A 144,179-nucleotide genomic window follows, 5' to 3' on the forward strand; every position below is an offset into this window, starting at 1 on the left:
TTACATGGAAAATTTATTTTATTTAGTAATACGGGTAGAGTTCGATTACATGGAAATTTTAAACATTTATACGAAACAACCGAACAGAGTTGCTAGAGTTCGGTTATGTGGGTACTAAACAGTTTGGGAAAAACAAAACAGTTCGGTTACATGGAAATTTTATTTTTGTTTTGGTAATATGGCTAGAGTTTAGTTATATGGCAGCTCAACATATTTTTGTGAAACAACCGAACTCATGAGTTGAGTAACCTAGTTTTAAATCCTATAGAACCGAACTGTTCTTTGTGTTCTTCATTTCATGGAGTTCGGTTAATAAACTAGGGAAAAATAAAACACGTTCTAACCGAACTCCACACTGTAACTTCCATTTGAACCCTATTTTGATGATTTTTAATCAATTGAATCGATGAAAATCAAATTAAAAGTAATGGGTTTGTCGGGAAATACCTGCGAATCGGTCTCATGGAAGACTTGGGGTTGTTCTTGCGACTGTTACGCTGAATCAATTGTTCACCTCCGGTTCAGTTTTTTCCTCAATTTCATTTGCTTGATTAGATAGATGTCCTAATGGTGGACCTGTTCCTAGGAGTCTATTGGTTTTCTTTCGAAGAACCATTTATATAGTTGATTGATTAATCGACGATGAAAATTTTATGAATCGACGATTAACCGATGAAAACGATTTTGAAAGGAAGAAGAAGAAGAGAAGAAAAGAAAAAAATCTCCCAAAACGAGTTTGTCCGGCGGTAGGGTAGGTCTGATTTTATGTTTTTGTTAATAGATTCAATTAGGTTAAATTTATATTTTGGTAGTTATAGTTTAGTTATAATCTAAATTAGGGTTTATGGGCAAATTAGTAAAGTATCGAGTTTAAGACATCCCTTATAAATATAGGGTAGATGGCCTTATAAAAACAATGGTCCCCTCAAAAAAAGGCTGGTCCCCAAAAATCGTTCTTTGGAATCGTAACACAAAACCTATTGGGATAAGCACAACAAAGAACTAACAAACATCATAGTGAGCCCATTACATAGTTTCAGAATCAGAACAATTGTTTCACTGTGAATAATGTTGTTTAACCCTAGGTCCCTAGCATATTTACGAGTAAACAAGCAGACGTTTTGATAATTACTTTATATCCATTAATCATTGGGAAAACAGACCTTCAATCATGAATTAATCAATCGAATAAATCAAACAAATCATGATATTTTATATTAAGCAAGAGTTCACACAAAAACGTGTTATATCAACCAAGACAGATCAATCATACACGTTTTCTTAAGTAAGTTTTCTGATTTGATTTAATTCAAGCCTAATATGCATTAAGAAATAACCAAACCAAACAGTAAACAATCTAACCCTAATTACAGAGAATAAAAAACATCATTTTGGTTATTTTATTCATGAATTCATAAAGCACCTTGTTTCATGTGTTCAAAAAAATTGGAACAGAAACACATCAATTGATCAACACATGATGAGCATATGATTATTATAAATCAAACAGAGACATGATGGATTCCAATCAATACAACAATTGCATACAATCATGATGGACAATCATGGAGTTCTAAACCTGGCTCTAAATGCCAAATATCAGTTTTTATTTTACATAAAGGATCTTTGAACAAACATGATAATCACATCATAAGCATAGTTGTGTTAGGAAGGGTACCTAACGATGCCATTTGATTGAATCCAAGATTTCCAACAAGAACACCCATATAACAAAATACCTTGAGAAACTCCTAGTTTCTCCTTCTTCACATTTTGTGTAATGAATAAATAAATATTCTTGAACTGAATTCTGATTTTTATAGAGTTTCTTTTATAGGTAGAAGGAGGACCAAGATTCATAAGATTTATAATTTTCACTTAATCTCGACCGTCCATCAAGGAAGAGGGAATATAAAAGTATCCCAAAATTTAACCAACATATTTAACATAATTCATAATTAACCAAGTTATTGCATGGACCAAAAGCATATTTATATGTGTATAAATATTCTTATACAACAACCATAAAACAAGTGCGAACTCGATTCATCGTCTTCCTCACAAAAACGACAAACACTAGAGACATCCATACCTCTTCTTAAAAGTTTATCCGTCGTCATTACCCGATCCTGAGAGAGAAGCCAAAGAAAAAAATTGATTTTATGGGGGGTACCCATTACTCCATACAACATTCATTGGATAATCCGGCTCACCTTGATCGTCGTTGTCTTTACTTCCATCTTTAACCGTACATTGACCATGATCACTAACGACCCAAATTCGGGTATCCGTGACCCCTTCTTGAATAGAGAAGAAAGAGAGAAAATTTTATATAGATAACATTTCACTTGTGATGGTTTGAGAGTATCTTTGCCTAGACATAAATGTCCACCTTACACCATATTCCCTAACTACACCAGCCACCTCAAACTCCTTGGTCCTTGAAGCTTCATAATCCAAAGGAAACATATTGCACAATCTTCCTTCACATAGCCAACAATCTTTCCAAAATCTAGTTTCCTTACCCGCTCCAATCTTGAATCTAATATTTTTATTGAAATCTTGAAGCTCTTTATAGATATTAAACCACAAGCTACCGAATTTCGATCCTTTCGGTTAGAGAGTTTTCCAAACGGTCAATGTTTCACCAAAATTTTCAACTATGATCTTCCTCCAAAACGCTTCTTTCTCTACGCCAAAGCGCCATCACCATTTTTTTAGCAAAGCCGAGTTCACTTGCTTATCTCTTCTTATACCAAAACCACCTTTTCCTTTTGGTTTTGAAGACAATTTCTAACCAATATTGTGAATTCTTTTCCTATTTTCATCATCCCATAGGAAATTTCTCACAATTCTATCAATTTTCTTAGTTATGGAGAAAGGAGCAAGAAAAATAGAGAGATAATAAATGGGTAGGCTAGATAACACACTTTTGATGAGAGTTAACTTACCTCCTCTTTCTATTTTTTTTCCATTCCAAGAAGTAACTCTTTTTCCACAAATTTCAAGTGTTTTTTGCCATTTTTGAATGACTCCTACCTTATATCCCAAAGGTAGGCCAAGATATATGCTAGGAAAGCTCGCATACTTGCATCCAAGCATATTAGCATAATTTTCAACTTCCCCATCGACCGCGACTCCAAACAAGCTACTTTTGGAGAAATTTATCTTCAAACCCGAAGTTAACTCAAAACAAATAAGAAGGTAAAGAAGGGAATCAACTTGTTCTCTCTTAGCATCAAGAAAAATGATTCTATCATCGACAAATTGTAAGTGGTTTATTTTTGTTCCCCCCTCCTTGATAAAAAAACCCGAGATTTGTTCTTGTTCTTGTGCTTTGTTCAACATACAACTTAAAACTTCTCCAACAATAATAACGAGAAAAGGAGAAAGGGGATCTCCTTGGCGAAGTCCCTTTTCACTACCGAAGTAACCGAAAAATGATCCATTGACAAGAACCGAGAACTTTGAGAATGTTAACAATTTATAATCCAAGCCCTCCGAACACCACCAAACCCCATTTTGAACAAAACTTCACTTAAAAAATTTCAATTCACTTTATCAAACGCCTTTTCGAAATCAAGCTTACAAACCAACTCCGGTAAATTCTTGATACATCATGTATCCCTGAAACCAAAGTTGGATTTCTCTATTTTGTTTAACTCAATCTCATCTAGGTTGTAATTTTGCACCAATCGATATGTGTATCCATCAAGAATGATGTGTTATGTTGCATTGGTTCATTGTCTCTTAATGTATTATTACGTGTTCATTATTGGAGATGTCTACAGAATTTACCTTAACATAGAAGTAAGATCATATCTTATCAAACAAAAAAATTTCTCTTGCTGCTATGGTATTCTCTTTTTAACTTCATGGTTCGTCTGCTAAATGGTTACAAAATGTTTTTTTATCCCCCCTAGGCATAAATTACTGGTTTCATCACTGACTTAAATGGATTTGCACGAGACCTTCCACAAAACCATGGAACTATTGAGATTTTTCATGGAAAACGCCAATTTGGAAGACACTAGACTTGACATTCCACATTTTTTTCCACACTTGTAATAGCTTGGGTTCAACCATAAAACTTTCTCTTAGTTGCAATGGAAACTTAGTTGCATAAACCAAAATATAGTTACACAAAGTATTATGTGTCTTTTATGGTGGTTTGCATAATGGATATACATTTGATTTATTAAAATTGTGCTTAAATGACAAATACCTCCAATTTTTTCGTAAAAACTCTAAATTTGATATCATCGTTTGTACTCATTGCATAGATTTTTTTATAAGCTTTCTAACGAGATAAAATTTGTAAAATTCCATGGCACGAATTTTTAGATATATTATATTAAATTTTGCTTTCCAATTATATCTCTGAAAATATAGGATATATAAGAAGTTATAATAATTAGACTAAAAGGAATGGGCTTTTTTGGATTTTCAGGTGCACACTCAAAAGAAGTGACCAAATCTTTTTGTGTCAATTGATCACTTAGATTTTACAAAAAAAAAGTGGTCATATAAGGTGCTCTCTCGCTTCGCTCGGTCGTCCCAAATAATGTTGTTATGGAACCGACATCGCCCCCTTCTATGCTTGTTCTTGTTGGAGTCGAGAGTTCTCATGGTGAAGGATTCTTAGCTAGCTATCCACGGTGTTTCTCAGAACCGATTCATTTCTTCCAATTTGCAAGTCACTTGAAAATTTGATATCTAATACTCCCTTTGTCCCAAATTAGATGGCCTACTTGTAATTTTTAAGGCAAAGACGAGAGGAGAGTATTTTTGAGTAAATCTTACGACTATTCCCATATATATAATAATTTGTAAAATTTAGAAATGATTTTTCTCTCAAACTATACAACGGATATTCGTAAACTTTATACCGTTGAAAAGCATTTTAAAACACCTACCTAACGAATATAAACATGGGTATCAAATTATACATATTTCTTATACTACTAATAATTAATTAAAAGGATGATTTTAGAAATGTCTCATTGTTTGAAGATATAGGTCATCTAATTTGGGACAAAATTTAAAACTAACTAGGTCATCTAATTTGCCACTGAGGGAGTATAATTTGGTTTTGTTTTTTGTGTGAGGGAATCATCAATCAATCTATTATTATAATGATTTTTCCTCTCAAATTGTATTGATTATTATATCATCATCATTGGGATCTTGACCGAAACTAGTATTCATCGGCCAAATTCTTCAAAAAGTGGTCGATTTTTGAAATTGTTCCAAAAGCACTAGTAGGGTATCTTTTGGGACATATATGCCCCAAACTTTTCAGAACTATCCTGTTATGTCCGTATATGTGTAGACATCCAGTTTTTTTTATTATTACTTTTTTTTTATAATATTATAATAAGTTTATTTTTGATTGGGATATATTACATGTAAAGATATGTAGACATCCAGAATAAGGCATAATCATATGTTGGATAAATGTATACATCATGTTTCAAAGCTTGGATATCGGACACTATTTACAAGATATGTGGACATCAGCTATAAAATGTGGACATCTGGCTATAAAGGGTACCTTGGATATTACGTAAAGTCACTCCTACTTTGAGAAGATTTTCAAAATCAATACTATATTCAGAAGATTCAGACTAATCAATCCCACTTCTTGTAATTTCCTCTCATCCATTGCTAATGAGGATTTTTCTTTCTGAAATCAAGACAGATCTACTATAATGTTCGAAAGTTTCATCTTATATTTTTTGGGTAGAAGGTAACAATCAAACCATATGGAGTTTCTCCTTCAGTGGAATCTCAGCCTCCAGCAATGCAAACTTGCGAATGGAATTCCTCGGTATCAATTGAAAAGAAAATATGACCATATAACTTGTATATGGACTATCTAAGTACTTGTTGAAAAGATTATGACGATGCAAATGGATCTGATATCTTCCGGTATCAATTGAATAACATCAGCTAAATACATTGTATTCAATATGTGATTGTAATTTTCAAGACCTTTCAAACATATATTGCATTCAATTTTCAGTGCAATGTCAATACATCTAAATTACTCCCAAAGGTACAGAATTTCACCAAGTGTGATTAACAAATGCATGGCTTAGGAATATGTTAGGAATCATTATGGTAATGAACTTATGATGTATGCAAGTGGCTGGGGTGAACAGCAGGTGAAAATCCACTGTCATATATAGATCTGGTTAACGTTTTCATTTCATTTTCTTATCTTAAATCTTAAACGAGTATTCTAATGCCACGAAAATTCTATAATTCTAGGAGAAGCATCAACTTTACACTCAAAGTTAAAAGAATCTGAGGATGCGAAAATCAGCCCAATTGTTGCTCATATATCCTTTGTCAAACTTCCCTATTTCTGCAATTATCAAATTTCTTTTGTATCAAAACGATGCCAATTTTATACGTAACCTGGTTACGAACCCACCATATAAGCCACAAATAATTTACGACAGCCATGAGCTAGGTATAACTGCACATCAAACACGCTTCTGATCCATTGCCAAAGGGCTATAGAGATGCTACATTTACCAAAACGATTTCATTTTCTTAATAATATGCATTAGAGACGGTGGTCACTACAATGATGATACCAACTTCAGGGCACTTAGTCGACTCTCTTTCAATGATGATATTTACAAGTTTCCAAGCATTATATTTTTCTTATACCAATTTTTTTCTTTCTTGAATCATCCAACGTTATGTCAGTTTTTCATTCTGAGTCGCACAATGCAAAATTTGGGTGACAGACTCAATTTGGCAATTGCTAAAGGCTGGGAAAAAACGGGTTGGGGGTACATTTCGAAGATTCCAAAATTCATTTGGACCATATTGAAATTGTTTGGTACCCGCCCAGAAAAAACTGGACCCAGGCCCGGCCCTTAGTGGAATGGGTCATATCGAACCAACGGTCATGAATAAGAACCGTTTTTTGGGAATCATGTTTTTTTTGGGGGACCATGGTTCTATTTTGGGTAAAGACATTAGAAGTAATTCTAGGTCTCCATATCGGATATGTATATTAATACCTAAACTACCCTCGTAATTAATTTTAGGTTATGATTAGTGAAATGATTTAGTTAAAAATAATGAGTGAGATTAAATTAAAAGATGGGTTTTTATTAGATGAGTAAATTATTATGAGTAGAATTTTTGTGAGATTAGAGTTAGAGAAGATGAAGGAGAAAAACATGGAAAATAAAAAATATTTCCAATTCACCCCATTTGAGTATTCAAGTGATGAATCTGATTCTTCATCTGCATCCTCTCATAGTATATTTGTTAACCTTAGATAATGTATGTTTAATTGGTAAAAATTCCCCAAAAATGTAAGATTTTGAACTGGATTTTGAACAGTTCGGTTAGTTTATATGAAGAACAAGTAACCGAACTCATCTGAAGGCGTAGTTCGGTTTCCTTGTGAGGATGAACAAGTAACCGAACTCATCTGAAGGTGCTGTTCGGTTTCCTTGATCCAAACACGCAGGTTACCGAACTCCATATCAATGGAAGTTCTGGCATGCAGCATTATGTTCGGTTGGTTCGCAACTAACCGAACTACGTACAAATTAATTTGATATAAGTGTATAAGGTTCGTTGGATCGCAAACTGCATGCTTCTGCGATCCAACCGAACTCAGATTAGTAAGTTCGGTTGTTTCTTAAACTTGAACAAAATATATTAGGAATAACTCATAGTAAGGTTCTATGTTTTTAACCCTACAGTTCGGTTACATGGAGGTTTTAAAAAGTTTGCGATCGAACCGAACTCAGTGGTCATAGTTCGGTGCTTACAGTACTCAAAATAATGGGAATAACAGTAAGGTTCGGTTACATAAAAAAAATTCTTTCTATGTTTTTAAACCTACAGTTCGGTTACATGGAGGTTTTAAAAATTTTGCGAGCGAACCGAACTCAGTGGTCATAGTTTGGTGCTTACAGTACTCAAAATAATGGGAATAACAGTAAGGTTCGGTTACATAAAAAAAAATTCTTTCTATGTTTTTAACCCTACTGTTTGGTTACATTGAGGTTTAAAAATGTTTGCGATCGAATCGAACTCAGTGGTCATAGTTCGGTGCTTACAGTACTCAAAATAATGGGAATAACAGTAAGGTTCGGTTACATAAAAAAATTCTTTCTATGTTTTTAACCCTACAGTTCGGTTACATTGAGGTTTAAAATGTTTGCGATCGAACCGAACTCAGTGGTCATAGTAAAAAATCAGAAGTTCAAGGCTTGAGTTCGGTTACTTGTAAAATTGTGTAGGTAACCGAACTCAACCTTTAAAAAAAATCATAGGTTCAAGGCTTGAGTTCGGTTCCTGGTAAATTTGTGCAGGAAACCGAACAATGTCATGTTTTCTGGAACACTAGAGTTCGGTTACAAGACATTTTTCTGCAGATAACCGAACCAGGGAGTTCGGTTACCTGCCATTTTTTAACAGTTAACCGAACCTTCTCCTGGATGTTTTAGCATGTTTTCATTTTAGTTCAATAGTTCAGTTCGGTTATAATGGACATTTGAAGTGTAACCGAACACACAGTTTGGTTACACTCCAAAATTGCTATCAAACGGAACTACTAGTCAGGAGTTCAAAAAAACTAAATATTGCAAACTTTTAATGTAACCATGACTATAACAACAACAACATAAGAGAACCATAACATAAGTCTTCCAAACATAAGAACATAAGGCAACTAAATCCGCCGTTAAAAAATCAACATAAGTATTTTTCACCATAATAAGTTGATAACTAACTAATTGTTTTAGCACAAGTCATCCCAACATAAGAAACAAACTACGAAATCCCAAATAAAATAGTATTCAAAACATAAGAAACCAAAGAACTACAATCACTCATTTACCAAGACCACTACGAGAAACTTTTCCCTTCTTGCGTCTTGGAGCTCTAGCAATTCCCTCGTCACTACGAGTATCCTCTCCACTGCTTTGTTGTTCAACCATATGACTTGTACCTTCACCTTCTTTGCGAGTCCTCTTCTCCGGTATTGAATCAACAATGGGGGGTGCAAAAACATGACTCAGTTCACCGTAGAGGTCTTTCAGTTCATTAGTTTTCATCGGGTATCCACTCTTGATCTTTTCCATAAGTTTCTTCAACATTTTAGCACTAGCCTTTTTCTATTTAGAGAACAAAAGCATAAATAAACGTTATTTCTATTTTCAATCAAAAGCATAAATAATTGACTAGAAATAAAATACGAGAGAAATATCTTACCGCCGCATTCCATAACATCAAAGCCTCATCACCACATTTAAGAGTATTCTTTAAAATTCTCTAAGCCTCTTTATCAACCATCTTCATTTTCCTCTTCTCAGCACGAGCTTGTTGAACATGGTTTATTACCAAAGGATGAGACCAGTTTTGATACCATTCAATGTAACCCTCTTCACAAGCATTTGGATCACCAGTGATATCCGATAAATCTTCACTAGGAACCATATACTGCACCATGTAGTTCCAATGGTCCAAATATGGAGTTGGGTCGTATTTGGGAACAAAATTCTTTTCGGTGTTATTAGTTCCCTACTACGTCACCTTGAAGTTGAATTTGTCCTCATCTGGGATAGTTTGAATGCAACAAAATTGTCTCAATACTCTCCGAGGATTATACATTGTACAACCTCCAGGATGAAACAACGGTCCGTTGTAAGCTGCGACATGAGAGAAATCAATAAACTCAACATCACTATCTTATTGATCTTCATCATAAACGTATGGATGGAAAACCACATCTTCAAGTGTCAAATCATCTAATTTCTCCCTCAACCTCAACACCTTCTCTTCCTTCTTCTTGTCCTGTGAGTTCAAAAATTCATATTTACCAGTTATAGGCTTCCCATAAGGCCAAGGATCGTGAGAATGGGACAATTTCAGTTCACGGAAGTGGTCGTACACCCAAACCTATGAGAAAAACCAAGAAAAGATACAATTTTGATTAGTAACAATACACATTAATTCAATTAGGGAAAACAAAGGAAAACTTAACGGCGTACCTGAACAAGGGTGTATAACCCTCTAAAGTAGAGACTCTTTAGCCTCAAAGCTTTTCTAAGATCCGCTTGAACAAATGAAAGAACCGCAATGCCCCAACAATAGTTGTTCACCTCACCAAGTGGGTCCAATAGCTGGAGGTAATGGGCATTTACCGCAGTACCTGAAGTGTCAAGGAATAAAATGGTTCCCAGTTGGTACAACAAATAAGCAGTCACATGGTGTGTAAGCTTCTCCTCCGTCATCACCAACTTTCCTCCAAGAACTTTATCTCTAGTCCCTGAGAACTCATCAAACAAGGTGTTCAACTTGATATTTTTCAACATCTTCTTGGCCGTGCGGTCTGCATTGAACGGATTATGCTCATCACCTCTCTTAGGCTTCTTTGCAGCTTTTATAAACTCACATTGTACCTTTGTAGAGTCCCATCCTAGACACTTTTCAACCAACTTTTCAAGAGCTCCAAAAATCATATTAGGATCGTGGACATCTCGAACACTTGTTCCAGTAATTGGTAGGCCTGTGATTCTATAACAATCATTTGGAGTTATTGCCATCTCGCCAAAGGGTAGAAGGAAAGTATCCGTCTCTGGATAAGCTCTCTCGGAAAACGCAGTAACAGTGACAATATCAAATTTATGGTGCGCTTGTTCTATCGCTTTCCAAAGTACACAATCATATACCGCATTCTTGAACTCATCACGCTCATGCGCTATACTCCATTTCTTGTTCTTTTGACGTTTTAAAACACGGACATCATTATTATGATCCTACAATAACAAGATCGTATCTTATATAAAAATATATATAGAAAAATAGAACCAAATTAACAAATCTTCATGGATAAGATTCAATACCTTGGTCGCAAAAATCTTGGCAGCCCATGAGTTTTGGTAGCCAATCAATTTCATCCCTCCATATCTAGGAGTACCATAGGTTGGGTTCTTCGGCGGCAAGCACAGTGCATCTTCAGGAATGTATGCATATCTAGCATAAGGCGGTTTAGGCGTCTTTTGAACAATTTCAACCGCTTCCTCTTCTTTTTCTTCATCATCATCTTCCTCATCCTCATTTCCTTCTTCTTCCTCATCCTCATCTTCTTCACCTTCATCATCATCATCATCCTCATCCTCATTTCCTTCTTCTTCTTCAACTACTTCCTCACCTTCTCTTTGATTATGTTCTACGTGTTCCACAATCACCTCTTGATGTTCTTGATCACTCGTTTCTTCCACAATCTCCTCTTCATGTTGTTGATCACCCGTTTCTTCCATAATCTCCTCATAGACTTGTTGAATGACATCGTCAAAATTATCTCTATTTACATCGTCTCGGTTGACAACGTATTTGGTTCCACGCTTAGAGGCACCTAAGTGTACCCCCCCTCTAGGCGGAGGAGTTATCATATCTTCAGGTAATTGTTGGTTGGATTTATTACCTTTTCCACTAATAAAGAAAACAAAATATATTAGGAATAACTCACAAAAAAAAGGCAAACTAAAACAAATTATTGGTGATTCAGGGTAAGGTTCATTTACTAGATCATGTTTTGCGAACAAACCGAACTCATAGGTTCGGTTACTTGTAAAATTGTGTAGGTAACCGAACTCATCCTTTAAAAAAAATCAGAAGTTCAAGGCTTGAGTTCGGTTACCTGCCATTTTTTGACAGTTAACCGAACCTTCCCCTGGATGTTTTAGCATGTTGTTATGTTTTTTGGAACACTAGAGTTAGGTTACATGGAAATTTTTTCTTTCCATGCTATTAACCCTACAGTTCGGTTACATGGAAATTTTACAATTTCTTTGCGAAACAAGCGAACTGTAGAGTTCGGTGACAAAGTCTGAATCACATAGAACCGAACTGTTCTTCGTGTTCTTCAGTTCAATGAGTTCGGTTAGGAACCTAGCGCAAATAGAAAACACGATCTAACCGAACCCAACACTGTAACTACCATTTCAAGCCTATTTTCATGATTTCTATTCAATTGAATCGATGAAAAACAAATTAAAATGAATGGGTTTGTCGAGAAATACCCTCGAATCGGTCCCATGGAAGATTCAGCGTTGTTCTTGCGGCTGTTACGACGAATTAGTTGCTGCTCCGGTTCAACTTCTTCCACAATTTCATGTGGTTGATTCGCTAAACGTCCTAATGATGGACTTGTTCCTGGTTTTCGCTTGGTTTGCTTTCAACGGGGCATTCTTATACTAGATTGATTAATCGACGATGAAAATTTTATGAATCGACGATGAAAATTTTATGAATCGACGATGAATCGATGATGGAGACGAGTTTGCAATGAAGAAGAAGAAGAGATGAAGAGAAGGAGACGAGTAAACTGGTGCATTTTTTTGTTTTTTTTACATTAGGGTTAATATATCCCGGTTAGGGTTAGTATTAGGGTTAATGTTAATTAGGTTAAGGGAAAATTAGTAAACTTGCTAAGTAGGATTAATGTTAGGACATCCCTTAGCATTGTAGGGTAGGTGGTCTAATAAGACCATGGTCCCCTCAAAAAAACCATGGTCCCCAAAAAATGGTTCATGAATAAACAGGATCTACCAAACCCTAAGTAATGTAAACCCTGGTGTTACATAAATTGCACTTCGGAACCAGCACTGCCTTTGTTTGAAGCTCACAGACTCTCCTCACGACTCTTTTCAAAGGATCTCATTAATAGACGATGAAAGGAGATGAAATATGTGGTAATGGACTCGCAGTTAGCATAATTAGTCCATTGTGTTCCTTTCGATTATTATCTATTTTTTACTTTCCATTTCATGGTGTTTTTGAGTTTTGAAACTTGGTCTGCATTGGGAGCATAAGAAAAGTCTTCTTCTTGGAGGAACGATTTTCACTTTCTTGAATGTGTATTCTTTCCTTTACCTATGAAATGAGACAAATTTTTACTTACAAAGATGATTACTGTGTTTCATTGTTTGTAATTTTAATCTTATTTCTTATGTAGAAGGCAACAAACATCCATATAATGTATTGTATTACTTTGTTTTCCAGCAATCTAAACTTGTATGTAATTTCTCAGAATAAATTCAAAAGATAATGACCATGTAACTTGAAATTTTTGATTATCATCAATTGAATAACATCAGTTTAATTTTGGCGGTTATTCTTGTATTTTTAATGATAATAGTTGGTTTCAATTTTTGAAACCATAGTAACATAAATTGCATCCATACCAACTTGGTGACTCTACTAATTTAGAGAGCTTTTTCCTGTTAATCTTGATCTGAGTACTGTCGGTTTAATTAAAAAGCCATAATGGCTATGTCAACTGTGAACACATAAATCACGATGGCATCCACGTATTCACAAACGAAGTTCGCATAGAATCATTCATTATAGAACTGAACCTATTATGCGTAAGGTTACAAAGGGGCGATGACTCATCGACTCAGAGCCATCGGACTCGTCCTTGTCTAGTCATATGATAATGATTTAGCTAATCACATGATAGTGTAAATAATAAATCGAAGCATAAACGTAAAGAAATATAAAGTGCTGAATGTAAATGAGACGGGAATTGACGTGGTTCAGCAGTAAGGCCTACATCCACGGGGGTTGATGTTTCACTATGTAGTTGGGAATTACAAAGATAGTCAAATGACTTTATCTGAAATACGAAGCTAGAAGGGGAGAAGGAGCTCATACTTACTCTTCTTATTCTTCTCTTTCCTATGTTTACTAGGAATTCGTACCCCCTTCTCTCTTCGTGGAGAAGGGTATTTATAGAGTTGATACATGGGGTCCACTTTCAGGGACAGATACAACCTTATCTTCTCGTTCTCTGTTCCGATTCCGATGGTGTCTTCGTTCCTAACCGATGCTCCCATCGGTTGTGATCGATGACGATGAACCACCTCGTTCTCTTCCATAGATCGATTTACACGTACCCTATGCCTAAGATATTTAATGCGGGTGGTTGGGGTGGTCTGCACGCGTCAGAGAGATGTATGATGCCCCTGTCATATCCTCGTCAGTAGATCCAATCTTAGCCGTTGGTCTTGGGTCTTCCTTGAGATGAGATAAAGCAGATCTTTAGGTGCTCTTCAGTACTTCGAGGTGGCTCGTTCCTTCAGTACTCCCTGGTTCTCAGCCATTGGATCATTTCAAGGATGATCACATACGACTGTTATACATTCCTTGGATGTTGGTACGTGTTATCGTATCTTGATGCCCCTAGGTGTGTATCCTTCACGTATATCTCCTTGGACACGTGGAGAGTGATGAATTGTGTGTATACAATTTTCCCCTTTTCTTCTGGTTTGGATGTTTAGTCAAAATTGGAAGAAAACTGTATTTTCCAATTCTTCATCTCTCCCTAATAACTTCCCCTAGAAATAACGGCACGTTTACCACTATCAGCATTAACTCCTTCTTGAGTCATGGGACCGTTTTAACTTTTTGGATGCTATAAGTAGGAGGGAAGGTGTTGGTGAAATAGATTTTATTCCTTCTTCATTCCCTTGTCAGTTCATTCTCTGAAATTTTTCTCCTTCTTCTTCTCTATTCTTCAGTCATTAATTCGTGCAAGTTTAGTTTACAGACGTCTAGAGTTTTTGATTGTTACTGTTCTCTTGGTGTCCACGGGTCATCTGCATTTTCATAGAGACGTTCATGATTGAGGTATGAGATTGTTTTAACTTTGATTTTGATTGACTGTTAATCTTCTTCTATTGTATTCTCGGTTTCGTGATGAAGAACAAATATACTAGAGTATATATACTTGCCCCCGTTCTTTATCACGAAGCCTAGGGACTCTTTTGGTGATTTTATCTCGTTTTCCATGTCCATAAATGATTTGGGTTTTTTTTTTGTTGCGATTTTTAGAATTTCTGAGTGGTATTCCTGATGAGCTTGTAAAAGTTTCCAAACCCTAATCTTTTGATCTGTTTCCTTATCTGTTTTAACCTTTATTCTGTTTCTGTGCTTCTTTGTAGATATGGATGATCGTCATGGGGTTCCCTATCAAACTCCGCCGTCGAGCCCCTACATATCCCCACATAGAAGTCCTGATATACCTTCGCCAAAGGAAGGTCGCCGAGGTCTTCGCAGCCAGACCCGCGAGATCAAAAAGTTCCATCATCTTCGAGTCCAAAGGTCTCTATTATGAGGAAAGGAGATCCACCGAAGGGGTCTCGGTATGCGGTTAACCGTCCAGTGGCTAACCCCTCTTCTATGCGTGCTGATCCAAAGGGTGTTCAGCAAACTTCCCCCCCAACGGGTTGATCCGAAGGGTGTGCTACCACCTTCTCCCCAGCATGCTGAACCATTAATGTCCGTCCTCTTCAGTTTCTGCCCCTCAGGCGTCGATGCATCCGAGACCTAGAGCTTCACAATCCATTCCTATTGTGAAGGAGTCTTCTTCAAAATCTACGATTCCCCCAACGGACCCTCCAAGGAATCCAACGGTCAAAATAAAAGGTTCTGATCTATGTTATCCAAAAGCGAAGAAGCCAATATTGAACGAGCCCTATGACTCTAACGCTGGTCCAATGATACGAAGCATTTCAGTGGGGAAGAAGAAGGTCACTTTCAAGCACGTGGACCTCGAAGTGTTCAAAAAGAAGCATGGCCTTGAGTTTTTTTATATCAAGTTCTTTGCGCCAGATGAAGATCTTTCCTATGATATGATCGTGAACTATAAGTACGATGAGTTTCATTTGATGACTACTGTAGGAGCCTTCGAGGCGGGTCTGATGCTTCCCTTGTTTAAGTCGGGTGATTCTTTTTATTATGACGTTTTGGATAATCGCAAAGGTTCCACCCACAATACTCATTGTCGTTCAGTTCCACAGCTAAGTGAGAACTATCTTCGAACTTTGAGGGAGTGTTATCTTCGTAGTCGTGGTGAAAAGACGATGACCTGCTATACTCCCAATCCTTCTGAGAGAGACATGTATACTCCTGCAAACTTTAACGCCTCTTTTGGGGATTATATCAATATTAGGAACCGCAAGCCTTGGAGTGTAGGTCTTCGTACAGTTCCTGCTTCTCGTGGAGAAGTTCGTCTCTTAAGTGAAGTGAGTAATTCAAAGCTTCGTTATGTTCCCGGCGCCGAAGGGACCTCTCAGCAGAAATTTTTTCCTAATCGTGAAAAGATCAAATGTGATCATGACTACGAGTGGCATGCCACTGTCATTGAAGTTGTCGGTCCTTGGGCTTACGGCTGGGTACCTGGTCCGCAGGGCTGGCATCCTACCGCTGATAGTCAGCCTCGTGATAACGCTCCTGCTCGCTACGGTGACTTCTTCCCTGGAGGTTGAATTTTGATGGCATGAACTTCGAATATGCCATTGATGTTGTTGATGAAGATGAAAGTTCCGATGTTGTTGTTCCTCCGAAGGGTAATGCCGCTGCTAAGGTATGTTATTTATGTTGCCCCTTTTCTTCTTAGTTTAAGGAAAAATAATTGTTGTCTTGATATGTTGGGTATTATATCCTTAGGCAAAGAAGAAAAACAAGATTGGAGCGGTTCAGTCTTCCACTGCCCCTGCGGAGGAGGCATACTTTCAGGATGAGGTTAACAACCATGTGAATGATGAAGATACCAAGGATGACAAGGAAGTTACCGACGATGAGGGACAAATAGGGAATTCTCCTCCTAATCATGAGAAGGATGCAAGCAACGATGGTGGTAACCGCGAAGAGAGAGTTATGTCTGATATTCCGATGAATGATCAGGGAAATATGGATGCAGAGCTTCGTAAAGAAAACCCTACTCCAGAGTTTTCCTTTAGCAATATTCATTCCTCTGGGGGTCCGATGGATATTGACGCTGCCATGGGGATAGCTGAGGAGTTTCCTCTGGTTTCTCCAAACGATGAAGGGGATGTTCTTGGAGTCGGAGGTGAGAAGACCGCTGGTTGGGTAGTAACTGAGACCGGTGGCGAAAATGCATCCGGGGCTTATGGCAAAGATGTAACTAGGACCGGTGGTGAGAAGTTAGCTGGTCCAGAGGATCGCTTATATGGTGAGGACGATGAGACTCGTTTTAACGAGGGGTCCAAGGTCCATAAGAGTTCCATTGGTCAGGGGGATGCGGCTGGTATTGGAACTTCCGCTGGTGCTTCTTCAGAGGAATTTGATAGGGATTTGATGCAGGATGGCGGTGATGCCATATTGGAGTGGTTGATGAAGAAAAATTTGATGTTTGTGTCGAACCCTGCCCCACTGATCCCTGGTGAGAAAAATTCCGATGCTTTTACTCGTCAAAGGATGCAGTTGTCCTCTCCTGATAATGTTGCCGAAAGTTGGGAGAATGAATTTAGGGCTACCTGTACCAGCCTACTGGCCGATCCCCATTCGTCTATTGCTGACATGATGGTGATTGCCAACGGGTACCAATATGGTTATCCCTAACAACATGTTTTTGAAGTAAGTTATCGTGGGTATCTCCTTTTATATGATATTTATTTTCATTTTCTTTTATTGATAATCATAATTTGTTCGTGGTTGTTTCAGATAATGAGGAGTGAGCATTGTAATAACACTCTGTACCGTTTCTTCAAAGCGAAGGCCCTTAAGCTTGAGGCAAAGCTTCGTCATCGGGAAGAAGAGTTGAGTGCCGTTGAAGCGCTTGTCGCTGCTAGGGATAAGGAGATATTGGAATTGAAGAACCGTCTGAAGGGGAAGGAGCATCTCGGAGCCGAAGAGGAAAAGCTTCGTATAGATCTTGCTTTGGTTCGTAGTGAGTTGGAAAAGGCTCGCAAAGATGCTTCGTCTTATAAAGGTTTGTATTCTTCTCTCTTTTTCGTCTTCCTAGTGTGTTGTCTGAGTCTCCCCGCCCTATCTCAACGGGTGACCCCAGAGAATTGGAATGACTTCGGAATGAGAGGACTCGGCGAGCTACCCGGATCAGAGAATTAGTTGAGAAAATTAAAAATGAAGCCGATAAATGGAATGCTTGAGCCGATGAGCATAATACCCTAGTAGATGAGTGGAGGGATAGGCGGACCCAAATGATTGATATGTAAAATAGTTACAATGTAGATCATCGTCAATTTAATGACACTCTATTGTATACTCGTGAGAACCTTCGTGTTGCTCATAAAAATGCTACTAGTTTGGAAACTAAGGTGGCACATTTATAAGAAGAATTACGCCAAACTCGTTCGTCCCCTGATCCTGAAGTGAAGGATTATATACAGCGGCTTGTTCGGGAAAGAGACGACGCCAGGGTTGAGGCTCATGCCCTTAGTAAAGCTTTAACTGCTTCTCGGGCTAACGTTGCTTGTTTAGTGGATTCTGAGAAAGACCTCGGAGTTAACATGTACAGGCTTACTAAGGCATAGAAGAAATGAATAACGAAGTCAACCATCTTCGCCATCTAGACTCCATGAAGCAGGTAGAGTTGGATGAGTGTCAGTTTGCTCTTACAAGTCTTCGATTAGATTATAAGAAAATTTCAGATGAATATGATTTTCTTGATGATTCTCGGGACGCTGTAGTTAATGAGTATGAGATAGTTTTAGAGTTGAAGGTATACATTTTATTGGCCGTGAACAGTTCTGCAGTTCTTGTCTTCTAACTGATTTTTGTCTTCTTTTCCAGAGCTCGAGGGACATCTTGACCTTGCAAATGAAAAACTTGAAGAAGCTCAATCTGCCCTAATGCAGCATCAGGGTCAAACCAAATATTATGAAAGTTTGGCTAAGTCTCGTGATGAAGCGGCGAATGAGGCGGCTAAGGAAGTGACCCGTATGACATCTGCATTATCATAATATGAGTTAAAGACCACCGTGATTACGTATAAAGCCCGTTGTCAGCTAACTGAGGAGATCAACAAAACTCTATCTAAAATTGATCAAGGCCTTAAGGTTGAGTATGGCATTATGAAAGAGTATCCTCGTCGCCCGATGCCCGAGCCCTTAGCCTATTCTTCTGGTCCTTCGTCAGGTATGAGCGTGTCTTCACCTTAGAAGAAGGGTCCCATTGGTAACTCTAGGTCCTCTATGGAGAAGTGGTATCTCAAATTTACACGCGGTTGATCTTTGTTGATTACTTCGCTTCAAGCCAAATTTTTTTTTAGTTTCGCTTTTTTGTTTTGCTTTCTCCCCGAACTTGTAATCAACTTTCATGGAATAGATCATCTTTCGTTTACGTTTGTACCATTCTGATTTTCCTGCATGATTAATTACTTTCCTAGAAAATTTGGTCAGTCATAATGAACAAATTATATGATAGAAAGTGTTTGCTGGCAATAACGAGGATGTGCACCTTCGTTCCTTACTTTGGACCTGTCACACTGCTGGTTAATTCTGGGCCAAGGGATTTCCAAACGGAGTGGGTTAGTGCAGTGCTACCGGGTGTGTAATGCGTTATTTATTAAAATATTTACATGCATTCATCCCGCCGATACGATGCCTTATTGGTTGGTTGGGTATCTCTTTCTGCTGGAAGCCTTCCCCATGGTCCTACACTGATAGACGCTTATAGGGGATTCCCGAGATATTGTAAATAGTTACTTTCCCCAATAGAGTCTTTGTGAAAAGATCTTTGGATTGATGCAGCGTTCCCGGATATATAATGCGTTATTAATATATTTACAAGCATTCATTCCGCTGATACGCTGCCTTTATTGGTCGGTTGTAAATAGTTACTTCCCAATAGGAATTTTGCAAAAAGCTTGTTCGATTGATGAGTTGAGGTCTGCTATTCCTCGTCCAGAGATAGAAACATGTCAAGCGGGTACCCCGTCTTCTTCTTCTAGTGCTTTTCATGCAGGTGCAGAACTACATTGCTTTTTATGGATGGTAAGGCTTGAGATACTTTGCATTCCATGGGTGTCTGAGGACTTCTCCTTTTAGGTTACGCAAGTAGTAGGATCCATTTCCTGCAATATCATGTATAACAAAAGGTCCTCCCCATGTTGGTGCTAGTTTGCCCCACTTATTTTCTCGCTGGTATTGGGGTATAATTCTCAGCACATACTGTCCTTCTACAAAGTTTCTAAGCTTAACCTTTTTATTTTATTCTCTCTCCAGTCTTCGTTGGTTATTTTTCATCTTTTGCAGCGCCGTTTTCCTTTTTTCTTCTAGATCATCGAGCCTTTCCAGCATCATATCCGCCGTGAGGTTCTTCTCCCATGCTTCGGTCTTAGTGGTTGGCATGATGATCTTTGTTGGATGATTGCCTCGGCCCCGTAGGTGAGGAGGAACGATGATTCTCCTGTAGCTGACAGTCGGGTAGTTCGGTATGCCCATAACACATTGTGTAATTGCTCACACCATCGTCCCTTGTGTTCGTACAACTGTTTTTTGAGTATGAGGGCGAGGATCTTGTTTGTGTCTTACACTTGGCCATTGCTTTGAGGATATATGGGAGTTGATTTGTTCTTTCTGATCTTGAAGGTATCAAAGAGCATGTCGATGTTCTTCCCTTGCAGCTGCTTGCCATTGTCGGAGAAAATATCCGCTGGGATGCCAAACCTGCAAATAATGTTTTGGAAGATGAGCGTGAAAACATCCGAGTCGTGGATTCTTGCTAGAGCCTTGGCTTCTACCCATTTACTAAAATAATCTGTGGCTACTATCAAGAATCGTTTTTTCCCCAATCCTTTGATCAGGGGTCCCACGATATCTATGCCCCATTTTGATAAAGGCCATGGACTATCCACCGAAATCATCTTTGTTGCAGGTGCATGGATTCTTTTGGCAAAGCGTTGGCATTCCTCACATATCCTTGACATTCTCGCAGCATCTCGTATCATCGTTGGCCAGTAATACCCCTGCGTTTTCGCCTTGTCTGCCAGGGATCTCATCCAAATATGGTTGCCTGCGTCCCCATAGTGTATGTCTTTCAAAACCCGATGTCCCTCTTCTCTTGATAAGCAGCGTAAAAGTGGTCCGTGGAAAGATTTCTTGTACAAAATTCCGTCCCTGAGGTCGTACCTTCCTATTTTTTACTGTACTTTTCGATCATTGTTTAAGTCCACGTGCAACGTCCATTCTTTGAGGAAGAGATGGACTTCAGTTATCCAATCTTCTTCATTCGTGAAATCTTCGTCTTCGTTAGCTTTTGTCGTGATATCATCTTCGTGAAAGTCGTCATCTATGTCCTCTCCCATGTCATCTTCAGCAATATCCTCCCCTACGTCGTCTTCATGATTTGCAGTGAAGTCTTCCGGAGGAATGACTGAGGGTTCGTATAATCTAGTTATCTTGATTTCCTTGATACCTTCGTCTCTCAGCATGGATGATATATAGGCTAAGGCGTCAGCGTGCCTGAGTTCCTATCTGCCTAAGTGCCGGAATTTGATAGTTGGTATTTGGGATGCCAGAGTCTGGACCAAAGCCATGTATGATGAAAGGGTCTTATCGTAGACATTGTATCCTAACCCTATTTGTCATATGACCAGTTGTGAATCACTTGTCAGTTGTACATCAGTTATTCCCATTTCAATTATCAAACAAACAGCGTGTACCACATCTTCATATTCAACGATGTTATTGGTATGCCCTTTGAATTCCAACCTCAACGCATGCACGATCCTTTCTCCAGTTGGGGTGGTGATTACGATGCCTATGCCCACACCTTCACTATTCTCCGATCCGTCAATGAAAACTTCCCATTGCCTTTGGATCTTTTCCTTCTTCTGTTTCCGGTATGCCCCTTATTTCTTCATCGTTGTCGAGGGGTAGGTCTGTTAAGAAATCATCCAAGACTTGTGACTTCTGGGAATGATGTACTTCATGGATAATGTTGAACTGATCAAGGTGAGTGTTTCATTTTGCTATCCTTCCTACTTTCCTAGCGATTCTGGGGACAGCTTCCAACGGTACTTTGCAAGGGACACAAATATAGTGGGACAGAAAGTAGGTCCTCAGTTTTTGGGTTGCCCATACCAGTGCCAAAATGAGCTTCTAGATCTTTGTGTAGTTCCTTTCTGCCGCGTTGAGGGTTTTGCTGACGTAATAAATTGGTTGCTCTATATTTGTATTTGTTTTAACCAATACTACGCTGACTGCATATTCTGTTGCTGCTATGTATAGGGCCAGCACCTCGTCGGGATCATGCTTTTGTAGGATCGGGATCGTGGCTAGGTATTCCTTGATCTTTTGAAAAGCTTCTTCGCACTCATTGGTAAACTTGCTCCCTTTTTTGAGGATACTGTAAAAATGTTTGTATGTATCCGATGACCTGGCGATAAATCTACTCAGAGCTGTTAACGTTCCGTTGAGATTCTGAAATTCTTTTAGGTTCTTCGGGGATGGAATTTCTACGATGGCCTGGATCTTCACGGGATCTACTTCGATGCCCCACTTTGTTACTAGATACCCAAGAAATGTCCCTGAGGTGACACTGAATGTGCATTTTTCTGGGTTTACTTTCATATGGTGTTTCCTCATTGCTTCAAAGATATACCTCAGATCTTGATGGTGATCCTTGCGTAGCTTGCTTTTGACGAGCATATCATCGATATAGACTTCTAAAGTGTTACCGATCCATGGCTTGAAGATAGTATCAAACATCCTCTGGTATGTTACCCCTGCATTTCGAAGTCCGAAGGGCATCCTTGTGTAACAATAGAGGTCGTGCGGGGTGTAGAATGTTGTGTGTTGTTGATCTTCTTCTGCCAGTGCCACTTGGTTGTAACCAGAATATCCATCCATGAATGATAATTCTTATTATCCTTCGACAGCTTCAACCAGTTGATCAATGATTGGGAGTGGATAACTATCTTTCGGACATGCCTTATTGAGGTTGGTGAAATCGATGCATATTCTTACTCCTCCGTTCTTTTTTGGCACAATGACCATGTTCGAGATCCATGTCAGATACTTGAATTCCTTGATGAACCTTGCTTCTAGTAACTTTCCGAGCTCCTTCTCTATTGCTACGTGATACTCTGGTGCTACTTTATGTACTTTCTGCCTGAAAGGTGGTGTGCCTGGATTTATACGGAGTTCGTGTTGGATTATCTTTAGATCAATCCCCGGCATGTTCCCAGTTTCCATGCAAAGATATCTGCGTACTCCATGAGTAGCTTGATTAGGGATGTTTCTCTTTCCTTTTCTATTACGGTCCTTTTTCGGATTCTCTTTGGTCCCTATGTTGATCTCCTTTACAGGTTCTACAGGTGCGAACGTGGGCTTTGGTTCCTTAGGAGAGGGAAATTCTTTGATTGCTATTTGATTGGTTCTTCAATCTCCTTAGATGTTGAAGTACTTGCCTCCGTGTTTAGAACGACGTTACCCTTCGTCAGACTCTTTCCGGAAATCTCTTCAAGATAAAGGTCAATTGCTTTTTCTTTCGCAGTTTCTTTGTTTCGGGCCTTTCGGCATTTCTGCTGCTCATCTTGTTCGTTGTTGAGATGATTTTGTAGAGTCTGGCATTCCCGAGCGTTGACTTGATCTCCTTTTATTTCCATTACCCCTTCGGGTGTTGGAAATCTGAGGTATTTGTGATAGGTTGCCGCCACTCCTTTAAGCTTGTGCACCCATCTTCGGCCAATAATAACATTATATGGGGAAGGAGCATCTACCACGCTGAATCGCGTGCCCACTTTCACGGGGCCTGCGTTTACTTGCAAGATGATGTCTCCTAATGGCTTCATAGGTGCCTTGTTAAACCCGTAGATGGTATAGTACGAAGACATCTGTTGCTCATCGTTGAGCTTCATTCGTTTGAATGTGTCATAAAACAGAACATTAACTGAGCTTCCTCCGTCGATGGGGATCTTCTTGATATTGTATCATGCTACTGGTAATGTGAGGACCAAAGGATCATTGTGATCTTCCATATCCTCTTCGATGTCTTCAGCGTCGAAAGTCATAGGTGCATATATCCAATGCTCGTGTTCGTCTACTTCCACTCCCTCGATTTTGTACAGTTCACAGTAGTCCTCAAATTGCTTTCTTAACCTTTTCCCAATTTGCGATGTTAGCGAAGTCCATGTGTCTTCGGATCATGAGATGGTGTTAAGTGTCGGTTTCCTTCAGGCAATTGAACCTGCTTGCTTCGTTTGGTCCGATCTTCGGTATCTACTTTCTGTATGTACTACTTGAGATCTCCTGCATCGACCAGCTTTTGGATCATTATCTTGAGGTTTTTGCATTTCTCGGTCTGGTGGCCATTAAAACAATGGTATTCGCAGTATTCTTTAGATTTCTCGGACCTTGGGGGTTGTTTTCCTTTTGACCATGGCCACTCAAGATATTCCCGTCCTTTGATCTTCCTTAGGATGCGAGAGTAGCTGGCGTTTAGGTTCGTGTAGACCTGGTCTTCAAATTTCCGATCCTCACGTCGACGATCATCTCTTTGTTCTTTCCTATTCTCGCTAGGTCGTTCGTCAGAACCGCCCCTTTTGGATCCACTGGCTTTCTCCACCGAGTTGGTTCGATGGGGTCTTTGAGTATGAGCTCTGGGATTTTCACGCTGAATCTCCTCCAGCCTGGCATGTTTTTCTTTGATCAGTCGAAGATATCGTTCGGCAGCCGGGATGATCTTATCATGTCTAGCCCCCATTTGTAGCAATTGATACTGACCACTAGATCGACGTTCCCTATGGCCTGACAGATCTTGTGCCATATATTAGTATATTCCCTTATTGTCTCTTTATATCAGATTGGAAGCGAGAAGAGATTGTCCATTCCAGTATTGACGATCTTGTTGTACATGTAGTCGCCAAAAACTTCTCAGCGAGCTGGTCATATGAATCAATGGAGACCGGTGGCAGGTTATCGAACCAAGACAGCGCGGATCCTTTTAGACTTGATGGAAAATATCTGTAAACTATTGCATCGTCATAATCCCACCGGTCTAGGATTCGATTGTAATAACGAAGATGGGCAGCGGGATCACTGGATCCGTCGTAACACTCGAAGGCTGGGACAGAGCATTTCTGGGGGATGAGAGATTTGGCTAAACGCTGGGTTAGCGGGGTAGTGTTGGCTTCCTTCATCACTTTCTCTAGTCTTCCGCCCCCTGCTTGGTTTTCAACTGCTTGATTTCCGCCATCATCTCCGCACCAAGATTCTCCATTGCTTGCTGGTGCTCCCGCTGAATGGTGGATCTTCCTGGTCTCGGGATATCGCTATCTAAGTAGTTTGAGTCATATGGATTGTATTCTGGGTCGGATGATCTGTTTTCTCTGGCTGGGCCTCGGTTTAGTGGCTCCGGATTGTTGGCGTTTTTAACGATGATTCTTCGGTCACGATTGGGTTCCGGTGCCTTTCGATTTTTCTTCGTCATGTTGTCGTGCCACTCCTATGCTTTGGGCGATCCTTTACTTGAGTTCTTGATTTTCCCGAGCCAGTAGCGCTACAACATCTGCATATACCCGCTGGTTCTTTTTTCATTCTTCGATCTCAGCCATTAGTTGAGGTCAATGGTTCGATCCTTGATTTGGGGTTCCAGTTCGCATCTGCCCTCCAATAGCCACGGTATGACCTCCGTCTATTGTGTGGATTAAAGGAGGGGCGGATCAGACGTAGCTGCTGGTGGATCCTTACGTACGGGCATCGGCTGATTCTTTATCAACAAAGGTTGAGCAACTGGCAGGGCTTGATTCTGGTCATTCGTTGGTGGAATTCCGAGGACCGGTTGATGCATCGTTGACTCTGCAAAACCTTCCCCCTGCTCATGATTTTTGTTTGCTGCCACCATCTTCGCTGTTACCGCTTTGGCTTTGGCTGCTGCCGCTGCCGCTTTAAGGGCCGATACTGCTACAGTATTGGTGTTCAATGGTGAGGTGATTTCCGCGGCATTTGGTTTTTGGTTGGCTACCTTCGATTTTTCGCCCTTTTGCTTGCTGCAGGTTATCACTGGGGTTGTCCTTGGCGCCTCTTTTGATGATGCTTTGGCTTTTCCTACATCCTTCGTTTTTTAAATCTTCGATCCTCTTCCTTTTTTTCTACACAAGAAAATTATCATCGAAAAAATGATATCCGCGCATGTTGGGTTAGAGTTAGTCTAAGCCGAGCATTTACAGGGAGTGGGGAAAATCCCCTAAAGAAGGTAACAGTTTGAAAATGTAGATCCTAGAAGAATGAAGGTGGATATATGCATAGATTTCAGAGATGAATACTTGAAAATATTTTGAAAACGCAGATCCCATAACAATGAAAGTGGATCTACCCATAGGTTTGCTTTTCAAAGATAAATACTTGAAAGTATTTTGAAAATGTAGATCCCATAAAAATGAAAGTGGATATACCCATATATTTTCTTTTCAAATATAAATACTCGAAAGTATTTTGAAAACGTAGATCCCATAAAAATGAAAGTGGACCTACCCATAGATTTGCTTTTCAAAGATAAATACTTGAAAGTATTTTGAAATCGTAGATCCCATAAAAATGAAAGTTGATCTACCCATAGATTTGCTTTTCAAAGATAAATACTTGAAAATATAGATCCTATAAAAATGAAAGTGGACCTACCCATAGATTTGCTTTTCAAAGATAAAATACTTGAAAGTATTTTGAAAACATAGAATCCATAAAAATAAAAGTGGATCTACCCATAGATTTGCTTTTCAAAGATAAATACTTGAAAGTATTTTGAAAACGTAGATCTTATAAAAATGAAAGTGGACCTACCCATAGATTTGCTTTTCAAAGATAAATACTTGAAATTATTTTGAGAACGTAGATCCCATAAAAATGAAAGTGGATCTACCCATATATTTGTTTGATGAAAACAAAAGATGCTTGTTGAAGCTGTTTCAGGCGCCGTTATTTTCAATGAACGGTGGTTGGAGCAAAAATAGTGCGTAGAGTCACAAGATAAGATAAATCTTTTACCGGGACAGTGTCCTTGTTTCTAGCGCCAGATTGTGACCACATAAATCACGATGGCATCCACATGTTCACAAAAGAAGTTCACATACAATCATTCATTATAGAACTGAACCTATTATGCAAAAGGTTACAAAGGGGCGATGACTCATCGACTCAGAGCCATCGGGCTCGTCCTTGCCTAGTCATATGATAATGATTTAGCTAAATCACATGATAGTGTAAATAATAAATCGAAGCATAAACGTAAAGAAATATAAAGTGTTGAATGTAAATGAGACGGGGATTCACATGGTTCAACACTAAGGACTACATCCACGGGGGTTGATGTTTCACTATGTAGTTGGGAATTACAAAGATGGTCAAATGACTTTATCTGAAATACGAAGCTAGAAGGGGAGAATGAGCTCATACCTACTCTTCCTATTTTTCTCTTTCCTATGTTTACTAGGAATTCGTCCCCCGTTCTCTCTTGGTGGAGAATGGTATTTATAGAGTTGATACATGGGGTCCACTGTCAGGGACAGTTACGACCTATCTTCTCGTTGTCTGTTCCGATTCCCCTAGTGTCTTCGTTCCTAACCGATGCTCCCAGCGGTTGTGCTCGATGACGATGAACCACCTCGTTCTCTTCCATAGATCGATTGAAACGTACCCTATGCCTAAGGTATGTAATGCGGGTGGTTGGGGTGGTCTCCACGCGTCAGACAGATGTCTGATGCCCGTGTCATGTGTTCGTAAGTGAAGCTAATCTTAGACGTTGGTCTTGGGTCTTCCTTGAGATGAGATAAAGCAGACCTTTAGGTGATCTTCAGTACTTCGTGGTGGCTCGTTCCTTCAGTACTCCCTGGTTCTCAGCCGTTGGATCAGTTCAAGGATGATCACATACAACTGTTAGACATTCTTTGGATGTTGGTAGGTGGCATCATTTCTTGATTCCCCTAGCTGTGTATCCTCCACGTGTATCTCCTTGGACACGTCGCGAGTGATGAATTGTGTGTATGCATCAACATTTCATCTTTGAGACAGTGTGATTTCTGTAAATACAAACCATTAGATTTAATGAACGGTCATGATACAAACAAAATTGAGTGCATTCTAGTAAACCCTAACTAATGTAAAACCTTATATTCGTATAGAGAGGATTACATGATGCCTCCGCCACCTCTATCCTCCATGCTTGTCCAAAACTCGTAAACTCCCCCACCCTTCTTCTCTAGATGGATTATGCTGTTGTCATGGACTCTCGGTTAACATCCCAGAGGTTCATTTCATTTAATTTCGTTCCTTTTAGTTTCAGATTTCATGAATATATCATCTCTAATATGGGTATGATTTTATTTGGTGCAGGAATCAATCAATCTGTCGTAATGACTTGTCCTCTCAATCAAAGAATTTTCAAAATCAAAATAAGCAACTGTTTGGTGAAGAAGGATGATTAAAGATCATGTTGTTGTCTTGTTTAAGGCTTCTGTCTCGGCTTATATATATTCCAGGATTGTATCGATTTATTCCAATGACATAACCGCTACCGATGGAAGTTCCGATCAGATAGAATAAATATTTACTTAACAACATGTTGTTGTTGGAAAAGGAAACAACTGTGTAATCAATCTACATAGTAGAGTCCGTTTTACTTTGTTTTCTAGCAAATATGTATGGAACTAGTCGATATCAATTCAAAACGTATGGCCATGGAACTTCAGAATCAATTCGCCTTCTGGCAACAACATAATAAAAAACTAGGTTAAAGAGTTAAAGCAAGAATTACATAGGCCTCTTGAGTTTTGCCCTATATTGGGTGTTTTCTTTGTTATTGTTGTTTGAAAATGTTAAAAGAGTTAAACAAGTTTCCGGACATTAAATTTTTCATTCATACGACACTTCTTAAATCTTCAACTCTTACGATAATTTTTTTTCTTAACTCAAATTATGACAATTGAAGTTACATGCATGACACAATTTTAAGTCACGCAGTGGTATATATATAGTATATCTGGAAACCACAATCCCAAATCTGGGTCACAACTCACATGTGTTTTTTTGTTTTTTGTTGATGATCTTAATCTGTTATTGAATTCGTTAGATGTAATGAGCGGCATTGATTTAATAAAAGGTTGAGTGAGATATGTAGAGAACCCTAAATAATGACTTGTTCTTTCAAATTGTGTTGATCATTATTCTAATATAATATTCTATATTAGTGATCTTTTCTATATGAAATGAAGACAGATTTACTTCATTGTTTGCAATGGAAGTTTGATTTTTCTCTTTGGGGTAAAATGCAATAAAAACCTTATAATCTATGCATGATTACATTGTTTTCTAGCAATCTGAACTCATGTATAGAATTTCTCAGTATCAATTGAATAACATAACTTCATTTTTTCAGTATTAATTAACTGAATAAACATTAATTGCATTTTGTTTTTGTTGTCTTTCTCTATTTATCACTCAGTCTCTTGCAGAGAGACCTTATATACACAAACTATATTCGAAGTGGTAAAATTTAGAACATAAAACATATACTTTTAAGTTAAACGACAAAAAATTTCAAGTTAAGCGACACAAAATATATACTGAATTTGGTGTGGATTGTTTATATTTTCTCCAAATTTTGGGGGGTTTATTAATGTTTGGTTGTGTAATTTGCAGGCCAATGCGAATCCAAGTCCAGTTGTTCAAGTATCAACCATAGTTTGTGAAAATTCCTAAGGAAATGGTAAGTGAGAACTGAGAATTGGATATTCTGCCAATGTTAGAGGCTTTCATCTGTAAATTGTAGTAGTAAGTGATGCACCTCAAAGTACCTCAGGAGTATTCAGCGAGAAACAATTTGGGTAGTAGTAGTAGTAGTGAAATATCGTGGGTGGGAGGAGTTTGAATATCTTATGGAGGGTGCGAGGACTTTGGAATTCCAACAAAATTCGATGCTTGGTCGGAATTGGTTGTTCCACTATTTTCTGTGTTCCTGGGATTAGACTTAGACTAAGTGGGTTTCGGTAAGTTTATGGGTGGAATATGTGTTTCTTGATGGAGATTCATTTCAAAGTGCTAATTACAATGCATGCCTACTAAGCTTATAGTGATTTTTGGAGATGAACAATTAAGGGTTTCCATTGTAGATGGATGTTACTGTTTGACCGTCACTTGGTAATTGCTTGTAACACCGTTTCTCTCTAATTGCCAAGTGATGTGAGTTACTCGCAGTGCGAAGGTAAGGGAGTGAATTCTGTTGACCACTTTGACAGACGGTTCAAGGTAGGTGGTTTAGGTAGGCTTTGCAGGTATGCTCATTTACTTTTACGACATTAATCTTTGTGGATTACCACATTGTTTTATAAATTTTGTACCAGTTCTGGGAGAATTGGTGATGTTTGTGTTCGTAAAAGAGCTAACTGGTTCATTAATTAGTTTTGAATTGTTTGTATACAGGACGTGCTCATTGCTGGAACCGATGCATCTTCTTCGACGCTTGTGTGCGCAATGATAACCAATTAGGAGTCCAACAGTGATGGAAAGAGTACAAGAAGAGGAAGTGAGAAGAATTCTAGGCAATAAAAACGTAAAGAGGAACCAATTTGGCATTTACTAATACAGCTCATACAACCTAAAGTAAAGCATTTTAATAAACAAGGTTTTCGTATTCAAGCAACTATACCTTGAGACACGCCACAGAAACTTAACAAATTGCGAAGAAAAACTTGACGGATCTTTTTTGTTTCGTATTTTAATACTCAGAATTGGTTGATTTAGAGAAGAAAAACCTAACATATTGCGAGATGGAGTCACTTTGGTGACCAAAAGACAAGAAAGGCCATTGAAGAACTTTATTTGGAGAAAATTAATCACTGGAGAAAGCGTAAAAATTTATTTGGGACATTGTTACTGAGAACTCACCAAAAGATTTAAAAGAATTCAAGGTAATACTTATCATTCAGTCGTATGTCTTTACTCAGGTATTCACTCACTTTGAAACTGGTTTAATGATCGACTTGGTCTTCTTACAGGAGGTACTTGGAATTGAATCCGATGGAAATGTTGGTGTAAGCTTGCGTTCGTGAGTGAGTTACTGCCTCAAAATAAGAAGCGAGGAAAAGGTCATCAGTAAAACTTGGAATTGAAATGATGAAGATGTTGGTGTAAGCTTCCAGTTGTTAGGTGAGTTAACGACTTGATCAAAGTAAGTAGGATGTCAGTAACTTTTGTTCAATGCTGCATCACTGGTATAACTAAGTGTTGCGCAATTAATGAGGGTTTGGAAGCTTTGTCTTGTTGTAAATATTTAACTTCCAGTGGTATATTGTGACTCTGAAGTGGTTTTAACCTATCCTAGAAGACGTTAGGAGACTGTAATTTATTGGTGTGCGTTTTAATATTTCTTTGATGTTTTCTTGTGAAATTTTTGAGAATGTTGTTTCATCTTTGAGAACTTAAATTTTTCTTTTGGAATACAGTGAAAGTGCAATCACATAGTGGTGTTGTTCCGTTAAGTTTTTTGGTCGGCCCTTCTACCATGGCAACGGTTGTACTAGTCTTAATCTGTTATTGAATCCGTTAGATGTAATGAGCGGCATTGATTTAATAAAAGGTTGAGTGAGATATGTAGAGAACCCTAAATAATGACTTTTCCTCTCAGATTGTGTTGATCGTTATTCCAATATAATATTCTCTGTTAGTGATCTTCTCTATGTGAAATGAGGACAGATTACTTCATCGTTTGCAATGGAAGTTTAATTTTTCTTTTTGGGGTAAAAATCAATAAAAACCTTGTATCTATGTATGATTACATTGTTTTCTAGCAATCTAGACTCATGTATAGAATTTCTCAGTATCAATTGAATAACATCACTTCATTTTTTCAGTATTAATTAACTGAATAAATATTAATTGCATTTTGTTTTTGCTGTCTTTCTCTATTAATCACTCTTGCAGAGAGACCTTATATACACAAACTACACTGGAAGTGGTAAAAAATTAGAACACAAAATATATACTTTCAAGTTAAACGACAAAATTTTTAAGTCTGAACTCTGAAATCACACAGAAAAATTTGGCAACGTTGCTAATAGGAGTATTAATTTGTTCGGGGTATTCCATAATTTAATTATGTAAATGTCGCCATGGAACCAGCACGGGTTTCTCTAGTGTTGTCAAGGTCAAGGGTTCTCATTAACAGCTGAAACGATATGGAGTATGTGGAGATGGTCTTTCAGTTTGATTTTCTCATTGTTTGCTTCTATAATGACCATGTAACTTGAAATTTCTCAGTATCCAATAACATCATTTAAATTTAAGGGTTATCCTTGTCTTTAATATACTTTGTTATTCAGCAATATATGTATGGAATTTGGAACTTTTTCAGTATCAATTGTCAATTAAGAATCAATTTTCCTTCTGTTAAACTAACAAGGAAATAAGTTTATTCTTATGTAGTAAAATTTTGTACAGATACAAAAAATAATTAAGAAAATGATGTCACAAAGGAAAATTCGGGTCTCACACGTATCTTTTTTGTTTGGCAACGTGAATGTAGTCTTAATCTGCAACTGCAAGCCGTCAGATCTAATAGACGACGAAGATGTAAACAAAGATAATGTAAACCCTAGCTAGTGTTTTATAAATATATCTCTATTGAATCAGCAACGCCTCCGTTGATCAATCTTGATAAACTCTCCTCACTAGCCTAGTGATGTTGTTGTCATTAACAGATGATTAAAAGACGTGATGGAATATGTGGTGACGGATTCTCAGTTCGCATACTCAAGTGTTTCTCACAACAAGTTCATTTCTTTCGATAAAATCATTTTCCTTTTCAATTTACATCTCATGGTGTTTTTGACTTTTGATAACTTGATCTCTAATTAATTCAATGATTTTATTTTTCAGCAGGAATCAATTTATGATAATGAGTTTGCCTCTCACACTACAGAAAAAACTGACCAAAGACTACTAAAATGTCAATCAGCTATCGGAGATGCAGAAAACATTTACTTTAGAAACAAGATCTTGTGCAATCATTCTTTCTAATAGAGTGTTTTACTTTGTTTTCCAGCAAATATGTATGAAAAGATTTTGTAAGACACTTATACCCAACAACTGAATAGCATTACTAAGAGCGATGCAGGCAACATAAATTTTCTCGTCTTAGTCGTATACAAGCTAACAGATACTAGCACAAGCAAACCTAAATAAACTAAAAGGCATAAAGAAACTCACCTCTAATATCTCATGCAACCTTTTCATATTAAGCGCCGGAGGACCCTCACATTTGAGCCTTACGATCTCTGAACTCTTCCATTTCTCATGAATCTTCTCCACAACAGCCTGAGTAACACCAGCACCTCCAACTTTTGTCTTCGACTTAGTTTTAACTGCTAAATTCCTCAGCCTCCTCAATTCTGATTCAGGAAGTGTTAGTTCAGCTAAGGATGTCCTACTTTTACTTCGAACCGAATTTCCCTCCGCTTCTTTTATCATAGGCTTTTCCCATGGAAATCTAATATCTCCATTACCACCAAAATAATTCTCAACATCTAAAGGAGTATGTGAAGAAGCCCCACCTCTTGTCCCTTCTTCAATATAAAAATTATCTTCTACTGAACTTCTCTCTGGCACTCTCCTCCCCTCTCTCTCACTATAATCATCAACGTATCCAACATTCCTTCTATAGAGTGATTGACGGGGATTACAAGAACTTCCAGATTCTCAAACATGTCCCATATGAAATCAACCACAAGATTTTGTACCTCAGTGATGTTATTATTCTTCGTATAGTACTGCAAACAATCAAAATTACAAAACAAAGCTTGGCTAAATTAGCATGTGTAAGTGGTGGTCCAGATTTGTCCTCAAAAAGATAAATCAATGGTTGTAGTTCTCCAGACCACACCCTACTATTCGCACGTGTAAGTGACGGTCCGGATTTATTTTCCCACTAGATAAATCTACGACGCCAGTTTTATCCATTAAATCCCAAATTTGGTTCGCACGCTGGATCAAAATGGTGTTGTTTGCACTTTTCACTTTTTGACAGATGAAACGGAAATTCAAAAGGAGAAATCTTTTAGATTCTCCACTAAATTGTGCTGAGAAAACTCGAGAGTCATGAACTGAGAAATAAGAAAGAAATATAATCCTCTCTTTCTTATTTTTCGGGTTTTATTAGTCGATTCTAAGTCTAATTCGAATTTCTTATTTTTTTTACTTCTAAACAACTTCTGATATTCTTTAAAAATATCTGATTCTCTGTGAAAGTTTGGTCAAACTAAAATAGAATGAGATATTCACAATGCTAATTTTTGGGAACCAAGTTGGATTTGATGGGGTTTTCTTTAGTAGCAGATTTATCCTCGATGTATTTTTCGGAGAGGGACAAAAAACTAGCTACGATTCACTTTGTAGCCTTTGGTGTGGTAAGAGCATCCACAGTGGGCGAGTATAACCAAATTTATGGTAAAAAAAACCAGACACTGTGGAACGAAGTATCGACTAAATCCAGACCATCGATTATATCCCAGAGTATATTTGGTCCTGGATCAGGACTAAACCCAAATATAATCGAGCGTTGATATAATCTTCGTTTCTCAACAGGCGGTTATATAATATCCGCAAGACATGAAGCGTTTGTATAGAGTTCATCCCACGAATATGCGGGGATATAAACTACGTCCCAACGACGCGGTGATAAAATGTACGCCCGATGGAGCATTTTCTGAGATGTCCTCCTGGAATCAGGCGTTGATATACTGATGAGTGCCAAATATTGTATATATTTATCCCTTTTTGTTGGCATTTTAACTCATCTTTTGTGCATTAATTCTACATTTTATCCCATATTCTGTATTTTCATTGTTTTCAAGAATAAATATTTTTTATTAATTAATTTTGCATTTTTAGGTAATAAATAAAGTTCGGATGAGTCGCGGAGCGAAAAGAGCAGAAAAGTAGTGAAAAGCCGGGAGAAATTACGCAAGGAAGCCGCGAAGAATGGTGCGCACAACCTCATTTTCTACACACAAAAGCGCCTCCGTTTTCAGCCGTCAGATCAGTTCCCAGAAGCATCCGATGGTCGCTCCTTCATAGAGCATCAAAATCTGAAGTCTCTGCCAAGCACCACAGCGCTGAAATTCCAAGCCTTCAGATTAGATGGTAGTTGAATCCAACGGTCGCTCCCTTGCTGTGCATCAAAGTTTGATATCTCCGCCTTACACTACAACACCTAACCCCATCTAGAGCCGTTAACTTCGTTGTATCAAAAAAATCTGACGGTCGCTACAAGCTTCACTTCACATCACCGTCCGATCTACCTACCAGCTTCGCATCCAGTGACTCAGCATCGCAGAACATCAAACTCGATACGCCCGCCTCACACCCTAGCGACCGAACCTATACCAGCTAACCAAACACGCCTTCTCTGCCAAACCATCGAGCCTCTCCTCCATCACCTTCCTCTGCAACTGACCACCACCTGCTCCGCCACCCACTCCATCTGCCACCACCACCAGCCCAATACGAGCTCTCAAACCACTCAACAACCCTAACCCACATCATTACTTCCCATTTCACCAACTCTATGTCCTCCTAATCACTCAATTTCACGCCTCTCCCATGTCAGGAACCATAGAGGTGAAATTGACAAATTAGGTGAAATAGAGTTGCAATTGGAGGCGTGGATAGCAGCAGGAGCGTCAGAGGAAGAATGGGTCGACGCACATGGGAGGAATTGTGCCATAAAATTAGGTAATTTGAAAAACCTAATTTTACTGATTTTTGGGGGAAAATTGGGGGAAAACCCTAATTGGGCAATGGGGTATAAATTGATGTCATATGAAGTATTAGAGAGACACTGTATACCTCTCTGGACTAGCCAGTAGAGAATTTGAGACAAACTTTTATGAACTTAAAATTTCAGTGCTTGTCAGTGGCAGTTGCAATTTGCTTATGTTTTGAGTTATCTGATATGTTGCAATTTGTGTTTAATTTATATCATATGATGAATGTGAATGTTTTACTCATGGTTAGCATGAGCTAATCAGCTTCAGGCCAAGGCTCAGTGAAGCCTTGTGCACTGTCAAGTGTGAATGAGCTAGGATAGTTGCTTCCTGTTGCTGTGTTTTGATTGTGCAAATGAGAGATGCCAATGTTCATAGAGCCTGTGATTGGTTGTACTGTCAAAAGACAGCCAATGCTAGGGGTAGACTAGTGAGCAAGTTGGTATTCTTTCATTTCTAGTTGTATGCTTAGGAATGAACATAACCTAGAAACATGTCACTTGATTAGGACACAAGGTGGATCATAAGCCTTGGCTTACCCACCAATCCCCTTTCAGTCACTTTTATTTTTCAGTCCTGTATGCTTGTATTTCAGTTACTTTTCTTGCCTTTCATTTTCTTGCACTTTGTAGCTACTGTGCACTGAAGTCAGTGCACTGAACTCACCCTGCCCTTGGCTTCCAAGCCTTGGTTATTTGCTGCTTCTTTTAGCTGTTTCTTTGCTGCTTTACTTTCCAAGCCTTGGTTCATATCATTTACATGTTTTGCTCACTGCCTTAGTGCATTGCCACTCTTATTAGCCTAGGAAAACTTCTTATATGCTCCTCTCCCTGTGGACAAACCCCTACTCACCCTTTTATTACAAATCTTGACCTTGTATACTTGCAAGTGTATTGTGTGCATCTTAGAACCACAACATATACCAACCGCTTGGCTTAAACGGAGGTAAAGTTTACGCTCGACAACAGGCGGTAATAAAGTTTCCCCCCAGCATGAGGCGTTGATATAGTATACGTCCCGCAACAGGCGGTGATAAAGATAACGCTTGGAGGCAAGCAGAGATAAAGTAAACGCCCGGAATCAGGCGTTGGTAAAGCTTACGCATGAGAAATTTGAACGTTGGAGAAAATGGAACGTTGAAGAAAATGGAACGCTGGATATTTTTTAACGTTGGGTTGGAAAGATATTTTTCGAACATTGGAGATTTCTATACTCATGTATATATAAAGATGATTTCATTTAACATTTTCACACAACTCCTTCAAACTATCTGTTCAACTATCTGTTTAGAACAAAAAAAAAAGAGAAAGCAGTATTTCTTCTTTCAAATCATTTACAATTTTTTCACGAGTTGCTAACAATGGCATCACGAGCAGCACGAGGTCCAAATTACGAAAATTGAAGATGTAACAATGTGTAAAATTTATTTATCAATATCTCAAGATCCTGGCATTGGAACCGATCAATCTGAGGAGGCGTTGTGGACTCGAATCAAGGATGATATTGAAGTTCATTTACCTAAAGCTCCGGAACGGACTTGGAGTTCTTGGCAAAAACGATATCAGGGAATAAGTAAAGATGTGGCGCTGTTTTCCGCAAAAGAGGCAGAAGTGGAAGGTGAATATCATACTGTATGGGGTCCTGAAATGAGGGTAAGTATTCTTGATTAGCTCTTCTACATATGTAACAGAACCAAAAGTTTCAAACATAACCACCCAAAATAGACAGAACCAAAAATTTTCAAACATAACCACACGAAATTGACAAAACCCAATTTTAAAACATAACCACACAAATTTTACATTACCACATTTTTCATATAACCACACATAATAATCCATATAACCCACGAATTAAATCGTACCTGTTTCTCAAAATTTCAAAAAAATTGACTATTCTATAAACCTAGTTTTAGCAAACTAATTAAACCCACATCCGTGTACAAACAAAAAATTAAATAGTTAAAACCCACAAATTTCCACAGCCGTGTATATTCCAATCATTTAAAAATTAAAATCAAATCTTAACTTTAACAAAAAAATCATAAATTAGTTATTCAACCGAAAAGATTAAGAAACGTACCTGTTAGTGTAACCGGATGATGAGGTAGGTAATAAGTATTTTGGTTTTTTTTTTCTTTTCCTCCTGCTCGTGAAGGGGTTTGGAATAATAGAGAAAAAGATGTAGAAAAGAGAGAAGAAGACAGAGGAAATTAAGGTTTACCACGACACGTGGGTTAAACGCAGTACGTGCCAGTTCATGGGTCGAAAGTGTGTAGGGGCGGAGATAAAGTCAACGCACCATGGAGAGAAAATTATATCATCGTCTGGCTACAAGCGGATACTTTACGTGCGCCCCATGGGGCGGAAAATTATATAACCGTCTGACTACGGGCGGATACTTTACGTGCGTCCCATGGGGCGTTCATTATACCTCCGTTTGGCTTCAGGCGGAGACTTTACGCACGTCCCATGGTGCGTTTGTATATACAAACACCCGTTCGTCGAGCGTAAACTTTAAATACGCCTCACACTGGACGTAAACTTTACCAACGCCCCATATCAAGCGTAATCTTATCAACGTCTAAATGGGACGCACTTTATACCTCCGCTCCCCAACGAAACGTGATTATAACTCCGCCGATTAAATATACTCGCCACCCACTGTATCAAACCACGGACTAAACTAAAGTTTAGTCGCTGATTTTACTCTTTACTCTTTGGTTTAGTTGCACCACTACAGTCGCCCTAAGCAATATAATTTAGATTCAAAAGGTTTGTTTACAGGTCCAAGATCATGCATGTTTCTCATAACAACTTTTAGTAGTTTTTTCTTGAAGGTGATTCTTCAGTCCCTTCATCGAGGTGTTTCGTCCATATAGCTGAATGTTTGATGATTTTGTTTTTTCTCTGCCAGAAATAAAGTAAATAGAATTCATTGGTTTTAGAAGCAAAACCAAGTAAGCATGTTTACTAGCTTTTTTTGTACGATTAAGACAAATTATAAATGAATTCATTATAGCAGCAGGGCCAGCATCAGAAGGTTTTGCAAAAACATTAACGGGATCTGATTCAGTAGCATCGGGGTCAGAACCACCATGACGTGCTATGAAATTCTAATGCCTAACAATACATATGCGCATTGTCAAAATTCACAACCACACAATGTGCTACCAAATTGTTACAATGTACCAGGTTAAACGGACGCAAATATTACTTTTCATAACATATAAAGAAAATTTCATGTTATGTTCTCCAATTGTGATATTAAAGACTGCATACATAAGTTTGGAATTTCTTTCATGTTTGGAGTCCTCCGCATTGTTGCATTCAACTCATCAGATAAGTAGAATTATTTAGAAATGTTTACTCAATTGAAATTTATGGTGATGATATCGTTAGACTGCTTCATTCCCGCTCCTCCGCAAAATATAAGATCTTCCGAAGAAATCAGGTACCAAAACCATTTCTTCCACGGATGTGCTTGACTTTAATTACAATTTTACGGAAAAAATCAGAAGAATTAAGGTGAGGATATTTGTATGAAGTTTCTATTTGTCTCATGCTTTTGATATTAATATGATACCAAATTGTTACAATGATACCTTAATTTTCGGGATCATAAAGAGCTGAAAGGGGGACATCAAAACTTGGTGATAGGGTGTCTCGAACAGTTAGGCCGCATGTTTAAGGTAAACTTTTGCATACAATATTTTTTGGTTTTACTGTTTTCATACCTTGATTTATTTTAAAGAAATTCAAGGTTCGTATTAAGAAAGTTTGAATATTCTTTAGTGGTTATGTATACACGATTATCTGTTGACGAAAACCCCACGTTGATATATTTTACATATTTTAGGGTGTCAATAGAGGGGCAAATTGTGTAAGGCCTTTAAAAGAATGTACATAAACCGACATAATTGAAGAAAAAAACTCAACAGACATTTGATTCCCTTTTATTGGTTGATATATATAGTCATCTGTGGTTAGCATAGTCTTCTGCTTCCGTTCACTTGCTAGTTTAGCTCTACGAGGACAAAACACTTGAATGTCCCATTGAGACCATGGAGAAGGATTCCAATCATCACACTTCATCCTGCTGATAAATGAGATCACCTGGTTAAGAATCAGGTGTATACATATCTAGCCTCTGTTAGAGCATTGCTCGGTCGAACTGGCATGCGTTGCTATCTCAAGCATGTTTGTGAAGTTTAGTTGTCAAAACTATATGTATTGATTTATAGACTACTTAGATAAGTCTCGGTTAGGATAGATTAGTGTAGTTGAGCTCCAGACTCCATGGAGATTATCTTGTGAAGACGAAGAACTACTCAAGGAACCAGTGGAACTTCATCCGACCAAAAAGGTATGTGGAGACTTGAAATTATCTATCACTCAAAAGTCTATCTACTCTATCTCCTACTCTTGAGACAAAGTCGTATAAGTATGGTAGTTTTCATACATACACATTTGCTATTTCGAGCCGAGTTTACTCGCCTATCTTTTTCTCGAAATACGTGTTGGTAAGCTTTCGCTTTAACCACTTTTCATTTTTATCCGTGATGAAAGTCATGATGACGTTTCAATCTTGAAAATAGATTTGATGACGATAGTTGTGAATAACGACTGTTATAACATTATAGAAGAATGTTTCAATGATTGAAATGTAGAGTTGAGATTATGTAACCAACTATAAGTATAAGTATATATAGTGTGTTCGCACATTAGTGTATAAATCCATGTGGCCGGAAACTAATTGTGTGTACTTGTGCATGCGGCATTGGTAAAGGAGACAGTTTGGATACGAGTACTTGTAGAAGTATTCTAACCAAAAATTTATGCTGGAGTTTGTAAGTTTGCAAACCGGAAAACCAGTCACCTAAGGTACGCATACTGTCGGAAGTTTTCGAACCGAAAATTTCTGCTGAGTTTTCAAACTCAATTCTGGTAAAGCTAAGGTACACGTACCCGTACACGTACTCAAGCTGGATATATCCGAAATCGGTAGCTCATGAACTTAAAACAATAAATCAATAAGGAATGAAATCTTTGCAAACCGTGGCTATATTGTTCATGAATTGATTCAAGTGAATCAAACCGATTTTGTTTCAATTTTTTCTATTATAAAGATATAAGCAATTGAACAACTCTTTAACTAGTTCTTTTGAAGTCATTACTAGTTGTGAAGAAGATGAATATGATTGATATGAAAGTTACTCATATGGATAACCATTTGTGAACCAACCAAATGCACACGTTTAGGTACAGGTTACTCAAACCTAAATGAACGCATTTCATTTGTGTGTGACAAGCTAAGTTTCGATGTAACGGTAGAAAGATATTAGCTTGGAGAAATCAGGTTTTTCATCTAAGGGTGAATATTGAATGCTTTGTTACTAAGCTAACTTAGATTGCGACCCTAATTCGAAAACTATATAAGGAGGACTCTAGCATCTGTGCACAACTAATCCCCACACCTCCTGTGTGATACTAGTTGGTTTTGCTAGAGTCGTTTCTCCTTTAACCGTAGGTTTCTTCTCGAGACCATGTCAGTTAACGACTAAAGACTTCATTGGGATTGTGAAGCCATACGAAACTACTTCTCTTGTAGTTGAGCGATCTGATCTTGCCATTTTCTATCGTACGAGTTCAATTGTAAGATTGGCTTGAGATTTATCTCCGATAGGGCAAGATATAAAAAGTAATCACAAACATCTTCGTCTCATCGTTTGTGATTCTGTAACATCTTGTTACGCTACCATACGATCAAGACTATTATGAGTTGATTGATAACTCTAGGATGTTCTTCGGGAATATAAGTCTGGATTATCAATTGGTTCCTATTCACCTTAATTTATCAAAAGACGTAACAAAACCTTATAATTTTATTTGTGGGAGACAGATTTATCTATCTTGTAGACTTGTTTGTGTGATACAGGTTTGTCTATTCAAGTCTTCGACTTTGGGTCAGAGCAACTCTTGGTTGTGGGTGAGATCAGCTAAGGGAATCAAGTGCGTAGTATCCTGTTGCGATCAGAGATGTAAGGAGCGCAACTGTACCTTGAATCAGTGTGTTATTGATTAGGGTTCAACTACAGTTCAGACCGAAGTTAGTTTGTAGTAGGCTAGTGTCTATAGCGGCTTAATATAGTGTGGTGTTCAATCTGGACTAGGTCCCGAAGTTTTTCTGCATTTGCGGTTTCCTCGTTAACAAAGTTCTGGTGTCTGTGTTATTTCTATTCCGCATTATATTTTGTTATATAATTGAAATAATACAGGTTATACGTTGTATCGATCAATAGTGAAATCCAACCTTTGGTTGTTGATTGGATATTGATTGATCCTTTGGATATTGGTATTTGGTACCATCCAAGTTTATTCCTTGTATTTGATTAGGACTTGCAGATTTCTATTTGCTTGAGTAAGATCAAATCAAGAGAAGAGATATTAACTCCTCGATATACTTTTATCTAGATTGAGTCTGACTGTCTAGTTGATTCTATAGAAAGTAAACTAGAGTTGGTTCATACAAATTGCTAATCGAAATATTGGGTGTGTTTGTTAGACCCCCGCATTTTCAGCCTCTACTTGCTTATAAAACAAATATGTGTCATGTCTTATGGGACCAATTTGCTGACATATTGTTGATAGTTGGGGTTGCAAGATATTTGATACAACGGGTTTCTTTTATAAAATTTGGTAATTGTAGCTGATGAAAGTTAATTCCAATATTATGAGAACTGTCGGTGGTGATATATTATTGACAGTGATGCCTCTCCCTCATTACAATAGTCTCTAGAAGTTTGGAACTGGTAAGTTCATTGCAGCTCAGTTGGAGAATATAATGACTAATGACAACTTGCTTAGATTGCACCCAATCCCAAATACGCAAAGAGGTGGTGTGATGTAAATAGAATTGCAGTCTTCGCTAACTCATCTATTCTGTTAGGGCATTGCTCGGTCGAACTTGCATGCGTTGCTATCTCAAGTATGTTTGTCAATGTTAGTGATCAAAACTATAAGTCTTTATTTCTGGTCTACTATAGCTAAGTCTCGAACTAGGATAGTAAGTGTAGTTGATCTCAAGAACTCCATGGAGATTCATCATACAAGACGAAGAACTACTAAAGGAACCGGTGGAACTTCATCAACAAAAAGGTATGTGGAGACTTGAACTTATCTATCACTCAAAAGTCTATCTACTATATATCCTACTCTTTGAGACAAAAGTCGTTTGCTATATAGAATTTGATTATACACATTTGGTATTTCGAGCGAGTATACTCATTTATCTATATCTCGGAATATGTGTTGGTAAGCTTTTGTTTCAACCGAGTTTATCTTTACCTAGTGACGAAAGTCATGTTATGTTTCAATCACTTTGAAAATTGCTTTGACGAGAAATGGTGTAACAACTATATAACGTCCTATAAGAATGTTTCAATGATTTAAATGAGAGTTTAGATTATATAACCAATGGTGGACATAAGCATTGTTGTGGAAACACATTTATGTACAAGTCCTATTCCTTGAACCAAATTTGCGAACTTTGTTGATCAAGAGAAACAGAACGTGGGTGTGAGCCAAGTCCGCGAACGCGGAAGTTTTTCGTCCGAGAACATGCGTGTGAAGCCATAGTCCGCGAACTCCTTCCGTGAACTTACGTCCGCGAACCCAGTCCGCGAACTTGAGTAGGTTATATCTAAAGTTGATGGTCGTGAACTAATACTTATAAAAACTAAAGAATGCAGTATACAAACCGTGGCTATAAAGTTCATGAACCGATTCAAGTGAATCACATCATCTTTGCTTCAATTGTGTCTTGTGTAGTACATGAGATTTCCTTGCAATTGAAAAACTCCCTAACTAGTTCATTTGAACTAGTTATGGTGAAAAAAAACATGGTTGATATGAAATGCTCATATTGCTAACCATTTGGTTAACTATTATTGAACCAACAAGTGCATACATTTGGGTACGGTTAACAAACCTAGAAACGTTCATTTCATTTGTGTTTAACAAGCTAAGTTTTCGATCTAACGGTTAAAAGATATTGGCTTGAATCTAAATCGGGTTTTCATATAACGGTGAATATTGAATGCTTTGTTACTAAGCTAACATTGATTGAGAAACCTGATTTGAAAGACTATATAAGGGGAACTCTAGCATCTGTGAAAAACCAATCCCCACACCTTACGTATGATACTAGTTTGCGTGATAGATCGATTCTCCTTTAACCTTTGGTTTTCTTCTTCTAAAACCAGGTTAACAACTTAAAGGATTCATTGGGATTGTGAAGCCAGACCGATAATACTTTTATCGCAATTGTGTGATCTGATCTTGCATCTTCTATCGTACGAGTACAATCAGATTGATTGGCTTGAGATTAATATATCCGATAGGCAAGATATAAAAAGTAATCACAAACATCTTCGTCTCATTGTTTGTGATTCCGCAACATCTTGTTTCGCTACCATACGATTAAGATTGTTGTGAGGTGATTGATAACTCTAGGCTGTTCTTCGGGAATATAAGACCGGATTATAAATTGGTTCTTGTTCACCTTGATTTATAAAAAGACGAAACAAAAACCTTTAGGGTTTATCTGTGGGAGACATATTTATCTATCTTGTAGACTTGTGTGTGTGATACCGATTTGTCTATTCAAGTCTTCGACTTTGGGTCGTAGCAACTCTTGGTTGTGGGTGAGATCAGCTAAGGGAATCAACTGCGTAGTATCCTGTTGGGATCAGAGATGTAAGGAGCGAAACTGTACCTTGAATCAGTGTGATATTTATTAGGGTTCAACTACAGTTCAGACCGAAGTTAGTTTGTAGTAGGCTAGTGTCTATAGCTGCTTAATATAGTGTGGTGTTCAATCTGGACTAGGTCCCGAAGTTTTTCTGCATTTGCGGTTTCCTCGTTAACAAAGTTCTGGTGTCTGTGTTATTTCTATTCCGCATTATATTTTGTTATATAATTGAAATAATACAGGTTGTACGTTGTATCGATCAATAGTGAAATCCAACCTTTGGTTGTTGATTGGATATTGATTGATCCTTGGATATTGGTATTTGGTACCATCCAAGTTTATTCTTTGTATTTGATTAGGACTTGCAGATTTCTATTTGCTTGAGTAAGATCAAATCAAGAGAAGAGATATTAACTCCTCGATATACTTTTATCTAGATTGAGTCTGACTGTCTAGTTGATTCTCTAGAAAGTAAACTAGAGTTAGTCCATACAGATTGCTAATCGAAATATTGGGTGTGTTTGTTAGACCCCCGCTTTTTCAGCCTCTACTTGCTTATAAAACAAATATGTGTCATGTTTTATGGGACCAATTTGCTGACATATTGTTGATAGTTGGGGTTGCAAGATATTTGATACAACGGGTTTCTTTTATAAAATTTGATAATTGTAGCTGATGAAAGTTAATTCCAATATTATGAGAACTGTCGGTGGTGATATATTATTGACAGTGATGCCTCTACCTCATTACAATAGTCTCTAGAAGTTTGGAACTGGTAAGTTCATTGCAGCTCAGTTGGAGAATATAATGACTAATGACAACTTGCTTAGATTGCACCCAATCCCAAATACGCAAAAGGGTGGTGTGATGTAAATAGAATTGCAGTCTTCGCTAACTCATCTATTCTGTTAGGGCATTGCTCGGTCGAACTCGCATGCGTTGCTATCTCAAGTATGTTTGTCAATGTTAGTGATCAAAACTATAAGTCTTTATTTCTGGTCTACTATAGCTAAGTCTCGAACTAGGATAGTAAGTGTAGTTGATCTCAAGAACTCCATGGAGATTCATCATACAAGACGAAGAACTACTAAAGGAACCGGTGGAACTTCATCAACAAAAAGGTATGTGGAGACTTGAACTTATCTATCACTCAAAAGTCTATCTACTATATATCCTACTCTTTGAGACAAAAGTCGTTTGCTATATAGAATTTGATTATACACATTTGGTATTTCGAGCCGAGTATACTCATTTATCTATATCTCGGAATATGTGTTGGTAAGCTTTTGCTTCAACCGAGTTTATCTTTACCTAGTGACGAAAGTCATGTTATGTTTCAATCACTTTGAAAATTGCTTTGACGAGAAATGGTGTAACAACTATATAACGTCCTATAAGAATGTTTCAATGATTTAAATGAGAGTTTAGATTATATAACCAATGGTGGACATAAGCATTGTTGTGGAAACACATTTATGTACAAGTCCTATTCCTTGAACCAAAATTTGCGAACTTTGTTGATCAAGAGAAACAGAACGTGGTGTGAGCCAAGTCCGCGAACCGGCGGAAGTTTTCGTCCGAGAATTTCTGCTGAAGTTTGTGAACTCCTTCCGTGAACTTACGTCCGCGAACCCAGTCCGCGAACTTGAGTAGGTTATATCTAAAGTTGATGGTCGTGAACTAATACTTATAAAAACTAAAGAATGCAGTATACAAACCGTGGCTATAAAGTTCATGAACCGATTCAAGTGAATCACATCATCTTTGCTTCAATTGTGTCTTGTGTAGTACATGAGATTTCCTTGCAATTGAAAAACTCCCTAACTAGTTCATTTGAACTAGTTATGGTGAAAAAAAACATGGTTGATATGAAATGCTCATATTGCTAACCATTTGGTTAACTATTATTGAACCAACAAGTGCATACGTTTGGGTACGGTTAACAAACCTAGAAACGTTCATTTCATTTGTGTTTAACAAGCTAAGTTTTCGATCTAACGGTTAAAAGATATTGGCTTGAATCTAAATCGGGTTTTCATATAACGGTGAATATTGAATGCTTTGTTACTAAGCTAACATTGATTGAAAAACCTGATTTGAAAGACTATATAAGGGGAACTCTAGCATCTGTGAAAAACCAATCCCCACACCTTACGTATGATACTAGTTTGCGTGATAGATCGATTCTCCTTTAACCTTTGGTTTTCTTCTTCTAAAACCAGGTTAACAACTTAAAGGATTCATTGGGATTGTGAAGCCAGACCGATAATACTTTTATCGCAATTGTGTGATCTGATCTTGCATCTTCTATCGTACGAGTACAATCAGATTGATTGTCTTGAGATTAATATATCCGATAGGAAGATATAAAAAGTAATCACAAACATCTTCGTCTCATTGTTTGTGATTCCGCAACATCTTGTTTCGCTACCATACGATTAAGATTGTTGTGAGTTGATTGATAACTCTAGGCTGTTCTTCGGGAATATAAGACCGGATTATCAATTGGTTCTTGTTCACCTTGATTTATAAAAAGACGAAACAAAAACCTTTAGGGTTTATCTGTGGGAGACAGATTTATCTATCTTGTAGACTTGTATGTGTGATACAGATTTGTCTATTCAAGTCTTCGACTTTGGGTCGTAGCAACTCTTGGTTGTGGGTGAGATCATCTAAGGTAATCAAGTGCGTAGTATCCTGCTGGGATCAGAGACGTAAGGAGCGCAACTGTACCTTGAATCAGTGTGATATTGATTAGGGATCAACTACAGTCCAGTACGAAGTTAGCTTGGAGTAGGCTAGTGTCTGTAGCGTCTTAATACAGTGTGTTCAATCTGGACTAGGTCCCGGGGTTTTTCTGCATTTGCGGTTTCCTCGTTAACAAAATTCTGGTGTCTGTGTTATTTATATTTCCGCAATATATTGTTTATCTTTATAATTGAAATAATACAGGTTGTGCATTATAGATCATCAATAAGAATATCCAACCTTTGGTTGTTGATTTGCATTGATTGATCCTTGGATATTGGTCTTTGGTACCATCCAAGTTATTCCTTATATTTGATTAAAGACTCGTTTATTTCTATTAGCTTGAGTAAATCAAATCAAGAGAGAGATATTAACTCCTTGTTATACTCTAATCTAGATTGAGTATGGCTGTCTAGTTGATTCTCTAGCAAAGTATATCGGAGTTATTCCATACAGATTGCTAAGCAAAATATTGGGTGGTGTTGTTAGACCCCCGCTTTTTCATGTTCATTTACACAAATTTGGTACATGAATGATTTTTTGGTCATTGCCCTTTTTTCGTGCTGCAAGGTTTCCAAATAGTTGCACTTGTTACCAGGTTTAGTTAGATGTTTGTGACTGAATTTTTTTTATTGAATTCCTTTACAGATTACTGTTTCATCTTGAGACTCTCTTGGATGCCTTTTGCATATCGAATTACAATGATACTGAAACCAACCTCATTGCATATTTATTTTCCTAATAAATATTTAGAAAATTAAAAGGAAGCCAGATGCGGTAGATAATGGTAAGAAATGTATAGAACTTCCACTAATTTTATTTTATAAAACAATATATTGCTTGAATCCCGAATATAAAAATCTTACTACACAAAGGTCATCATCTCTTCATGTTTATCATATTTTTTAAATCGAAAATGCTAGCATTACCGATATTTTATCGTCATATTAACCCGAGTGAGAGAGAAAGTGGGCCATTTTTATCGTCATAGTACCCGAGTGAGAGAGAAAGTGGGCTCATATTAACCATCTTCTTATCCCAATACGGAGAAGTGCTCCGGGAGACACACGACCCCTTCTCGGGACATTATCGCGAGTTTTTAATCGGTGTGTCTAGCATCACCCTTTTAAATTTCCTTACTGTGTTAAGAAGAGGTGGTCCATATTGGTATTTGATTCTTATTTCAAATAATTGCACATCTTCATAGGTTTCCATATGTGGGGTTTGGTGAGAAGAAATTAGGAATGGGGCAGGAAATGGATTGTACCAATTTTTATGTAATCAAGTAGTTTTGTTGATCTTTTTTTGGTAAAAATAGTAATATACCTTTTAATGAGATCTGTTATAGGTATATAGGAAGGAGATTCTTTAGCCCTTATTGTTCCTCACTCAATATGGTTTGAGAGATCGCGAAGTGCAGTATGCCAGCCTAGACTTTATCTTATATGAAGGCATCATATTTAGATAGCAACACAGCAGCAACAACCTACATTTTGATTTGATTGTGGTTTGATTCTGAGTTGGTACGAAAACACAATTTTAATGGAAGAGTTACGTTTGGTAAAAATGTAGAGATACGCTTACGATGTGTGATGCCTTTTTTTCGTATAAAAAAGTTCACATGTATGACGCCAACTCTTATGTTGATATTCTTAAGGGTTATCTCATATTTCGTTACTTACTAACTACAATCCTTGAATACATTAGCGAAGAGAAACGACAGCGGTTAAGTCCAAGTGGTTTAATAAAATGAATTAGGTTCATCTTAAGAACGAACTTTTGGGGACTACTCACATAATGGGGGGACTACTCTCAAGTTTTTGGGGTGGACATTGATAATAATTTTGAGTCACCCCTTATCTATTTTTTTTAAATATCTACTTTATCCTTGATGATAAACTTAGTTAGTGTGATAAATGATTAGTGTTAGTGTAATGATTAGTAAGTGATTAGTGATTAGTGAGTTATATTAGTGGGATTGTTTTGTTATAACATTATTATTGAGAGGAGAAGAAGAAGAAGAAGAAGAAGAAGGAAATATGAAGAAGAAGATGGGTGAACCCAAAAAATATTTTTTTGAGTTTAGTAATTATGATTTGAGTGATTCATGTGATGATACCTCATCCTCAGAATCAGAACCCCCTTCACCTCATAGTGAATTGTCCAAAAATTTGGCCAAATTCAAAATTTCTGCAAAAACTTCGGTTACGTCAACCTAGTTCAGTAACCAATTTTAGTTTGCGAGGTAACCGAACTGTTCTTAATATATAGTTTGGTTACTAAATTTAGCACACGCAGGTAACCGAACTACATGTTAATGGTGGTTTTTTAGAGTTCGTTATGCAATCCCCAGAACATGTAACCAAACTATTTTTATAGAGTTTACAGTGCATAGTTCGGTTTAGTCGATATAAATACCTTTGTTACCGAACTTTATGTTCGGTAATGTCGCAGAATATATGTATATTCGTTTCTAACCGAACTATTGAGTTCGGTTTTGTCGAGTTTTTCAGTTTCATGGCCGAACTTTCACAAAGAAAATCTAAATACAGAGTTCGGTAAGGCCCGAATATATGTAAACAAGGGTTGTTCAGATATCGCGGACCCAACAACATATTTAGATGCAACCATTTCTCTTCACCTGAACAACCTTGTTTACAATGAGAGATTTCCGCGCGTGCCATTCACATGCGGACCCAACAACATATTTCGATGCATCCATTTCTCTTCACCTGAACAACCTTGTTTACAATGAGAGATTTCCGCCCGTGCCATTCACATGCGTGACAGATGCTTCCACCCCACACCAAACTGAACTAGAGGATGTTTCATCCCAAGAACAGGTAACCGAACTTTTTTTGCGAGCATACCGAACAAACTATTTCAACAGTTCGGTTACCCAGTGAAATTATCGACAAAACCGAACTCATTCTTTCAAAGGAAAAACAGAGTTCGGTTACGAGACTTTTTTTTGCGAGCAAACCGAACTGTCTTATTTTGTAAGTTTGGTAAACAGATATTGTCCTAAGAGTTGCGAGCACACCGAACTGTTCTTATTTTGGAAGTTCGGTTACCAGTTCTAGGGTTAGAAAAAAAATTCTCCTAAACGAAATATCTACTGTAACTGCTATTTTCAACGGGTTTTGATGATTTCTAATCGATTTGTTCAACAAATAACGAATTGAAAAGAATGGGTATGTTATAATTTTGATGATTACTTCTCATTTTTTCAACTAAAAATGAATGACAAGTAATGGGTTTGTTATAATTTTGATTTTGATTTTGTTTTGTTAATGATTTAAATTAAGCTATATATAGAGGTGGCTGCGGTGGTGGTGGTGGTGGTGGTGAGCGGCGGTGGTGTGATGGGAGGGTGTGGAGGAGGTGGTTATATATAAAGGTTAAGGATAGGTTAGTCATTTCTACATTTTAGGACACCCCTTATAATTATAGGATGGATATTTTATCACTTAGTAGTCCCCACCATTTTTAAGTAGTCCCAAAAATTCATTCCATCTTAATCAGACCAGAAAACTAACAAGCCTATTTCAAGGCCCATGGAGCCTCGAAACACCCGTGGAGTCTGCGGCCCCATAATAGGATTCATTTTTTTTCTTGGCAACCCAGCAACAGGGTTGGTCAATAAACCTTAATTGAGTTAAATGGAACTCAGATTTTTACCGACCCATACGCTGCTCCACTCCTCATGTTCCCCACAGCTGAGTAAATTTGTTTAGGGATCTGGAAAATTATTTCGAGCTCATTAAAGAAGTAGATCGAGACTAAGGGGTGAGTGAGAGTGGTGAAGGTGAAGAGACATCATTCAAATCACATGGATTACTATCAGATCTGAACGAAATAGAGAATAGTTTAGTTGGATTAAGTAGTAGTAGTGAGAGAAGGAGAAGAAGAAGATGTCGAGTGGTTCTCGGCGTTCAACGGGTGGTGCTTGTTTGAGATGTTGTTTAGTGATATTTGCAGTTGCTTCAGCTCTATATGTATCTGCTCCTGCATTATATTGGAGGTTTAAGAATTTAACAGCTAATAGTAGTAATAATATTTCACCTTCTTCTTGTTCTCCTTGTGTCTGTGATTGTCCTCCTCCTCTATCTCTCATCAAGATCGCTCCTGGTATGTTTTACTTCTTTTTATCTCTATTTGATGTGTTTTTTTCAATTAAACCCAATTAAGAAAATACCCATAATTAAGGTCTGATCTTGTTCATCTCTTAGATTTGTCTTACTTTAATCATTATAATTTCCAATTCTTGAACTAATCTATGTCGTGTTTTGTTTCATCTCTGCAGGACTGGCCAATCTTTCTGTCACAGGTTAGATCTCATCTCAATTACTGTCAATAAATGTCTGCCAATAAATGTAGTGAAAATTAGTATGCAAGAACTTCTAATTCTAATGTATTGTTGCTGTCCACGGCTGAGCCTTTACATGGTTGCACATAGGCTTTATAACTGTAGCCTTTGTGAATCTAAACTCTTTATATCGTTGGTCAATCCCGGAGGATGGCCATAGTTTAAAATTCTGATATGATCTGTACATGTTGCACAAACAGCAGTTAATAGAATTTATTTGGTTCAGAACTTAGCTTATCTTATTAATAATCGTTCCTCTCACTCAAAATTCCTAACTCATGTTTTCTATCGATGACATTCTAAAATGTAACCACCTACTGAATTAGCTAAGACATAGTGGTACCTGAGGGTAGTTTGAAAAGGATAGCACATATGACTGATTTTTCGAGAGTTATCTTTCACTTCACTGCGGAAAAAAACTTTGCCATCATAAAAAAGCAATATATTTCTTTGATACGGTGATGTGATGCGTTAAGCCACGCAGGCATTGTGCCACCACTATCTACCACGCTATGCGCCTTCGTCCTGCATCCTAAACCTTTCCTACCATGAGGACACCATCCACCACTATCTCAACTAACCCTTAAAACCTTTTAAACGACACAGAGGTCCGCATACCCTGAGACTCTCGCGTTGAGACTGGTAAAAGAAATTGTTGCTTGTGGCTTTCTTTTCTATGTCTTCCATTTTCCTTAACGTGGTTCGATTTTTACAGTTATTTTGTTGCTTATTCTTAATATAAGTTCACTAATACAAACACAACGGATCTTTTATAATTGATGAGTATGCAGATTGTGGAAAAAATGATCCTGAGTTGAACAAGGAGATGGAGAAGCAATTTGTGGACCTCTTGACAGAAGAATTGAAGCTGCAGGAAGCAGTTTCCACAGAACACATAAACCACATGAACGTCACACATGGAGAAGCAAGGAGGTTGGCTTCTCAGTATCAAAGGGAAGCTGAAAAATGCAATGCTGCCACAGAGATTTGTGAAGAAGCCAGAGAACGTTCAGAGGCTTTAATCATAAAAGAGAGGAAGGTCACATCTTTATGGGAACGACGTGCCCGTAAATTGGGTTGGGAAGGAGAATAAGGTCAAAGAGATTATATGCTCATATATTATTAATTTATTATTAGACAAGGGATATCTATCTGTAATTTTTGAAGTCCAATACGACTTTTCATTTGTTAGTAGCAGGCAATTAGATGATTTTCGCAAAATTCTTATAGATACTAAACTTCTTTTCACTCTTTTCTTGTTTCTTAAGCATGACTACGTGCCACAGATGATTATATTACTCTAAATCTATAGTTACTTTAATAACAAATTCTATAGTTACTTAAATAACACTGTTGTGTACTTGTGTTTGTAAAAGGAAATTTTGCCAACTTGGAGGCCAACTACGGTACAGTTTGATTTACTAAATTGAAAAATTGTACCGATTGACAAACTAATTTGCATAGTCGCAAGCAATCAGTTTTTTTTTTTCAGTTACCTAACAACTCATGGGGTTTTTTGCAGATTGGACCTACTTTCTCACACTGTCTGAATCGATCTGTAGTTGAGGAAATCCTTCATTGGGTCGTCGTGATGGACTTTCTTCATCCTATACGCCTCCATATCCTCAGCAGTAACCTCATCATTCCACTTGACATTATACTTGCGCTTCCTTTCATCCCGCTCTTCCCTCCTCCTGCCATCCTCCTTCTGGAGTGCTTCATTAAGTTGTTTCACGTCAAGGACCAGGTCCTCCGGTATATCAGTTCCCCAAGAAGCGAGCTTAAGCTTTTGCTCTGCTGGTGCCGGTTCTTGGCTAGTCTCCTTATGGTAAATGTTGGCCTTGATCAGATCTGTGGCTGCTTCTGCAGCCACAATTCCAGCAATACCTGTGCAGTAACTGTTCCTTATCATCTGGTTGCAGCACTTGTAACCCCATTGGTGATCTCTCCACCATGAACCCCAAACAGTTGTATGGTTGTTAACGCATTGTCCTTCTTCATACTTGCTCCTCGGATGACCATCTCATGGCCCTTGATGGTTCTACCAGCTCGATCATACTCTACCTGTCTTTCACTTTGTCCAAGGAGAAGCTCTCTCGGGATGTCATCTTCATTTGCCGCATTTCCATATTTCTGCATTATGGCATCTCTAGTTTTGGACCCCAACATCCCCTTGCTGACTCTAAATTTTTTATACAGCAATTCAGCTTGGGAGGGAGCCGCCTGCAAGTGGACATCTTGTCCCTTACTAAAGATTCCAACGCGTAGGCATTGAGTTTCTTAAATTCCGATGCTTGCCCGGTTTCCCTGTTTTGGTTATCACCCGCGTAGAAATTCTCATTAGGGTCACAGTCAGGATTAGGATTTTCGCGCATAGACCGAGATTTAGGATCATAGTAAGCGGATTCCGAATCCAGACTGCGGAGGTACTTTGCTGTATCCTCGCGAATTCTCAAGTTCCTAACAGTTCCCGTGCTGCCACCGCCCTCACACGTTTCTCAACCTTAGCAAAATCCCTTTGTTGGCTCTCATCGACTACTTTGGCTTCATCTTGACTCAAATCCTCTAATTTCTTGATTTGTTGCCCTTTTTGGGATTTCATTCTGGCCTCGTCCCTAGCTTCATACATCCTAGTATCATGATCATACCTTGCAAAGTCCGTATCCGTTCCATCTGTCACGCTTGGAATCATAATCTAATTCACCAGAGGAGGTTGTCTGGTAAATCTTCTCGTCAGGAGCAATAAACATGTTTGTGTGCTTCGCTTTTCTCTCTCTAGGCCTTTCCATACACGCCTTTGCATCATGTGTTTTAGCCCCACAGTTGACACAAGCACCTTTCCTGTAAACATCTGCCTGATAGGTTTTCTCACCCCTTGGAAACGAAGTTCTAGGTTCTGCTGCTTCTTTTGATGATCAAGACTGGGTCCTTGATCAGCTTGGTCTTGGTTTTCTGTATACCAAGGTTTCTGTGACATATATTTGGGGATATGAGGATTGATTGTGTTACCATGTTTGTCGGTCTCAGGTGGTAGAATCCCAGCTTTGCGACCTTCCTCTAAATCATTCTGTTTCCGGCGATCCACTCTTGACATAGACGCCCTGCAGGCGCTGGCCATGCTCAATCTCCCCTTCCTAGCTGAACAGAAGAAGATTTTTATTTTATTTATTTATTTTTTTGTATGCGGAAACCCTCTTAACAATTGTGTCGATCAAATTCACGGACTCGTCATATATATACATAGAGATGACAGCCATAGGCGGTTTGGTTTCGGAAACCGTAAAGTATGTCCTTTTGGTAATTAAGTTGATAATCGAAGGGTGTTTTTACAAGAAGCTGACTATATAAATGCATCCTTCGAGGCTTCGAACCCAAAGGAAAAAGAAGAAAAAGAAAAAGGCTCTCTCTTCTCCAAACACTAAATCGTTCGCTTCCTGGAGAGCTCTTCTGCAAATCGTCTCTGTAAATCCTTCTGTAAGTTCTCCTTCATTCGTTCTCTTTTATCTTTTCATCTTCATCTTTCTTTAGGTTTAAGTTTTTTTAATCTGGGGTTTTCTGAGTTTATTTTTGTCTGCGAAAGTTGGAATCCCTAACCCTAGTAGTACAATTAGGATTTCTTACTTTTGGGAAAAGTCAGTATAGATATGTATCAGTTTCATTTTTGGATTTTATTTGCTCGGCTGTTTCATTGTTGGATTAATTTTTACATTGAGGTGTTTTATTTGATTACATTGTTTAACGTATGTATAATTACTTTCATTTTCGGATTGAAGTTGGATTATTAGGTCATACTGTCATTTATTTTATTTTATATTTTTTTTGCTATGGGGAGTTTTTTTTTTTCTTCAGGGTTTTACTTTGTTTTGTGAGATTACAGATTTTTGTAAGCTTACAACGTTGGATGGCATCTCCAATGCAATCTTTTCATGTTTTTCTTAGTGTGTGAAAATATTATAGGGATAGATGGTGGTTTTCTACAACCTTAGTCTGCAGTTGATTTCCAACAGAACTTGGGGATTTTTCTTGTTTTTTTGTTTTGATGTGTGGAGTTATGTTTGTTGTTGATTTCCTTTTCTGATTTATGGATTCTATTGTTTGATAGTGGTCAAATACTGATGGAGATGTTTCTTTTTTCTTCAGGAGATTCCTTCATTTACACTTTATGGTTATCTGTTCCTTCAATAGGCAGAGTTACTGATTTTTGGGTTTCCAATGGCGGCAAATGGAAATGCCTCCGGGAAAGGCAATAGTTACACTATTGATCTTGAAACCTTCAGCAAACGCTTGAAAGCATTTTACTCTCACTGGAAAGAGAACAAGACTAATTTCTGGTGTGCCTCGGATGCAATTGTTATTGCAACACCCCCTGCTTCGGAGGATCTTCGCTACTTGAAATCCTCTGCTCTGAACTTGTGGTTGTATGGTCTGGAGTTCCCTGAAACTATTATGGTTTTCATGGACAAGCAAATCCACTTCTTGTGTGGTCAGAAGAAGGCATCACTGCTTAGTGAAGCGAAAAAATCCACAAAGGACTCCGTTGGTGCTGAAACTGTGATGCATATTAAGGGGAAGAATGATGATGGTACTGCATTGATGGATGATATTTTCCAGGTTCAAAGTCAAGTGGTAATGGCTCCCCTATTGTTGGATACATTGCAAAGGAGGCACCTGAAGGTAATCTGCTGGAGTTGTGGAGTGACAAACTGAAAACATCCAACCTCCAACTTGCTGATGTAACTAACGGGTTTTCGGAGCTATTCACTGTCAAAGACAACACTAAGATTACTAATGTCAAGAAAGCTGCATTTCTGTCTTCTTCTGTGATGAAGCATTTTGTTGTGCCGAAGCTTGAGAAGATTATTGATGAGGAGAAGAAAGTTACACATTCTTCGTTGATGGAAGACACTGAGAAGGCTGTTCTGCAACCTGCAAAGGTCAAGGTGAAGCTGAAAGCAGATAATGTTGATATTTGTTACCCTCCAATCTTTCAGAGTGGGGGAGAGTTTGATCTCAGGCCGAGTGCTTCTAGCAATGAAGATAATTTGTATTATGATTCAGCAAGTGTGATTATATGTGCTGTTGGTTCTCGCTATAACAGTTACTGCTCAAATGTGGCAAGGACATTTGTTATCGATGCAAATGCAACGCAAAGTAAAGCTTATGGGGTTCTCCTTAAGGCCCAGGAGGCAGCGATTGGTGCTTTAAAGGCAGGGAGCAAGGTCAGTGCGGCTTATGAAGCTGCCCTTGCAGTGGTTGAGAAAGATGGTCCTGAGCTTGTTCCAAACCTGACTAAGATAGCAGGAACAGGAATTGGATTGGAGTTCCGTGAATCAGGTCTGAATTTGAATGCCAAGAACGACAGGATATTGAAAGCAGGGATGGTGTTTAACGTTTCCCTTGGGTTTCAGAACTTGCAAGCACAGACAAACAATCCAAAGACAGAAAAGTTTTCTTTACTGCTTGGTGATACTGTTATTGTTAAAGAAAATATTCCAGAAGTTGTGACCATGATTAGCTCAAAAGCCGTGAAGGATGTGGCTTACTCGTTCAATGAGGACGATGAGGAAGAAGAAGTAAAACCTAAAGCTAAAGCAGAGCCTAATGGCAGTGAAGCTTTGTTGTCTAAAGCCACTCTCAGATCAGACAACCAGGAGATGTCGAAGGAAGAGTTGCGAAGGCAGCATCAGGCCGAACTCGCTCGCCAGAAAAATGAAGAAATGGCAAGGAGGTTGCTGGGGGTGGATCTGGCTCAGGAGATGGTCGTGGTGTAGCTAAAGCTTCAAGTGATCTAATTGCTTATAAGAATGTAAATGATGTTCCACCTTCTAGGGAATTGATGATTCAAATTGACCAGAGGAATGAAGCTATCATCTTACCGCTCTATGGGAGCATGGTTCCATTCCATGTGGCCACAGTCAAGAGTGTGAGTAGTCAGCAGGATAACAGAACTTGTTATATCAGGATTATCTTTAATGTACCTGGGACAGCATTCATTCCTCATGATGCAAACTCGAATTCTCACAAGGCTATCTATTTGAAGGAGGTCTCATTTTGCTCCAAGGACCCGAGACATATCAGTGAAGTGGTAAACATGATCAAAACTCTCCGGCGTCAGGTTACATCGAGGGAATCAGAGAGGGCAGATAGAGCCACTTTGGTCACTCAGGGGAAGCTGCAACTGGCAGGTACCAAGTTTAAGCCAATGCGGTTGTCTGACCTCTGGATACGCCCTCCATTTGGAGGAAGAGGTAGAAAGCTTTCTGGTACTCTTGAAGCTCATGTGAATGGGTTTCGCTATTCAACTAGTAAGCCAGATGAGCGTGTTGATATTATGTATGGGAATGTCAAGCATGCTTTCTTCCAGCCTGCAGAGAAAGAGATGATCACTCTCTTGCACTTTCACTTGCACAACCACATTATGGTCGGGACTAAAAAGACAAAAGATGTCCAGTTTTATGTTGAAGTGATGGATGTGGTGCAGACCCTGGGTGGTGGAAGGAGATCTAACCACGATCCAGATGAAATCGAGGAAGAGCAGCGGGAGAGGGATAGGAAGAACAGGATTAACATGGATTTCTCGAACTTCGTCAACAAAGTGAATGATCTATGGGGGCAACCCCAGTTCAGAGGGATGGACCTTGAGTTTGACCAGCCACTTAGGGAACTTGGCTTCCACGGTGTGCCTTACAAGGCATCGGCCTTTATTGTCCCAACTTCGAGTTGCCTGGTGGAGCTTATTGAAACACCGTTCTTAGTAGTGTCCTTGAATGAGATTGAGATTGTAAATCTGGAGCGTGTTGGACTTGGTCAGAAGAATTTTGACATGACAATTGTGTTTAAAGACTTCAAACGTGATGTTCTTCGAATAGACTCAATTCCCTCGACTGCGCTGGATGGCATCAAGGAGTGGTTGGATACCACAGACCTGAAGTACTATGAGAGCAGGCTGAACCTGAACTGGAGGTCTATATTGAAGACAATCACAGATGACCCGGAGAAGTTCATTGAGGATGGTGGTTGGGAGTTCCTAAACATGGAGGTAAGTGACTCTGGGTCAGACGAGTCTGAAGAATCAGATCAAGGGTATGAACCTTCGGATGGACAGTCGGAATCTGCATCAGATGAGGATGATTCAAGTGGTGGATCACTGGTGGAGTCGGAAGAAGATGAAACGGAAGAGTCAGAAGAAGAGTCAGACGAGGAGGAGAAAGGGAAGTCATGGGAGGAGTTGGAGACAGAGGCTAGCAATGCAGACAGGGAAAAAGGGGTAGAGTCGGACAGTGAAGAAGAGAGGAAAAGGAGGAAGATGAAGGCATTTGGGAAGTCTAGGGTCCCTGATCGGAGGGACCCTAGGGGTAGTGGTGGTCCTCCCAAGAGAACCAAGTTGAGGTAGGAAAACAGAACTTATTTGTAAAAATGGTTTTAGACTCCCTGTTTTATCTCAGTGGTGCAAGCAAGAGTAGAGGTAGTATAGTTAGGTAGATAAATGATGAAGACGGTAGTTTTTATTCCTGGGCGGAATTAAGGTTTTTCATATACTGTAGTTGGGTGAGGGATATTTTCTTTTTGGTTTTTTTGTTTTTGGGTGAGGGATATTAGGGAAACAAAAGCAGCAGTAATTACTTTGGTATTTTCCTCTTGAGCTGTAAGAGTGACGTTGTATGAACTAACAAGAGATTGTGGGTTCATTTTTTTTATCTTTTATATACATTTATCCCTCATCTATTTTTTCTTCCTGTTTAGTTTGTGAGAATGAATGACGTTTAATAGGATTTCCCTATTCTTTTGGTTCCTGTTAAATACAAATCAGAAACACCTAAAAGATATGGTGCACAACCAAAAAGGTCTCTTTTCCAGAAACATTGAATTGTCTTGATTAATGAGGGTAAGAGGAAAAAGAAGAGAACGAAATATACAAGCAAATGACACTGTGGTACAAGACTCGCAACATACAAAGGGAATAAAAAAAAAGAAAGAAAGAAAGATTACATGACAGTTAATCAAGATGATAATACAAACTCCTTTTTCTCTTAGAGAAAAAAGAGTCTTTCATGGCATGTTGCAACAGTGTCCTTATTTTCCCAATTCTTAACGGGAGTTGATAATAGGCTTAAACCGTGTTATTTCACATACATGTTCTCACTGGGAAAATATCATATCCAATATCACCGTCCCTTAATGTAACTTCTTCTCTCTCCTGCATAAGAAACTCAACAATTTTATCGAAAGTCCTAGAAAAAGAAAACACAAATTATCAAATCAAATTTACACACAAACTAAAACAATGATATTGACTATGACTGCGCAAGTTAATCAGGTGTATGAATTAAGGCGTTCAAGAAGATAAACCAATGCAAGGTCTTGGTGTATGCTAGGAAGATGTATGAATTAAGGCGTTTCACTGTACTTTGAATTCCAACGTGCCTCACTTCAAGGCAAGACATACTAGAGGATAGGATTCAGACTCACTTTAGTATTAAAACTACTATATCTATGATAACAATGTAAATTTGAGGCTAATTCATATTGATTAGGTGATAAAAGGTGGTTCAAACCACCAATTTACTCGAATGACTTCTCTCAGTTAATTTATTTAGCAGATGGACCGACACTAGCGAGGGAGTATGAGTGAAAAGGCAAAGCAACAAATCAAGCACAGCATAAAAATTGTTGTTATACTTTCGCCTTTTCCTAATAATGACTTTTAAAGCATAGATTCGACTTAATGAAAGGAGACGTGCTGCAGGCATATTTTCAAGATTGCGTATATACTGTAACAACTCTGACTAAACTGCATTGAAACTACTCTAGCACTGAATTCATACTATAATTCATAATATAAGTAATCAAAACGACTGTACTATGTAAGACAAGATAATGAAATTACCCGTTTAATCATTGCGCTCATTAGATCCTCCAAGGAGCCACAACTATTAGACATGACTGCACCACCTTGTGACTTACTCGGATCCAAGAGAAAATCTTCAGTCATGTCAATAGACGATTTCTCAATCCCATTATGCCGTGTTAAGTATGAATGACTAGCAGCTGTTGGTTGCGACGTGGAAATCAAATCAGTCTTTCTGTTGCTCATTGTACTATTTTGACCTAAGGGATCCGCAACCCCATGAATAAGTACTGATGGACTTGATGAACTGAACAGAAGATTTGATGTTTGGTTATAATCTTGTTTATGGCTAATCCATTTCTGTTTAGGAACTAAATTCATACTCTGGCCAACATTATCACCCAAATTCACAAAGCTAGAGTCATGTTGCGCAACACCAATAGGCCCTGGTTGTAAATCTCTTCTTGAGTCGAGCTGATTTGTTACGCTGTTGGAGGACACGTCAATTGAATTACTCCCAATTGTGGCGTTAATCGAAGAAATATTGTCTTTTAGAATACCTGATGATAAATTTGCATGGCTAATAGGAGTGTCACCCAGTGGCAGAGGATTTGAAGGAAATCCACTTACTGGAGCAGCACTCGGCCAATCGTCGTTGCACCTACCCAGATCAGGTAAATGAGAAGAAGCACCAAACCCAAACTCAAAAGATTCTGAATTGACTGACGGCATTCTAACAGAGGATTGATTTCCAAAACCAGCCCTATTCTGGGTTTGTTGTGGCACTCGTAGTAACAACAGTGAGTTGCTATGAACATTTTGAAATGAGTTGTTTGAATTAGCAATGGTGACTCCAGTGTCTGGGAAACTACTAGGACCTGGAAAAGCTCTTGGATCAATGGGTGAAGAGAACTCTCCCATACGAGCAACCTCTTACTTTGTTGCAATTGGTCAAGTTCCAGAGCTGTCGGCATCCCTTGAAGAAACTTCCCATTTTGGTTTCCAGGTATGACAATTTGACGAAGCTTCCCCAGATCATGGACAGAGTTGGTCGGGTTCTGGGGTCGACCAAGTTGCATCATTCCAGAAGAGGGACCACGTAACCCCATACCAACAGGAGTATTTAATCTTCCAAGCATTCCAACTGGTGAATATGATGCCAAAGAACCGTTCGGTAGATGCCCTGGTCCCCCAAAGCCATGGAAATCTCCAAGTCCATCAAGTGAACTCATGCGCAAATAGGAAGCATCTTTACCACCTAAAGCAGCAACCATGTTCGCTTGCTGGCTTGCCACACAGCTAATCCTTTTCAGATAAAGCCGATATTTCTGCAATGAGGAAATGAAGCTTGTGCGTAAGGATGCAAACACTGAGTTGTCTTGTGATGTCTATTTTAAAACTCTAACAACACATCTGCTAAAAAAATCACCGTGATGGAAGAAAGAAAAGAGTAGAGATGGATTTTTACCTGAAGATGGCTTGCCACATTCTCTCTAGTAAGTCTATCCACATTCATCAGATCGAGTATCTTCTTAGGCACAGCTTCTGCATTAGAAATGACAAGAAACAATTGAATTAGAAACGAAAAAAAGATGGAAAGCACTCTCTGCCATGTGATTGTTGGGACTCAAACAGTTACACCATGTACTGACTGTCCGAGTCCCAACATTCACGTGCTGTGATCTTTTTGACCCACATAACATCAGGGAGAACAAAATCAAACTCCATATGGACAATGTGTATCTGAGGACATACTATCAATTCCCAACTGATTAACGGCTGCAACGAATTTGCGGTGAAGCTCTACCGACCAAACTACCCTTGGTTTCTTCTGCGAATTCAGGTCATCATTGTCATTTTCATCGTCACACTCATCATCATCTTCTTCGTTCTGATCTTTGCGTTTCCTGTTGAGCTTATTTTGATCATCATTTCCAGACATTGAATGACCTTTCCCAGAATCACCCATTCCTGGATTAAGCTTGTCAAGATTATTTTGGTCCTTGGGTTCAACCTTTTTATTCATAAGTACATGTTGCCATATGTTCTTGAGCTCCTCAATTCTAACAGGTTTGAGCAAGTAGTCACAAGCACCATAGTAATTCCCCTCGTGACATTTCTTGTATCTCCATTGGCGGACAACACTAGAAATGAAAACTTAAGACCAATCAGTTTATCAAATCCTAATTAAGACTAACTAACACAAACCGAATTCAATGGCAAAGAAAGAAACAAGATGAGTGTAGTACTGACTTATGACAGGAAGGTCCATTTCAAGACCCGCAAGCTCAAGAAGTTTGAATCCATCCATGTCAGGCATCTGAGCATCACTGATAACCAAATCAAACTTATCTCTATTTTCTCTCAACATCTTCAGTGCTGTAACTGCCTGAGTTGTTGTAGTAACTAGAAACAAAAACAAAACAAACATATATGAGTTTTGAGAATATTAAATTTCTTTCTGACTCAAGTTTAACTGAAACCCAAAACCAAAGATCAATAATTTGATCTAATGAGAAGATCACAAACATAAAACAGGATTTAAGTTGACAGAAACAAGATCCAAGAGACTAGATACCAAAATAAAAATCTCAACTTTATATAAGAAATAAAATTGTCGACCTTGCCGACCACATTCGCCGGCATTATTTCTCTTGAAGAAAATGCCGATTTTTCATGAACAGTAATATGGCCGGAAGGTTCTAAAAATTAAACGTTGCCGACTTTTACTGAGCAGTAATATAGCCGGCAGGTTATAAAATTTGAACCTTGCCAACTATTTGATTTTTTGCAGCACATAAGACGTATTTGGAACATGTTTAAGCCGACAGGGTTTTGGAATCCTCAACCTTGCCGACTTTTATATGGTCGACAATGAATTTTTTTTATAGAATGCCGGTTATTGTATGGTCGGTACTGTTTTTTATGTCGACCCTGCCGACTATTGTAGTATATGTCAACTAACTTTTGATGTTTTGTAGATTGTTGCAATGATACCGATGACGGATCAGCCTCAAGCTCACAGTATTAAGGGTCCTGATACTTCCGAACATTACGCTAATGATTTGGAATCGGAGGATAAAAAGGACGCGGTCAATTGGATTGTTGATAAAGAAAAAGAGAAGATGTGTGTTCTGGTGAAAAATACCCAACAAAAAGATACACGGTTTGAAATGGTATGCGAGTGTTATGGGTCTCCGGACGCAAGTCACAAGAGAATGGGTTATGTGTATGATAATAAGACCACTAGGGTGTACAAGACGAAGTCAAAGAAGTGTGGATGCCCATTCAAGATTATATTTTGGAGGAACAAAGAAACCGATAACGTGTGGAGAATGAGTAGAGTTGATGTTGGTTGGCATAACCATAAAGATCCGGAAACTCTTGTTGGGCATTGTCAAGTTTCCAAGTTTAAACCGCACGAGTTCGAACAAGTAAGAACAAGTTGGGGAATTAAACCAAGCAAGCTCCTTCGTAAGTTCAAGAGGGATGACAAGAATAACCTCTCTTCATTGTCTACAATTTATGCGGCCAAGGCAACTATCAAAAGAATTGAATGGGATGGAAGAAAGGTGATAGAAGAATCGCAATGGTTAGTACACAAATACAACTACACGGTGAGACACCATGAGTCATCGGAGGGCTTGATGGATCGTATTTTTCTTGCACATCCCGATATGATTCAATTGGCGCGTTGCTTTTACCAATTTTTGTTCATGGATTGTACTTGTAAGACGAATAGGTACAACATGCCTTTGTTGAACATTGTAGGACAAACCTTGGATAATGCTTCCACTGGTCTACATATAAATAGATGGATACCTCCAGAAAATGATTTTGTTAAAATAAACTTAGATGGTTCTTATATGCCAGAATCTAGATAAGGAAGCATTAGACTGATCATTCGTGATTTTACAGGCAAATGATTATGAGATAAAATTATTAATTTTGATAAGGAGGTGGATGAGGATTATGGGTTGTTCACTTTGAGTGTAAAACATTGGAAATTACAGTGGACTGGTTGGAGTTACTTGGTTTTGCTAAAGCAATCTTTAAATTGAATTGTGAAGTTGTTGAGTAATCTATTAATGAGCAAAAACTTCAGGTTCACCGTGGCAATCAAAGTATGGTGCAACAAGTTAAGATGAAATTTAATAGTAGTAAACTTTGGTTATGCAAGTCTATACACGGGCTTGCTAATAATGTAGTGCACTCTGTAGCAAAAAAAAACTAGAGAAAATGCAAGTTATTTTCATTTTTTAAGTAGTTTTCCTGATTATATTATGAATCTGAAGGAAGAAAATCAGTGTAATGGTTTAACTTAATCAATAAACTCTCTTTCAGTACAAGGAAAAAAAAAACCCCTCAAAGCATGACCTGCTTTGATTTCCATCATATGGGTAAACAATAATATTCTTTTTAAATTAGACGGGGGTTTCATCATATTTTTAAAATCTTTCACCAAAAATGGGATTTTTGACCATTGTTGTAGACTACATTGTGTTATTTATCTCAACTATTACCTGGCACAATGTATGGATATACAGTTCCGACTAGGGGAATATGCGCGGCAGGGAGATTCACCTTCTTCCCATGGGTTTATTATTTGTGTGGAGATTCCATCAACAAATATAGGAAATATAGAAGCCCAAAAGCACTCGCCTGGATAAATTTCTGATGGGGGCGTTTTTCGATAGGGGAATTGGGGGAAAATAATATGTTAACAAGTGTCTTTCATATTAATTATTTCAGCAATTTTAATTCCAAAAATATCCGAGATAAAATATGTTCAATTAAGATAATTAATTTTTTTCTCCAAAATAATATTTTGGAAACTGAATTTGTTGGAAACGATTAATGGTAAAGACACATGTCAACATATCATATGTTCATCCTGTCTCCATCAAAAGTTTATCCCGTTTAGAAGGGCTCCACATATCTCACAAAGCTCTAACAATTATACATCTTATGTATGCGGGCGAACTCCTTATCACATACAAAGCTTCGGCAGAGAACATTAATCATCTCAAATAATTACTTCAATCTTACAGTACTTCCGATGTTAGAGCATAGCTCGGTTGAACTCACCAAACATTGGTATATCAAGTTTGATTGTCTTATTTTAGTATCAAAACTCATTTAGAGTCGCTTTATTAAACACTAGAGTCAACTTCGTATAGGTTAAACTAGAAAATCTAGGAATGTTGAGACATACAAGTATTATTCCGAAGACCTGAACAATGAGAATAAATAAGGACTACAACGACGACATCATCCTTCCACTTGAGGTTAATAATATTGACTTGAACTTGTTTTAATTCCTAACATAGAGTTCAAGTCGTTCTATATTGAAAATATAACATACGAAGCTGTATATACTATATATATTCTATATTATATTCTAGTGGAGAGACATGATTATAATAGTGTGATTATAGTATTAAGGAATTAGTCTACGAAGTATACGCTTAACTTTTGAACTTCGTAGATATGATATTGACATAATCTTGTATATAGTTTTATGATTATGTGTATGGATATATGGTGAAGATTTCATTTTAGGAAACAATGTTTTACATTTGTTCAAATGAAGTACTTTATAAACTTGTTTCATGAATCGAAAGGGAAATCAATAGTTTTATTTGTACGGATATTCATTGCATATACTTTGATGATCAATATGTGTGAGTTGGTAGAACAGATTTTAATTCCGGTTATGTATCTTGGTATAACCAATCAAAATACTTAGACTTATAATTTGGTATGACCGGTCCTGGTAATTAGTGTAACCGATCCTAAGTAATCACCATGAGATGGTATGATCAATTCTTGTAATTGGTGTAACCGATTCTGTTAATTGGTGTGACCGATCATAAGTGGTTGTGTGACCGACCTTTATAACTGGTATAACCGATCCTAGTGACTGGTGTAACCGATCACAAGTAGATACCATCTATAGGTAGAATCGATCTTACTGATTGGTATAACTGATCCGAACCCATGTATGTGACTCGGTAGGACCGATCACAAACAACCATTCTGACTTGGTTTGACCGATCACATACTTGTCTTGGAAATCTGGTAGAACCAATTCTTAACTTGTTTGGAAGTGTGGTAACACCGATTCTAAGATGCAAATCCATGTAGATACAGAATAAGGATTTGTAGTGAAAAGATGTCAACATACTTTGAATACGTTCAATAATTCTTATCATTTATTTTTCAAATATGTTCCTTGGTACCAAGGTGATCATGTGCCGAAATAAATTAAGAATCTTTTAATTAAGGGTTTTGGTTTTATATGCTTTAATTACCAACAATGAATGCATAGATCTAGAGAATAAAAATTAGTAATGTGCATTTACTAATTGGAGATTCTCTACGAGAGATTTCGGGAAATATTGGACCAACATTTATTGGATTTAGGAAAACCGAATTCGCTCATTCATTGCATATCTTGGGAATATTTTCGGTTTTGGAAATTCCTTGGTGTCCAAACATCCTTGGTCTATAAATACCTAAGTTTTCATTTCTAGCAAACTATCCTAAGATCCAGGCAAGCTACAAATCTTGTTGTTTATGGTGAAGCCGTCTACTCAGAGAGGAAAGTATCCTAATTTGGTGAAATCTCTTACGACCGCTCGTTTAAAGATTTCCGTGATATCAAGAAGATCTACGAGTACCGTTGGTGGAAAACTAGATAATTACAGTGTTATTAGTTTCGATTTGATTTGATTGACTAACGGTTGTTGGAACTTTGATCTCACTTGGTTTATTTATTCGTGAGAATCTTCTCTTCTGATATAAGATTCAATCAAGAGTATATCAAAGTATCAATGGGATATTTAGAACTGTTTTAGATCTAAAGATATCTTGTGATAATCCATTGTTAACAGACTCCGTTCTGTGTGTGATTTATCACAAGAGGATTCAAGCGTTGTTGTGCAGGTATTTGAAGGCAGATGAAGAAGTATTCTTATTAGTTTCCGTATCTTGTGGATTTAGTGCACAAACCTTGATCGGATGGGATCTAACTAGAATCAGTTTATCTTTGATGGATCTGATTGATTAGTTGCGTGAGATCGATATTCTCTATATTTCTCTTTGAGATCTATATTGATTGAGTGCAAATATAGACTTGACTATTTCGATGGTTATTTGATAGATTGATCTTATTAGATTAAACATAAGAGCCTTTGTAAACGAATTATCTTATCTTTAGCTAGATTGATTAGAGTGGTTACCAAATAGATTTTTCCTTTTCTGTTTGGAATACGATCCAAAAGACTTGTTATTCACGTGCATCACTCTAGAAGTTGAAAGCGCAGGGATACTGAGGGAACCAAGTAGGTAAGGTTAGTCTGCTTGGTCTCAGCTATACAAAGTTGGTATTTGATTTTGTATAACGGCTTAATTTTGAGAGTATTCAAAACTGGACTAGGTCCCGAGGTTTTTATGCATTTGCGGTTTCCTTGTTAACAAAATCTTGATGTGTCTTTTACTTTTATTTACGCATTATAATTGTTATTATAATTAAGTAAATACACAAGTACGTTAACTCTGTAATACTTGATATTGATCCTATAGCGTTTCGGTTATTTCCAAACCTATTATCAAGTACATACTTTTTTGTCATATCGCCTCGATCCTGTATGCTTAGTCAATCATACAAGTATTTTTGTTGTTTTATTGTCTCAATATACTATCCATATATGACGAAGTGTGAACCGAACTGTTGTATATCTCGACTCTGTCCATACACGATCACATTCGCTAGAGGAATTATGGGTTGAAACAAAAATATTGCGGTTTATTTGTGTACCCTCGTGTTTTCATTTGGTATTAGAGCATGCAAACGCGAAAAGATCTTACAATATGTGTTTGGTGCCATCCAACCTATAAATCATGAGTCAAGCAAAGACTAAGCGGATGCGAAAAAAATTCAAAAGAGTAAGTTAACGTACTTAAGGCATGTACTCAAAAGAGGATCTCTCATCAAGTTCATGTTGCTCATTTAATACATCCGCAACAAGATATTACTGAGCTCTATGCTTGAAATGCCTGGTGGACAGTCAAGTGTAAACCTATGAACTGGAAGGATTGAGCAAACAGTTTCTTTAATGTTCTAATGAACGCCTTTAAGCACTTGAATATGAACAACTCGTAACTACCATGTATGAAAATATTGGTAAGGATCATGAATTGTTGGAAGAAAATTTCTCTCAACAATTACTATGTCTCGAAGAAAGAGTAAGCTGAACTTTATGGGGCAAAAAATGCTGATAAAGAATGGGATAAAAGTCTCAGAAAGATTTATCTCTTGGAGGAAGAATTTGCTGAATCTAATGCAATATCCAATTCCAACAAGAGTGCTTCAATAAGAAATAAAATAATTTTCTATCACATATAAAGTACTTTGAAGATAATCTTAACTCTGCTCTTGATAAGAACAAACCATTAGAAGAAGAAATTTTTAAGTTGAAAAAACTTAATGATAGAACAACCATTTATTTTCTTTGTTGGAAATATGAAGAAGTCATCGTGATACGCGTGGCTTGGGATATGAAGGATGTAATACTTCAACCGATAACAAAGAGATAAAGTTTTTCAAATATTCTAGTCTCTCTACACATACAGATATCACTAATGTCAAAGATACTCATTGTAGATGTGTAGAAACTAATGATACAAACCAACAATTGATGGTCAATCAAACCAGGAACTCAAGAAAATTTCCTTTGCAAACATGAAGAAATCAAAGCCTCCAAAAGCGTGAAAAGGGAGAGGATCATCATAAGAATTTTAACAAAAAGGTAACAACAAAAATTATAATTTTTATAATACTAAACATTGTTATTATTGTGGTAATAAAGATCATTTTTAAAGAAAATTTAAGGTTCGTAGGATGCAAAATGCTCTTCTCTTTGTATCAAAAGAATTGGAAAAATCTTTGTTTCATATGAGGAATTTTGATCCTTGTTTCTCAACAAACAGACAAGCGAACTGCTGCTTTTTTCCATGGTCTCTGTTCATTATGCTCTAAAGTCACTTAGAAAGGGGTACAAGAAAAATGACTTTAAAAATATAAGAGCAAGATCTGCTGATCATCCTTTAAAAAGAGAAATTTTGGAAACAACTTTTGAATGTGATGATATATCATATCTCAAGAAATGAAAGAGGGGAAACAGTAAAAAATAATGCATTTTTACTTAAAACAAATTTCTTCTTAAACAAACACTATTTTGTGTGTTTAGAGATTTGTTTGAACAATATGGGTAATTCTAATTGTTCCCTCTTAAATAAAGATTTTCGAAAAACCTACAATTACTGCGAATAAAAAAGTTTCTTTTATAAGAGGTCAAAGTCTTATAAGAATCCAACTTATGTTCGAAATCTGCTTCTCTTTCATGATTTCTTTGCAAGAACTATGAAAGACCTAAAAAATGTTATATCAAAACTGATATACTCTTGTAGATTTCAAGATATTTTAACTAGAAAACTGCATATAATTCTTTTCATTAACCTGAATATTCGATCTCATATGGTATAGCCCTTATGACTTTTGTGGATTTCCGGGATTAAGTTCTAGCCCATGTTGGTAGGCTTTATCAAAAGATCATAAGGTGTTCCAGTTGAAACTCATATGTGAAAAGTCATAATATGTTGAATCAAATTTTTTTTTGTGAATAAAATCAATTTACGTTTAACATAACATATGAGTTTAGGGTTTTCAAGTTTTGATATTAGCACGTATTAGTTAAAACCGATTCAACCTTTTTCTGGTAAAGATTGCTTTTGTTGTTGTTATTTTGTTTCTTGAGATAAGGTGACAATACAAAAGGGGAGAGTTCTTATTTGAACTTGCGCTTAATGATATATCTTTCTGGGGAGATGTGGCTGCGGAAATTGAGGTAACGATTTTATTTGTTAGTTAATCATTTTTCCTGTTCAAGAAAAGCATGTTTATATTGCATATATTTTTCTTTTGCTTAACAAAATATCGGTACAATTGATATGTTCCATTATTTTGTATGGATTGCGCATGTGATTCAATTGTTTCCGGTTACGAAAAACCGTGTCAATTAATTTGGCTTATTGTTTGGTATCTTCTTTAATGTTGGGTAGCATGTGTTTTTGCTTAACGAAATTCGCTGCAATTGCGGTGTTGCAATGCATATATTTTTTCGATTGCTTCCGGTTAAGGAAAATAATTTTGCAAGTGAATTATTTGGTTTGTATCTATTATTTTTGGCTTAACAAAATTACAGGGTCATTTGTTTAGTCCATTTGATTACGGGTAAAATAAACTAAGTTAATTTTAATTTAGTTTGACATATCAATTGGAGGATTCGATTATTCAAGTCTAATCAAATTCCTTGACAAGAAAATCTAGTTAACTAACCTAGTGTTTGTCTTGTATAAAGGGAAAGGTCTAAGTTATTTTCTGAATAATTAGAGCCTGATGAAAAAATAAAGTTAATCCCGATCTTTATTTTGGTCTTATCGAAACAAGTGATTCTACATACACAATCAGTTCAACAATAGAATTAAGTTTCTTAGTTGATTTGTTGGACTATAGGGAAAATTGGAAATTGTTTCCTTCATAACATATTGAAACTAAATTACTTTTGTATTTTCGGTTTTAATATCAGTTATCTAAAATGGTATATGAAACCTTCGTGCTTAATCTTATTGGTTGTACAAGTCTTATAGATTTGTAAGATCCTTTCGTTTTGTCCTTTATTTGATCGAACCTTTGTCATTTTATAACAGAAAGGGGAAGAAATATATGGAGTAAACAAGTGATTTTTAATCACTAGGAAAGGATAATTGGGCTTAAACGTTATATCTAACGAAAGAGTATTTCATTGACTAATGGGGAGAAACATATTATATTGCTATGTATAAAGGGGAATAAAAAATATGTACAGATTGAATATTTACATAGCTTGCCTTTAGGGGGGAGGGGTAAAAGATTTAGTCATTCAAATCTCAACAGTGGCATTTATTGATTGAATATATGAAGGTTATTGTGCAGTTGAAACTTGGAATAAATTATGAAAAATGAGTTATTTATGCAATTCGTTTAGCTCCATATGTAATAAGAGTTTTTTCACTAAAATTGACAGGGGGGGGGAGGGATTGTTAGAGAATAACTCGGTTAAACTCACCAAGCATTGGTATGTCAAGTTTGGTTGTCATATTTTAGTATCAAAAAATCATCTAGAGTCGCTTGATTAAATAGTAGAGTCAACTTTGTTTAGGTTATACTAGAAAGTATAGGAATGTTGAGACATAAAAGTATTACTCCGAAGACCTGAAAAATGAGAAGAAGTAAGGACTACAATGCCGACATCATCCTTCCACTTGAGGTTAGTAATATCGACTTGAAATTGTTTCAGTTCCTAACTTATCTTTCAAGTCGTGATATATTGAAAACATAACATGCGAAGCTGTATATACTGTATATATTAAATATTATACTCTAATGGAGAGACATGACCATAATAGTGTGATCATAGTATTAAGGAATTATACTACGAAGTATAATACTTATCTTTTGAACTTCGTAGATATGACATCTACATAATCTTCTATATAGTTTTATGATTATGTGTATGGGTATATGGTGAATATTTCATCCTAGAAGACAATTTTTTACATTTGTTTAAAAGAAGTACATTCATGAACTTTTTTCATGAATCGAAAGGGAAATCAATAGGTTTATTGGTCCGGCTATTCATTGCATATTCTTTGATGACGAATATGTGTGAGTTGGTGGAACCAATCTTTATTCCGATTATGCATCTTGGTATAACCTATCACAATACCTAGACTTATGATTTGGTATGACCGATCCTGGTAATTGGTGTAACGGATCATAAGTAATTTCCATGAGATGGTATGATGGATACTTGTAATCTGTGTGACCGATCGTAAATGGTTGTGTGACCGATCCTTGTAATTGGTATAACTGATCCTAGTGACTGGTGAGACAGGTTACAAGTAGATACCATGTATACGTAGAACCGATCCTAGTGATTGGTATAACCGATCCGAACCTGTTAGAGCAGAGCTCGGGTTGAACTCACCAAGCATTGGTATATCAAGTTTGGTTGTCATATTTTAGTATCAAAACTCATATAGAGTCGCTTGATTAAATACTAGAGTCAACCTCGTTTAGATTAAACTACAAAGTCTAGGAATGTTGAGACATAAAAGTATTACTCCGCCGACCTGGAGAATGTGAAGAAGTAACGAACACAATGATGACATCATCCTTCCACTTGAGGTTAGTAATACCGACTTCAACTGTTTCAATTCCTAACGTATCTTTCAAGTCATGCATATTGAAAACATAACTGCAAAGCGGTCTATATATACATATTATATAAAAAATTATAGTGATATGACATGATAAAAATCGTATGATCATAGTATTAAGTAACTATATTATAAAGTATAACGCTTATCTCTTGAACTCCGTAGATATGACATCGACATAATCTTTTATATAGTGTTATGATTATGTGAATGGGTTATGGTGAAGATTTCATCCTAGGAAACAATATGTTACATTTGTTTAAAGGAAGTACATTCATGAACTTGTTTCATGAATCGAAAGGGAAATCAATAGGCTTCTTGGTTCATCTATTCATTGCATATATTTGGATAAAAATATGTGTGAGTTAGTACAACCAATCTTAACTCAGGTCATGTATCTTGGTATAACCTATCACAATGTCTAAACTTATGATCTGGTATTTGGTGTAATCGATCATAAGTAATCAGCATGAGATGGTACGATGGATCCTTGTAATTGGTGTGACCGATCATAAGTGTTGTGTAACCGATCCTTGTAATTGGTGTAATCGGTCCTGGTAATTGGTGTGACCGATCATAAGTGTTGCGTGACCGATCCTTGTAATTGGTGTAATCGGTCCTACTAACTGGTGTGACTGATCAGAAGTAGATACCATGTATAGATGTAAACGATCTTTGTAATTGGTGCAACCGATCCTAGTGACTGGTGTGACCGATCATAAGTAGGTACCATATTTAGGTATAAACGATCCTAGTGATTGGTATAACATATCGGAACCCATGTATGTGATTTGATATGACCAATCACATAGTAGTCTTGGAATATAGGAAAACCAATTCTAAACTTGTTTGGAAGTGTGGTATAACCGAATCTAAGAAAGCAAATCCATGTAAATATCAAATAAGGATTTGCAGTGAAAATATGTCAAAATACTTTAAATACGAGAAATAACTCTTATTATTTATTTTTCAAAGATATTCCTTGGTACTCAAGGTGATCCTGTGCCGAAATAAATTTAAAAACTTTTAATTAAGGTTTTTGGTTTTATATTCCTTAATTACCAACAATTAATGCATAGCTCTAGAGAATAAACAATTAGTAATGTGCATTTACTAATTGAATATTTTTAATTGAGAGATTTCGGAAATATTAGACAAGCATTTGTTGGAATTATGAAAACCAAATTTTTTTCATTAATTGCATATCTTGAGAATACGGGTTTAGAAATTCCTTGGTGTCCAAACATCCTTGGTCTATAAATACCTGAGTTTGAATTTCTAGCAAACTATCCTAAGATCCCGACAAACTTCATTTCTTATTATTTCTGGTGGACAGTCTATTCGGAGAGGAAAGTATTTTTTTATAGCATTTATCGATCTAACTCGCATGCGTTGCTATCTCAAGCGTGTTTGTCGATGTTAGTGGTCGAAAATATAAGTCTTGATTTATATTCTACTATAGCTAAGTCTCGGACTAGGATAAAAAGTGTAGTTGAGCTCAAGAATTACATGGTGGATCATCATACAAGACGAAGAACTACTCAAGGAACTGGTGGAACTTCATCGACAAAAAGATATGTAGAGACTTGAACTTATCTATCACTCAAAATTCTATCTACTATATCTCCTATTTTGAGACAAAAGTCGTTTTTCTATATAGACTTTGATTATACACATTTGCTATTTCGAGCCGAGTATATCTCGCCTATCTATTTTTCAAAATATGTGTTAGTAAGCTTTCGCTTTAACCAAGTTCATCTTTACCTAGTGACGAAGGTCATGTTATGTTTCAATCACTTTGAAAATTTCTTTGACGAAAAATAGTCTGTGAATAATAACTATATAACGTCATCTAAGAATGTTTCAATGATTGAAATGAGAGTTTGGATTATATAACCAATGATGGATATAAGCATTGTTGTGGAAACACATATATGTATAAGTATTTATTCCTTGAACCGAAGTTTGCGAACTTTGTTGATCAAGAGAACCGGACAAGAGCCGTGAACTAAGTCCGCAAACTCAGTCCGCGAACCCAGTCCGTGAACTGACGGAAGTTCTCGTCCCGAGAATATATGTTGGAGTTTGAGAACTCCTTTCGGGAACATAAGTCCGCGAAACCTGTCCACGAACTTGAGTTAGGTTATATCTAAAGACGATTGTTTTTGAACTTATACTTATATAAACTAAGGAATGCAGTTTGCAAATCGTGGCTATAAATTTCATGAACCGATTCAAGTGAATGAAATCGTTTTTGCTTCAATGTGTCTTGTGTAGTTACATAAGATTTCCTTGCAATTGAACAACTATCTAACTAGTTCATTTGAAATAGTTATGGTGAAGAAGAATATGGTTAATATGAAAGTGCTCATATGACTAACCATTTGGTTAACTAAAACCTAGAAACGTGTATTTCATTTGTGTGTAACAAGCTAAGTTTTCGATCTAACAGTTGAAAGATATTAGCTTGAATCTAATCAGGTTTTCATCTAACGATGAATATTGAATGCTTTGTTACTAAGATAACATTGATTGCAAACCCTGATTTGAAAGACTATATAATGGATAACTCTAGCAACTGGGAAACCTAATCCCCACACCTTACGTGTGATACTAGTTGTATCTGCTAGAGTCGATTCTCCTTTAACCTTTGGTTTCTTCGTAAAAACCAGGTTAACGACTTAAAGACTTCATTGATATTGTGAAGACAGACCGATACTACTTTGTCGTAGTTGTGTGATTTGATCTTGCTGTTTCTATCATACGAGTACAATCGCAAAGATTGGCTTGAGATTGATATCTCTGATAGGAAATATACAAAAGTAATCATAAACATCTTCGCCTCATCGTTTGTGATTCCACAGTATTTTCTTTCGCCGCGTCGATTAAGATTATTGTGAGGTGATTGATAATTCTAGGATGTTCTTCGAGAATATAAGTCTGGGTTATCAATTGGTTCCTGTTCACCTTGATTTATCAAAAGACGGAATAAAACTTGTGGGCATTTCTGTGGGAGACAGATTTATCTATTCTGTAGTTTTTTCTGTGTGATACAAATTTCTTTATTTCAAGTCTCCGACTTTGGGTCGTAGAAACTCTTAGTTGTGGGTGAGATCATCTAATGGAATCAAGTGCGTCGTATTCTGCTGGGATCAGAGACGTAGGGAGCGCAACTGTACCTTGGATCAGTGTGAAATTGATTGGGGTTCAACTGCAGTCCAGACCGAAGTTAGTTTGTAGTAGGCTAGTGTCTGTAGCGTCTTAATACAATATATGTTCAATCTGGACTATGTCCATTATATTGTTTATCTTTATAATCTTAATATCACTGGTTGTGCGTTAGGTTCAATCAATTATAATATCCAACCTGGTTGTTGATTTAAATTGATTGACACTTGGATATTGGTCTTGGTACCATCCAAGCTATCTTTCTTGTATTTAATCAGACTCGCGAATTTCTATTTGCTTGAGTAAGGATTAAACCGATAGATCGAGATAATCTAACTCTTTGATATACTTTTAATAAATTCAGTCTTGTTGATTCTCTTAAAAGTATATTGGAGTTTGTCCATACAGATTGCCAAGCGAAATATTGGGTGGTTGTTGTACCCCGCTTTTTCAGTATCATAATTAGGTTAAATCTCTTATGATCGCTCGTTTAAAGACTTATGTGGCATCAAGAAACTTTACAAGTACCATTGGTAGGGAACTAAATAATTGTAGTGTTATTAGTTTTCGATTTGATTTTTTTGACTAACGGTTGTTGAAACTTTGATTGCACCTAGTTTGTTTATGCTTGAGAATCTTCTCTTATGATATAAGATTCACTCAAACTAGATTGAAGTATCGACGGGATCTTTAGAACTGTTGTTATATCTAAAGACATCTTGTGATAATCCATTATTTTTAGACTTCGTTCTTTGCGTGATTGATCATAAGAGATTCGAGCGGTGTTGTGCAGGTTATTGAAGATTAAAGAAGATTTGAAGACGAAGAATATTTCTTATTGGTTTTCATATATTGTGAATCGTGTGCAGAAACCTTGATCGGATGGGATCCAACTAGAACCAGTTTATCTTTTATAGACATGATTTATTAGTGGCATGAGATCGATATAATTTATGTATCTCTTTGAGTTATATATCGATTCATTGTGAACCTATACTTGACTTTTTTCGGTAGTTAAAGTTATATTGATCTAACCATACAATGGAGTTTATTAGATTAAACATATAAGTCTTTGTCAACGACTCATCCAAATCTTTTAGCAAGATTGATTAGACTGAATACCAAAAAGATTATTCCTTTGCTATTTGGAATACGATCCAAAGGACTTGTTGTTCTCTTGTGTGACTCTAGAAGTCGAAGGTGCATGGATACTAAGGGAACTAAGTATCTAGGGATAGTCTGCTTGGTTTAAACTGTACGAAGTTGGTATTAGATTTTGTATAACGGCTTAATTATGAGAGTATTCAAAACTGGACTAGGTCCTAGAGTTTCTATGCATTTGCAGTTTTCTCATTAGAAAAATATTGTTGTGCCATTTAATTTACTTTTCCGCATTATAATTTTTATTACAATTAAAGTAAATTTCACTTTACGTTAACTCCGGATATGATACTCCAACAATTACAGCAGATGGTGTAACTGTTGAAAAGGATACTGGTAGATATAATGAAGTCGAGATTAGTGACGCGAAGAAAAGTTCTAACAGATTAAATGTTATTATTCGTGCCACTACCCCAGATCTTCATCACCATGTGACTACGTGCACTAAGTCTAAAGATGCTTGGGATATCTCAGCAACCGTATTTAAAAGGTATACCTATGAGAAAGAAGCTAGTTTCAAACCCTAATTTCTGATTGGGAAAACCTTCGTATGGATGATGAAGATTCATTTGATGAGTTTAATCACAAAGTGCATGAAATTTTTAATGCATATTTTGCATTGGGTAAGATTATTCTTGAAAAGGACATTGTGATGAAGATTCTTAGATTTCTACCAGCTAGATACGATTCCAAGAAACATGCCATCGTTGCGGGAAATAACCTGGAAACAGTTTCCAGGAATACTCTAATTGGAAAATTAAAGATCTTTAGTCACGAACATGTATCCAAAGATGAAAAGGATATTGCATTCAAAGCACAAAAGAACATTAGTCTACTTGATAAAAGTAGAAGTGTTGGAAATCTTGTGAATGATCCTATTGAGATAGAATCTTCAGATGAGGATCTTGACAACTCAGTTACTCTGATCACAAGACAGTTTAGAGATCCTCTTTTGAAGAGAAGTAAACGCTTCACTACAGACATACCTAGATCATCAGTTAATCCTCATGATCATGTTCCTCCTAAAAACAGGAATATTGTCAACACTGATGACGAGGATATGCCACAGTTGATCGATGTCGTATGCGTCAAAAATAATTTCACTTTCTTACTTACAAATAATATAAATTAAGTATGTGGTAAGAAAGAGTTCGTTCCACGGGAGGCTAGTGTTGTTATAAAATTTCATTCTCTTTTATAACCAAGGGGGAATTTTGATATTATCAAAGCAAATAAAAGTAAATCAAAACAGTAAAATAACGAAAGTAATCAATAAGAAGAAGATATTATTCAGGGGATTGTATCGTTCACAAACATGTATTTTTTATCAATGACTGGATTTGGTAATTCAATCTATCATTTATTAAAAGTCCTAGGATATCTTGATCGCAAGAATATCCCGTTTATTTCCCGATTTTATCACAAACACATTAAAAGATGCACATGAGAAATCTACCTAGAAAGCAACCTAAAGTGTAAAAGCACAATTAAGTTTAACTTCCCAAGAGCACTAAGTTATATGAAATAGACTAATCAATGAAGATGAACGTGTAAAATCACTAATTCATTTTAACAAAGTTTATGATTTATATGTGTTTTGGGGTAAAAACTGTTTCTGCCGGTTTTGGTAAATTTGGGTGTGTTGATGAGAAACGAATTTATACCTACACAAATGCACTACACGGGAGTACTTTTGATTCGAGAGATCAATCTGCACAATCCTAGCCTAAACCAAGAAACGGGCGTTCTAGTATTGCTTCGATCACAAAGTGAAGGAGACGGGTTGGTCTTAGGGAGGGAAGCGAAGAAGGTGTTGAGACCAGAATGGTTAATTCTAAAGGTGTGGCTATTTTATGACTTGTATCAGAATATGGAACTGGATTGCGGAATGTAAGTTATCAGTTCTTTGGGTTTTTTTCTGGATACTTGTGTTGTTGTTAACCAAAACTCTGTTGTTTGGTCGAAATAGGTAGAAACCTATTTATACAAGTCATAATTGAACGTACCCTGATCTCGTAGGAAGTAGGAGTGGTTGAGTGATGCCGAAGTGGGGTAATGTGTAAATGCCAGAAACCATGCCACCACTATGAAGGAAACAAGTTTGTTTACACCCACTACTTCTTGCCTCCTCTAACTTCCCCGCTTTCGTGACACTTTCTTATAATGGGAGTGTTGCACGCCGCACGCTGTGGACCTCCATACCAATACCCTGATGAGCATCCCCCAGTTTGTGACATGTTTGATGTCTCGAGTATTTTCTTGGATAATGTGTAGCAGATTGCCGATTGAGACTTGTATGCAAGACCTAGATATTCTGATTAATTGTATGCAAACTAAGTAGCGGATAGCCATGTGTGGCAAGTCAAAGTCAGAAAACTTGCCACAAGAGAATAGCGTGTGATGCTATTAGTTTAGTCTTAGTTGGTCGCTTAAGACTTACCATAGGCCGATCAATTCTATGGAGAATTTGGACGGTCGAGATTGTAATTCATGAGAGATGGTGGCCGTAGATTATGGCCACATTCCATTGGAACCTGGTAATAGCATAGTGGCGCCGTTGGCACATGCCAGTGACACAACGCCACGGTTGGCATATTCCGGTGGCATAGTGGCGTGAATATCGCCTGGCGTAGCCGTGGTCGCTATATTTTGGCATATTGGTATTAGACCCAAATATGGCTCGGCAACATTAGTTCCAGTTGCCATATCAAATTTAATGCCATAGATAACATTAATTGGCTTAGTTTTCGTAGCAGCCTTACCTAAATTAGGGTTTGGCATACCAAAACCCTAATTAGCGCGTGTGGCATGTGGTCGCGGCAAGGTGGCGTTTTTTGTGCAAACGGTGCCATGGCCGCGTCAAAGGAGCTATGAGAGGGCATAACATGGGGACGGACATAGAAACAAGGCTAGATATGAGCGGCTATAGCATGGCGCCATTTTTAGGTTTTCTTGGGTCTCGCATGGCTCGTTGCATGTTGTGGGGCCCAATGTGGCGTAATTTGGGCCATGACTGGAAATTAGGGTTTATACTAATTCCACTAAAGCAAAGTCGTGTTTTCTGATTAGAATACCTAATTGAAGTCTGTTATGGCGTTTTCCACGAACAAAAAGTGGGTTAGCACGTGGTTGCGCTATTTGTGGCTCGTTGGCATGTTACTGCGGCGGAGTGGCATATTGGCATTCCGATTAGCACATTGGCGCGACATGGCACGTTTGGCATGCCGATTTAGCACATTGGTGCGACAGGGCGCATTTGGAATGCCATTAGCAGGATGGAGCGGAATGACACGTTTGGCATGCCAATATCATGCTGGAGCGGAATGACACGTTTGGCATGCCATTAGCATGCTGGCGCGGTTTTGGAAAGCTAACTGGCATCGTGACCATCCGAGCAATTAATACTGTGGTGGGTTTAGAGCGACCTGAATGGTCAATAGGAAAGGGGGCATACAAGTATGGGCATGGCCACAACTCATGTGCGTGTGGAGGATTTAAAGCGACCTGATTGGTCGACGGAAAAAGGAGGGACAGTCAAGCAGCATGGGGGTGCGTGACCATCTGTAAGTGGCGCTAGTTGGCCTATGGAATGACCACACATCCCTTTGTTACTGCTCCTATTTTCCGCGGCTCTTTTTTTATTCCTTGTTTTCTGATTTTGGGAAGTAATTTGCACCTACTAATCCATGGCGGATCAATTGCCTAGTTTTCCTTGGTTTAGTTTAGACCAGCAGGGTCTAATATGCTGCGCAGGGCGCAAAACCCTAATTTTGAAAATTAATTAGGTTGAGATCTGAATCCCATGAATTATCACAAAATTTATTGAACTTTGCGTGTTGACACAGAGTTCTTTAAATTTATTGTCAGAGAGCAGTGTGATTTCCGATTGAGTACTTTTATGCAAAACTTAACCTTGACACTTCGGGAAATTCATGCTACTATGATGTGAGTGAACACTAATTGTCATGTCATATCAATATTAAGGGTTCAACCGGGGAACATAGTACAAAAAATATTCAGTAAGTCATATATATATTAATGAATAATATAGGCAGGGTGATACGTTTTGATCCCTTTACCTTGGTAGCTATTATTATAAAGGCGGAATTCAGGATAATAATAGACGAAAAGACTTAGAAAACAAAGATACAAGATAGTAATTCGAAAAAAAATATCTTCTCTAGATTATGAACAAGAAAACGATTACAATTTTCTCTTTGTTACGCTCACAATCTTTTCTAAACAGTGGATCAAACTTAAACTGTTTTCTAAGCTTGCACAAGTATTGTTCCAAGCTTTCTCTAGGTTTTCTGTATCTAGTATATCCTTAGCTATTAGCCAAATACATCTATTTATAGCCTTCATCGTACTCATCCGACCAAGGACTTCTATTAGGAATCTATTTTCTAAACTAAGAGTATTTTCTAAAACAAAATTCTTCCCTAACTAGGAATTATGCCTAAACAAGGATTCCTGCCTAGAATAGTGAAAAAACAGGGGTCTAACACCACCACCCAATATTTAGCTCAGCAATCTGTATGGGTTAACTCCGATTTACTTTTAAGAGAATCAACTAGACAGTCAGACTGAATCTTAGTAAAAGTATATCAAGGAGTTAATATCTCTTCCCTTGATTTGATCTTTACTCAAGCTAATAACAATCAGCGAGTCTTTATCAAATACAAGGAATAACTTGGATGGTACTCATCAGACCAATATCCAAGGATCAGTCAATTTAAATCAACAATCAAAGGTCGGATATTCTAATTAATGATCTTCAACGCACAACCTGTATTATTTCAATTATAAAGATAAACGATATAGTGCGGAAATAGAAATAACACAGACGCCAGAATTTTGTTAACGAGGAAACCGCAAATGCAGAAAAACCCAGGGACCTAGTCCAGATTGAACACACACTGTATTAAGCCGCTACAGACACTAGCCTACTACAAACTAACTTTTTTCTAGACTGTAGTTGAACCCTAATCAATATCACACTGATCCAAGGTACATCTGTGCTCCTAACGTCTCTGATCCCAGCAGGATACTACGTACTTGATTCCCTTAGCTGATCTCACTCACAACTAAGAGTTGATACGACCCAAAGTCGAAGTCTTGAATAGACAAATCTGTATCACACAAACAAGTCTACCAGATAGATAAATCTGTCTCCCACAGATAAACCTAATAAAGTTTGTTCAGTCTTTTGATAAAATCAAGGTGAACATGAACCAATTGATAATCCAGTCTTATATTCCCGAAGAAAAATCTATAGTTATCAATCATCTCACAACAATCTGAATCGTATGGTAGCGAAACTAGATGTTGCGGAATCACAAACGATGAGACCAAGATGTTTGTGATTTTTTTTTATCTTGCCCTATCAGAGATAAATCTCAAGCCAATCTTACAATTGAAATCGTACAATAGAAAATGGAAAGATCAGTCACCACTGTGTTGCCAGGCAAACTGACTCAACGCATCTGTGTTGCCAGACAAACTGCCTCAACACATCTTTTCTATTAGTGTTGAGACGTGGAATTCCACAACACTCACCACTGTGTTGCCAGGCAATCTTCCTCAACACATATGTGTTGCCAGGAAAACTGCCTCAACACATCTTTTCTCTTAGTGTTGAGACGTGGAAATTCCTCAACACTCACAACTATGTTGCCAGGAAAACTGCCTCAACACATCTTTTCTCTTAGTGTTGAGACGTGGAAATTCCTCTACACTCACCAATGTGTTGCCAGGAAAACTGCCTCACACATCTTTGTTGCCAGTCAAACTGCCTTAACACATCTTTTGTCTAATTTTGAGACGTGGAAATTCCTCAACACTCACCAATGTGTTGCCAGGAAAACTACCTCAACACATATTTTCTCTTAGTGTTGAGATGTAGAAATTCCTCAACACTCACCACTGTGTTGCTCGGAAAACTTCCTCAACAGATCTGTGTTGCCAGGAAAACTACCTCAACACATCTTTTCTCTTAGTGTTGAGATGTGGAAATTCCTCAACAGTCACCACTGTGTTACCAGGCAAACTGCCTCAACACATCTTTTCTCTTAGTGTTGAGATATGGAAATTCCTCAACACTCACCAGTGTGTTGCCAGGCAAACTGCCTCAACACATTTGTGTTGCCAGGAAAACTACCTCAACACATCTTTTCTCTTAGTGTTGAGATGTGGAAATTCCTCAACACTCACCACTGTGTTGTCAGGGAAACTGCCTCAACACATCTTTTCTCTTAGTGTTGAGACGTGGAAATTCCTCAACACTCTCCACTTTGTTGCCAGGAAAACTTCCTCAACACATCTTTTCTCTGTGTTTCCAGGAAAACTGCCTCAACACATATTTTCTATGTGTTTCCAGGAAAACTGCCTCAACACATATTTTCTCTGTGTTGTCAGGCAAACTGCCTCAACACATATTTTCTCTAAGTGTTCCATGCAAACTGCCTCAACACATCTTTTCTCTTAGTGTTGAGATGTGAAAATTCTTCAACACTCACCACTGTGTTGTTAGGTAAACTGCCTCAACACATCTTTCCTCTTAGTGTTGAGACGTTCAAACTCCTTAACACTCATTACTCTGTTTTCAGGCATACTGCCTCAACGCATCCTCCATTTAGTGTTGAGACGTACAAATTCCTCAACACTCACTAATGTGTTGTCATGCATACTGCTTCAATACACTATAGTGGTAGGCCCCGGGTGGTGTGATAAAATATTGTGGTGTGAGCAACAGATGTGATGATATGAGCAAAAAGATGGAAATCAGATCTACTTGTAATACCTGCAAGTGCACAGGGTCAGTTGTAGAAAAGGGCAAGCAGGGTCGAACCACAGAGACTAGGGTGTATAGTTGAGGTTTTATTCTAGCTAATTTCCTAAGCTATCTTCTAGATAAGCAGTAACTAATGTGACAGTGAAGCAGTGGAAGGGAAACAAAGAGTAACAGTGGAATTAAGCCAAAGGCAGTGACAGACATTACATCTATAGAAAAAAAACAATGTGAAACAGCAAACACTAGGTTATGAATCTACCGATAGACCTCATGCCAAGCTTCCTAAATTCTCTATGTTTCTTGTCCCTTTGGTATCAGGCAGGGATGCAAGTTCCAGCTTGCATTTGTCCCAGGGATCAAATCAGATAACTAAGAAGAATAACACACCAGAGTTCTCCCCCCCCTAACACTAGTTGACTACTTAAAGGAACAACCCAATGTATGGTGAAATCCTAGCTGCTTCTAACTAGTTTAGGCATGATTGCACTACAAGCCTACAAAGATTATTCACTAAGATATGGCCTAAGACTAAGGATTCATCTGGCCTAGCATTGAGCTAAAACAAGAACTGAAATTAAAACAAAAACAACAATAACTAAAACACAAACATGAACTGAAAGTAAAACAAGAAATGAAACATGCTGGAAATGATTAATACTGAAATTGAAATAACATGGAATTACAAAACATTAACTAATACTAACCCAAGAGCACTGGCTATTCCAGGCATCTTGGGTGAAACACTGGCTAGTCCAGGCTTATCTTTTACAACACCCATACATTCTATTTATACCCAATTTTACAATTTAGGGTTCATACACTAAATTCCAAAAAATCCCCAAATACAGTTGAAATTAGGGTTTCGAATTCACCTAATTTGATGGGTTAAATCTTACCCACAACGTCGACCCATTCCTTCTCTGACTCTCCTGCTCCTCTCCATGCCTTCCAATTGCTTCTCTAGCTCGAGCTATTCTTTTGATTTCTTATCTAGGGTTTCAGAGAGAAATTAGGGAAGAAATCAAGAGAATAGATGGCTAGAAGTTTAGGAGAATGATGGGATTTGGTCTTAGGGTGGTTGTGGAGTGGTTATGGCAGGTTGTAGAGGTGGTGGCGATGACAGAGTTGGTGGTGAAGATGATGGTGGTTCTGCAGAGGGAGTGAGAGGAAGATGGGTTCGATGGTTTTGGGAAGAAGGGTGCGTTTGGTTTGGGACGAAGGTGTTTTGTTGCTATGGTGTTGGGTGGTTGCAGCAAAGTTTGATGAACAGCGAAGATGAGCCGTGGGATGTGGAGATGATGGATCGATCTAACGGCGAGATGGAAGGAAGCGAGGAGCGACCGTTGGATGCGGAAGTACAACGAAACTGACGGCTCAATATGGAGTTAGGTGCTATAGTGTTTGACAGGAGCTTCAGATTTTGATGCAGTATGATGAAGCGACCGTTGGATGATGAGATGGATCTAATCTGACGGCTGAAGATGAAGGCGGGTATGGATATTGGAAATGGGTTTGGGTGAGGGTTTTGGGCCTTGGGTATGCCAAGCCCATATCTTCTTTAAGAATAATTTCTTCCTTGTTAAGCCCATTTCTAGCCTTTTGGTCTTGCGCACAACATTTTTCGCGGCTTCCTTGTGTGATTCCTCTTGGCTTCCACCACTTTTCTTCTCTTTTTCGCTCCGCAATTCATCCAAACTTTATTTATTCCACTAATTCGAACACTAATAATTTTACGATGATCCCACGGTCAATACTTTAATTAATTAATGATGTTTGGTATAGTTGCCAGTATCTTAAATTAATATTTGGTCCAGCTACCAATAATCCATCAGATGAGCAATATTTTCTCAGACAGTGAATATTGTTCAACATATTTAACAACTCATTAAATGAGCAATATTTTCTCACTTTAACTATTATCAACGTAATTATACCTCTATCTCAATGGACATGTTCAATTCATGAATCCAAGATCATTCATAAACCATGCTCGACTCAACAATACAAAGACTCATCGTCTCATCAAGTCAGCAACTGACTAATTAAATACACGTCTGCCTCGCAGACTCCACAATCACGAGACATCAATCGTGTCCCAAGGGATATTAACTAGCGTTTTAGTCTAGCGGCCTACATCACGTGTGTTCACCCACGATGAGAATGTGACTAAGTCGTGCAAGCGGTTGAGGGAGTTGACGAAGTAGTGGGTGGACAATCAACCAAATCTCCGCACGATGAGAAACTGGTTTTTACACGATTTCCCACTTTCCCACTCTTTGACTTCAAAAACTGTCACACTTACTAGGATCAAGGTGTCTACTGCATTTGCAACATAAATAGTTCTCTGAACCCATGATTGAAGACAGAAAACGTTCATGCAATAGACAGTCTTTCGTCTACAAGAACTCATCGTCTTAGCAATCACTCTCAAATGAGTAAGTTCAATCATTCAAAACTTATTTCACGCAAAATACACAACACACCAACAATCCTTGATCTCCATTGATATCACACATTTCTCAGCTTCCCTCCTACAGATCAACCCATCCTCTCTTGTGACCGAATTGAATCTGGAATGACCATTGTCTTGGTTTAGGCCGGAGTCCTACAGATTGATCTCTCGAATTCAAAGCACTCCGTTTTTGCAATGCATCTGTTTGCAAAAGGTTAAATCAATTTGCTCGGTTAGAGGAGTCTCCTCCGCAAGGTTGCCCCTCATTTCCTAGAAAACCAGTAAATCATTTTCTCCCATCAACAAAGGTTAGTTGAATTTTTCATGGAAATCTCTTTTTGTTTTGCCCTTTCGATTTTTTATCCTCTTTTGTCACCATCTCATGCTTAACCCGCAACAATGCCACTGTTACGTGCTAAGCAGGGGATTTAATGTTGATGGTGGTTTTTAGTTCAGGGTTGAAATTGTAAAACCTCACATTTAATGTGTCGTCACTCTGCAAAAAAATTGAGCCATGTAAAAGAAATGAGTGTTCAACCTCTCCACTGGGCGCATTTATTCAGCAACTCAATATATTCGCAGGAAATTTATCCAGACTGGTGCATGGAGCAAAAATCCCAGATATTCTGTAAATTTCAGTACCTTGTATATATTATTCATTAATATAAGACTCACTGAATACTTTTTTGTGCTATGTTCCCCGGTCGAACCCTTAATGTTGATATGGCATGACAATTTTTGTTCACTCGCAATAGAGTATCACGAATTTCCAAGTATTAAGGTTAAGGTACTTTCATAAAAGTACTCAATCGGAAAGTATACTGCTATCTGGAAATAAAGAATTATGTGTCAACACATAGATTTCAATCAATTTTGTGATAACTCACAAGATTCAAACATTAACCTGACTAATTTACATGAATTAGGGTTTTGCGCCCTGCGCAGTATGTTAGACCCCGCTGGTCGAAATTAAGCCTAGGTAAACTAGGAAATTGATCCGCTATGGATTAGTAGGTGCAAAATCCTACCCGAAATCAGAAAACAAGGAATAAAAGGAGCCGTGGAGTAAGAGCAGTAACAAAGGGAGGTGTGGCCATAGGCCAGCCGGCGCCACTTGCAAGTGGCCACACCCCATGTTTCCCGACCGACTCTTATTTCCCGTCGACCAATCAGGTCGCTTTAAATCTGCCACACACACATGAGATGTGGCTGGTACCATACTTGCTGGCCCTATTTCCCATCGACCAATCAGGTCGCTTTAAATCTGCTACGCATACCAGAAGTGTGACCACCCCCATGCTTGGCCGGCCCCCTCTTTTTACCAACCAATCAGGTCGTTTTAAACCTGCCACAATATTAAAAGAGGGAAAATTGCGCCAGGTAGTCACAATTACAAATTGGCTTCCCAAAGATCGCACCAACATGCCCTGCCGCGCCAATGCACTACACGTGCACGCCAAACATGCCAAACGTGCCACTTTTACGCACCAGCATGCCAAACGTGCCAATGCGCCATAAATAACGCACATATGTGCTAACCCACCTTATGTTCGTGGCCAACGTCATAACAGACTTCAATTAGGTTATCCTAATCAGAAACACGACCTTGCTTTAGTAGCGATGGTTGAAACCCTAATTTCCAGTCGTGGCACAAATTACGCCACTTCGGGCCCCACAACATGCCACGATCCATGCGGGACCCAGGAAACCCTAAGAATGGCGCCATACCATAGCCACTCATAGAAACCCTTGCTCCTATGTCCGTTTCTACATGATAGCCTTGCTATAGTTCCTTTGGCGTGGCCATGGATTCGTTTGCACAAAACGTCACCGTGTCCCGGCCACATGCCCACACGCACTAATTAGGGTTTCGGCATGCCAAAACCTAATTTTGTCCACGACGCCAAATCCTAGTAGGACATCCTGCCAAACCCTAATTTTGTTCGCGGCGCCAAAACCTAACTTTAGCCATGCCACCGTGTCAATGGCATGTTCCAATGGCTCCACAGTGCTATTGTCAGGCGCCAACAGGATGTGACCATAATCAATGGCCACCCTTTCTCATGAGTTACAATCTCAGCCGTCCAAATTCTCAACGGAATTGACAGGCCTGTGGCAAGTTTTAGGCGACCAGCCAAGACAAGCCTAATAGCATCACATGTTATTTTCCTGCGGAAAGTCTCTTAACTTTGACTTGCCACAGTAGCAATCTTCTACACGTTTTCCACGAAAACACTCGAGACATCAAACATGTCACAAACTGGGGGATGCTCATCAGGGTATTGGTCTGGCGGTTTACAGCGTGCGACGTGCAACACATCCATCATAAGAAAGTGTCAGGAAAACAGGGCAGTTAGTGGTGGAAAGAAGTAGTGGGTGTAAACAAACCAGTTTCCTTCATAGTGGAGGCGTGGTTTCTGGCAGTTACACATTACTCCACTTTTCCGTCACTTAATCACTCTCACTTCCTACGAGACCAGGCTGCGTTCAATTATGACTTGTATAAATAGGTTTTGCCTATTTCCACCAGACAATAAGTTTTGGTTAGACCAACAACACAGTATCCAAAAATCACCGAAGAACTGATAGATTACATTCCGCAAGCCATTTCTATATTCTGATACAAGTCATAAAAATCCACACCTTCAGAATTAATCATTCTGGTCTCAACACCTTCTTCGCTTCCCTCCCTAAGACCAACCCTTCTCCTTCACTTTGTGACCGAAGCAAGCCTGGAATGGCCATTTCTTGGTTTAGGCCAGTATTGTACAGATTGATCTCTCGAATCTAAAGTACTACCGTGCAATGCATTGTTTAGGGTATATATTCGTTTCTCATCCACACACCTAGATTTACCAAAACCAGCAAAAACAATTTTCACCCACAAACACATATTAAAATCAAATTACTTGTAGTTCCGGTTTTAATATTGGTTATCTAAAGATAGTGTGTAAAACCCCCATGCTCAACTCTAATAGGTTTACAATTTCTCTTTGTGAGATTTGTAAGATCCTTTCGGTTTGTCCTTTATTTTTTCGTTTCTTTGTCATTTTTGTGACAAAAAGGGGGAGAAATATATGGAGTAAACAAGTGGTATTGGATTATTGTGAGTTGGTATCACTAAGGGAAAGGACGTATGTGCTAAAACGTTTATTCTAACGAATAGGGTGAAAGAATAGACTGAGGGGAGCCACATGCCATGAGATATATATTTATGAGGTACTACATTGAAATAACAAAGATGCGCGGATTGAAAATATACCTATCTGACCTTTAGGGGGAGTATTAGCTTTTTTATTAGGGTGTCAGCAGCGGCATTTGAAGATTGAATTTAGTGCAGGTTATGTGTTGTTGAACTTGGAATCAAGCGTATGTGTATAATGAATTCTTGTAATTTTTTTATCCATATGATGTAAGAGTTTTGTCACTAAAATTGACAAAGCGGGAGATTGTTAGAGCATTGCTCAGTTGAACCCACCAAGCGTTGGTACGTCAAGTTTGGTTGTCATTTTTAGTGAATCAAAACTCATTTAAATAGTCTCTTGATTATATAATAGAGTCAACTTCGTATAGGTTATCTTGAATGTATTAGGATATGCGACTTACAAGTATTACATGAAGACTTGAAGACTGCGAAGAAGTATGGAGCTACAACGACAACAATCATCCTTCCTCTTGAGGTTAGAAACATTTGACTTGAAATGTTTCATTCCCTAACGTACCTTTCAAGTCGTGCATATTGAAAACAAAACTGCGAAGCTGTGTATGAAACTCTAGATAGACACAGTATTAAGGAATACAATACGAGGTTTATTGCTTAACCATTAAACTTTGTATATAAGACATCGACATAATCGTGTGAATGCTATGTGATTATGTATGGGTATGAGTGAAGATTTCATCCTAGGAAGCAATGTTTTTTCATTCGTTTAAAGGAACTAAGTTCACAAACTCGTTTGTGGATCGAAATGGAAATCGCTAGGCTTATTGGTATTGTTATTCATTGCAAATCTATTTTGAACTACCAATATGTATGATGTGTATAACCATTCATAAACTTGTTTATGTTCTTAGTAAAACTATTCACAGATGCCTGACTTAAGTTATTGGTACAACTTTTATCAGTAGAAACGATCTTACTTAATCACTCAAGATGGTATGATCGATGCCTTGTAAATATAAACTTTTATCTAGTGTAAGGGGAACCGATCCTAGTGAGAGGTGCAGGAAATTTGCAAGAGGGGAATCGATCCTTGTATGAGGTGCAACAAGTTTTTCAGTTAAAGGGGAACCGATCCTATGAACATGTGCAACAAGTTCTTAGAAGATGGGGGAACTGATCCTATGGACATGTGCACCAAAATACGGGTAGTTACCATAAGTATGTGGGGAACCGATCCTAGTACCTAGTCAACCGAGTTTTGGTAACTAGTGTGACTATGCACAGTACTCACGTGGAGGTAGAACCGAAACTTGTTTTGGTATAACCTTGAAACCCATGTTTGGTGATTTGATAAGATAATCAATCACATAGTTCTTGGAAGTCAGATGCAAATTGTTTCCAAGATTGTAAGTATGAAAAAGGACTTGAAAAATAAGGATGTCGTCATTCTTTGAACACGAGTTGTAATTCTTATCATTAATTGTTCAAAGATATTCCTTGATAGCTAAGGAGAATCCCAGGATCGAAATAAATTTAGAATATTTTAATTAAGGTTTCTTTGTTTTTATATGTTATTTAATCTCCAGCAATTAAATACATATCTTTAGAAAATAATAATTAGTAACGTGCATTTATTGATTATATAATTTTCCATTGGGATTTCGGTCAATATTTGGACAGTGCATTTCCAGGAATTATGAAAACGGATTATGTTTTTATTTCATATATTTGGGAATATTCGGTTTTGGAAATTCCTTGGTGTCCAAACTTCCTTGTCTATAAATATAGAAGTTTGCATTTCTAGCAAACTAATCCTCAGAGCCAGTAAAACTACCTCAGTTGTGTTGTTACTGGTGGAGCCGCCTATCGGAGAGGAGAGTACCCTAATTAGGAGAAATATATTACGACCGCTCGATTTAAAGACTTATTTGGGATTGAGAAGCTCTATTAGTACCGTTGGTGGGAAAATAGATAATTACGGTTTATTATTAGTTTTCGATTTACTTGATTGACTAACGGTGGTTAAACTTTGATTGCACCTAGTTTTTTTATGCCTGATAATCTTCTCTTCTGATATAAGATTCACTCAAACTTGATCAAATTTTCGACGGGGATCTTTAGACTGATTGTAAAACTAAAGACGTCTTGTGATAATCCAACATTAACAGACTCCGTTTTGTGTATGATTGATCACAAGAGATTCAAGCTGTATGTGTGCAGGTGTTTATTGAAGATCAAAGAATATTTGAATACAAGAAGACTTTTTGGGTTCATAATCTTTGGTGTGCAAAATACTTTTTTCGGATGGAAAGGGATCTGACTATAATCTGATTTTATCTTTGTGATAATCGTGATTGATTAGTTGTGTGGATTGGCATCAATACACTTCTTTGTGATTAATATTATTGATTGCTTAAGTATTACAATCGCCTTGGTGATTGGTAAGGAGGAGATCTAAGAACCCGACAAAGGAGTTTATTGGTTAAACGGAAGATCCTTTGTCAAACTCATATCACTTGGTTGAAAAGAGTTGTTACCGAACAGATTTGTTATTCCTTTACTGTTTGGAATACGAACAGTGCGTGACTTATTACAAGTTGGAGGCCCAGGGATACTGAGGAAACTAGGTGAACTATAGGTTTAGTTGCTTGGTCTCAATTATACGATGTTAGTTTAGATTTTGTATAGCTGCCAAATTCTGAGAGTATTCAATCTGGACTAGGTCCCGGGGGTTTTCTGCATTTGCGGTTTCCTCGTTAACAAAATATTGATGTGTCTTTTACTTTTCTATTTCCGCAATTATAATTATTTTATTATAATTAGAAGTAAAATACACAAACGTTAATTCATATTTCACTTAATAAGTAATCCCTTAGAGTTTGGTTAAGTCCGAACCTAATATCAAGTAAACATACTTCATTGTTGTATTGTCTCGATCTCGTATCCATAGACGATCATACAAAGTGTGTAACCGATTAGTTGTATTGTATCGACTCAGTCTATAGACAATCATTTTCGGAGAAAGGACTTATAGGTGGAAAAGTTTTAGATTGAGGTATATTTGGGTAACCTATCTTTTCAACTTCCTTTAAACGAATGTAAAACATTGTTTCCTAGGATGAAATCTTCACTCACACCCATACATAATCACGATAACATTCAAACGATTATGTCGATGTCTTATATACAAAGTTTAATGGTTAAGCAATAAACCTCGTATTATATTCCTTAATTTTATGTCTATCTAGAGTTTCATACACAGCTTCGCAGTTTCTTTTTCAATATGCACGACTTGAAAGATACGTTAGGTAATAAAACAGTTCAAGTCAAATATCTCTAATCTCAAGAGGAAGGATGATGTTGTCGTTGTATCTCCATACTTCTCCGCAATCTTCAAGTCTTCATGTAATACTTGTAAGCCTCATATCCTAATACGTTCAAGCTAACCTATACGAAGTTGCAACAACAACTATCCCAATCTTAAGAAATACACGGGAGGTAAGGCACTGGCTGCAACTCTTGATGAGACCTCTGATTCATTTGATTCAGAAGAAGAGGAAACAGCTAATATTTCTTTAGTTGTCAATCTCATTTCTTCTTCTTCCCTTAGTGATTTACCCATTTTAAAAATGGATGTGTCTTCCGATGTTAGTAAATCATCTAATGGAAAAAGGAAAAATAAGGCAAGATGCAAAAACTTTCTTAAGAACAAAATTGCTAAAAGGTGCGTATGCAACCTCAATCAATCTCAAGATACTTCGTTAACTTCTGGTAACGAAAAGAGATTATTTCATATGATACTAGATCAAGGACACTTTGGTTGTTCTAGATTCCGTAATGAGAGGAAGACTCTTATCAATACCGCTTGACCGATATTAAAATATCTTCCTTATTGTGTGTGCCAACAGGATTAAAAATCTAGTAATAGAAAATATTCAAGATATTCGTATTTATAGGAATATTATATTTTTGATAGAAATATGAAAAATATAAAAAGGTCATTCTCCTTTTTCGGTCATTCCTTGTCCGAATTATGAGTCCGGATCCAATGTCTTCTCTTGACAAGATGCTAGATCAGAAACATCACTTGAAAAATAGATCTGCATCATTTATGGACGAGAAATCAAGAGGTAAGATTAAAAAGAGAGATTGGCTTAGAAAGAAGGAAAGAGAGAACACTTTGAAGAAAGATCAATGTATCGAAGCGTTAACACACTTTTGTGTTCAATCCAAGACCGAACTACATGCTCTTGCAGAATCCTTCTCAAGAATATCTCAAATGCAAGAGGTTCTGGTAAAACAACAAGGTTATCTACTGGAAGAATTTCTCAAGTGGAAATGCGAAAGTAATAACTTTTATCTCACTGGTGCTGAGATGAAGGAGTAATTCCAGGAAGAATAGACTTCAGTTTTTGATTGCTTTCAATAATTGTAAAGTCTATTATGAATAAAATTATTAGTTTATAATTTTTCTTGTGATAGTTTTCGGTTTACATAGCCTGTCCTTTAATGCTTTTTATTATTGTTATGTATGATTATGAGATGTTTGATTTCGGTTTTCTAACCTTGATATTCGATCTCATATTGTGCTAACCCTTGTGGTTTGGGTGACTTTTTGATTTAGCGGGATTAAGTTCTAGCCCATGTTGGTAGGCTTTATCAAAGGATCATGAGGGGTTCCTATAGAAACAATATGTGAAAATGTCACAACACGTTGAATTTTGGTTTAGCACAAAAGCATATGTGTTTCGAGGCTTTAACTTTTGCATCGAAAAGTTAAAACCGGTTTTCAACCTTTCTCTGGTAAAGGTTGGTTGTTGTTATTCTTTTGTCTTGCATAAGAGTGACAATATAATGATATTTCGGTATCAATTCTCCGTGGGAAGATGTGAATATGCTAAAATTATTGGAGAAGAGGATGAAATTTGAGGTAACAATCTTGTTAGTTAATTGTTTTCCTATTTAATAAAATCCATGATTTTATTTTATATTTCTAATGCTTTTGATTAACAAAATGCTCGGTAAAATTGTTGTGTGTGTGATACAATTGTCTCCGGTTAAGAAAAACCATTGTTATCTTCGGATATCAATTGTTTAGCTTATAAAATGTTCGGTACAATTGTTGTGTGTGTGATACAATTGTCTGCGGTTAAGAACAACCATTGTTATCTTCGGATATAAATTGTTTAGGCTTACAAAATTTCGGTACAATTGATGTGTGTGATTCAATTGATTTCCGGTTAAGAAAAACCATTGTTATCTTTGTGATATCAATAGTTTAGGCTTTACAAAAATCGTTTCAATTGCTGTGCATTAATGTCTATGTTGATTCAATTGCTTCCGGTTAAGACAAACAATTATACAAGTTAATTTATTGATTTGTATGGATTGTTTAAGGCTTAATGAAAAGTGGTTTCGGGATCATTTGTTTAGTCCAAGTAAATTCCGGATAAGAGAAACTAAAATTTTCGGATCTAAGTTAGACTTCTCAAATGTGGAAGGATTCAGTTATTCAAGTCTAGCCGAATGCCTTAACGAGAATTACTAGTTAACTAACCTAGTATTTGTCTTGTTAAAAGTTAAAGGTCTAAGTCTTTTCTTTGTGTAAAACTAGAACCTGATGAGTAAAGTAAAGTTAATTCTTATCTTTATTTTGGTCTTATCGAACAAGCGATTGTATTTGTACAATCGGTTTAGAAAAGAACTAAGTGATTAGTCGATTTTTTGGTTTGCTAAACTATCCAAAATTTCTTTGTGCAATTGTGTACTGGATGACATATTGAAATCAAAAATACTTGTAGTTTCGGTTTTAGTATTGGTTATCTAAAGATGGTGTGTAAAACCCTCGTGCTCAACTCTTATAGGTTTACAACTTCTCTTTCTGAGATTTGTAAGATCCTTTCGGTTTGTCCTTTATTTTTCGTTTCTTTGTCATTTTTGTGACAAAAGGGGGTGAAATATATGGAGTAAAAAAGTGGTATTGGCTTGTATGAGTTGGTATCACTAAGAGAAAGTACATTTGTGCTAAAATGTTTATTCTAACGAGTAGGATGAAAGCATAGACTAAGGGGGAGTCACATACCATGTGATATGTAGTTATGAGGTACTACATTGAAATAACAAAGACGTGCGGATTGAAAATCTACCTAGCTTACCTTTAGGGGGAGTATTAGCTTTGTTATTATGGGGTCAGCAGCGGCATTTGAAGATTGAATTTAATGCAGGTTAAGTGTTGTTGAACTTGGAATCAAGCGTATGTGTGTAATGAATTCTTGTAATTTGGTTATCCATATGATGTAAGAGTTTTATCACTAAAATTGACAAAGGGGGAGATTATTAGAGTATTGCTCGGTTGAATCCACCAAGTGTTGTTATGTCAAGTCTGGTTGTCATATTTTAGTGAATCAAAACTCATTTAAAGCGTCGCTTGATTATTTACTAGAGTCAACTTCGTATAGGTTAGCTTGAAAGTATTAGGATTTGAGACTTACAAGTATTACATGAAGACTTGAAGAAGATGGAGAAGTATGGATCTACAACGAAAAAAATCATCCTTCCTCTTGAGGTTAGTAATATTTGACTTGAACTGTTTCATTCCCTAACGTATCTTTCAAGTCTTTTCAAAACGAAACTGCGAAGCTGTGTATGAACTCTAGATAGACATAGTATTAAGGAATACAATACGAGATTTATTTCTTAACCATTAAACTTTGTATATAAGACTTTGACATGATCGTTTAAATGCTATTGTGATTATGTATGGGTGTGAGTGAATATTTCTTCCTAGGAAACAATGTTTTTACATTAGTTAAAGGAAGTAAGTTCGCAAACTCGTTTGTGGATCGAAAGGGAAATCACTAGGCTTATTGGTATTGTTATACATTTCAAATCTTGTTAGAGCATTGCTCGGTTGAACCCACCAAGCGTTGGTATGTCAAGTTTGGTTGTCATATTTTAGTGAATCAAAAATCATGTTAAGATTCTTTTGATTATGTACTAGAGTCAACTTCGTATAGGTTAGCTTGAAAGTATTAGGATATGAGACATTATAAGTATTGCGAAGTCTTGAAGATGTGAAGTTGCAAGGAGCTACAACAACAACAACAATCATGCTTCCACTTGAGGTTAGTGATATTTGACTTGAACTGTTTCATTCCCTAACGAGGTTTACTACTTAACCATTAAACTTTGTAGATAAGACATCGCCATAATCATTTTAATGCTATTGTGATTATGTATGGGTATGAGGTGAGGATTTTATCCTAGGGAACGATTTTTACATGTGTTCTAAGGAACTAAGTTCATAAACTTGTTTGTAGACCAAAAAGGAAATTTCTAGGTGTTATTGATTTAGTTATTCATTGCATATCTTATGAACAACCAATATGTGTGATTGAGTATAACCGCTCAAAAATTGTTTGTGTTCTTGGTAGAACTATTCACAAAGGCCTTACTTATGTATTGGTATAACTTTTATTAGTAAAACTGATCTTAAGTAATCACCCGTGGTATAATCGGGTTTGTGTGTCTGACCAAATATGGGAGAGGGGAACCGATCCTAGTAAGAGGTGCAGTACATCACAAGGGGAACCGATCCTTGTATGGGGTGTAACAATGTTTATAGTAGAAAGGGGAACCGACCCTATGGACATGTACAACACGTTTTTAGGCAAAGTGGAACCGATCATATGGACATGTGCAACACATATATATGTGGGGAACCGATCCTAGTACCTAGTCAACCGAATTTTGGAAAACTAGTGTGACTATGCACAATACTCACATGGAGGTAGAACTGAAACTTGTTTTGGTAGAACCGTTAAACCCATGATTGTGATTGAATGTTGGTTTGATCAATCACATAGTTCTTGAAATTCAGATGAACCAATTCTAAACTTGTTTGGAAGTGTGGAAAATCGTTTTCAAGGTTGTAAGTGTGAAAAAGAACTTACAAAGTAAAGATGTCGACAAACTTTGAACACGTGTTGTGAATGTTTATTTCTTTAATTGTTCAAAGATATTCCTTAACAGCTAAGGGAAGAGAATCCCAGGATCGAAACATAAGTAAGTTAAGAATCTTTTAATTAAGGTTATTAATTTTATTTGGTAGGGAAATTCCAGAATTAGTAATGTGCATTTACTAATTAGATTTTCTGAGAGATTTCGATCATTATTTTTGGACAGAGCATTTCCAGGAATTATGAAAACCGAATCTGTGCTTTAATGAATATCTTGTGAATATTTTCGGTTTTGAAAATTCCTTGGTGTCCAAACTTCCTTGTTTATAAATACTTGAAGTTTGCCTTTCTAGCAAACTAATCCTTCGTAACAACAGACTTTCTCTTTTGTTGTTGTTACTGGTGTAGCCGCCTATTCGGAGACGAGAGTAACCTAATTAGGCGAAATAGCTTACGACCGCTCAGTTCAAAGTCTTCTTTGGGATTAAAAATCTCTAGCGTGTACCGTTGGTGGGAAACTAGGTAATTGCGGTTTATCTTTTTATTTTTAGATTGATTTGATTGACTAATGGTGGTTGAAATATGATTGCACCTAGTTTGTTTATTCTTGAGAATCTTCTCTTCTGATATAAGATTCACTCAAACTAGTTCAGAGTTTCGACATGGATCTTTAGAATTTTGTTAGTTCTAAAGACGATCTTGTGATAATCTGTTGTTAACAGACTCCGTTTTGTGCGAGATTGATCACAAGAGATTCAAGTGATTGTGTGCAGGTTTTTATTGAAGATTTAAGAAGATTTGAAGACAAAGAAGATATTGAAGATCTGACTTGGGTTTTATAATCTTTGGTGTGCACAATACTTGTTTCGGTAAAAGAAGATCCAATTAATAATCGGTTTATCCTTGTGGTAGATTGGATTGATTAATTGAGTAGATCGGCATCAACACAACTCTTCGGATTAAAGGTGTTGTTGGCTTAACCTTAAATGATTACTTCGGTAATTGAACATAAGATAGATCTAAGGACCTGGTGAAGGAGTTTATTCTAAGATAGACAGAAGAGCCTTTGTCTGACTCATATCACTTGGTATAATAGAGTTGATACCAAACAGATTTGTTGTTCCTTTACAGTTTGGAATACGAACCAAAGGAATTGTTCCAAGTACGTGATTTATTTATAAGTTGGAGGCGTGGGAATACAGACGTAACTAGGTGAACTATAAGGTTAGTTACTTGGTCTCAACTATACGAAGTTAGGTGTAATTTTGTGTAGCGGCTTAATCCTGAGAGTATTTAATTCTGTACAAGGTCTCAGGGTTTTTCTGCATTTGCGGTTTCCTCGTTAAAAAAATCTTGTTGTGTCATATACTTTTATTTTCCGCATTATAATTGTTTTATTATAATTAAAGTAAATTACACAAACGGTAATTCCTATTTACTTGATAAGCAATCCTATTCTGCTTGGTTAAGTCCGAACCTTTGTATCAAGTAAACATACTTCGTTGTTGTATTGTCTCGATCTCATATCCATAAACGATCACACGAAGTGTGAACCGATTAGTTCTATTGTCACGACTCAGTCCATAGACAATCACTTTCGGAGAAAGGACTTATAGGTAGGAAAATTTTTAGCTTGAGGTATATTTGGGTACCCTCGCCTTTTCAATTGGTATCAGAGCAGGCAAACACGAAAAGATCTAACAATCTGTGTTTGGTGCGATCCAACCTATAAGAATGAATCTAAAGGATGATTCAGTTAACGTAAGTCAAGATAATGAGAATAAGATCTCAAGGAAAATCAATGGAAATTGGTCTCGAAAGTCTTTTCGAAAATCAAAGAAAAAGTCTATGACTAATAATTTGATTGCGAATCAGGTTCCTGATCAGAAAAGAGTGAGTTCGTAACTCAAGAAACATGGTTTGGACTCGTCTCCAATTCATAGTGAAAAATTTTCTGAAAAGAGAATCGATACACTTGATTGCCCGAATTCTGAATTTGCTAAAATGGTGGAAATCTTTTTCAAACATATTGAATTTTTTTCAGAAAAGGGTAAATCCATTGACAGTCTAGATGATGTCCTAGAACTTATTGTTCAAATGAATGTAAGAATTTGTGAAGGAAAGTGAGAAATACTTAGTCTTAAAAATAATCTGATAGATTATGAGGAACAAAAATTGGCTTTATGCAATGAAGTTCATCAACAGACTACAGAGTGTGAAAATCTTATTCAATCGCTGGAACACTCACAGATAAGAAATAAGGTCCTTATTGAGAAACTTCTTACTGTAACATGTCAAGAGGTATATCTGAACAAATGTTTAGAAAAACATTTCCAACAAGGAATAAAAACGCTAAGAGGACATATAGAACGTCTTGAACAAGAGACGTTAGTAAACTGTCGACTGGCAGATCTAGACAAAACGGGTTCAAATTCAAGGAACATACCATCCTGGGCACAAGATGTAATTAAGGAAATTGTATCTCGCAATTCTCTTAACAAAAAGGATGGTTTCAGGACCCACGAAGAAGAAATTATTATGTTCAAAAGGGAGAAATATCTCCTGAGGTGTATGATGAGGAATATCCTCATCCCAGTGCATAACTGCATTGGATTGTGCGTCCTTACTTTTCCCAATCTTCGGATGTAAGGAAGCACATATACCTGGGCAGCTGGTATCCTACTAATATCTCTTATTCAACATAGAGAGATTACACAATCTACCTTAAGGATATGTTAATCATCTTTACGTGTAGAAAGGTTGTCTTACAACAACTTGTGTAAAAAGGATAAGTTAGTATCTATTGATACCAATTTTGTAGATATCTCTTTGAAGTATATTGTGTTTCTGTAACACATTAGATGCGAAAATCTTTTCAAATCTTGTCAGAATTATTTATTTAAGGCTGATATCTATGTTTGGAATGTGTTAAAGGTATTTCTTGTATTAGTACTCAGCGTGTCAGATAACTTGTACAAAAAGGATTTATTCTCGAACCACATCTCAAGCACAACTTCTGAAAGCCTTGAGTGAAAGACTTCTAAGGAAATATTCATCTTGATAATACCTTCAAGAAATCTGGTTGTGAAAATATCGATAATGAAAAGGATGACATGACTCATCTCCTTGTCCAAAACAGTTTGGATGCTAAGGTTGATATTATCAATCTTCGACAAGTCCTCCTTATTACCATCGAAACTCATCACAGACAGGCAACATTACTAAGAACTGTTATCTGTAACCAAAGGAAACTGATTAAACTTGGAATATTATGCTAGAAATATTAATCGAAAAGTTAATGCTTTATCCTGTGAACATAACCAAGGTACTGTGTGCAGAATCCGAGATATCAGTCGAGATGCTGTTGATGAAGATTCTGAAAAATTTGAGGAAATTGAAGGTAATCTTTGAAAAACTCCTGTCGGAAGGTTATTAGAGATTAAGTTATTTGCTGTATTACTTAATCTAGTATATTAGACATCAATTCTTGATTTCTTTCATTGATTGTATTGGTCTATTATGAATAAAATTATTTGATTAGTAATTTTTTTTGTGATAGTTTTCGGTTTACATAGCCTGTGCTTGAATGTTGTTATCTTATTGCTACGTATGTTTATGGGATGTTTGATTTTGGTTTTACTACCTTAATACTCGATCTCATATATTGTGAACCCTTATGGTTTGGGTGACTTTTTGATTTAGCAGGATTAAGTTCTAGCCCATGTTGGTAAGATTTATCAAAGGATCATGAGGGGTTCTGGTAGAAACAATATGTGACAAAGTCACCATATGTTGAATCGGTTTTGGTTTAGCATAAAAGCATATGTGTTTCGACGGTTTTCAACTTTTGCTTGCAATTGTAAAAACTGGTTTTCAACCTTTCTCTGGTAAAGGTTGAGGGTTGTTGTTATTCTTTTGTTTATGCATAATGATGACAACGTGATGATATTTAGATATCAATTCTCCCTGGACGAAGATGCAATCATATTGGAGAAGTGGATGCGAAATTTGAGGTAACAATCTTGTTAGTTAATTATTTTCCTATTTAAGAAAAGCATGATTTTATATTATATATATTTGTTGGTTTTGCTTAACAAAATTTCGGTACAATTGATGTTTATTCCATGATGTGTGTGTGGATGTGTGATTCAATTGGTTCCGGTTAAGAAAAAATATTGTTATCTTGCTTTATTGTGTGGTATTAATTGTTTAGGCTTACAAAATTTCGGTGCAATTGATGTTGTGTGTGATTCAATTGGTTCCGGTTAAGAAAAACTATTGTTATCTTGCTTTTGTATGGTATAAATTGTTTAGGCTTACAAAATTTCGGTGCAATTACGGTGCTTTTCATGTTTATGTTGTTTCAATTACTTCCGTTTGAGGTGAATAATTATGCAAGTTTATTTATTTTGGTTTGTATGAATTATTTATGTCTTAACGAAATAAATTGTGTACGGGATGAGTTGTTTAGTCAAATTCGATTCCGCATAAGAGAAGCTAAGTTAATTCTGATCTTAGTTAGACTTATCAAAGTGAGGTTTCAGTTATTCAAATCTAATCGAATGCCTTAACAAGAAATGCTAGTTAACAAACCTAGTACTTGTCTTTTTTAAAATTGAAAGGTCTAAGTTTATGGATAATTAGAACGTGATGAGAAAAATAGATTTTATCTTTATTTTGGTCTTATCGAATTAAGCGGTTGTTTTTGAACAATCGGTTTAGCAAAGGGACTAAGGTGCTTAGTTGTTTTTTGGTTTGCTAAACTAAATTGGAAAAATTGTTTCAGACAATTGTTTCCTTGGTAACATATCAAAATAAAACTACTTGTAGTTTCGGTTTTGATATTGGTTATCAGAACATGATGTGTGGAACCCTCGTGCCTAACTCTACAGGTTTGCAAGTCTATTCTGAGATTTGTAAGATTATTTTCGTGTTGTCCTTTATTTTTTTCGTTTCTTTGTCATTTTTGTGACAAAAAGGGGGACAAATATATGGAGTAAACAGGTGATACTGGCATTGATTTTATATTGATTGGTATCGCTAGGTAAAAGAACATTGGTGCTTGAATTTTTATCTAACGAAAGAGTGGAAGCACAGACTAAGGGGGAGTAACATGTCATATGAAGTGTATAAAAAAGACATGCGGATTGAATATCTACCTATCTTCCTTAGGGGAGTAAAATCTTTGTTATTACAATGTCAACAACGACATTTTTCAAGGATTGAATGTAAGCAGTTTTACTGTGCTGTTGAATCGGGAATCAAGCGGATGTGTAATGAATTCTTATAGTTTCTTTATCCATATGATGTAAGAGTTTTGTCACTAAAATTGACAAAGGGAGAGATTGTTAGAGCATTTCTTGGTTTAACCCACCAAACGTTGGTATGTCAAGTTTGGTTGTCATATTTTAGTGAATCAAAACTCATGTTAAGAGTCGCTTGATTATGTACTAGAGTCAACTTCGTATAGGTTAGCTTGAAAGTATTAGGATATGAGACATTACAAGTATTGTGAAGTCTTGAAGATGTGAAGAAGCAAGGAGCTACAATAACAACAATCATGTTTCCACTTGAGGTTAGTGATATTTGACTTGAACTGTTTCATTCCCTAACGTATCTTTCAAGTCGTACATATTGAAAACATAACTGCGAAGCATATTTGAACTCTAGATAGACATAGTATTAAGGAATACAATACGAGGTCTATTGCTTAACCATTAACCTTTGTAGATAAGACATCGCCATAATCATTTGAGTTGTAACTGCATATTTTCTGATGACTACACCCAAGTAAGATTAAAGACTAAAAACTACTAGAACACACAAGATTCAAGATGAACAAGATGTAAAGAGAATAAAATATAAAGATTAACATAAGTATATAACGTGGTTCGGCCATGAATACCTACATCCACGGGAAAGAAGATGTTTTCTTATTAATTATAAGGTCTTACCCTTGAAAGAAGTACAAATATCACTTAGATTTCTAACTTTGTTTATCTAGATCTCTCTTAGGAATTCTCTGTAGAAAGACCATCTATTGTTACATAAGTTTTCCATCTCCTTCTACATGGACTGGTATTTATAGGCAGAATAAGACTTGTGGAGGTCTGGCCTCGCCGATCATGTGGAGTCTGTCGTCTGCTTCCTCTGGACCTCGAAAGAGATTCTATACTATCCCTGGTGATGGAATGTTGGGTTCCTCTCCGAGTTATCTCACCCTGTAGACCATCGTGTTGTTCTTCTCAAGTAACCTCGTGCTGCATCCTTCTCGGGCTATAGTATAGGTCGTACGAGCTCCCTGAGGTGTTGTAGACTCGTTCATGCGTCTTCTGATCCTTCATTAAATGCGGTCCTTCTTTTTAGACTTGACCGTATGAGCATATTAGACTACTCCTTACACGCGTCATTCATGTGATGTTGTAGCAGGTGTCTTGATTCATACAAACTCGCTTTTTTAGAGGATGATTCGATGCTCGTATCTTATCATCTTATCATGTATTCACCCCTTAGTATGTTGACACGTGGCCATCGGGTATTTTACCCTCACATTTTGCTCCTTTTCTTTGCAACTTGCCGAGGGCATGATGGGAAGAAAACTTTTATGACTGTATTGTCTTTATCTCCAGGTATGCATTTGTCTGTTAGCCGTAGAGTTCCTGTCGGCTTTTTTCAGGCTTCGTGGGTGAGAGGATATCTTTCCTTTTGTACTTTTCCTCCAGGATTCTTATCGCCTTGTTCGCCGCGTCTTTGACCTTCTTGGGTTTGACAAAATTGGTTGGTTTTTCTAGGATTTTAATTTCTATTTAAGAAAAAATTCGTTTGTGGTAAGGATGTGAGTTTCGTTTTTCTCCTCTTTCTCTTTTGTAGAGTTCAAAGCCTCTTTATGTAGAAGGCTTTCATGTGTGTTGGACGTTTTCTTCCTCGTTCCCCGTGGTGGAGAGGTATTTTTTCATGTTTTCTCCAACATGACGGCATGTCCTCTCATTTATGTGATATTTCGGTTTTTATTGCTCCGGATTCTAGACCATCACCAATGTCTTCTCGGAAAGACCTATGTTTTCGTATGACGTCTTTAGCCTCATCTGTTCGTCAAGTGACTGATCTTCTCGCCGGGGGATTTCGTTTTTACCATTGTGTTTCCTTTTACCGGCAAGCTTGGAAACACTTCATATATTGTGTTTCTTCTTGCGATTGGTCTTGGGAACACTTTACACCGTGTGTGTGTTCACACTTTTTGGTTTAGAAACATTTGCTTCTGGAGGTGCTGAGGTATAAAATATTGCCTTTGTATTCGAACGTATATATATACCTTGACCCTGTTTTATGCCTTAGCACCGGAGGCTAGTGATGGAAGCGAGGTGAAGGTGGGTTGGCTTAGATGGAGGTCTCCGATTATTACTCCTGCCCGAGGTGTTCGTGTAGAGATGGGATCGTTTATGCCCCAATTGGTAGCTTTTGGTCCGGATGAGGCTTGGAAGAGTATTAAGTCAGTTTCTCTTGGCAAGGCGTGAGTGCGATGCTCCAGTCCGAGAACTTTTTTTTTTAATGCCGTTATGTAATGTGGCTTCTTTGTTGGAATGAATAACAACTATTTTTCTTTTTTGTGACATTATTTTGGTTAAAATTTGGTGCCTCATGGCTCTGAGGAGTTATTGTATGTTGTATTGGTCCAACCATGGATGAAAAAGCCAAGGAGTGATCAGTTCCTTAATTTGGATGAGGTATCGCTTACAGTGCTAGACCTTTGCACATAAGATGTATCCTTCTCGCCTGTTGCCCTGTTGGGCTCTTTTTTTTTTGTATAGTGTCCCGTTTTAGGTTACACTTCCCTCTTTTGGTTTAGTGACCAGATGTGTGAATCACTGTATGTTTGCTTAAACGTGCTTTGGAGGGTGATACCTCGGTCGAGTGATTCTTGCCCCAGCCAGAGGTAATTACCCCGATTCTGGATATCTCCTGTTATGGAGGACATCATCCGATTTTGTTATCGTGGTGGCATTACTTTAGGTCTGTTTCCGTCTCAGGTAGCTTATGTGTGTTACCCGGATCATTCTATGGAGAATGGAAGGTGTGGCGAGTACCATGCCATAGTTTGGATGGTATTTCTTTGTAATGCAAATATGACATGATTAATCTATATGAAAATAAAAAATAAAAAACGGGAAACTAAAGGAAAAGAAAAAATTTACAGAAAATCAAAATGCAAAATCAGCAAGAATGCACCAAAGGAGTAATTTTATTATCTTCAAAAGAGGGTTCGTAGACCCTTGGTACATTTGGGAGAGGTTTCATGACCTATTTTCTTTTTTGACTTAGGAAATTGACCCTTCCTTTGATTTTGGGTTACCTAGCTAGTGAGTTTATTAAGCATTGTAAGTTTTTAGGTATCTGATGTTCCATGGGCGTTCAAGTTCTTCGCCATTAGATTTGAGAAATATATATGCTTCATCTCCTGCCTTAGCTATGACCGTCAGTGGGCCTTCCCATATGGGTGAAAATTTGCCCAACTCGCACTGGTATGGCGGAATCTCACGCCAGACTTTATTGCATGGGCTAAATTGCCTCTGGTGAACACGTTTGTTGTATTCCCGAGCTAATCTCTTGTGATAGTTTTCTATCTTTTGGAGAGATATTTCTATGTTCTCCTCCAGATCGTCTAGTTTGGAGAGTATCATGTCCGAGGTTAGGTTTTTCTCCCATGCTTCGGTTTTGGTTGTTGGGATCATTGCTTCCGTGGGTATGATCGCCTCTGTACCATATTTGATAGTGAAGAGGGTCATCCTTGTTGCTTCTCTCCTAGTGGTCCGATAGGCCTACAGAACATTATGTAATTGTTCGCACCAGCTGGATCCATATCCGTCGAGCTTCTTTTTTAGCATGTCAGCGATGGTCTTGTTAGTTGCCTCCGCCTGGCCATTGCTTTCGGGGTAGATGGGCGTAGATTTATTTGTCCTGATCTTAAAGCATTTGAAAAGAAATTCAATGTTCTTCCCTTGGAGTTGAGCCCCATTGTCTGATACGATGGCGGCTGGGATACGGAAGCGGCAAATGATATGCTGGAAGAGAAATTTAAAGACATCATGGTCCCTAATGTGTCTTAGAGCCGAGGCTTATACCCACCTTGTGAAGTAATTTGTAGCCACGATTAAGTACTTTCTTTGTCCAGTTGCAGCTGTTAGAGGTACGACAATGTCGACTACCCACTTGGCGAATGGCCAAGGGCTTAGGACATATTTTAATTCCATTGAAGGTGTGTGCCTTCTTTTGCCAAATTTTTGGCACTCAATGCACGACTTTGCCATTTGTTTTGAATCTTCGTTCATATGAGGCAAAAATTATCCCTGCAATCTCGCTTTGTGAGCGGAAGATCTTCCTCCAATATGGTTTCCTGCATAACCGTAGTGTATCTCCTTTAATATGCTATTGCCTTCGGTGAAGGAAAGGAATCTTAGAAGAGGTCCTAGGTATGACTGCTTGTAAAGGATACCATCTCGAAGTTGGTAATTCCCTGACCTCGATATTATTTTGTGTGTGATCTGTTGATCGCTTGGCAGGTCCCCATTGGCTAGGTATTTTATGATTGGTGTTCTCCAATCATCCTCTGGTAGGTCTTCTTCTTGGGATGTTGAGTCCACAGTGAGGATGTCCATATTTCCTTCTATGGAAATGGATGGTAACATGACCCTTTCGATTCTGACATTAGTATCCTCAGGATATGTTGGCATGGAGGCTATGAATGCCAAGGCATCAGCGTACCTGTTATTGATTCAGTTTAAATGGAGGAACGTGATGTTTGGTATCTGCTCGATATAATGCTTGGCGAGTTGGAGGTATCGCTGCAAGCATGGATCCGAGGCTTGATACGTTCCATCTATCTGCCAGAAAATGAGTTGCGAGTCACTTGTGAGTCGTACTTCATTGATGCCCAGCGCGATTATTACTCGGAGGGCATGTATGGACGCCTCGTATTCAATTATATTATCGGTGGCGGGGAATTCGAGTCTCAGGATGTAGAAGATTCTTCGGCCTGCCGGGGTTGTAAAAACCATTCTGATGCCGGAGCCTTTCGAATAACATGACCCATCTATGAAGACTTCCCATCGCCTTGGATTTTCTGAGCGAAGTAGCTGGAGAGGATCCTCTAGCTCTTCTTCCATGCCTGGGATCTCTTCGATCTCGTCCGTGTCATTTAATGGAAAATCGGCTAGGAAATCCTCAACCACTTGGGTTTTAATTGCCGTTTGGGCTTGATATTTGACTCCAAATTGTTTGATTTGAGCTCCCCATTTAGATATTCGGCATGCTCTATTAGCATGATCGAGTACAGATTCTATTGGGGCCTTCGTGATGACTGTTACAGTGTGTGCATGAAAATAAGTGCGTAATTTTTGCGTTGCATAGATCAGAGATAATACGATTTTCTCGATATTCGATTAGTAATTCTCTGCCGACGTTAGAGTCTTACTTATGAAGTAAATTGGTTGTTCTATTTCTTTGTCTATGCGAGTTAATACTTCACTGATTGAGGTGTTAGTTGCCGATAGGTATATGTAAAGGTTCTCGCCAGGGTCGGGCTTCTGGAGGATTGGCAGGGTTGCCAAATGTTCTTTGATCTTTTGAAAAGCTTCTTCGCAAGTGCTACTCCATGAAATCCCCCCCCCCCTTTTCAAGGTATTGAATAAGTCTTTATACTTGTCGGACAACCTAGCTATGAACCTTCCCAGGGCTGCTAGTCGACCAGTTAGTCTTTGCACGTCTTTGACCGTCGCGGGGGAGGGAATTTCTAGTATAGCACGCACCTTTTCGGGATCGACCTCGATCCTCGTTTAGTGACCAAGTACCCTAGGAATTTTCCTGAGGTTACTCCAAAGGCGCATTTTGCCGGATTAATTTTCATATTAAACTTCCTCATTTATTCGAATATTTCCCTGAGATCATTTGCATGGTCTTGAGGAAGCTTGCTCTTGACGAGCATGTCATCTAAATATACTTCTAAAGTCTTATGTATCCAACCATCGAACATCTTCTCTCCCATTCTTTGGTAAGTAGCGCCGGCGTATTTTAATCGAAATGGCGTCTTGGTATAGCAATATAGGCCCCGGGGGGGTGAAGAAGGAAGTATGCTCCTGGTCCTCCTCGGCGAGGGGGATCTGGTTATAGCCCGAGTATCCGTCCATGAGGGATAATAGTCTGTATCCATAGGTTGCTTACACGAGCTGATCAATATTAGGGAGTGGGAAGTTGTCTTTTGGACAAGCCTTATTAAGGTCGCTGAAGTCAATGAAGATCCTTACCCCCCCCCCCCCCCCCCATTTTTCTTAAGGTACTATCACCATGTTGGATATCCATATTGTATAATGTACTTCTCGTATTACCCCCGCTGCCTCCATCTTCTTTAGCTCTTTTTGAATGGCTTCGTGGTATTCAAGTGCCACCTTTCACATCTTTTGCCGTGTGGCCTTATGCTTTGGGTTGATTTTCAAGTGGTGACAGCACACTTCTGGGTCTATGTCGGGCATGTCTTCCATGCGCCATGCGAAGACATCGGAATATTCTCTTAATACTTGTACTAGATTTTGTTCTTCCTCCTCGCTGAGGAGGGTTCCTATTTTTACCATACCCGGATTTTCGGGTGTTCTGATATTTATTTATTTCGTCGGTTCCGAGGCCGAGAAGTTTGATTTGAGTTCTCCGATGTAGGAGAGGTTATGTATCGGCCCCATAGGTGAGTCCAAAGTGGGGAAACCATCCTGAATAGGCTCATTATTTAAGCGTCTTGCCTCATTCGTCGTGGTTATGTAAGCATCGATTTCAGCCTGGTTCTTGGCGTTCTTGGATCTCCTCTTTTTTTTCTCTTACAGAGTTTACTTTGTTCTCGCCGTTCTGGACGTCCATCTTGTAGCAGTATTTTGCCTCGCCCGAGTCTCCGATGATTTCCGCAACTCCATCGGGCATAGGGAACCTTAGAATTGGTTGGTAAGTCGAGGCCACCCCCTTGATCTCATGGACCTAGGATCGGCCGACAATGGCTGTGTAGGGTGATATTATATCTACCACATAGAAAGTGGTTAAGGTGAGGATTTTTCCCACCCGGATTTCTAATGTCACCTCTCCCCTTGGGAGGGTTGAAGAGCTGTATGTTGTAAGTAGAGGGTATTAGGCAATCATCTCTAAGACCCATCTGTTTGAATGTTTCATAGAACATGATCTCGACGGAACTACCCCCACCGATTAGGATTTCTTAGGTTTTTCTTCCTCGCCTTCGCGTTCGGGAAGTGCAATGAACATCGTGACCATTAGTGGATCATTGTGATTTTATGTTTTCCGTCGATCTTCTTAAGGATCTCGGATATGGGGGTGTTCAGCTTCCTGTAGACTGGGTCTACAAACTTTCCCTTCTTTTGTTGGGCCTGGTCTCGCCATTTCCATCCTCCAGTCCGATGTTTGTCGAACTGGGTTGACCCGTTGTTGGATCGCCCGCTCCTTGGGATGGTATTTGGGGATTATGCGGTTCTACCACATTTGCTCCTCTACTAGTTCTTTTTACCATCTTATCGTAAGTTCCGTCTTGGAGTTCTTCCAAGGCTACATAATCCTCTTGGATTTCTCTTAATTTTCATAAATTTTTTGGCATGGTTTCATACATGCGGACAAATATAGAGTCTGTCTTTCTAAGACTATTTTTGAAGCTTAAGATCGTGTAAGCTTCAGAGAATTTTCCGATCTCAGAACATAGTTTTCTCCACCGTGTTACCAGGGAGCGGAGTGACTCATTTGGTCCTCGGGGAATAGCGTGTCAACTTCGTCGTACTCTGCTATTATGAATGTATGTTTCTAAGAACAGCTCGTATCTGAGCCTTTAGGAAGGTTGTTGAACCACATTAGGGTTTCGTCTTTTAGACTTGCCGGAAAAAACTTACACAACACTACATCATAGTGATCCCATTGGGTTAGTGTCATGCGATAAGTCCTAAGGTGCTCGACTGCGTCTCCTGTTCCGGTGAACGGAAATGTGAACGTCGGTAGAGAGCATTTCCTTGGAAATGGAAATTTTAACATATTTTCAGATAGAGGAGATTGTCCTGCCTCCTGCATGAATTCCACCAATTTCTTGCTTTCTTGCCACCCTGTAGCTTCTCTATACATTGCCTCGAGCCGGTAGAGTCGGGCCTGCAACTGGTCATCATTCCGCCTTGTTTCGGCCTTCTTTTTCCTTCCCTGTGCTCTCTCGGGCGAGAAATAAAGCTCATGGTGGCGATGCTTTGATCGTCATGAATCCTCATCCGATTTTTCAGTATATGATACAATCTTGGATATAGATGACATCAAGGTCTCCCCTCGCTTGGGGTTTACAGCCGCGAGGTTCTCGGCCTCGCAGTTAAGTCTAACTTCATCTACTCTATTCTTTTATCGTTTGTGCTTGGGATCAACGTCTGATGATCCCTCAGATGGGCTATCCTCCTGGTCAAGGATGCCCCTACTCCCTCTGGGGAAGCGATCCGCTTTTTCCTCGTTCGAGGTGTCAGGGATATTGATTCGTTCGTCATCTTGAAGGTTCTCAAATGGATTTTCCTCCTCGGGGATATCCTCAACGGTAGCGGGTGGCACCTTCTTCTTTGCTTTATGCTTCAGCCTGCGGTTTCTCCGTTTTAGCTTCCTGTTTCGTTTTTCTAATTTTTTCATTCTTTCATCCTGAGCTTCTTGGGATTTCAGGATGGCCGCGATGGTAGTATTGGCATCGCCGAGGTATGAAGGGTTGTCCTTCTTGGCCTCGCTGTTTACTGTCTTCCTTGGCAAACGGTCCAACCCTCCTGGTTAGGTTAGATGGACATTATCATGTCACTCGAAGGGGTTTCCTCTCCTTTGGAGATAGAATTATCAGTTAGTCCTTCCCGATACTGGTCATTGGGTTGTCCCTCTCCTGGGATCACACCGTTTAGCATGGTCTCGTTTGGATCCATGTCATCTAGTCCTTCTGGTTTGGCTCCACCGTTTTCACCTTGGATCATGCGAGCATATCTTCGCGTCATCATTACCTTCCCTGTAATATGTGCAATAATACTTAATTTGTCTCTTTTCTCAGAAAGGTGGGTCCCTAGATTTGCAGGTCACGTGCAATTGCTAAGTCATAGTTCAAACTGCACAGTTTAATACAAGAAGACTTTGCAATAAATTTTTGAGACATGTGAAGATGTCAAAACATTACCTACTTGCACAAGGTGTTAATGATGAAGAACAGGTGTTTTACCAGTCCTCTTTTCTCGAGAAAAATACTCCTTCAACACGTTATTCCTATTATTAGGAAAAAACCAAATTGTGGCAATTGAGCATACCTTCCCATTCTAGGAAATATTTCTCATCATCTTTAGACTTTGGATTTTGGACAAACTTTCATGTTTGATGAATAATTATGTACTCATTAACCCTTCTTCTTGACTTAGAGTTGGATTTCTAAGAAGAGGTTTATGGATTATCTTGAGTTCCCTTGAGGATGAAGAACAACTAGTTTTTTCAACTTTCATATGAAGATATTTTCTTCCATGGAGTCTACTGACAGTTTTATTCTTTCCGACTCTTTCATGGAGGAGATTGTTTGAGTGCCAAAGTATCAAAAACTCCATTTTCACTCTGATCTTCAATTCTCCTGAGCACATTGAGAAAGATATTGAAAGCCGCTACGAGACGAAAAATCTAAAAGAAAACTAGCGAAAAAAATGTAGATCTGCTGATTTTAAGGTTCTTTTAGACTTCACATATCGTGTAGATCACATGTGAGTCCAAGCTCTACTCAAAACTCTTAACAGAAATCTACTCAGTAGCATGAAAACTACTTCTCTCATGGAGATTATGAAGATAATATAGAACTGTTACTAGGGAGGTAGAATAGATCTTCATACCTCCCTGTTTCTAGCGCCAAAATGTAGTTGCATCTTTTCTGATGACTACACCCAAGTAAGATTAAAGACTAAAAACTACTAGAGCACACAAGATTCAAGATGAACAAGATATAAAGAGTATAAAAGATAAAGATTAACACAAGTATATAACGTGGTTCGGCCATGAAGACCTACATCCACGATAAATAAGATGTTTTCTTATTAATTATAAGGTCTTACCCTTGAAAACAAGTACAAATATCACTTAGATTTCTAACTTTCTCTCTATCTAGATCTCTCTCAGGAATTCTCTGTAGAAAGACCATATATTGTTACATAAGTTTTTCATCTCCTTCTACATGGACTGGTATTTATAGGAATAATAAGACTCGTGGAGGTTTGGCCTCGCCGAGCATGTGGAGTCCGTCGTCTGCTTCCTCTGGACCTCGAACGAGATTCTATATTATCCCTGGTGATGTCATGCTTGGTTCCTCTCTGAGTTATCTCGCCATGTACACCATCGTGATGTTCTTCTCAAGTAACCTCGTGTTGCATCCTTCTCGGGCTATAGTATAGGTCGTACGAGCTCTCTGAGGTGTTATATACTCGTTCATACGTCTTCTGATCCTTCATTAAATGTGGTCCTTCTTTTTAGACTTGACCGTATGAGCAGACTAGACTACTCCTTACACGCTTCATTCATGTGATGTTGTAGCAGGTGTCTTGATTCAGAGAAACTCTCCTTTTTAGAGGATGATTCGATGCTCCTATATTATCATCTTATCATGGATTTACCCCTTAGGATGTTGACATGTGGCCATCGGGTATTTTACCCTCACATGAATGCTATTGTTATTATGTATGAGTATGAGGTGAGGATTTCATCCCAGATAACAATGTTTACATGTTTTCTAAGGAAGTAAGTTCATAAACTTGTTTGTGGATCGAAAAGGAAATTTCCAGGTGTTATTGGTTTTTTTATTCATTGCATATCTTATGAACAACCAATATGTGTGATTGAGTTTAATCGCTCACAACTTGTTTGTATTCTTGGTAGAACTATTCACAAAGGCCTGACTTATGTATTGGTATAAATTTTGAAAAAACGGGGGTCTAACAAAACCACCCAATATTTCTCTTAGCAATATGTATGGACTAACTACAATATACTTTGATAAAGAATCAACTAGATAGTCAGACTCAATCTAGATTAAAGTATATCAAGGAGTTAATATATCTCTCTTGTTTTGATTTACTCAATCTAATAGAAATCAGCGAGTCACTAATCAAACACAAAGCATAACTTGTATGGTACCAAAGACCAATATCCAAGGATCAATCAATATCAATCAACAACCGAAGGTCGGATTTCCAATTGATTGATTCAAACACACAACCTGTATTATTTCAATTATATAAACAAATATATTGCGGAAATAGAAATAACACAGACACCAGAAATTTTGTTAACGAGGAAACCGCAAATGCAGAAAACCCCCGGGACCTAGTCCAGATTGAACACACACTGTATTAAGCCGCTACAGAACTAGCCTACTCCAATCTAACTTCGGACTGGACTGTAGTTGAACCCCAATCAGTCTCCCATTGATCCAAGGTACAGTTGTACTCCCTGCGCCTCTGATCCCAGCAGGATACTGCGCACTTGACTCCCTTAGATGATCTCACCCACAACTAAGAGTTGTTACGACCCAAAATCGCAGGCTTTGTCAATAAACAAATCTGTCACACACAGACAAGTCTATCGAAGGATCAATCTGTCTCCCATAGATAAACCCTAAAGGTTTTGTTCCATCATTTGATAATAATCAAGGTGAACAGGAACCAATTGATAATCCGGTCTTATATTCCCGAAGAACATCCTAGATTTATCAATCACCTCACAACAATCTTAATCGTATGGTAGCGAAACAAGATGTTGCGGAATCACAAACAATGAGACGAAAATGTTTGTGATTACTTTTTATATGTTGCCTATCGGAGATATCAATCTCAAGCCAATCAATCTGATTGTACTCGTAAGATAGAAGATGCAAGATCAGATTACACAACTACGATAAAAGTAGTATCGTCCTGGCTTCACAATCCCAATGAAGTCTTTAATTTGTTAACCTGGTTTTAGAAGAAGAAAACCAAAGGTTAAAGGAGAAACGACTCTAGCACGCAAACTAGTATCATACGTAAGGTGTGGGGATTAGTTTTGTACAAGGATAGATGTCTCCTTTATATAGTCTTTCAAATCAGTGTTTGCACTTAAGTTACCTCGGTAACAAAGAAATTAATATCCACCGTCAGATGAAAACCTAATTTAGATTCAAGCTAATATTTCTCAACCGTTAGATTGAAAACTTAGCTTGTTACACACACTAGAAAATGCAAGCTTCTAGGTTTGTTAACCGTACCCAAACGTATGCACTTGTTGGTTCAACAATAGTTAACCAAATGTTAGCCATATGAGCATTTCATATCAACCATGTTCTTCTTCACCATAACTAGTTCAAATGACTTCAAGATGAACTAGTTAGAGAGTTGTTCAATTGCAAGGAAATCTTATTTAACTACACAAGACACAATTGAAGCAAAGATGAAGTGATTCACTTGAATCGGTTCATGAACTTTATAGCCACGGTTTGCATACTGCATTCCTTAGTCTTTATAAGTATTAGTTCACGATCAACATCTTTATATATAACCTACTCATGTTCATGGACTGGGTTCGCGGACTTAAGTTCACGAAAGGAGTTCACAAACTCCAGCAGAATTTCTCGGACGAGAACTTCCGCTGGTTCGCGGACTTGGCTACGCAACATTCCGTTTCTCTTGATCAACAAAGTTCGCAAACTTTGGTTCAAGGAATAGGACTTCTACATAAATGTGTTTCCACAACAATGCTTATGTCCACCATTGGTTTTATAATCTAAACTCTCATTTCAATCATTGAAACATTCTAGAGGACGTTATATAGTTGTTACACCATTTCTCGTCAAAGCAATTTTCAAGATGATTGAAACATATCATGACTTTCGTCACATGGTAAAGATAAACTTGGTTAAATCGAAAAGCTTACCAACTCATATTTCGAGATATAGATAGGTGAGGTATACTCGAATCAAAATACCAAATGTGTATAATAAAGTCTATATATATAGCATACGACTTTTTGTCTCAAAGAGTAGGAGATAGAGTAGATATACTTTTGAGTGATAGATAAGTTCAAGTCTTCACATACCTTTTTGTCGAGAAGTTCCACCGGTTCCTTGAGTAGTTCTTCTACTTGTATGATGAATCTCCATGAAGTCCTTGAGCTCAACTACACTTTCTATCCTAGTCCGAGACTTAGCTATAATAGACTAGAAATCAAGACTTATAGTTTTGATCACTAACATTGACAAACATGCTTGAGATAGCAACGCAAGCGAGTCCGACCGAGCAATGCTCTAACAACTTTTATTAGTAAAACCGATCTTAAGTAATCACCTGTGGTATGACCGGGTTTGTGTGTCTGACCGAATACGGGAGAGGGAAACCGATCCTAGTAAGAGGTGAAGTACATCACAAGGGGAACCGATCCTTGTATGGGGTTGTTGATGGTGGTTTTTAGCTTAGGGTTAAAATCATAAAACCTTGCATCTGATGTGATGTCACTGATACATGTGTATCTTCCTTTCCCTGGGAACTAGTGATCCTCAAGATGAATTGAGGATAAAATCTTGTATTAGGAAGGGTTCCTTGTTTAGGATAAATTCCTAGTTTAGGAAGGAGTATTGTTTTGAGCAGTATTCTTAGTTTAGGAAATATACCTAGAACATGAATTAGTCCTACAAGAGGAAATAGATTCCTAAGAGGTTTGGGAAACCATACCAAGCCTATAAATAGGGATGTTTAGCTCATAACTAAACACATCTAGTTAGTGTGTCCTTGATATAAACGGACACACAGATACTAGGCACAGAAAACCTAGGAGAAGCTTGGAACAATACTTGTGCAAGCTAGAAAACAGTTTAAGGTTGATCCACTGTTTAGATAGATTGTGAGCGTAACAAAGAGAAAATTATAATTGTTTTCTTGTTCATAATCTAGAGAAGATGTTTTCTTCGAATTACTACTTGCGTTCTATTTTCTAAGTTTCTCGTCTATTATTATTCTGAATTCCGACTTTATAGTAATAGCTACCAAGGTATAGAGATGATACATATCAAGTTGGCATCACAAGCAAGGTTAGTTTTTAGGGTAAATTCCTGTGGTTTATGGTTTTCACTGTATATCTCTACATAAAGCTTGGTGAGTTACTCGAGAAGCTAGAAGACGTTAATAAAACAAGGGGATCAAGGATGACAAAGTCATATGATGATCCTAAGGAAGGAGAACCACAAACTATGGAAGAAAAGGTGGCTACACTGCAAACAGACATGAAGTCAATTCAAGTTTCCCTTCAGAGTGAATGTATTCGTTCTCATACACCCAATACGAAGACGAAGAAAAATATTACACCTTCACTTGAAGCTTCGAAAAAGATGATTCTAAAGAAGACGATTCAAAAGAATAAGATGAAGATGAAGAAGATAAGAAGAAAAGTGAGCTTCTTAAAAGTTCTACATCAACTAAACCTCATGGTAAGAATATGAAAATTGATTTTCGTGTTGATATTCCACTTTACGATGGGAGTGTCGATGTAGAAAAATTGGATGATTGGATTGAACGTCTAGAGACGTATTTTTCTTTCTTTGAATATGGTTCAAAGGAAAAGATTGCTTTCGCGGCATTGAAGCTACAAAAGCATGCTCTAACCTGGTGGAAAGCTTATAAATTACAAAACCTAGGTAAGGGAGCATTATCGTGAAAAAGATTCAAGGAAGTTGTAAGGAAACAATTTTATCTGGTTGGCTACCTTGAAGAGAGATGGTTCACGTGGTAGAACTTGAAGCAATCTTAAAACCAAACCGTACAATAATATACTTCGGAATTTTAGAATCAAGCTAGGTTTTTGGATTTAGACTTGAAATATTATGTTATCTATATGAAATATATTTTCGGGTTCCATGAGTATATACGGAAGGAGTTGAAGATGTTCTCGGTGGATACTATCTCCGAAGCAAGTATAAAATCTAATGCCATTGAAGGCAGGCTTAAGAAAACTGATGTTGAGGAAAACGTCAAGCGAAAGTCTGGAAGTTTCTTCGCTAAAGGAGATGAAAGGAGCAAAGAGAAAGGGAAGTCTAACGACCTAGAAAGTTTGGTTTGTAATCATTGAAAACAAACAAGGCATGTTTTTGATAAGTGTTGGATGAAGTATCCTAATCTAAAACCAAAAGGGTTGCAGAAGAAAGAAGCCATGATGGAAACACTAGTCACACAAGTTCCAAAATAAGTCCAAGGACTAACAGATCCTAATCAAAAGATCTCTCTAATGGCAGGTGGCGCAGAAGATCTTACAAAAGACGATCCTAGGGAACGACTCTTCACGGTTAATATGCAGGTTAAGACAACACTAATATATGTTGTTATTGACCCGGGAAGTCAGAATAATTTACTTTCATATTCTTTGGTACAAAAGTTGGGTTTGAAGACTTTCAAACATCCGAAACCCTATCCTTTAGGGTGGCTTCAAAAGGAAGGTGATATACAGGTTACAGAGTAGTGCACGTTCAAGTTTGCTTTTAATGACTCATATATTGACGAGGTTAAATGCGACGTGGTTCTATTGGATGTTTGTAAAGTTGTACTTGGTAGTCCTTACTTGTGGGATCGAGATTCGGCTTTTACATAGGAGGGAGGAGAAGTATACCTTTACCAAAGATGGGAATACTTTTGTTATACGAGCTATTGACTCTCCTGTTGAGAGAGAAATCTTGATTACAACCACTCAGGTTAAGCGGTTGGTGAATGCTAGTACAAAATTCATTCTTCTTGTGATTCGTTATCTTGACGAGAAGACGAGTAGAGTTAGTTTGGAATATATTACCAAACAAAAAGAAGAGACATAAGAAGGTTAAGTATGTTTGAACCACCATTACTAGATGATGATGGAGATGGCAAGATGATCTTGCCACATGTGGAAGACTTGTGGTTTGATAGAGAATAATTACTCGAAGAAGATTGCATTATGGAGCGAAGAGAAACAAAGAAACGCCAAGAAGGTAATGAGACTTTCCTAAGTAGATGTCAAGGTCAAGTTCCCAGCAAGGAGAGATGGTTCAGCAGGGTGAAAGTAACTCACGAGTTCCCTAACCTACAAATATAACTTTCAAAGGATTTCAAGTTCTTGAGGGGGGGCGCATGATAAATGTGTATCTTCCTTTCCCTGGGAACTAGTGATCCTCAAGATGAATTGAGGATAGAATCCTATATTAGGAAGGATTCCTTGTTTAGGATAAATTCCTAGTTTAGGAAGGAGTATTGTTTTGAGCAGTTGTATGAGGGTGAAAACAGTTTCTGCTGATTTCGGTAATTTTGTGTGTGGGTGAGAAACGAGTGTAAACCCTAAACAATGTACTGCACGGGAGTACTTTAGATTCGAGAGATCAATCTGTAAATATCCGTCCTAAACCAAGAAATGGCCGTCCAGACTTGCTTCAGTCACAAAGTGAAGGAGAAGGGTTGGTCTTGGGGAGGGAACCGAAGAGAGTGTTGAGACCATAATAGTTGATTCTGGAAGAGTGGTTGTTTTACGACTTGTATCAGAAAGTGAAGCGTTAGCAATGTGGAAATCTAGCAGGTGATTTCTGAGTGTTGTATTCTCCTGACCAAAACTTGTCTTTGGTGGAAATAGGTGAGACCTATTTATACAAGTCATAACTAAACGTACCCTGGCCTCGTAAGAAGTGGAAACAATTGAGTAATGGAAGAAAGCGGTAACGGGTAACGCCTGGAATTGATGTTTTCATAATGAAGGAAACGTTTCACCATTACTTATTGTATTTACTAACCCCTCACTCTTATGACACTTTCCTGTATCGGGTTTATTGCACGCCGCACGCTGTAAACCGCTAGACCAATACCATGATAAGCATCCCCCAGTTTGTGATATGTTTCGATGTCTCGAGTGTTTTCGTGGAAAACGTGTAGCATGTTGCTATTGTTTGGCAAGTGAAAATTGAGAGGCTTGCCAGTTCGATGACGAACTTGTATGGCTGAGATTTGCATCTCAGAAAGAAGGGTAGCCGTTGATTGTTGCAACCCTCCGTTTGACAGCCAGCGGCATGGAGGCATGGCCGGCATGGCATGTTTTAGGCGTAGCCAAATTATGGTTTTGGCATAAACCACGGAATTTGGCATTGGGCCAGAAGTTTCCATGTGTTTGGTGGCGAACTTGTATTGCTTTGGCGTGAAATGGAGCCGCTGGCAGTGTGCGTTTTGGAAGAGAGTCGCTTGCGGCTTGGAAGGGAATCGCTTGCAGTGTGCGGCTTGGAAAGGAATCGCTTGCATCTTAGAAGGGAAGCGCTTGCGGATTGGAAGGGAATCACTTGCGTCTTGAAAGGGAGCCGCTGGCAGCGTGCGGCTTGGAAGGGAAGCGCTTGTGTCTTGGAAGGGAGCAGCTGGAAGCGTGCGGCTTTGTCTAAATTGGGGTTTGGTATGCTAAAACCCTAATTAGCGCCCTTTACTAGAATCGTTGCATAATTCTTGTACGGAGTCGTAATTTGATGGTCCGCCCCTCCATTCTGCACGGAAAAGAATTTCCTATCTCCCTACTCGGGAATATTTAGGTTTTGAGCTCGTTAGGGAGGTGAAAACAGCCCGAAAGTAAAACTTAGGAAGAATTCATGAGGGATTTTGGCAGCCAGCGGCATGGTGGCATGGCCGACATGGCTTTGGCGTAGCCAAATTAGGGCTTGGCACCGTGACCAAAGAATTGGCATTGTAGCCAAGAGTTTGCCACAAGTCGTTTGGTTTGGTGGCGAGCTTGTAAGGCTGAGATTTGCATCTCAGAAGGAAGGGTATCCGTTGATTGTTGAAACCATTCATTTGGCATCCAGCGGCATGGCCGGAATGGCTTTGGCATGTTTAGACGCGGCCAAAATTAGGGTTTTTTGGCATTGGGCCAGAAGTTTCCACGCGTTTGGTGGCGAACTTGTACGGCTAAGATTTGCATCTCAGAAGGAAGGGTGGTCGTTGATTGTTGCAACCCTTCGTTTGGCAGTCAGCGGCATGGAGGCATGGCCGGCATGGCTTTGACATTGTTTTAGGAATGGCCAAATTAGGGTTTGGCCGACATGGCTGGCAGGGATGGCATGCTATTGGCATGGATGGAAGGGTTGGCATGCCTTTGGCGCGGAGATGTGGCTGGCATGGCATGCCATTGGCACGATGGTGCGGCTGGCATGTTTGGCATGCCTTTGGCGCGAAGATGTGGCTTGCATGGCATGCCATTGGCACGATGGTGCGGGTGGCATGGTTGGCATGCCTTTGGCGCGGAGGTGTGGCTGGCATGGCATGACATTAGCACGATGGTGCTGCTGGCATGGTTAGCATGCCTTTGGCGCGGAGATGTGGCTGGCATGGCATGCCATTTGCACGATGGCGCGGCTGGCATGGTTGGCATGCCTTTGGCGCGGAGATGTGGCTGGCATGGCATGCCATTGGCAAGGTGGTGTGGTTGGCATGGTTGGCATGCCTTTGGCGCGGAGATGTGGCTGGCATGGCATGCCATTGGCACGTTGGTGCGGTTGGCATGCCTTTGGCGCAGAGATGTGGCTGGGATGGCATGCCATTGGCACGATGGCGCAGCTGGCATGGTTGGCATGCCTTTGGCACGGAGATGTGGATGGAATGGAAAGCCATTGGAACGGTGGTGTGGCTGGCATGGTTGGCACGGTGGTGCGGCTGTCATGGTTGTCATGCCTTTGGTGCGGAGATGTGGCTGGCATGGCATGCCAATTGTACGGTGGTGCGGCTTGCATGGTTGGCATGCCTTTGGCGAGGAGATGTAGAAATTAGGGTTTAGCGCGTCGAAACCCTAATTAAAATATGAGGTATGTGTGATTGGCACGCTTGGCTAGCATGCGCGGCTGGCATGTGCGGAGATGATGCCAGTCAATAGTGAGGGCTCTGCCGTGGAACATAGCATATACATAAAAAAAAGGTACCCTGGTAATTTTCTCCTAGACGTATTGGAAGGCTCAATAAATGCGCTAGTGGAGATATTGGTACTCACGACTCCGTTTCCTTATAGAGTGACATCACGTCATACTATGGTTTTACGATTTTAACCCTAAGCTAAAAACCACCATCAACATTAAGTCCCTTGCTTATCTCGGAACAGGGGCATTGTTGCGAGGTAAGCATGAGATGGTGACAGACAATGACAAAATCAAAACGGCAAGTCATGAGGAGATGGTCAGGAAGATCCGGATAACCTTTCTCGGGAGGTAAAGAGAACCCATGACTCTTGCGTTGGTGGCTTTGCGTAAATTTGGCTCGTGGTGCTGCTGGCTAGGCCGTGGAGTGGTATAGATGGTTGTTGGATGAGATGCATATTGTTGGCATCAGCTTGGAAGGGAGCCGATAGCATATATTTGGCGTTAAATGGAGCCGTCGGCGTTGGTCGGCTTGGAATGGTGGAAACTGTCTTCGGTCCAGGTGGAAAGTGGCTTCGGTCCGCGGGATGGTGGATACTGTCTTCGGTCCAGGGAATGGTGAAAACTGGTTTCGGAATTTCGGATACCAAACGGTGGTGATGACGCTGGAACTCCGGCTATCAAACAGTGGTGATGACGCCTGGTAACTTCGTTTAAATTAGGGTTTGGCATGCCGAAACCCTAATTAGCGCTCCTTAATAAAATCGTTGTATCATTCTAGTACGAACTTGGATTTTGACGGTCTGCCCCTCCATTTTAAACGGAAAAGAATTTCCTATCTTCGTTCGCGGGAATATTTAGGGTTTGAGCTCGTTTAGGAAGTCAAAACAGTCCGACAACAAACTTAGGAAGAATTCAGGAGGGATGTTGCGGCCCCGAGGTAGCATAGTCGCTCCCAGTCATCTATTCACGTTCATGGAGCAAGAAGGAATCTTTATTCTGTGCAAACTCTAGAAACTCCATCCGCATGGAAAGAGGAAGAGCCTCTTATGTTTTCTCTTGTTCATCCGGATCCGTGCTTTCGTCTGCAGTGTCTCTCCAGTGGATTCAAAAATTTACCAAACTCCATCACATTCTTGGGGTGGATGGATGAAATATATGCTCGACAACGATCATGTCAAGGCTAATCTTGGATATTGTGGTTGCATCATCGGTCTATCCTCGACTTTAGGTCGTTCAGTGCCTGGACTTTTTAATCGCGATGATGATATGTTGTGGATGCTTGTATGGTCAAAATCTTCCGGAGCCACTGGATGAAATATATGGGTTGGTAGACTATTCTGTTGACGATGTGTTTCTATCTAGTCTTCAAGGACTTTGTTCCAAGCGACATCCTTCGAACCATCTTCTGAGTCTTGGACTATCATATGGAATGAGATGCGGTGAGCAATCCCCAGTTATACTCCTGTTGGATATGATGGCATGGCCGAATATGTGAGTGTATCTTTGTGGCGTGCTTTTGGGGTCTTCGATGCACATGTACGGCTTTATGTTGAGAAATTCCTGCGGCTCGTAAAACTTCGAAAGTGATGATGTTGAAATCAGAAATAACCTGGTTGAGGGGAGTGAAAGCATCCCGTGCTGGTAGTCCCCATGTGTAGCCTATTTTCATTGCATCGCCTTGAATCCACGTCCACGGTATTTTATACAAGCTTATTGTACTCTTCTGTATGTGACGCTGGGATGCGCAGAATATCACCTGGACGAAATATTCTGGATAGCGAAGAGGTAGAAATGAGAGAGTTATGTTGTTTATCGTGGCTCTCTCTTTTTCTTCAAGAAAATGTTTCAGCCGCTTCTCTGGAGTTATCTCATGAGTCTTTGATGGTCATCAGGATGGACTGCGATGAGCAGTCCCCAGTCGCACTTTTCTTTAGTTTTTGAAGTTGTTTCCTATGAGCAGGCTTGGGATCCACCGTGGCCTCGTAAAGTGTTGCAGGCGTCTTCTAGACAGAGAGGTGATGATATTCTGACCTTGTCGTGTCTATGACATTTTGGTTGACCGTGTCTTCTGAGCTTTGATATTGAAGGGATTCCATGTAGATCCTCAGTCCCCAAGTATGTTTTACATGTTTCCATCTTGTATGGTCGTGCTACGGTGAAGCTCTGGCTGGTATCAACAAACGAGCGGCACCGGTTCTTGGAAGCAGATGTGATCAGAAGAGACTACATTGTCGTGGGAAAAAAGTAGGTTGGATGGAATTGTATGGGCGTCCATGGAAGTAAAGGGATTCGCTGAATGCGTAAGCGAGCAAATTGTCCATGACCACGAGCTTTGGTGGGATGGAACAAAAGGTGGCCACGGCTACGGAAATTGGATGGCTACGATCATGATCCTTGGCATGGGGAATGTGGTGGCACGAACCTTGGCAGGAAAGAGTGGCGGTTACGACACGATCCTCGGCAAGGAAGAGCGGCGGCTACGACACGATCCCTATAAAGAAGGAGTGGCGGCTACGACACGATCCTTGGCAGGAAGGAGGCGTTGACGCGGCTTTGGTTCTTGGAGAGTACGTTGAAACTTATGGGGCAAAAATGCTGAAGCTTCGTCTTAGGATCCTGGAGAAGCTTGTGGAGAGAACGCTGAAGCGGAGCGGCTGCTGGAGCGAACGTTGAAGCGGAGCCGCTGCTGGAGAAAACGTTGAAACGACGCCTTGCAACTCTCGGAGCCTTGACGGTTACAATGTTGAAGTCGGAGACCGCGTCATTCAGTGTTCTGTCAAATTCGACATCCTTCAAGTGAACAGTGGTTAGGAGTCCCCAGTTTCATCTATCAATCGTGCTTTCCAGAAGAGGTTGGGATTTGGGAACGGATTCCCTGGCTGGAAACAGCTGCTTTCCTGATGCATTGCAGTTGAGGGATGAAAATATGTCTTGATGTTGCCCCTTTGAGAAATATAGAATCTCACATAAATGTTCCATCATAGACTGCACGACTTTGTGGGAGAAGTCCCCAGAAATCATGCAGCTCCTGACGAGGGTATTTGTGAACTCAGGAGGGTTGCGGATTTCCTTTGCCTCGATTTTGGAGAAGTCTTTCCTGATCTTTACGTGTGATGAAATTGGATTGCTGATTCCCTTCTATTGGTCGTCCAAGATCAAAGCGAACATCTTCATCTATAAACGCACGTCCTGCTGAAGTGCCGGCGTCGATGTTAAAAGTATTCCTTGTCATCCCCCTCTTGGGTTGACGTGACTCTTATGGTGGCCGCTCCGTCAGTGTCTTGAGGAAAATAGGTATTTCTTTATGAGTTATATCCATGTATGTCTGAGCCTTACGAGAACCTTTTGTATTTCCATCAAATCAACAGTGGTAAAAGGAGGTCGGCTTCTTCTGGCTCCTACAGTCTCTCGTCCTGATGGTGGAGTAGCGGCGGCTCTGGTGACGGTTGGAGTTGTCATACTTGAAGAAACGTTGGGGGTGGTGGAAGCGGATCTGGTTCTTGTGATCGTAGGTGTATCGTGCAGAGATGGCGTGGTTTTGGTCATGGAGTGCTGGAGCCATGGCGTTGTTTCGAAGGGTGAGGATGGCGCTGTTTTGGATGGTTGTGGAGCGGAGAAGATGGCGCTGGACTTTGGATGGCTGTGGAGAGAAAAGATGGCGCTGGAAGGGTGCAAGCTGTTAGCGCTGGAAAGATGCAAGCTTAATAGCGCTGGAAAGATGCAAGCTTAATAGCGCTGGAAGGATGCAAGATATTAGCGTTAGAAGGATGCAAGTTGTTGGTGCTGGAAGGATGCAATATGCTGGCACTGGAAAGGATGCAAGTTGTTAGCGCTGGAAGGATGCAATCTGCTGGCGCTGGAAAAATGCAAGCTGCTGGCGCTGGAAAGGATGCAAGTTGTTAGCGCTGGAAGGATGCAAGCTGCTGGCGCTGGAAACATGCAGGCTGCTGGCGCTGGCTAGGAGTGGAGGGGACGCGGAGATGGCGCCGTCTAGGATGCATATATGGTACCGGATGAGGCGTGGAGATGGCGCTGACGGTCTCTTGGCGCTAGCTTGGCCACGACCTGTTGGCACCATGGAGCGTTGCTAGCGGTCCCGGTTGCCTCTTCCCATGTGTAACCAAAAATAGGAAACCTTCCTCCATTCGATCTCCAAAAACATCGTGCCTATAAAAGTAGCTACCCATCTTCTTTATCCCGTATCATAAGTTTTATTCCCTCGTCTTGGAGCTAGCGGCAAAGTAGTAGCAACACAACGAGCATATTCCAGCGTTCCTCTTTTAGCTTGTTCTTCCATCTTGGTGCAAACTCTAGCCATAGGAATGTCCGCCGTAGTTTTATGGGTGACGCCGTCCTGACCGCAATAAGTCCCTAGTCACTCCTCGTCGTGTGATAACTGATAACTGAGACATTGAATCCCGAGCGGATTGTTTGCTTCTACCATATTGAGATCGGAATTGAAATATGGAACCGTAAATTGGAAATCGATATTGAAACCGAGAGATTAACCTCCCACTGTGGTCGCCAATTGTTTGAGGGTGAAAACAGTTTCTCCTGATTTCGATAATTTCGTGTGTGCGTGAGAAACGAGTCTAAACCCTAAACAATAAACTGCACGGGAGTACTTTAGATTCGAGAGATCAATCTGTACAAATCGGGCCTAAACCAAGAAATGGTCGTTCCATACTTGCTTCGATCACAAAGTGAAGGAGAAGGGTTGGTCTTGGGGAGGGAAGCGAATAGAGTATTGAGACCAGAATAGTTGATTCTGGAAGAGTGGTTGTTTTACGACTTGTATCAGAAAGTGAAACGTTAGCAATGTGGAAAGCTAGCAGGTGATTTCTGAGTGTTGTATTCTCCTGACCAAAACTTGTCTTTGGTGGAAATAGGTGAGACCTGTTTATACAAGTCGCAACGAAACGTACCATGGCCACATAAGAAGTGGAAACGGTTGAGTAATGAAAGAAAGAGGTAACGGGTAACACCTGGAATTGATGTTTCCATAATGAAGCAAACGTTTCACAACTACTTCTTGTATTTACTAACCGCCTGACTCTTATGACACTTTCCTGTAACTGGCGTATTGCACGCCGCCAGACCAATACCCTGATGAGCATCCCCCAGTTTGTGACATGTTTTGAAGTCTCGAATGTTTTCGTGGAAAACGTGTAGCATGTTGCTATTGTTTGGCAAGTTGAAGTTGAGAGGCTTTCCGGTTCGGTGACGAACTTGTACGGCTGATATTTGCATCTCAGAAAAAAGGGTAGCCGTTGATTGTTGCAACCCTCCGTTTGGCAGCCAGCGGCATGGAGGCATGGCCGGCATGGCATGTTTTAGGCGTGGCCAAATTAGGGTTTTGGCATAAACCACGGAATTTTGCATTGGGCCAGAAGTTGCCATGCATTTGGTGGCGAACTTTTACGGTTGAGATCTGCATCTCAGGAGGAAGGATAGCCGTTGACTGTTGCAACATTCCGTTTTGCAGCCAGCGGCATGAAGACATGGACGGCATGGCTTTGGCGTGAAGTGGAGCCGCTGGAAGTGTGCGGCTTGGAAGGGAATCGTTTGCGGCTTGGAAGGGAGCCGCTGGCAGGGTGCGGATATTGCAAGTTGGAGGCGCAGGGATATTGAGGAAACTAGGTGAACTATAGGTTTAGTTGCTCGGTCTCAACTATACGAAGTTGGCTTAGATTTTGTATAGCGGCTTAATTCTGAGAGTATTCAATCTTGACTAGGTCCCGGGGTTTTTCTGCATTTACGGTTTCCTCGTTAACAAAATCTTGTCGTGTCTTTTACTTTTTTATTTCCGCAATTATAATTGTTTTATTATAATTAGAAGTAAAATACAAAAACGTTAATTCCCATTTACTTGATAGATAATCCTATAGTGTTTGGTTAAGTCCGAACCTATTATCAAGTAAACACACTTTGTTGTTATATTGTCTCGATCTTGTATACATAGACGATCACACAAAGTGTGAGACCGATTTGTTGTATTGTCTCGAATTAGTCCATAGACAATCACTTTCGAAAGAAGGGACTTATAGGTGGAAAAGTTTTAGATTGAGGTATATTTGGGTACCCTCGTCTTTTCAATTTATCTCCAAACCCTTGCGGAGGTTCAAAGAGTTGGCCAACAGTCCGCGGCCACTACTGCTTTACTTAAGAGAGAGGAACCTGAGAAGGGGGAAATCCTCCAAGATTCCTATGGAAACGAACAATGTCCAGCCCAACCACCTCGTGTTGCTGCCGCTGACGCAGACCCTTCAGGAGAAATTACCCTTCAGCAATATGGTAGAAGTAAACGGCCCTCTCATGAATCCATGATCGCTCAAGCGTCCATTCCTCCCTCGAAAAGAGCTTTATACCAAAGCCTGCCATAACTCCCACCACAGCAGCCGCTGATGCGAGAGAAGCCAGACTCAAAATATCCACGTTTCCCGTTACCAATCAAAATAGTCATGGAGTTACTGGAAATTTGTGTACGAGGGGGAGTGGTCCAACTACCCTCGGTATGGCATCCACCAACTGACCAAGAGATGCTGGATTAAGGATATTTCCATTATCATAGATTTATCCATCATCCTATCAGTGAATGCTATGCTTTGAGGAGCATTGTCCAAGAAAAGATGGATTCAGGGGAATTGCGCCTGGGGACTAGAGATTCTCCGCCTTGCCGCGGATCAACATAAATATGTTACACAAACAACAAAGGACGAATGGACTCTTCTCGCGGCCAGGATAGTGTCACACAATAAACTCGAATTTACGTCCTGAAAATTCAGTTTTGTCGTAGGACCCTTAAGCGGGTAAGTTTGTGTTGAACATTGTTTGGGCAACTCACATTTTAAATGCGTTGGAAATATGACACAGGCGTCAGTTCCATGTTGACGGCAAAATCCAATAACCCAATCATTCTAAGATTTCATATCATTCCCATATTTTTTTCCTTTTCATGCAATACTTGATGTTGAAAAAGCGGGGGTCTAACAACACCACCCAATATTTCGCTCAACAATCTGTATGGACAAACTCGAATATACTTCTAAGAGAATCAACAAGACTCAATCAATTAAAAGTATATCAACGAGTTTATATCTCTCTTCTTGATTTGATTTACTCAAGCAAGAACTACGAGTTCTAATCAAATACAAGGAATAACTTGGATGGTACCGAAGACCAATATCCAAGGATCAATCAATGACAATCAACAACCTAAGGTTGGATTACTCTAATTGATGATCTAACGCATAACCTGTATTATTTTAATTATAAAAATAAAACAATATAATGCGGAAACTGAAATAACACAGACACCAGAAATTTTGTTAACAAGGAAACCGCAAATGCAGAAAAACCACGGGACCTAGTCCAGATTGAACACACACTGTATTAAGCCGCTACAGACACTAGCCTACTCCAATATAACTTCAGACTGGACTGTAGTTGAACCCCAATCAGTCTCCCACTGATCCAAGGTACAATTGTACTCCCCACGCCTCTGATCCCAGCAGGATACTGCGCACTTGATTCCCTTAGTTGATCTCACCCATAACTAAGAGTTGCTACGACCCAAGTCGAAGACTTGACAATAAACAAATCTGTTTCACACAGACAATTCTATTAAAGGATCAATCTGTCTCCCACAGATAAACCCTAAAAGGTTTTGTTCTGTCTTTTGATAATAATCAAGGTGAACAGGAACCAATTGATAATTCGGTCTTATATTCCCTAAGAACATCCTAGAGTTATCAATCACCTCACAACAATCTTAATCGTATGGTAGCGAAACAAGATGTTTCGGAATCACAAACAATGAGACGAAGATGTTTGTGATTACTTTTTATATCTTGTCTATCGGAGATATCAATCTCAAGACAATCAATCTGATTGTACTCGTACGATAGAAGATGCAAGATCAGATCACACAACTACGATAAAAGTAGTATCGGTCTGGCTTCACAATCCTAATGAAGTCTTAATGTCGTTAACCTAGTGTTAGAAGAAGAAAACCAAAGGTTAAAGGACAACCGAATCTAGCACGCAAACTAGTATCACACGTAAGGTTTGGGGATTAGTTTTGCACAATGCCAGATGTCCCCTTATATAGTCTTTCAAATCAGGGTTTGCAATTAAGTTACCTTGTAACAAAGCAATCAATATCCACCGTTAGATGAAAACCTGATTTATATTCAAGCTAACATTTCTCAACCGTTAGATCGAAAACTTAGCTTGTTACACACACTTGACAATGCACAATTCTAAGTTTGTTAACCGTACCCAAACGTAAGCACTTGTTGGTTCAACAATAGTTAACCAAATGGTTACCCATATGAGCATTTTATATCAACCATGTTCTTCTTCACCATAACTAGTTCAAATGACTTCAAATGAACTAGTTATAGAGTTGTTCAATTGCAAGGAAATCTCATGTACTACACAAGACACAATTGAAGCAAAGATTATCTGATTCACTTGAATCGGTTCATGAACTTTTATAGCCACGGTTTGCAAACTTCATTCCTTAGTCTTTTTAAGTTTAAGTTCAGAAATCATCTTCAGATATATAACCTTGTCAAGTTCGCAGACTAGGTTCGCGGATTTAAGTTACCGGGCAGAGTTTACAAACTCCAGCAGAAATTCTCGGGTATGATAACTTCGCCGGTTCGCGGACTGGGTTCGCGGACTTATTTTCACGCAAGTAGTTTGTCAACTCCAGCAGAAAATCATGAGTTTGAGAACTTTGGCAGTTCGTGAACTGAGTTCGCGGACTTGGCTCACGCCATTCTTCCGCTTCTCTTGATCAACAAAGTTCACAAACTTTGGTTCAAGGAATATGACTTATACATAAATGTGTTTCCACAAAAATGCTTATGTCCACCATTGGTTATGTAATCTAAACTCTCATTTCAATCATTGAAACATTCTTAGAGGACGTTATATAGTTGTTACACCATTTCTCGTCAAAGCAATTTTCAAGATGATTGAAACATATCATGACTTTCGTCACATGGTAAAGATAAACTTGGTTAAAGCGAAAAGCTTACCAACTCATATTTCGAGATATAGATAGGCGAGGTATACTCGTCTCGAAATACCAAATGTGTATAATCAAAGTCTATATATATAGTATACGACTTCTTGTCTCAAAGAGTAGGAGATAGAGTAGATAGAATTTTGAGTGATAGATAAGTTCAAGTCTTCACATACCTTTTTGTCGAGAAGTTCCACCGGTTCCTTGAGTAGTTCTTCTGCTTGTATGATGTATCTCCATGAAGTCCTTGAGCTCAACTACACTTTCTATCCTAATCCGAGACTTAGCTATAATAGACTAGAAATCAAGACTTATGGTTTTGATCACTAACATTGACAAACATGCTTGAGATAGCAATGCATGCGAGTTCGACCGAGCAATGCTCTAACAATCTCCCCCTTTGTAAATTTTAGTGACAAAACTATCAATACATATGGAATACAAAAAAGATAAAGAAACTTTAGTAGCTCCTATTCCACATGTCTAATCTTCAACATTCCTCGAAATCTTCGTCACTTCCAAGTACTCCAATGATCCCCAAAGGTTGTAAGTTTAGCATCACCGCTGTTGAAGATCCGTAGCTATAACAATGAGAAAACATAGTTCTCGATCATTGTTATAGAGTGTCATAGTATTATTACACAGCGTAAAAGTTCAATTGTATCACAACTTCAACAATAATACTATGGTGATATGTATCACTCCCCTTTAGTCAATACTCCATCTCACATGGAAACCACTCCCCCTTACACTATGATCCGAAAACCATATGTATTTGTGGTGTGAACTACATATCAATTCTCCCCCTTTTTATCAATAAAATTGGCAAAGGTACAAGAACGGGATCATAATGAAATTTCCGAGAGAGACATTTCATGACAAAAGGAAAAAATACATACCAACTAGTTTAGATGCAATCATAAAACCGAAGCTAAATGCATTCATCAAGGAGTTTAAAGATACAAGATAACCCCTCTAAAATTCCACAGCCGCACACCTCTCAAGATATGACCATTAAGCACAAGTTCAAAAGAACTTTCCCCCATTAGATGTCATTCCCGAAGGAACAACAAGAGCGGCCTTAATTTCGAAAGAAAATAAGGATTTTGAAACAAAAATGATACTAACAAGACAAAATCAACTCTATAGAAACTGAACTGGAGTAAACCTACAGGAGTTTCAAATTCAATTGCCCAAAATATAGAGATAACCATATGGTCAAGAGTAATAGAAACGTTTTAATGAACCAGAACAACACCAATAGACTGTCGCAAGTGTTGAAACGTAGCAGTGTCTAATGGTTTGGTAAGAATATCTGCCAATTGTTGTTCGAAAGGCACAAATTCCATACTTATGATACCATTTTCATAGATATCACGAATAAAATGGTACCTTATGTCGATGTGCTTTGTTCCTGAGTGCTCAACAAGATTCTTAGTGATTCGAATCGCACTAGAGTTATCACAAAAGATCTTCATTATTCCAGTATCAACTTCATAATCAGCTAGCATTTGTTTCATCCATAGGAGTTGAGTACAACATGATCCAGCATAAATATATTTTGCCTCACATGTATACAGGGATTGAGAATTTTGCTTCTTGCTATGCCAACCTATAAGATTTAGTCTTACATAGTAGAAACCCCCTGACATACTTTTTCTGTCTTCTACACATCGTGCCCAATCAGCATCTGAATAAGCAGAAAGATCAGTGTTAGTATCAAACCTGTAAGATAAGCCATACCTGCAGTGTGATTTATATATCGAATGATCCTTTTTGCAGCTGCAAGATGAGATTGCTTTGGATTTTCCTGAAACCTGGCACAACAACCAACACTGAAAGAGATATCAGGTCTAGTAGCTGTAAGATACAAAAGGCTAATAATAATAGATTGATACAACTTTTGATCCACTTTTGCTCTTTTCTCATCTCTATGTAGTTTACCAGTAGTGGGCTTAGGTGTCAATTTTGGAGAACACTTATCCAGGCCGAACCTTGTCACAAGTTATCGAGCATACTTCTCTTGGGATAAGTAAATTCCATCCTTATGTTGTTGAATTTGTAATCCTAAGAAGAATTTTAATTCACCAACATTGCTCATTTCAAATTCTTTAGCAAGAGAGACTTGGAAGTCCTTTGCAAATTTTTCAGAAGTTGATCCATAGATAATATCATCTACATAGATTTGAGCAATAACCACATCTTTCCCATTCCATTTAGTAAACAAGGTTTTATCATCTCCGCCTCTTGAAAAACTTTTTCTAATGAGAGAAGCGGTAAGTTTTTGAAACCAAGCTCTAGGTGCTTGTTTCAACCCATACAATGCCTTTTTGAGTTTTAGCACATGATCTGGGAAATCAGGGTTTTCAAACCCCTTAAATTGAGAAACATAGGCTTCCTCCTTCAAAATTCCGTTTAGGAACGCGGATTTTATATCCATTTGAAACAGCTTAACCTTGGGAAAACAAGCATGAGCTAACAAAAGACGAATGGAATCAAGGCGTGCCACAGGAGCGAATGTCTCATCAAAGTCAATTCCTTCAATCTGTGAATATCCTTGAGCGACAAGTCTTGCTTTGTTTCTGAAAATCGTGCCAAATTCATCAGACTTATTCTTGAATATCCATTTTGTACCAACAATATTGATATTGGAGGGAGAAGGTACAAGTTCCCACACTTCTTGTCTTTGGAATTGATTTAAATCTTCATGCATTGGATTCACCAAAAGGGATCGTTCAGAACTTCATCAATATTCCTTGGTTCTACTTGTGAAAGATAACAACCGAAATTGCACATATTTTGAAGTTGTCCTCTTGTTTTGGCTGTAGAATCTCTTCCACCAATAATACTGTTGGGATCATGATTCCTTTGAACCCAGAGATGTCGTGGAGGGACACGTTCCTTTTCGTCAGGAATACCTTGATCAGTGCTCTTCTCCTCGTCACTACAAATGTCAGGATCAGTAACAGTTGGGATGACTTCATTTGATTCTGGAATTTCTTTGAATTTCTCAATTGTCTCGGTTGGAGGCAATTCATCAGGAGGATTATCATGACAAAATTTACTAATGTCGTCGATGATAACATTAGCAGATTCCATCATGACTTGTGTTCTGAGATTAAACACTCGAAAACCACGACTATCAGAAGCATAGCCAAGAAAGATACCTTCATCACTTTTGGTGTCGAATTTCCATTTCTGTTCTCGATCTTTCAGAATATAGCACTTACTACCGAACACCCTTAGATAGTGTTGGCTGGGTTTCCTTCCGTACCACAACTCATAAGGAGTGTTAAGGGTTTTAGACCGTAAATACACACGGTTGATCAAATAACATGCTGTAAAAACAGCTTCTCCCAAAATCTTAATGGTATGTTTTTGTTATGGAGCATTACCCCGTTCATTTCCTGAATATTCCTATTCTTTCTTTCAGCAACTCCATTAGCTTGAGGAGTAATAGGTGGAGAGTATTGTTGAATGATCCCCAGTTCGTCACATAATTCAAATATCTTGGTATCTTTGAATTCAGTTCCAAGATCGCTTCTAATTTTCTTTAGTTCGCGACCTTGTTCGTTCTGGATCCTTTTAACAATAATCTTGAATTCACCAAGAGTTTCATTCTTATGAGATAAAAATGCAACCCAAGTGAATCTGGTGTAATCATCTACCATAACTAAAGCATACTTCTTACCAACAACAGTGGGTTGTTGAATTAGTCCGAAGAGATCCATATGAATTAAATCAAGTGGAGCTTTAGTGAGAATATCTCGAGATGATTTGTGGTGAACTTTCGTTTGCTTACCCTTTTGGAAGGCACCACATACACCTTCAATATTTGCATTGATTTTGGGAATGCCTCTAACAAGTTCTTTGTTAATGATCTTAGTTAGAAGATGATAATTGATGTGACCAAAACGCTCATGCCAAAGATGTGTAGATTCCAACTTAGTCAAATTGCAACGATTGTTAAACTGAGTATCAAGTAGATAACAGTTGTTTTTACCACGAGTTCCTTGAAAAATTACTTTCCCAGTTTTGTCTACAATGTCACATCCATTTGCATTGAAGACAACTCGATGGCCTTTGTCACAAATTTGACTAATAGAAAGAAGATTAGCATTCATACCTTTTACGTATACTACATCATGGATTTCTGGAACACCGAGCAGTTTGATCGTTCCCTTCTTGCTGATGTAACAACAACTCCTATCTCCAAACGTTACAGGACCTCCTTCATAGTCAATAGATGAAACAAACCATGTGAGATCGCCTGTCATATGTCTACTACATCCACTATCAAGAAACCATTGAAAGTAGACGTAGATCTTAAAGCAAAGGCACCCATACTATTAGTACTTCTCTGTTTAGAGTTTCCTGATAGTTTTTTATGTCCTTTCAGAGTATCAAAACGTTGTTTAGTTTTCTTACAAAGATTACTTGCAACATTCAGACTCTTTCGAAATGACATACACACTTGTTGAAGGTGACTGGAAGAATCACAAAAACAAAACGGGCCAAAACTTTGAAGTTTGTCTGAGTGGTTCCTAGTCATATCATTTTTCTCAACAACTGGTCGTTGAATACCATGATTTACGACTATTCTTTAAATAGGAACGACTGGAAGAATCACAAAAACAAAACGGGCCAAAACTTTGAAGTTTGTCTGAGTGGTTCCTAGTCATATCATTTTTCTCAACAACTGGTCGTTGAATACCATGATTTACGACTATTCTTTAAATAGGAACCATTGAAAGTAGACGTAGATCTTAAAGCAAAGGCACCCATACTATTAGTACTTCTCTGTTTAGAGTTTCCTGATAGTTTTTTATGTCCTTTCAGAGTATCAAAACGTTGTTTAGTTTTCTTACAAAGATTACTTGCAACATTCAGACTCTTTCGAAATGACATACACACTTGTTGAAGGTGACTGGAAGAATCACAAAAACAAAACGGGCCAAAACTTTGAAGTTTGTCTGAGTGGTTCCTAGTCATATCATTTTTCTCAACAACTGGTCGTTGAATACCATGATTTACGACTATTCTTTAAATAGGAACGACTGGAATTTCTCAGATTCACCAAGGGACTATTACTAGATATCAAATTCTTAAGAATCACAATTTCTGCAACAAGATCAGAGTTGATCCGTATTTGTTCATCCAACCCTTTTTGAAAAGTAACCAGTTTATCAGACTTTTTCCTACGTTTGGTTTTCAAACCTGGTGAAGCGTCAATTGAGACTTATGGTCCATATAGTCAGATCACTACAAACACAGAATTTTGAAGTCTTGAACATGTTTGCCTGCTCTGATACCAATTGAAAAAGCGGGGGTCTAACAACACCACCCAATATTTCGCTTAGCAATCTGTATGGACAAACTCGAATATACTTTTAAGAGAGTCAACAAGACTCAATCAATTAAAAGTATATCAAGGAGTTTATATCTCTCTTCTTGATTTGATTTACTCAAGCAAGAACTGCGAGTTCTAATCAAATACAAGGAACAACTTGGATGGTACCAAAGACCAATATCCAAGGATCAATCAATGACAATCAACAACCAAAGGTTGGATTATTCTAATTGATGATCTAACGCACAACCTGTATTATTTCAATTATAAAGATAAAACAATATAATGCGGAAATTGAAATAACACAGACACCAGAAATTTTGTTAACGAGGAAACCGCAAATGCATAAAAACCCCAGGACCTAGTCCAGATTGAACACACACTGTATTAAGCCGCTACAGACACTGGCTTACTCCAAGATAACTTCGGACTGGACTGTAGTTGAACCCCAATCAGTCTCCCACTGATCCAAGGTACAGTTGTACACCCTACGCCTCTGATCCCAACAGGATACTGCGCACTTGATTCCCTTAGTTGATCTCACCCACAACTAAGAGTTACTACGACCCAAAGTCGAAGACTTGACAATAAACAAATCTGTCTCACACAGACAAGTCTATCAAAGGATCAATCGGTCTCCCACAGATAAACCATAAAAGGTTTTGTTCCTTCTTTTGATAATAATCAAGGTGAACAGGAACCAATTGATAATCCGGTCTTATATTCCCGAAGAACATCCTAGAGTTATCAATCACCTCATAACAATCTTAATCGTATGGTAGCGAAACAAGATATTACGGAATCACAAACAATGAGACGAAGATGTTTGTGATTACTTTTTATATCTTTCCTATCAGAGATATCAATCTCAAGACAATTAATATGATTGTACTCGTACGATAGAAGATGCAAGATCAGACCACACAACTACGATAAAAGTAGTATCGGTCTGGGTTCACAATCCCAATGAAGTCTTTAAGTCTTTAACCTGGTTTTATAAGAAGAAAACCAATTTTTAAAGGAGAACCGACTCTAGCATGCAAACTAGTATCACACGTAAGGTGTGGGGATTATTTTTTCAAAATGCTAGATGTCACCTTATATAGTCTTCGAAATCAGGGTTTGCAATTAAGTTACCTTGGTAACAAAGCAATCAATATCCACCGTTAGATGAAAACCTGATTTAAATTCAAGCTAATATTCTCAACCGTTAGATCAAAAACTTAGCTTGTTACACACACTTGACAATGCATGGTTCTAGGTTTGTTAACCGTACCCAAACGTATGCATTTGTTGGTTCAATAATAGTTAACCAAATGGTTAGCCATATGAGCATTTCATATCAACCATGTTCCTCTTCACCATAACTAGTTCAAATGACTTCAAATGAACTAGTTAGAGAGTTGTTCAATTGCAAGGAAATCTCATGTACTACACAAGACACAATTGAAGCAAAGATTATCTGATTCACTTGAATCGGTTCATGAACTTTTATAGCCACGGTTTGCAAACTGCATTCCTTAGTCTTTTTAAGTTTGAGTTCAGAAATCATCTTCAGATATATAATCTTCTCAAGTTCGCATACTAGGTTCGCGGACTTAAGTTACCGGGCAGAGTTGACAAACTCCAGCAGAAATTATCGGGTATGAGAACTTCGCTGGTTCGCGAACTGGGTTCGCGGACTGAGTTCGCGGACTTAGTTTCACGCAAGTAGTTTGTCAACTCCAGCAGAAATTCTCGGGTTTGAGAACTTCGGAAATTCGCGGACTGAGTTCGCGGACTTGGATCACGCCATTCTTCCGGTTCTCTTGATCAACAAAGTTCACAAACTTTGGTTCAAGGAATATGACTTATACATAAATGTGTTTCCACAAAAATGCTTATGTCCACCATTGGTTATGTAATCTAAACTCTCATTTCAATCTTTGAAACATTCTTAGAGGACGTTATGTAGTTGTTACACCATTTCTCGTCAAAGCAATTTTCAAGATGATTGAAACGTATCATGACTTTCGTCACATGGTAAAGATAAACTTGGTTAAAGCGAAAAGCTTACCAACTCATATTTCGAGATATAGATAGGCGAGGTATACTCGGATCGAAATACAAAATGTGTATAATCAAAGTCTATATATATAGCATACGACTTCTTGTCTCAAAGAGTAGGTGATAGAGTAGATATACTTTTGAGTGATAGATAAGTTCAAGTCTTCACATACCTTTTTTTCGAGAAGTTCCACCGGTTTCTTGAGTAGTTCTTCTACTTGTATGATGAATCACCTTGAAGTCCTTGAGCTCAACTACACTTTCTATCCTAATCCGATACTTAGCTATAATAGACTAGATATCAAGACTTATAGTTTTGATCACTAACATTGACAAACATGCTTGAGATAGCAACGCATGCGAGTTCAATCGAGTAATGCTCTAACAGATGTTTTCCAAATATTTGCACTACTTGCATTCAAGATTTGGATTCTAACGTGTTAGTTGATTTAAGTACCATTACTTTCAAAAAATTTACTCACAAAACCATTCCAAAAATAAACCTATTCAGAAAATCCTTATATAGAAACCATCTACAATCCAAAAAACCAGAAAATAAAACCATAAAAGAGGCATCTTTTACCTTTCCAAAAAAAAAACCTAAGAGAAGGAGGTTCAGAAAAATAGAAGACATTCAAGGGAAATTGTCCAACAATGGCTTGTTCTTATTGGAGAAAACATCCTTCATGATTTGAAGAGCCGCCTGTTTCAGCTTCAACTCCTGAGACAATTTTTCGACTTCTGTTTCATGTTGATTGATCAAATCCGCGGAGGGGCCTTTAACCGCTTCAGCCTGGAACTTTTGGATCTTGGAAAATCCTTCGCAGAAACAGGATGCGTTAAACTCAAAATCTACACACATATCCTGGTGGAACTTCCAGCTTGAGACTACATCTCCTGAAACAATGTGGCCAGTCACGTTGTACATGTCATGAATCGAATATAAGGCTTCTTCCACACGCTTGACCAACGCAAATCCTTTCCCATATTTTGGTATACCACTCTGCATACTTAATTGGTACACTGAATCCTCCGATCAGCACGTGACCTTCAAAAGGAGCAAAAAATGGTGGGATGAAAGTGGCGCCTGCAATTGCTCCCGTAGCCGCGGAAACTTTTTCAGCCATTTGAAGCAAAACAACGTCTTCATGACGATCAACCTCCATCTCCATATTACCAGCGGGTACGGCTTACATAATTGGAGACGAAGCTACATCTTCAAAGTGACGAATCTCCATCTCAGGGTTATATCCAAGAATGGTTTATTCCCACAATATCACTGATTGAGTATTTATTCCAAATAAATAGCCGAAGAAAAAAACATGTGGAAAACTTACCAACTCATTTATGGGACCACTGGTAGAAGACTCAGCGCTACTTTCAGAAGTGCTCTTCTCGTTGCCATCGGATCTCGATCTTCCCCCCCCCCCATCGTATTCTTCTTCATCTTCAAGAGACTCAGTGTCGCCAGCCTTTTCCTCAATAAGCATCATTTTTTGACTATGTGCAAGTCTGGCAAAGGCGTTCGTGCTGTCGAGACTCTGAGTTAAAAGAAGAAGAGATGTTCAATGACGAGACAGAAAATTTGTGCAATTCGGCCAAGTCAGTAAGAAAATCATACGTACTTGTATGTTGGAAGAGCTGAAGGTCACAAGAGCCGTCGAATCCGATCGAAATCCTCCTGCACGATTTTATGACCATTGCTCCCTTTCCTGAGGACTGTCCACATCCGGTCTAGAAGATTTTCTCTTGCCCAAAGGAAGCTGCTTCAACAGTGTACGCTTTGCTAAGACCACAGAGGAAGGTTTGACATGTGGATCCATCACAACATTCTGCACTAATTGATGAATGGCAAAAAACTCCTCCTGCCAGAAGACATTATATTTAGGAGTCGTCACCAGTTTTCGCCCTGGGAGCAGAAAAGGGAGACTCTTGTGAGGTGCAAAGACGCGGTTGTCAAGAACGGCTGGAAACAATTCTTTTGGAGGTGTCAACTGACATAGGAATGGGACCACTTGATTGAAGCCCATATGTCGAATGACCCTATAAATTTTATAAGGAACCACTTCACAAGATCCTATGAAAAAATATGGCACACATCCGGGTATGCAGCTTCGCATGAACACAGTTTCTCCAATGGTAATATTCTTTTCGGCAGAATGCAATGTCATGTTCGGGGCATAAGAAAAAGTGTTTGGATGAACTATGGACGCATGGACCGGATCCCATAGACGAAAGTTAATTGCATATGCGTTGTCAAGGATATCAATGAGCTTTGAGCCAGGTCCTGTACGCCTCTCCAACCAACGAAGTATCCTAGAGCCGCCATATGCATCAGGAAATAAAGTTTTCGGGTTAGGAGAGTAATTTCTGAAATGCTCCCACAAACATGCTTGGAGAAAGGCGACATGGAAATACGAGTCTACCTTCATATACCCATTAGAAACATACATGTCCGCTGCTAAGTTATCCAGATAGGTATACAAAAAGCCACGAAATAAACTTCCGATGGGAAGAGCGACGCCTCTTTCCAATCTAATAGAAAACTTGATGAGCTTATTTCTTATCCCTTATTTCTAGAGTCATCATCAAAGATATCTCTGGATAACCACAAGTCTAAAAGTGCAGCGACATGGAGCGTACTATCCAGCACCTGATTCGGCTCTGGTGCATCAGGGAACCATTTAGACACCCACCAGTTATAGAAGCACTTTTCCTCATAATACTTCAGAACATATCCTGTCGATTTCGTAACCAGAATGGCATGCATTTTTTCTTCTTCCTCAGACAAGATGATGTCAAGATTCCCTATTATTGGAAGATTCAACAGAACGGCTACGCTTTCCAAAGTATTGGTCATTTCACCCCATTTACATATGGCCGTGTGAGTCTCCGGGAACCATTTGGAGATAAAAGTAATCAAACCTACATCGTCTTTCCTGATATGCAATGTCGCAGACGCCATGACAACATCCATGATTTACGCCCCAATCATATTATCCCTTACATGGTTTCGGCCTGTCATGAATTTCATCCATTTATCATAAGAATGCAATGGGCTATGACAGATATTGAAGTCAATGGGAGAAGCTGGATACTCTTTCTTCTGAAGGCAAAACCTCATTACACGCCCTGGATAGAATGATTGGACTTATCCTTCATTCTTTGAACCAGTCATAAGGGTTGCCATATATTTGGGATGGGTCCTCATAACTATGGAAGGCTTTGTAAAGAACTCGTCATCTGTGTTCGTCTTGGAGTTGTTAGCATTTCTCGACGCGGCGGGAGAACTGCTTTCAGGTGACATCTTAACAAAATTCCTTATGCTGCTTTCACTTTCGAAGTAACTACAACGGAGCAAAACAGAAAAAGTTACTACTTTGAAGAAAACCATGCATGGAGATTTTGTCAAAAATTGGGTACAATGATTAAGAGTCAACAACAAATTTTCTGCGCGAAATTTTTCTTTGGCCACATGTCATGGCACTCACGGACAAAAGGAATGGGGTCTGATGCTCGCTCAAACAGATACTTTCCGCCGGAAGTATGCTCTCAGCCAAAACCATGTCTTTCCACAGGAAATATGCTCTTGGCCGAAACCGTGCCTTGCTGCGGGAATGGTGCTCACGACCAAAAAAAACAACCTAAAGCTAGGGTTTATGAAGAAAAGAATCAAACAACGACAACCCTCTCATGCATGCTTGCTTTGCATATTAATTGGCTTCGTTGTTATTAATGTTGTGGCTAACGCTAATACAATACTACTAGCAAAGAGGAATCATTCATATTGAAGTGTTTTTACAAGTTCATGGAAGACATGCCTATGGCTAGGGTTTACACCAACACCGAAGAGCAAACAAAAGGGAAGAAACGTTGGAATACATACCTGAAATATGCTCACCTGCTTTTACTGCTGTTGTTCCTTCCACCGCTCACGAATTATGCACCTTTGCTGCTAACACGAAGATGCGGAAACGAAGCCAACGGTACAAAAATAAAGAAGATGGGCAACGCCTTTTATATGCATGACGCTTTTGGAGTTTGAGTAAAAGAAGGTTTCCTTCTTGGGCCATGCACGGAAGAAGGCAGCTGGGCCCGCGGTGTCAATGTTCCATGGCGTCAATATCCACGGCCAAGCTAGTACCACGCCAAACGCTCCATGCCATCGGAACCATGCCAAACGCTCCATGCCATCAGCACCTTGTAGCCGAGCCAGGAGTACACCAACGCTCCAATCCGCCAATGCAAAGTTCATAGACTACTCATGCCTCTTGCCAAGGTAAGTTGAATTTTTTCCTGGAAATCTCTTCATGTCTTGCCCTTTTCGATTTTTTTATCCCTGCCTGTCACCATCTCATGCTTACCCCGCAACAATGCCACTGTTACGTGCTAAGCAGGGGACTTAATATTGATGGTGGTTTTTAGTTCGGTTTTAAAATTATAAAACCCTGGCATTTGATGTGTCTTCACTCTGCAAAGAAACTAAGTCATATAAATTGATGAGTGTTTAACCTCTCCACTGGCGCATTTACTGAGCAACTCAATATATTCTCATGAAATTTATCCAGAATGGTGCATGTAGCAACAATCCTAGATATTATGTAAATTTCGGCACCTTGCATGTATTATTCAATTAATATAAGTTTCTTTGAATTCTTTATGTGCTATGTTCCCCGGCTGAACCCTTAATATTGGTATGGCATGATAATTTGTGTTCACTCGCAGCAGAGTAGCACGAATTTCCCGAAAATATCAAGGTTAAGGTCCTTGCATAAAAGTACTCAATCGGAAAGCATACTGCTCTTTGGCAATAAAATTAAAGAACCCCGTGTCAACATACATAATTCAATCAATTTTGTGATAATTCACAAGATTCAAATATTAACCTGATTTGCAAAATTAAGGTTTTGCGCCCTGTGCAATATATTAAATCCCGCTGGTCGAAAATAAGCTTAGGAAAACTAGGTAATTAATCCATCATGGATTAGTATGTGCAAAATCCTACCCAAAATCAGAAAACTAGGAATAAAAGGAGCCACGGAATAGGAGCAGCAACAAATGGAGGTGTGGCCATGCCATAAGCCAGCCGGCGCCACTTGCAAGGGGACACACCCCATGTTGCCCGACCGACCCCTTTTTCTCGTCGACTAATCAGGTCGCCTTAAACCCGCCACACGCACATGAGTTGTGGTTGGGCCCATACTTGTCGGCCCTATTTCACATCGACCAATCAGGTCGCTTTAAATATGCTACGCGCACTGGAAGTGTGACCACGCCCATGTTTGGCCGACCCCTCTTTTTATCGACCAATCAGGTCGCTCTAAACCTGCCACTGTATTAAAAGAGGAAAAATTGCGCCAGATGGTCACAATGCCAAATTGGCTTTCCAAAACCGCGCCAACATGCCAAACGTGCATGCCAAACGTACCATCCCGCTCCGCATGCTAATGGCATGTCAAACATGCAATGACGCGTCAATGCACTAAACGTGCATGCCGAACGTGCCAACGTGCCATAAATAGCGCGCTTACGTGCTAACCCACCTTATGTTCATGGCCAACGACATAACAGACTTCAATTAGGGTATCCTAATCAGAAACACGATCTTGCTTTAGTGGCGTTAGTCGAAACACTAATTTTCAGTCATGGCTCAAATTGAGCCACTTCGGTCCCACAACATGCCACGAGCCATGCGGGACCCAGGAAACCCTAAGAATGGCGCCATACCATAGCCACTCATAACAACCCTTGCTCCCGTGGCCGTTTCCACATTATGTACTTTCTATAGTTCCTTTGGCATGGCTATGGCACCGTTTACAAAAAACGTCAATGTGTCGCGGCCACATGCCACATGCACTAATTAGGGTTTCGGCATGCCAAACCCTAATTTAGGTAAAGTTGCTACGCCAACCAATCCAAGTAATGCTACCCAGAGCATTGGCATTGATGTGAAAACTGAAACTAATGTTTCCAACCCATATTTGGGTCTAACACCAATGTGCCAAAATCTAGCGGCCATGGCTACGCTAGACGCTACTTGCACCACCGTGCCACCGGCATGCTCTAACTATGCCAACCATGACATTGTGCCACTGGCATGCGCTAAATATGCCACTATGAAATTGGCATGCCAATGGCGTCACTGTGTTATTATCAGGCGCCAACAGAATATGGCCATAATCAATGGCCACCCTTTCTCATGAGTTACAATATCATCCGTCCAAATTCGCCACATAATTGACAGGCATGTGAAAATTTTTAGGCGACCATCCTTGACAAGCCTAATAGCATTACATGCTATTCTCCTGCGGCAAGTCTTCTGACTTTGACTTGCCACACAGATCAATTTGCTACACGTTTTCCACGAAAACCCTCGAGGCATCAAACATGTCACAAACTTTGGGATGCTCATCAGGGTATTGTTCTGGAGGTTTACAACATGCGACGTGCAACACACCCATTATAAGAAAGTGTCAGAAAGCAGGGCAGTTAGTGGCGGCAAGAAGTAGTGGGTGTAAACTAACCTGTTTCCTT

General features: G+C 38.5%; 1 protein-coding gene and 3 pseudogenes across 1 annotated transcript; 2 read left to right on the plus strand and 2 right to left on the minus strand.

The window, feature by feature from the left end:
* Window positions 1-50,735: 50,735 nt before the first annotated feature.
* On the plus strand, window positions 50,736-52,623 carry LOC113323822. The gene is made up of 3 exons (XM_026572171.1): window positions 50,736-51,196; window positions 51,372-51,395; window positions 52,226-52,623. Exons 1-3 carry the CDS (start codon window positions 50,980-50,982, stop codon window positions 52,525-52,527), a joined length of 543 nt encoding a protein of 180 aa, XP_026427956.1. The 5' UTR covers window positions 50,736-50,979; the 3' UTR covers window positions 52,528-52,623.
* A 308-nt stretch (window positions 52,624-52,931) lies between these two features.
* LOC113322607 lies at window positions 52,932-54,661 on the minus strand (annotated as a pseudogene).
* A 119-nt stretch (window positions 54,662-54,780) lies between these two features.
* LOC113322606 lies at window positions 54,781-59,155 on the plus strand (annotated as a pseudogene).
* Window positions 59,013-110,450, minus strand: LOC113325051 (annotated as a pseudogene).
* Window positions 110,451-144,179: the final 33,729 nt, after the last annotated feature.

Source organism: Papaver somniferum, chromosome 11 (assembly GCF_003573695.1).
Source record: "Papaver somniferum cultivar HN1 chromosome 11, ASM357369v1, whole genome shotgun sequence".
Taxonomy (NCBI): Eukaryota; Viridiplantae; Streptophyta; class Magnoliopsida; order Ranunculales; family Papaveraceae; genus Papaver; species Papaver somniferum.

Bases quoted from the DNA above. Each gene is read 5' to 3' on its own strand.
- LOC113323822 (XM_026572171.1), top strand. From the start codon at position 50,980: ATGTCGAGTGGTTCTCGGCGTTCAACGGGTGGTGCTTGTTTGAGATGT. The intron at 51,197-51,371 runs GTATGTTTTACT...TCATCTCTGCAG, and splicing joins TCTCATCAAGATCGCTCCTG to GACTGGCCAATCTTTCTGTC. The intron at 51,396-52,225 runs GTTAGATCTCAT...ATGAGTATGCAG, and splicing joins GGCCAATCTTTCTGTCACAG to ATTGTGGAAAAAATGATCCT.